The 115,493-nt window shown below is 39.2% G+C and overlaps 1 protein-coding gene across 9 annotated transcripts; it reads left to right on the top strand.

Annotated features, from left to right (window-relative positions):
• Positions 1-29,261: 29,261 nt before the first annotated feature.
• MARK3 (microtubule affinity regulating kinase 3) lies at positions 29,262-112,694 on the top strand. Of its 9 annotated transcripts, XM_081319678.1 has the most exons (19): positions 29,262-30,220; positions 44,305-44,343; positions 51,844-52,035; positions 60,718-60,771; positions 65,798-65,846; positions 70,397-70,462; positions 82,380-82,450; positions 84,734-84,790; positions 85,727-85,963; positions 86,081-86,200; positions 89,823-89,922; positions 90,120-90,232; positions 92,432-92,585; positions 98,518-98,735; positions 101,965-102,068; positions 102,557-102,814; positions 105,813-105,839; positions 110,527-110,571; positions 112,320-112,694. In XM_081319678.1, the coding sequence occupies exons 1-19, from the start codon at positions 30,164-30,166 to the stop codon at positions 112,663-112,665; spliced, it is 2,307 nt and encodes a 768-aa protein (XP_081175804.1). In that variant the 5' UTR covers positions 29,262-30,163; the 3' UTR covers positions 112,666-112,694. The 9 variants fall into 9 exon arrangements, with proteins under 9 accessions (XP_081175804.1, XP_081175806.1, XP_081175805.1 ...); XM_081319680.1 differs by lacking the exon at positions 44,305-44,343; XM_081319679.1 differs by lacking the exon at positions 105,813-105,839.
• The last annotated feature ends 2,799 nt before the right edge of the window (positions 112,695-115,493 follow it).

The following is a 115,493-nucleotide window of genomic DNA, read 5'->3' as shown; positions in this document are numbered from 1 at the left end:
CCAGTCTCTTCTTAAAAACATCCAGTGTTGGAGCATTCACAGCTTCTGGAGGCAGGTTGTTTCACTGGTTAATTGTTCTAACTGTCAGGAAGTTTCTCCTTAGTTCTAGGTTGCTTCTCTCCTTGATTAGTTTCCATCTTTGCTTCACGTTGCTATCAGGTACAGTGCTCACAAGTTATAACCCACACTTACCAATGACATTGGTTTGCAATGCCTCATAACAGTGAAGCAGTTATGTTACACTTTATAAAAGGCAGCAGTGAACACCCAGTAGCTTTTGCATAATGCTCACTCACAGCTGCAAAGCAAAAAAAAAATGCACTAAGTTTAGTTAGGGAGCTAAATGTTTGAAGCAGTATTTGTACAGAAGGGAGTCTACCCTTATCACTGGTCATCAGCCACTACTGTCAATCTTTGAGTCCACAAAAAGGATTCTTCTTACAGCAGCTGCTCAACTGCAATATTGGGTTTTGTTCCTTGGAGGGAACATTCAGAACAATATTCAAAAGGCTGCCTAATCCCCATACCTGTGAGATAGAGCAGGGAGAAAGAAAGAAAACGACAGACAGTCCTGGTCCAATAACTTAACCAGCACAATACATATAGGTTCAAACCATTTTTTACCAATCTTACTAATGTAAATTAGTTGTTCCTTTTCTTCCCCTGTCTAGTAAGAAATGTTTTCACTATGCCATTTTGGTATCATACAATAATTGCACACTTTTTAACTTACAAGGTTCAGTTCCTGCTGCCAGAAGTAGTTTTTTCTCCTTTTCAAGGATACACTGCTTATAGCCCTGAACTCATGTCCTAATCAGCAATGTATCCTTTTAGCAGATGATGCTGAGCGGCTAATGGCAAACCTCCACCTCTATTTCAGCAGCAGTATCTTTGTCTCCTCCATGACTGAGAAGGTTTTTCATTCGAATTGTGCTAAACTGCGCTGTGGATTGTGCTAAAAAAAATGCTGCAACTTGATGGGATGGCTTTCAGCACTATTTCAAAATCCTTTTCCTGATTGGTCACATCCATCTCAAATGTACACATGAAATATGCATTTTGAACACTCATGTACATCAATCTGCACCTTCTTATACTGAACTGCATTTGCCATTTTGATGCTGTTTACCAGTTTGGGACAAGAGCTTGGAATGATAGGTAATCCTTTTTGATTTTTACTAGCCAGAAAAGTTTGAAACAACCAACAGGTTTTTTTAATCATACCACTCACCATCTCAGATTCCTTATAAACAATTTTATTGCAAAATGTGTTTTTCAGAAGACAGGTAAAGCTCCCTGTACAGGTAGTTTCAGCATGTTTAAAAATGCAACCAAGTTTAGAAGTCCAGTATCAGTTGTCAGCAAAAGGACATTCTGCTCCTTGGAGCAATGCAAAATGTTATCAGAATAAACCTCTATATGCTGTGATGACATCCAAGTAATACAAGAGGACTGAATGAGCACCAGGCACAAATCCAATCTACAAAATAAAAAAATATGGCACATACAGAAACTTGTATACAAGAAAATCTTTCATTTCAGGACAAAACACTAGTCGGTGCAAGTCATTTTCACACATTTTTGGGACACTTGTCATGATCAAAGTAAAAATAATTTAATCTTAATTTTGAAAGAAGTTTTAATTTTCACTCTTAAGCAAGTTTTTTTAAATATAATATATTTCAATTCATAAAAATATGGTGCTTTCTTCATCAATTATTTCAGGGGGGGAAATACTGATCAAAGTGAAGAATCCAACTGGCTTTAGTTAGAGAATAAGGGAGGTGACTTTAACTGAAATATGCAAGAGCCATTATCTAGGCAAAGAAAACTGAAGCATTCTTTAAGTTCTTGGAAACAAGATAATATTCAGAAGCAACACAGAAAAATGCCTCCTTGAGGTAGAAGAAGAAAGGGAGGTACAGTTGTTCAGTTCAGCCCTCCTACTCTACTGAGCCTCCACGCTATCAGCCCCCTCTACCACAAAGATCCTGCAGGAGAAGGGCAGTGTGGACAACTGTGGGATCTGGCAGGGTGAGAGCTGTGAACCATAAACCCAAAGCTTTAGCTGTGTCCCTGCATAACAGATACAGTGCCCTTGCTGACCTTAACAGGGACATTAAGGAAACAGGTCAAGGTAATTGTGATGATAACTCAAATAAGCAGGGGACCATGGTCCGAGATGAACTTGTTTCTGACAGGGAGAAGTGCAAATCAGGTATTACACATCAATCATGCAAGAAAAGAAAGGTACCCAAAAAGAGAAGCCACCTTCTGGTTGGTGACTCAATTATAAGGCATGTTAATTTAGGAAAGGATACAGAGGTTTCAAAAGAGGTCAGGTGTCTTCCAGGTGCTACTGCCAGTAGGGACAAGAAGCGTATTTTCAAAATAGTCAACAATGCCAGCAAAGACTGTGATGTGGATGCCATTGTACATCTTGGCACTAACGATCTGTCCCAAAACGATGTACTCTCTGTGCACAATGATTTCCAGAGCTTGGGGCAGGAACTCAGCAGAATAGGCTGTAGGCTCACTTTTTCAGAGGTCTTACCAGTGTATAAGGAGCAAAATGGAAGAGGCCAGCGTATAGCAGAATTTAATATGTGGCTAAAGGAGTGGTGTAAAGGAGAAGGCTTTGGTTATATTAGTCACGATGTCTGTAGCTGGTCCAATGAAAAAATGTACAAAAGAGATGGTCTGCATCCATCCAAGAAAGGGACTGAGTTACTTGGCAACAAATTCACAGCTTTTCTGAAGGAATATTTAAACTAAACAAGGGGGACAGTGAGTTAATTGATACAGAACATCACTGTCCCCGGCAATCTAAGAAAATAGGGGAACTTAGGCACCACACAAGTTATGTAGCAGGTAAACACAGGGTCAGTCATAAAGGACTCAAATGTCTGTACACCAATGCGCAGAGTATGAACAGTAAGCAGGGTGAACTAGAAATTCAGGTAAATGAGGGCGGATATGATATTGTTGCCATTACAGAAACATGGTGGGACGAAACCCACAAATGGAACACACAGCTAGAGGGATTTAAATTATTTAAAAGAAATAGACTAAACAAAAGAGGAGGTGGAGTTGCTCTATATATAAGAAATAACTTTATCTCTACAGAAATAGAGCACAACAATGATGAAAACTGTAAACTTGAATATATTTGGGTCAATATAAAAGGGGGGAAAATGACATTGCCATAGGTGTATACTATTGGCCGCCCAACCAAGCAGAGGAAATAGATGAACTTTTTGCTAGTCAGTTAACTAAGGTATGTAGGAAGCGCATCACAATAGTAATGGGGGACTTTAATTACCCTGATATCAACTGGGAGACAAACTCTGCACCAAGTGGAAGATCTAACAGATTCCTGACAAACCTAGCAGACAACTTTCTCTCCCAAAAAGTAGAGAAGGGAACTAGGGGATTAGCCATATTGGATTTAATTCTCACTAACAGAGATGAAATGATAGAAAGTGTCAAAGACACAGGAACCTTGGGGGGAAGTGATCATGCAATATTGGAATTCAACATTATGGAAGCACAAGCAATAGAATACAGCCAAACTAGAGTCTTGGACTTTAAAAGAGCTAATTTCAATAAACTTAGAGAAACCTTGGGAAGAATTCCATGGATGAGAATCCTAAAGGGGAAAACAACTCAAGAAGCTTGGGAAATTTTGAAAAGTGAGATAATAAAGGCCCAGTCTAGCACAATACCAACAAAGAAGAAAAATAACAGCTTTCAAAAGAAACTAGCATGGCTGCATAAAGAACTCTCTGATAAACTGAAAGATAAAAAGGACAAGTATAAGAAGTGGAAAGAGGGGCACATAACTAAGGCAGAATATCAGCAAACAGCCCGTGCCTGCAAAGATGAAGTGAGGGAAGCTAAGGCTCAAAATGAACTAAGGCTTGCGACCAAAGTCAAAAATAAAAAAAAGCTTCTTTCAACATATAAGAAACAAGAAAAAAGTTAAGGAAATGATTGGTCCATTAGTGGGGGAAAGTGGCAAGAAGGTGACAAGCAACAGGGAGAAAGCAGAACAATTTAACTCATTTTTTGCATCTGTCTTTACACAAAGGGAAAAAACAGTCCAACCTACCAAAACCAGTGCCATAAAAAACAGAATAGAAACGCAAGTTAAGATAGGCAAGAAAATGGTAAGTGAGCACCTGTCCAGCCTAGACGAGTTCAAATCACCAGGACCAGATGGATTACACCCCAAGGTTCTCAAGGAACTGGCAGACGTGATCTCAGAACCACTGAACTATATTTTTCAAAGATCCTGGAGCACTGGGGAACTACCAGATGACTGGAAGAGGGCTGATGTCGTTCCCATATTCAAAAAAGAGAAGAAAATAGATCCAGGAAACTACAGACCTATCAGCCTGACCTCAATACCTGGGAAGATTCTGGAAAAGATAATCAAACAACAAATCAGCGAACACCTTGATGCGAACAAAGTTATCACTAAAAGCCAACATGGGTTTGTCAAAAACAGATCATGCCAGACAAATCTTATTGCATTCTTTGACCAAGTGACAAAACTAGTGGACCAGAGGAATGCTGTAGATATAATTTACTTGGACTTCAGTAAGGCATTTGATAAAGTAGATCACAACCTACTACTTGATAAGATAGAAAAATGTGGATTAGATAGCATCACCACCAGATGGATTCGTAGCTAGCTGACAGGCCGTACTCAGCATGTGGTCCTCAATGGAACCGCATCTACATGGAGGGAAGTGTGTAGTGGGGTGCCCCAGGGGCTGGAATTGGGTATGTGTAGTTTAATGAAGAGAAGGGTGAGGGGTGAGATGATAGCAGTGTTCCAATATCTCAGGGGCTGCCACAAAGAAGAGGGAGTCAAGCTATTCTCCAAAGCACCTGAAAGCAGGACAAGAAGCAATGGATGGAAACTAGTCAAGAAGAGAAGCAACCTAGAACTAAGGAGAAACTTCCTGACAGTTAGAACAACTAACCAGTGGAACAACCTGCCTCCAGAAATGGTGAATGCTCCAACACTGGAAGTTTTTAAGAAGAGACTGGACAGCCATTTGTCTGAAATGGTATAGGGTTTCCTGCCTTAGCAGGGGGTTGGACTAGATGACCTCCAAGGTCCCTTCCAACTTCTTCTTCTTCTTCTTCTTCTTCTTCTTCTTCTTCTTCTTCTTCTTCTTCTTCTTCTTCTTCTTCTTCTTCTTCTTCTTCTTCTTCTTCTTATTATTATTATTATTATTATTATTATTATTATTATTATTATTATTATTATTATTATTATTATTATTATTATTATTATACAATGAGATTTACAAGATTTTGTCATTATGGCATATCTCAGTAAAGTAAAATTCTAATTGATTTTCTAGTGTGGTCTACGTAGTAGGGCTGGCACTATTGGGTCCCCACAAAATTTATTCTTTTTCTTATGAAAATTGTTTACTTAAACTTTCCCTCATACTCTGCCCTGATGGTGAAGGGGCATCACTTATGCCCTGGCCAAACCCATACAGTCCTGTGTCTCCCTATTTCTCTCTACAGTTGAACCCCACTGCTTTACCATCCGTACAGAAGCAGAGAGAGGCTACAGCAATTTCTGAGTCAGTTGCTCCTCCTCTGCTTTCAGAGAAGAAAGCAGCTGGGAAACCATTTGAGTATGCAACTGCTGTCTGCAATTCTACAGCAGAAGCAGATCCATCTCTAAGCCAAATGACAGCCACACTATTTCCCAGGGACATGACAAAAAGGAGAAGGAATCATTTGGTTCAGTACTCTATTATGGCAGCAACAGAGAAGCATCTATTGTGGTGATTTGTGAGCCAGTGCTCACTCTCTCGGTTTCCCCAATGTGAATAGAGGCAGAAGCTGGTGTAATGTATTGGGATTTTACTTGAACTGTTTCACGTATCTGTTTGAATGCTGCTTAAGGTTGCTCAATCGGTGTGTCTGTGTAACGGTTACTGACTAGCCAGACTTGCTGTCTCCAAGATCATTGGATGATTTGGGGCGGGAATGGGTTCCTTTAAACCTATTGGCCACCGCCTAGTGGCCAACTGTATAAGTAGCTGCGCAGAAGCCTCTGTTTCAGTTCTGTTCCTGTTTGCCTCAATAAAGCAATGTTCCTGTTTGCAACCTCTCGTCTCGCTTACTGCCTGCAAGACCTCACTACATAACATCTGGGTCACTGAAAAATACAGGGCCTTTCTCCTTTGCTGATTGCTATCCATCCATATTTCAGCTGGCACAAACTATACTGACATGAAATTTCCTGTCTACACTAATATCTGTCTTACTTGTATTGTTTGGTTATGACTCACTGCCAAATAGTTATGTCCTGATCATGCATGTGCAGGACATATGAAGTAAAGCTATTAGTTTAATTCAATGATTTTTTAGGCTCACCCACCTCAGTCATCACCAGGCGGTAAAGAAACATCCAACAATCACTACAGTGATGTGGAAGTAGGGTGGGGCAACTTGATGTCTCAGAGAAATAAAGGTTAATCCCAGGATAGCTATCATGTTTGTGAAGAATGTTGAATCACACATACATATATCTCACGAACATCAGCTTCATATTTCAATAGCCACAACAGCACAATCATTAAAGTACTCAACTTGCACATCCATCATGATGCAGGAGGGAAGGAAGGAAACATTTCTTTAAAAATATTAGATTGTGGTAGCAGTACAGAAAGCAATTGGTTTCTAGTATCCATTAGAAAGGGATTTTGTAGCAGGATTTGAAAATTGGGGCAGACATGGCTCAATCACAACTCTTTTTGGTTATGTGATATAGTTAGTCCTCAAATTACAATTGTAATGGGCCTGTCATAATGGTTGTAAAAATCATACCAAAAGATTTTACAACTATTTCATGGTGGCTGCTAAGCAAACATGGTGGTCATAAGTGCAAATCTAATGTTTACTATGGGAGTGGTTTTGCCAAAAACCAGACGTGCCTGTTTTCAGCAAAACTGTTGTTAAAAACATGTGACTACGGGATGCTGTAAATGGCCATAAATACAGCCATGTTGCTGAACCTGTGAAGTGCGGGTCATATGACTATAGCAGTAACTGTTAGAACTTTGAATCTGGGTCATATGTCCCCCTTTTCAAGTAGGTTATACCTTTGAATGGTCACTAAGTGACTGGTTGTAAATAAAGACTATCTGTAAACGACCAAGGTGTTCAATTTTTCTCCAAAAGACTCATGTGTGATTCTTCTTCAGATGAATCAGGAAGTGCTTAAAATTTATCTAGACTGAAACCACTGTTTTTCCAGGGGAGCTCCAGTACCACAGGGCAAGGCAATCTATGGTCTTCATGTTTTTTGCAATCCCTAGACCATTTTTTTGCAAACTTCAGAGCTCTCCCTTTCATCACAACACACTACTGAAATTTGTTAGCAAGCCATGAAATAGAAGCACGTTTCCACCAATTTTAGTGGGAATTCAATTAAAAGAAGTCATACTGTTATTGCACTTTACACTGGGGAACCCCCCTGCAATACTACAGCTTGTATTCTTGGATATTCTCCTTCTCACCACCAATGTGATTTTCTGGAATGGAGCAGCTGGGTGTCTGTCTAAACTTATATTGTCTTGTTGGCAGCTAAAAGTGCCTACAAATTTAGTGCCTTCCCATTCCATACTGTGCTGCTAATCTTAACTTGGGGCATTCATGTCAACAGGTGTCTTCAAGAAAAAGATGGATGTGGGATATTGGTACAGCTGGGGCAAGTATTTATAGTCTTTGTGTTGTTTTTAAAGAGTAAGCTTCTAGATCATATCTCTGTTAATATATGTAACATAAGCAGGGAAAATCCCTGTTTTTTAATATATTCCACTGGTACAGAATTTCCTGTGGAATCTTTTTCAGACCACGAACTCAAGACTAAAAATAAACATTATTAAAAGCTACATGTGAAGTGAAACATTGCAAACATGGAGATTTAAAAATAACCTATCTTAAGCAAAATACGGATGAATTATTGATGAATCAGCAATGACTGTATAAAGTACACTTGATCATTTCCTGCCTTATTAGCAGACTGCTGGACTGTTTGTCAAATCTATTTGCTAGCAAATGCTAAACATTTCAGAACTGGAGCTGACTAGCACCAGCAGCTTAATCTGTCTGTTCGAACTCTATCAAACAAGATGCAATTCCACTGCATTTCATTATTCTACAAGCCCCTGAAGATTGTTTGGCATCTATGTACAACTGTTTATAGCACCAGAATCGGCTCAGAATTTGGTGGGCAAGTATATACATGTCCCATCAAAAAAATGATTTGGATGGTCTCCAAGTTTCATTTCTAAATCAGTTTTTCTGACTCACATATTCAGGTAACAATGCATTTGTTCTCAGTTCTGATATGAAAGATGCTGACCAGAAGCTCAGGTTTAACAGATTCCTTCAGCAAAAGCAGCTTTTGGGGCAAAAGCACAATACCATCCAAGGCAGCAGCCTGTCAGACTGAGTTGCCCATTTTTCCCCCATAAATAAATAATTGATGTTGTTTAAGCATCATGGATATCAGATCATTCTTACAGCTCTGGGGATTGTTTCAACCTTCATTTTCACAGAGGCAACTATTTTAGTTTGGGACAAAATTATGTTTATATTTATGAACACAGTAAAAGCAAAATAGTTGAAAAAGGTAGTGAAAAGATCTGTATATCTTATAATTCCTTATTAGAATTAGCAATACATATGGGAGGTTAATCTTTATAATGTATGGGAAATGCATCAATTCATTTTTGTCCTCTAAGCTCTTAGATAGCATGGTGTGGATACAGGGAGGTGGGGATGCAGCCCGAGCTTTTTGAATCTATTCTTATTTTGGCTTGGAGGACATGTTGTTTGAAGCATATGTGCATATATTCATACATACAACTGTTGCTGATCTGCCACTTAGTTTTAGCAATGTGATCTTGGGGAACAACAAAGGCCTTAAAAAGAGGAAGTTGGAGGGTTGCAGATTGCTCTCCCATGTTACACTGTGTGGCTTGTGCAAAAAAGCTGATTATCTCTTTCATAAATTGGCTGGTTATATTCTGTCTTATTACTTAGATAAATCTCACTGATGGGAATCATATGCAGCTTTTGTCCTAATTTCACATCTCTCATGAGAAGAACAGAAATTATATGAAGGAAATGACAAAGAATTGGTAGTCCCTCCCTATTTAATCATAATCATAATAGTAAAGTTGGAAGGGACCTTGGAAGTCATCTAGTCCAACCCCCTTGCTCAGGCAGGAAACCCTATCCCATTTCAGACAAATGGCTGTCCAGTCTCTTCTTAAAAACGTCCAGTGTAGGAGCATTCACAACTTCTGGAGGCAGGTTGTTCCACTGGTTAATTGTTCTGTCAGGAAGTTTCTCCTTAGTTCTAGGTTGCTTCTCTCCTTGATTAGTTTCCATCCATTGCTTCTTGTCCTGCCTTCGGGTGGTTTGGAGAATAGCTTGGCTCCCTCTTCTTTGTAGCAGCCCATGAGATATTGGAACACTACCTATCATGTCATCCCTAGTCCTTCTCTTCATTAAACTACACATACCCAATTCCAGCAGCCGTTCCTTATATGTTTTAGCCACTAGTCCCCTAATCATCTTTGTTGCTCTTCTCTGTATTCTTTCTAGAGTCTCAACATCTTTTTTACACCATGGTGACCAAAACTGGATGCAGTATTCCAAGTGTGGTCTTACCAAGGCATTGTAAAGTGGTATTAGTACTTCACGTGATCTTGATTCTATCCCTCTGTTAATGCAGCCTAGCACTGTGTTGGCTTTTTTGGCAGCTGCAGCACACTGCTGGCTCATATTTAAGTGATTGTCCACTAGGACTCCGAGATCCCTCTCACAGTTACTACTATTGAGCAAGGTACCCCCTATACTATACCTGTACATTTGGTTTTTCTTGCCTAAATGTAGAACCTTACTTTTTTCACCATGGAATTTCATTTTGTTATTTATTTGTGGCTCTAGCTTCAGACCCATCCATCAAATGGACCCCAGCCTTGAGAGAATGTGGCTCTTTAAAAAGGGTGCATAGTTTTTTAAATTTCGAACAAAAAAAAACCCTACACATTCAACTTTACCCCAACAGTCCTTTAAGAATCTCTCCCCATATCCCATCAATATGACTTCATTGTTTCATTAATATGTCCACTGCAGCTTTTGGCCATCTCAAAATAAAAGTGTTCCCTGGCTATTAAAAGATTGCCTGTCCTAACATGCATGCAAGGGGGGTGAGTAGGATAGAAATGAAATTACAGGTTCATGTAATTTGCTACATTTCCTTGCCAGGAGCTTTCCATTTCTCATGTTGGAGGTTTGTTTCTCTAGATTTTTAATTGCTTTAAAGTACAATTATCACAGGTTCTTCTTTTGAACCACCAGTTACCAGACTGATCCAGATTCAACAAACACAAAAGCATTGGTAACTTGGCAGTTGATTGGGGTTTGCCTGTCTCTTCAATGAATGGGGTGAGATTTTTATTTTACAAAAGGAAAGCTTTATCTTCTTAAGTTTCTGCTTTCTATTTCTGTACGGTCAAAGTCTTTGATTGCTCTTCATCTTTTTTCCTTGTTTGATCCTGGCTGGGCTTCTCAATTCTTCTTCTTTTCTTCCAAATCTTTATTTCATTGGAGGGAAGCCGCTTGAACAACTTTTACCTGACATCAGTCTGAAAGAAAGAGGTAAATGCCGCAACCTCCGGTCCCTGAGTCCAAAAACGATTTGATCGCGCAGCCTGTTCTCTAGGTTTTCAAAGTTGCATAAATGAGCCGCCTGCCGGACTGCGGCTATGAAGGCGGCTGCCAATTCGCCTGGCTGCTGGTCTCTTTTCACGAACTGGAACCTCCACGCTACCTCTGACATGTGCGGGTTGTAGTGTTGGTTCAGTTTGGCAATGAGGTTGCCGTAGGTCACAGCACTGATGGCCATCGGTGAGCACAACCCCACTGCCAGGTTGTAAATGTCCTTTCCGCAAGTACTGAGCAGTGCAGCAACTTTCATGCCATCCTCAGTAATGCGGTTCACCTTCATGAAGAACTCCAGCTGCCTCATGAATGCCTCCCACTCTTCAGGCTGAGTGATGTTAAAAACGGGCCATTGTGTCCAACCCGACTGATCCTACTTCGACTTCAGGCGAGATACCTGGCGGCTGCAGCTGACTGCAGGTGTCTTACCGCTGATCGAAGCAGGATCCCACCCTCGTCACCACTGTTATGTCGGGTTCACGGATTGAAGAGACGCAGGTGTTGGTGTGTGCATGATCTTTATTGCTGGTAGCGTGGCCTGAAAACCAGGCAGACAACGGATACTTGGGCATGCTTTATACCTGCCCAGGTGAATGCCTGACTAATAGGTTTGAACCCTGGTTTCCCGCCGGTTAGGCAGCCAATCCCTTTAAATCCGGCTTTCCCGCCGAATGCAGCTCCTGCACGGAGCTGTCCAGCTCCGCACCTCCTGATGCGGCTGCTACACGTGTATGCCAGCCCAGCATACACTACACCTACATGACTTAAGAGTGAGATGCCCCAATACTGCATTCTCATTGCTTCCTTTGTTTTTCCATAGTGGTATTATTGTTATTGTTTGTTACCAATCAGTAGGTGCAGTTAGTTGTGTTCATGCTCCATTAAGGATTCTATGTAGGCATCTGATGCTGCTTTCCCGTGCTGCTTGAATTATTTCTGTTGGTAACCCATCTATTCCTGGAGCTTTGTATTTGGGCAACTTTTTAACAACTCTTGACATTTCCTCAATAAGTATTTCTGATAAGACAAATCACTGCAGATTTCAATTTTTCAGATTGTATGTTAAGAATATGAATTAGTAGTGTAATGTTAATTGATGCTTGGCAAAGTTTTGTAAAACCACATTGTACTGGATTAATAATAAAAGCAATTATCACCTATATGCCATGGTTGCGGTCAATATTTTGACATCATTTTACAGTGAAATTGGGTGATAATTCGCACTGTCAACAGGAACCTTATCAGTCTTCATCAGTTACACAAACATTATTGTAGAAAGTTAGAAAAACTTTACAGTATTTAAAAAGTCATCCTCTTAGACCTCAAATGATATTGGGACACAGAATTCCATAGATATAGCATAGGACCAGTAGATCATGATTTTCTCTGTTTTCATAGATTTAACTGCAGCTAAAACAGTTTGATCATATATAATTTTAGGAAGAACTAGAATATATAAAAAGGATTAATTTCTTTCTCCATTTACATATTATAAAATAATAGACTAAACATTTAAAAGACTAAAACATTATTGAGTCAGAATTGCTACATATGATACCCTGCGCATTCTTAACACTGTATTAGAAGTGACTATTATTACATCGTGGCAAGTATTTCAGTGAGATAACTTTCCTAAGTCTTACCTTTTGTTTCCAATTATCTTTGCTTATGTGATTCAATAAATATTAGGTTTCATATGCATAACAGCTTTCTAGCACTCATAAAAATTTAATATAAATCTAGGTCATTTTGTACATTGCCTCAAAAATAAGAATTATGGTAACATGACAAACATTCCTACCTTACTCTGCACAGCTTATTTTTTCTATGGCTGAGCATATATCTTCCTCATATATCCCCTTTGTAGTCATTTGAACAGCAGGAAGATAGGAATTACTTTGCTCAGTAATGTAGTGGACTCTCCTTCCTTGGATATATTGAAGAAGAAGCTAAGTTGCTACCCTTCATGGGCTGGTCACCTGCACTAAAGAAGATGTAAACATAGTAGCCTAAATGGCCTTTTCCAACTCTGTGGTTCTATGACAGATGGAGAGATAAGTGTACAAATTAAGAGGTAGGTAGGAAGATATTTCTATATTGGTTCTTTGAATTTGTAGTAGTAGTAGCTTTATTCATATATTAATATAATCAATTATAACATAATTAAAATAAGGAATCTATAAATTAAAAAGTCCAGGAGATATAATTAAATTAATCCTAAACATTCAAAATAAAAATTAAGAATGGATGTATTTATTTAAAAGGAATTTGTTCCTTGGGATTCAAATCATAAAAATAATGTAGATGCTCTAGATCAGACATATCAAACTTGCGACGTCATGTGATTTTGCGTAATGTATTGGGACTGTTTTGCCATTGCCGGCAATGGGGTGGGCGGGGCTTCCACATGACGCGTCCGGCCCGCAGGCCAGCAGTTTGACACCCCTGCTCTAGATTCTACACAGCCACTCATCTTAAATTGTCCCTCCTCTTGTCTAGAACATACTGTTTGTATATAGTTCTGTCCTTTTTGTTCTTTTAAACATGGAAATGTGATTGTTTAAGAACTAAGGAAAATTAGTTCATAATAACCATAAAGTGGTAGATTTAAGAGGCTAAAGTCAGTATCTCTCTACCTAGGGTATGGAGTTCCTACTGAAGACCCACCATAAAATGAAACAAGAATAGTCTGATATTTCTGCTTTGGAAGTTTGGCTACTTATTAAGATGCCAACAATCCTAACTTTAGGAGAGATATGTGATTTAAAAGTTTCATTTTCAGATTTATTGAATATATAGGATGGTTGGACTATATACTTGTATTACATTATAGCTTTCAATTTCTTTAGGGAATGAGTAGTTTTTCCTTTGTTTCTCCTTTAACTGCATACATAATAATTGACTAAATCACTGTGCCACTGCACCAATCTGGGAATCTTAGGAAATATCAAATTTCCTAAGGCAATAATAGTGCCAATTTAAAGAAAGTTCACAATCAGTTAAAGAATTACCACGGAATTATTCTGTTGTCAGTCATAGGCAAGGTATTTATGAGAGCATTCCAAAAATGCCTTCTGAAGAGAACAAGTCAAGAGCTTCTGTCAAGAAGATGCTGTGTCCAAATTTTGTATTACAATAATTGCTCAAAGAACAGACCAGAAGTGGAAAGGAGCTCATAATTATGTTAATCAATTGCAGGAGCCTTTGATAATGCCCATCAACCAACACTTTGATAATGTCCATCAAGCACACACTGGAGAACTAAAACACTATTCTTCCTACAGCAGCTTTTTGAGAGATCATGAAATTCTATTTGCATTAATGGCAAAATATCCAAAGATTTACTGGTCTAAGGCAAATCTACACTGTATTTCCTTTGCTGCTCAACATTGTGACTGATGCATTCTTACAGAAAATCATTGCCAGTTAATGTGGTGTCAAATTTGAACAAGATGACTTCATCACAGATTAATGTTTGCCAATGACAGTGTGATTTTTGCAGACACTGAAAGAGATGTTTATGACATCCTACTCACTGTAAAAGCTTCTGCTTATACAGATGGCTTGACCAGTTGATCTTGAGCAAGTTGAATTATTTAAATATCTTGGCTCAATTGTTCAAGAGGAGAAGATAACTGCTACAGCCAATATCAGCAACTTAATCAGTCAGGCTGCCTCAGCCTAAAATAGTGCCTCTAAATATTGCTATCAAAATGTGCATCTATCAATCATTAATACTACTGATACTTATATGGTGCAGATTCTTGGATCTTACATCAAATAATTTGAAAAAGCTTGAGGTTTTCCAAATTAATTGCCTACCCCTAATTCTATATTAGGGTTTTGAATTATATAAACTATAAAACAAAACTAAGAATGGGGCTGCAACCAATTTCTGGTAGTTGATGAAATGTAGAAGCAATTAAACACACTGAATTGGACACGTAAAAGTCCTGCCATTATAGCTATCATTATTAGATCTTTGAGTTTAAATCCAAAATTGAATTGTAAACTTTTATAAGCTCTGTAAATGCTTTTTAAGGTGTTAAATGCAAAACTGTACAAATGAAAATTTGCTCATATTTAAAACAAACTAACAAGAAAGAACACTTTAAACTAAAGCAATACCCAAGAGCATCAACTGTTTTTGTAATCCATACTTTTATTATAATTATTTTTAAACCACAGTTCTTTAATATTGTTGTATATATTTATATTTCCTTTTATCAGGTAGTTTAGAATAATGCAAACGGGAAGAGAAAAAAACATCATTCTCATGTTTTATTACCAGTTCCATCCGGTAGAAAAATTACATTTTCAGTTTCCATTGACTATTGTCAAATTATTACACTTATTGTTACTGCTCCTTCTCCTCCTCCTACGTTTAATGCAAAGGTTGCATATTTCATTGCTACAGAATACCATAAGTTCCTTTCTGCTAATGTTCAAGCTTATCAATAATTAATTTGTACTTAAAACTCTTATATAGACTGAAATCATGCCTTTCTTCCTATCATGAATGGAATCTTTTAGTCCATATTAACCACATAGGAAATACAGTTTTGGTGCAATAACATGCCTGACTCAGAAGGCAGAGCATCCAAAGAGGGTGACTCGCCAAAGAGGACATGCTGTGATATGAATAGAACACTTCTGTAAAACAAGTTTGTTGGTTTTAGAACACATTAGACAGAATTATTGGCATGACTTCATCATCTTCAAAAGAAAAATGTTAAGAAAAAATTAACCCATTGCTCTTAACAGCATTTAATTTACACAGCTTGAGCATCCTCTACATACATTATGGGAACTTAACAGAGCAATATTAAGCATCTTCAATTAAAATAATTATTTCAGTATGAAAAGAATTAATGTATCATAAATATTATCAGGGCTGCTAACTAATAATGCTATCAATGACATATTTTCCGCACAGTTATATATACATAGGAAGAAATCAGCCCCCTTCTGTACAATCCAAGGAAATTTGATTAGTATTGTTTAGTTAAGAGTAAGGTCCAAGTTAGCATGCATATAGCTAATATTTTCATTATTTTTTTGTTTGATTTGTTTTATTTAGAAAGGTTAATTGGGACCTGTCTGGTATGAACTATTGGCCTATTTTCTACAATGGTTTCTAAGAGAAATGCATATAGTATTTCAAGAGAGATGGTAGCACAGATTTGTATCAAATTATTCTCTTTTGTTACCCATTTTCCTCTATTTGGTGCTCTCCAAATGTTTGAGACTTCAGTTCCCACAATCCTCAACCAACATAGCCTACAGCTAGAGAAGTCCCATAAATCTGGAATGCACTAGCTTGGGGACAGCTGTTCTATTTTTCTCTTAAGATTTCCAGTATGATCTTTACCTTTTTCATAGCAGCCACAGTTCAGTTTTAACTGCACTACTCAAGGCAAGCGCAAGATATGTTTCCTCTTTACTCATTGCCTATAATATACCCATGCTCATGCTAAATGGCAACATTCTTTTTAACACTCTCTCCTGCATTTTGGAGAAATCATTATGGGCTCTAAATCACTCAGACATAACTTTGCATAATCAGGAACCTTGGCCAGCTCATTGCCCAGCAAATCTTTTTTTTTTTTTACAAACCTATCTCCAGTCATGGATTGCTCACTACTGAGCAAGAAGAGGAAAATAAATACTTAGCAGGGTCAATATGGTAGAGATCCCTTGGGGGGGAGGGGAACCAGAGGCCCACTGTGCAGATGACTAGTTGTGGCTTAACATACTTTGAGTTGAGTAAATGATTACATGTTACAGTACTTTAAGAGAACTTCGTTATAAGAACAACAAAATTGCAATTATATTTGCTTTTTTCCTCTTTTGTAAAATTACATATTCAGGCAAGAACAATTTCAGTAACCTTTTTCCTTCACTAGCTATTCTTAGACTATGAAAACCCAATGCTGCAATCTGAGCAGATGGGATATTAAGTATTCTACTAATAAGTATACATATTAAACTTATTGTTGTTGTTAGTTGCGATGTTGTGTCTGACCCATCGCGACCCCATGGACAACGTTCCTCCAGGCCTTCCTGTCCTCTACCATCTTCTGGAGTCCATTTAGGCTCACACCTACTGCTTCAGTGACTCCATCCAGCCACCTCATTCTCTGTCGTCCCCTTCTTCTATTGCCCTCCATCTTTCCCAGCATTAGGCTCTTCTCCAGTGAGTCCTTCCTTCTCATTAGGTGGCCAAAGTGTTTGAGTTTTAGCTTCAGGATCTGGCCTTCTAAAGAGCAGTCAGGGTTGATCTCCTCTAAGACTGACTGGTTTGATCGCCTTGCAGTCCAAGGGACTCACAGGAGTCTTCTCCAGCACCATAGTTCAAAGGCTTCAATTCTTTGGCGCTCAGCCTTTCTTAAGGTCCAACTTTCACAGCCATACATTGTAACTGGGAAGACCATAGCCTTGACTATACGCACTTTTGTTGGCAGGGTGATGTCTCTGCTTTTAAGTATGCTGTCTAGATTTGCCATAGCTTTCCTCCCCAGGAGCAAGCATCTTTTAATTTGTTGGCTGCAGTCCCCATCTGCGGTGATCTTGGAGCCCAGAAAAATAAAATCTGTCACTACCTCCATTTCTTCCCCATGTGTTTGCCAGGAATTGAGAGGGCCAGATGCCATGATCTTGGTTTTCCTAATGTTGAGTTTCAAGCCCACTTTTGTACTCTCCTTCTTCACCCGCATCAAGAGGCTCTTTAGTTCCTCTTCACTTTCTGCCATTACAGTGGTATCATCTGCATATCTTAGGTTGTTGATATTTCTCCCAGCAATCTTAATTCCAACTTTTGATTCATCTAGCCCTGCCTTTCTCATGATGTGCTTTGCATATAAGTTAAATAGGCAGGGTTACAGTATACAGCCTTGCCAGACTCCTTTCCAAATTTTGAACCAATCAGTGGTTCTGTCTCCAGTTCTCACTGTTGCTTCTTGACCTGCATATAAGTTTGTCAAGAGACAAATAAGATTTAATTTAATTTAATTTAATAATATTTATATACCGCCCTTCTCCCTGAGGACTCAGGGCGGTTCACAGGGCAGAATAAAATACTAAATACAAACATTAAAAAGAGATTAAATGATTGCCCAAGTTAAAACAATTGGAATACAATTCTAAAACCCCAAGATAAAATTAAGACACCAAAAATAAAAAACCCCACCAATCCCCATCAGGCTAGGCCGGCTTGTACAAACAGAAACGTCTTGAGATCGCGACGAAAGGAGCGAAGATCGGGCGCCATCCGGAGCTCTACCGGTAGCTGATTCCACAGCTCCGGAGCGCCCACAGAGAAGGATCTCCCCCTGGGGGCCACCAATCGACATTCTCTGATCGGTGGCACCCTGAGGAGGCCCTCTCTGTGGGAACGCACAGGGCGCAGGGAGCTTGATGCCGGCAGCAGATGTTCCCTAAGGTACTCCGGCCCCATGCCATGGAGGGCTTTGAACACCGTTACCAGTACCTTGAATCTCACCCGGAAGACAACTGGCAACCAATGCAGCTCACGGAGCAGAGGTGTAACGTGGGAGTATCGGGAGACTCCCAACACAACTCTCGCGGCTGCATTCTGTACCAGTTGGAGCTTCCGGGTGGTCCTCAAGGGCAGCCCCATGTAGAGAGCGTTGCAGTAGTCCAGACGAGAGGACACGAGCGCATGAGTGACCGTGCACAAATCATCCCGGCTAAGATAGGGCCGCAACTGGCGCACCAGGCGAACCTGGGCGAAGGCCCCCCTAGTCACAGCTCCTATATGGTCTTCCAAGGTGAGCCGTGAATCTGGACATATTAAACTAGCAAACTATTAAAGATACGAAAGATCAGACAGGACACTATACAAATGTCAGCACTATTAATTGCCACCATTATACAATGTAAGGTGAAAGGTGTTTAAACAGATATTTCAGATGCTAGAAACACTTATGCATTTATACAAATGCATCCTTTGGTCCTTTTTAAAAAAAAATGCTGCACATGAAATCAAAAGCTACAACAAACAGCCAGAGAAGAATGATGTTTGGAACTTGCATTTATGAAGCACATTTAATAAAGTTATAGGGATAATTCAAAATATGGGATTGAAAACAGAAAATGTTATATATTTTATCTCACCTTTGTTTCTGTTCTCCAATTTTTCAAAAGCAGTATGAAGGGGATTTATGATCTTCAAATTTGCTGACCTCAAAAGATAGAACAGTAGCTACCAGTAGAAGCCACTGACTGGATGGACAGAGACCTGCGTTCCTAAACTATCACTGGTTTTAATTCATAGCTTCTCCAAGGAAAGCGTAGTATCTCTTTGATCCCATTCATCTGCTTTCTCCATTCTCTTCTCCATCTACAGTATTTCCCTCAACCCTGACAAGCATATTAATTAGATTTTCTAGGCCAGGGGTGTCAAACTCGCGACGTCACGTGATGTTCCGCGACGTATTGCGACTTTTTTGCCATTGCCGGCAAGGGGGTGGGTTCGGTTCGCTATGATGCATCCGGCCCGTGGGCTGGCAGTTTGACACCCCTGTTCTAGGCCTTCATCTGCTTCTATCACATGCCCAAGATATTTAAGTTTCTACTTTTTGAAAGGTCATTCTTTATTTTTTCTAGGCTAAATTTATTCCAGCCACCTTCTCTTACAATCCTGTCAATTGTATACATTAAATAAAATATCATTTTTGTTTCACTCCATTACCAACAATTCATGCAATAGCTTATTTTCCTCTGGTTTACTATTTGCACACTCTCTTGTATTCCTCTTCTTTTGTACAGATAGGTGTACCAATCTTTTCCACTCTCAAAGCCAATCATATTTTCTATTTGTTGACACAGAGTTGTTAATACTTTAACTCCCTCCTCTAGAGCAGGGCTTTTCAACCAGTGGTACGAGTACCACCTGTGGTACATTGACACCTGGCAGGTGGTACGTGACCATCCTAGAAAAGTGGTAGCAGGGGAGGGGAATGAGCTGAACTGGTGGCAGCACGGCACAAGCCTGAGCGAGAGATGGCTGGAGCTGCAGGGCTGTCAGGGTTCAGTGGAAGCGGCAGGATCAGCACTTCTTCGGGGCTGTCAGGGCTCAGTGGAAGTGCCAGGATCAGCGCCAGGCTCCAGCTGTAGCTCAGCACTGAGCCCAGAAGAAGCGCCGATCAGCTGGAATGTTGCAGCATCTCCAGGGTCTTGTGACTTACATTTAGATGCTTGGCAACTGATTCATATTTATGATGGTCACAGTGTCCCAGGGTCATGTGAAGTGACCAAAACCTTCTGCAACCATCCAGCAGACGGGGTGAATAAAAACCAAACACCCTCCTCACCCCACCCCCGCTGCCAATCCTCAACACAAATGCTCACAACCATGAAAACCTTGGACAGGTGGAAGAATGCTGCCAGGTGGGCAGGCAGGTGTCTTGCTCGGCTGTGGCTTGGGGGGGCACTTTTTCAGTGCCATTGTAACTTCGAACAGTCACTAAGTAAACTGTTGTAAGTCAAGGACTCTGTACTTTATCACTTTTTTCCTTTTTTTTGGTCATCAGGTTTTGGACACCTTGCTAGGCGACTGGTGGTACTTGGATGTTGCCATATCCTAAAAGTGGTACAATGGGTGAAAAGGTTGAAAAGCCCTGCTCTAGAGCTATAGACATTTCAACTGGTTCTCTTCTATTTGACAGTAGATATATACAATAATATAGTATATATTTTAACTGCAGTAGATTTTTGTTTATTGCCAACACATACAGTACCTTATAAAATCTTTTCTGAGTAACATTCTCATGTTATTCTTTCATACTGTAGCGGAATATGAGAATGACCTTGGAAGACAGGGCTGGGTTGGTGAAGAGATATTGCCTAGAGAATGATCAGATAAAAGGATAAACCTGCAACTGAATAACAGACAAAGATAGAAAGAATCCACCTTAAATAATCAGGTGATAAAAAGAAAGGTGGGAGATTTGTACTTTCAGACTTGTAAGATTCTGTTAATTTAGCCTTACAAAAAGTAGAATTAGTTCATCTTGTTGTGTTTCCTGTCTATTTGGGAGACTATAAAGATGGGACTCATGCTTTGTAGATAATGACAGTGATCATGAGGTAAATATGCAAGAATCATTACCTAGGCAAAGGTGTTAAAATGCTTTTTAAACCCCAGAAACAAAATAATATTCAAAAATAGATCAGGCAGACATCTCTTTGATTCATAAGGAGCATTAAGAAGTGAGGGAAATATATCATAAGCAGACTTGCTAGATTCTATTGTTATAACCTGTCTCAATGAAGGTAGTTCTATTCTTCCTATGGAGTTGATCTCTTGATCTGGGTTACCTAATGCAGCTGCCAGTTCTGAATAGTCTACTCTACAGTATTCATCTAAATTAAACTGGCCTGTTTCAGTTTATCTAAATTATTCTTAAAATATCAATTTTAGAATGCTTAGCTTTTGCTTTGACACATTATTTCCTTAGTTTATGCTTCTCATATTCCATGTTCCTATTGCATACTTGTAAAAAAAAACCCTACCTTTTCAATACTGATATCCTGAGTTGCCTAATTTCTTTGTGGTTTAATATATTTTATTCCCTCCAGATCTTTAATCTCCCCCACCACTTCAAAGGCCACTTTACTTCACTGTTCCACCACCACTTACAAGGCCAAATGCAAACAAAATGTTACAGCCAGTTTTTTACAATATTCTTGGCAAAGATATAGAAGTGATTTGCCATTGCCTTCTTGTGGGCTTGACCTCAGAGTTCCTTTTCATAGGTAGGATGGCGTCTTTCATGCTCAACATGTTATGACTTATTTTATTTTAAAAGGTCAATTAAGGTGAGAAGCCGGGAAGCACAATAAAGTATAATTTGGAGGGGAAAGGGGAGATGGACAATTCCAGAAGCTCCAGCATTTTAAAGCAAAGCTTCATATAACTACAGTTTGAAATATTCTGCATATGTGCTTTAAATAAATCAGATCAGCTACTTTCAATTAAATAGGATCGAACTGAAATAGCTTTCAAAGTAGCAAATGCCTTGCATGGAACTATCCTAGGAGTCATCAAAAATGACTTTACATAAAAGCATTAGAGTTAAGTTCAGAATATACTTTTTAAAGGCTAATGTGTCTCTATTTTTCCTCCCACAAAATTGTCACTATTTCAAGAACTACTAATAAACTGGAGTGAATTTCTCAGAGAAGGCAAAGAAAGCACTTTATACAATATGAAAAATACTTTTAACATAGGTAGTAAATGCAATACTTATTTGTACATCTGCCATCTCATTTGATAGGTTCCAAAAGTCCTCAACAGGTTTCACCATACCACTAGAATAAATTTTGTACACTTTTATAGGGCCACAAGACACAGACTCTTGTCTGATGCTGTGCATGTTTTGTTGAAGAAAAGGCAGCTCAACGTTTTATTTGAAACTACGCTCTCTGGAAGAAACAGGACCTTTTCTAAAGACTTGGTCTCTCAACGAGCCGTACGATATTGCTGATTGCAGCCACAACTGCCCCTCAAGAGAAATGGATGTCTAACCTCAATTTAAATAATTCCAATGAAGACGAATCCACTATTTCCGAAGCGGGTTTTTTAGGAAACAAAAGCTGCTTTCCCCCCGTCTTCTTGGACAAACATCTGCTTTTACCACTCATGGACACCCAGCTGCCCTTCCGAGCAGCAAACACGAAGTCTGTCTTAACAGAAATCACCTTTCCATATACTAGAATTCTGCTACCTTTAATTTTTCGTGTGTAGGCTAACTGTGGCTAGTATCAGGACCCACCCCAATCCATGTCTTAGGAAAACAAAAACTCTTGGAGTCAGTTCTAGTCCAAAAGGAATTTTTACTAGGACATGCTGGGTTGTGGAAATACAAGACAGGACTTGGTATTGTTTTACAAATTGAAACTTTATAAAGAGTTCCCGGTTCAAACCCCCTTCCCTCAACCCCATTTGCTCAGCCCCCCCAACATTTTACTTTGTGTCATCCCTTTCGTGGGAAAAAGGGAACTTTGAATCTTTATGGTTATTGCCTTCTTCCTTTACAGATTCAAATGGAGACACAGGCCAGATGCCTTCTTCCCTAACCCTCCCTTTTGTTCCCCCAGTTCAAAAGGTTTCCCTTGGTCTTTGAAATGACCTAAGGCAGGCTGAATCCACATGCGCTCCTCCTTCCTCGGAACATGGCAGAATCCATGGGGGGGATGTTTTAAACATACATTTATGAATGTGATATAAATGGATTCTGACAGTCCTCTCTCCTTAAAAGAAAGATATGTCCATCTGTAGGGAAAGAAAAGAAAAAGAAAAAAACATATATAAATGTTAATCCGGTTTGTTCGGATATTCTGTATGAAATCTCTTATGCAGCTTTGGTGCTTTAACGTGGCATTTGTTGACCCATTCATTTTCTAAGGAGGGGAGGTGTTTCCAAGCCACTAAATATTGGGTCGTTCCATGATGTTTTCTGGAATCCAAAATTTCTTTCACCTCAAAATGTTGTTCCCCTTCCACCATGATGGGAGGTGGTGGTGGTGGGATTTTTGTTTGTAGGGGAGATTGTTGTTCTCTCTTTATTAGGCTGCAGTGAAAGATTGGGTGTATTTGTCTAACATTTTTAGGTAGTCCTAATTCAACTGTTACTGGGTTTATGATTCTTTTAATTGGAAAAGGTCCAATATATTCTGGTCCTACTTTTTTACAGGGTTGGAGGGATTTAAGGTATTTTGTGGATAGATATACCATCTCTCCCACTTTGAATGGTGTGGGGTCGGCTCTTTTCCTGTCTGCCTGTGTTTTGTATGCTAGTCGAGCATCTGTTAACGCTCTTCTGACAATAGACCAGGTGTATTGTAATTGAGCAATCCATTCCTTTAGTTCTGGAATTACCAGTTCTTTTGGGGTTAGTTCAGGTATGGGGTTGAAGCTTTGGCCTGTAGCTACTTGAAAAGGAGTGTAACCTGTGCTGGAGTGGACTGCATTATTATATGCCACTTCTGCGAAAGGCAGTAGGTCCGTCCAGTTTGCCTGCTGAAAATTTACATAACATCTTAAATATTGCTCAAGTATTGCATTAGATCTTTCACATTGCCCGTTAGCTTGAGGATGATGACTAGATGTCAATCCTTGGGTAGTTCCTAGCAGGGATAAAAATTCCTTCCCAAATGCCGAGGTAAATTGCACCCCTGTCAGATATGATGCGTTGTGGTGCCCCATGCAATCTGTAAATATGCTGTACAAAAAGTTTTGCTAATGCTTTTGCAGTTGGAATTTTTTGGCAAGGTATGAAATGTACTTGCTTAGAGAACAGATCTGTAACAGTCCAGACAACGGTGTTTCCATTGCTTTCTGGTAGTTCTATGATAAAGTCCATGGCTATTTCTTTCCATTGGGTTGAGGGATTCGCCACCGGTTGTAACAGTCCTGGCGATTTCCCTTGCAACCTCTTAGCCATCGCACAAATTTGACAACTGCTCACATAGCTTTCTATGTCTTTTTTCATAGATGGCCACCAAAATTGCCTTTTAGTTAAGTGTAATGTTTTTACAAACCTGAAATGTCCTGCTGATTTTGTATCATGGCACAGTTGCATGAAATTGTTCCTCTGGGTGGTAGTTATGTATAACTTCTCACCCACCCAAGGTAGCCCACCTTTAATTGTGCACACGTGCCTATTTTTCTGGAACCATTCGTCGCTTTCCAAGGACTTTTGGAATTCTATTCCGGTTTGGCTATCTACTTCCGGCTTCATTTTTACTTGTGCCCTGGTGGTGACTGGTGCTGACAGTTGTTGTTCTGGTACAAGTGGTTTAAAATCAGTTACTCATGTGCTGTTATATTGAGGCATGCGAGATAATGCGTCTGCCAGGAAGTTCTTCCCCCCCGGCAAGTGTTTGAGAGTGAAATTGAATCGGTGAAAGTGTTGGGACCAGCAGGCTTGCTTAGGAGTGAGTTTCCTGGGTGTCTTTAGTGCTTCTAAATGTTTGTGGTCTGTCCAGACCTGGAAAGATATTTATTCCCTTCCAAAAATTGGCGCCATGTTAATAACGACGACCTTAATGAGAATGCTTCCTTCTCCCATATTGGCCACCGTTGTTCTGTTTCCATGAGTTTTCTGGATGTATATGCGCAAGGTTGCAACGTCCCCTCATCATTTTCCTGTAATAATACGGCTCCGACTGCTACATCGCTCGCATCTGCCTGTATTACAAAAGGTTTGTCGGGATCTGGGTGTTTTAGTACAGGTTCAGCAGAAACTAGTCTCTTTAGCCTCTCAAATGCTGCTTGACATTCCATTGTCCATTTTAGAGGCTGGCTGGATTTCACGGGGGCCCTCCCCTTCGTTTTCAACAAGTTTGTGAGGGGCATGGCTATTTGGCCAAATGTGGGGATGAATTGGCGGTAGAAATTTGCAAACCCCAGGAAACTTTGCAATTGCTTCTGTGTGTGGCGGGGTGCCCACTCTAATACTGCCCTGACCTTCTCAGGGTCCATTTCGATGCCCTCTGGAGATATGTGATATCCCAGGTAGTCAATTTTTTCCTGATGGAATTCACACTTCGATAATTTAGCATATAAGTGGGCAGCTCGCAACTTTTTCAGGACTGCTCTGACTAGTTTGATATGTTCCTCTTTGGTCTCAGTGAAGATAAGAATGTCATCCAGGTAAACCAGGACCCCCTTATATAGGTGCTCCCTTAGCATGTCATTTAATTAATTGCATAAAGACTGCGGGGGCCCCTTGCAGTCCAAATGGCAATACTTTGAATTGGTAGCATCCCATTGGGCAGTTGAATGCAGTCTTCCATTCATCTCCTTCCTTAATCCTAATACGGTAATATGCTTCCCTCAGATCTAGTTTAGTAAAAATCCTTCCTTTCGATAGGTGAGATAGCATATCCTTCATTAGGGGTAGAGGGTACAGATTACATTCACTTTCGCCGCGATCTAAAAACATTCTTATTCGAACAAGCCGGCCTGGCCTGATGGGGGATTGGTGGGTTTTTTTTACTGCTGTTTTATTGGGGTTTTAATATTGTATTGACTGTTTTTAGTGGGCATGTATTTAATCCTTTTTTAATTTTTGTAATTCTGTATTTTTATTCTTGCCCTGTTCACCGCCCTGAGTCCTTCGGGAGAAGGGCGGTATAGAAATATTATTAAATAAATAAATAAATAAATAATTGTGTTCAGATTTCTGTAATCCACACACAAACGGAAAGAACCATCTTTCTTCTCCCTGAACAGGACTGGGGCTGCCACTTTGGGTTTGGCAGGCTCGATGAACCCTCTTTCTAAGTTTTTCTTTATGAATCTTTCCATTTCTGCCATTTCCCTTGGGCTCATGGCATACATCCTGGGTTTTGGGAGTTTTGCCCCGGGTTTGAATTCTATGGCGCAGTCTGTGGGGTGGTGGGGGGGAAGCTCATCTGCCCGCTCCTCACTGAAAACCTCAGCAAGGTCCCTGTATTCCTCCGGTATCTCTGGTAACCCCTTCTCTTTCCCCACTGCTGCTGTCTCCTCCCTTCGGGTTGGGGGGGTGCTTTGGGGATTACATTTTCCTGCTCCCCTTTTGGGAAGTTGAGTTCTACTGCCCTCCAGTTTATCCCAGGGTTCCATTTCTTCAGCCATTCCAGTCCTAAAATCATTGGGCATTCCATGCCTGGGGCCACTATAAACGTTATATCTTCCTCATGAGACCCCAGGGACAGGTGAATTGGTAAAGTGGCTAGGGTAGCTGGTCCCCCACTGCTATTGATCCATCTAATTGACTAAAGGAGATTGGTTGTTTTAGTCTCCTCACTGGGATGCTCAATCTCTCCACCAGCGTTGGGCTGATGAGGCAGCGGATGCAACCAGAGTCTATCAGAGCTTTTATTTTGAAGGCTTTAGGCATAGAGGAAGCTAATATAGTCACTGTCTTAAGTATAGGTGGAAGGGGTCCACTTACCAATGGTTCTCCCTCTGAGCTGTCTTCTGAGGTGTCCACCGCCCCTGCGGTGTAGGCCGGAGTCCAATCCCAGTTCCTGGCAGGAATTGTGGACTCTACAGCCCCTGTCCCCTTCATGGAAGATTCTTTTGGGTTGCCTTGGGGTTTCCCTAGTTTCTTGGAGAGTGATGACTGTTTTACGCTGGGGGGGGGTTGAGCAGCATTCTGCGACGCGGTGACCCTCTCTCCCGCATTTGAAACAGCCTGTTGATTTTTTAGCTGTGAGTGGTGGGTTCTTCCTCTCGCGTGTTTGCTTGGTTGGCGGGCGGCCCCATGGTTTCCCCTGACAGTGTCTCTTCAATAGGTCTATCTCCCCCTCCTCTGCCAGGACATACCAGTCGTCGAGATGGTGTGGGTCTCCTCAAGGCAGACAAGCATCATACAGGTCATAGTTTAGCCCGTCTTTGAAATGGCTAAGAAGGATGTCTTCTGGCCAGTTCAGCTTGCTGGCAATGGCTCGGAATTCTTGGGTGTATTCAGCCACTGGCTATCTGCCCTGCCTGACTGTTTTGATTCTCTCCCGGGCTTTGCGATCAGCCAAGGGATCTTCAAAACGCCGCCTCAAGGATGCCATGAACCAGTTGAAATTGTTGAGTTCTGGGGCATTGGAGTCATGTAGGTTCACCACTCAGTCTGCAGCCAGTCCATCCAGGGCGGACTGCACAATTTGGATGCGGGTTTTGTCACTGGGGATGTCCTGTCCGTATTCTTCCATATAGCTAAGGACTTGGGTTAAGAAAAACCCCAATCGTGATGGCTCCCCCTTGAATTTTGTTTTCAGGGGCGGGAGTCTTTGACTGGAGCGTTGTCTGCGCCGCGGACGGTATCGCTCCTCATCCTGCTCCCCGTCTGTGGTTCTGGGGGGGGTACTGCTGAGGCAGTGACTCCTGTTCTGTTGGACAGCCCCGGGGTTTCAGGTGCTGGATCCCCTCTGTTATCTCTCCAGTTGCAGCCCCAGGTGCTGCCTCGGTTGCGATTTTCAGCTCTCTCCTCCCTTAGTGAGCTCAGGGTTGCTTTCATCAGGTCAATAGCTTTTTCCAGGATCCGCTCCTCCTCACTGGCGTGCAGGGAGCTCTCCATCTCTTGCCTCCATTCTGGTTGGTGGTCGCTCCGTCTCAGGGTCACTTCTCCTGATGCCTTTTCCCACTCATTTTTCCTTCCAACGCCCATCGACCACTGGGGTTTTTGGTCATGCTGCTCCACTGCTTCTTCCCCGGGAAATATGCCACTTCAGCTTCCCATAGTCTCTGGGATTCCATTCGGGGGGAAGACTCCCTCTCCGTGGGGCTTCCCTCCTCTCTTGCTTTGTCGCCAGACATAGTATTTATTGCAAAGTCCCTCGGTAAGGTTTCTCCCTTCCAGGTTGACTTTCAGTGCAAGTCCTGTCTACTGTCAGGACGCACCCCAATCCATGTCTTAGGAAAACAAAAACTCTTGGAGTCAGTTCTAGTCCAAAAGGAATTTTTACTAGGACATGCTGGGTTGTGGAATTACAAGACAGGACTTGGTATTGTTTTACAAATTGAAACTTTATAAAGAGTTCCCGGTTCAAACCCCCTTCCCTCAACCCCATTTGCTCAGCCCCCCATCATTTTACTTCGTGTCATCCCTTTTGTGGGAAAAAGGGAACTTTGAATCTTTATGGTCATTGCCTTCTTCCTTTACAGATTCAAATGGAGACACAGGCCAGATGCCTTCTTCCCTAACCCTCCCTTTTGTTCCCCCAGTTCAAAAGGTTTCCCTTGGTCTTTGAAATAACCTAAGGCAGGCTGAATCCACATGCGCTCCTCCTTCCTCGGGAGATGGCAGGATCCATGGGCAGAGGGGGGAGGGGAATAATATTTTAAACATACATTTATGAATGTGATATAAATGGATTCTGACAGCTAGGTTTTTTTTTCCATGTTCGATTTTCCAACCATTCGCAGAAAGCCTAACCCTAACCCAAGTTTGGCAATAAAAATGATCAAAACCTTTAAAGGGAAGTAAGCTGTGAGGGTAACTGCACAAGCCCTCAGTCTGTCAAGAGAGGAGCACAAGGCTTCCCGTCTATGGAGATTCTCAGTCATCCAGATCATGGTTGCTCTCAAGAGCTGAAGAATCTTCTTGGATGAAAAGCGAAACGTCTTCAAGGAAAAAAAACCCAAGAAAGTCGCACGTTTGGGATAACTATGACCTGGATGACGGTTGTCTGAAAGGTGTTTTTTTTTAAGAGGCAACTGGACTGCCTTGTTTTTCTTTGAAGACGTTTCGCTTCTCATCCAAGAAACTTCTTCGGCACCTTTGAAACACAAGGCTTCTCCTTTCCTCCACACGAAAAGCGCTCGTCCATCGCCACCCCGCCAAAACACCTTAGCAACAAGAGGCGAACCGTGCACGCACGCCTGCGCTTGCGCCCTCGGCCTCTTCCCCCCCCATGGCCTGTCCCTGTGCAAGGGGCGGTCTCTTCCGGTTCATGTAGGAACAGAGGAAGCCGGGCGGCCATCTTGGATCATCCGGGAGCGGCGGCGTTGTTGCCGCTGTTGCTACTGCTTGAGAAGAGAGCAAAGGCGACTCGTTTGGCGGCGGCAGAGGTGTTCGCTTCTACAGCATTGCACCCGGCAAACCCTCCAAGCTGTGACGGAAGGGTCTTTTCTCCTCGGCTCTGAGCCTTCTTCCCCTTTGGGATAGGGGTAGGGAGCCAAGGAGTTGGGAGTTGTCCCGGAGAAGAAGGAAGAGGAGGGGGCGCAATTAAAACATGAGAGCCGAGGCACGGTGAAGCGATCCTTGTAGAGAGAGAAAACGCGGAGGGCTTGGCCCGCTCCTTTGACCAGCTCTGGGTGGTTCCTTGTTCTTTTCGCAGCCGACAGTGGTTGCGCGGAAAGCGACTGCTGGTTTTCCACTTTCCTTCCTCAGCAGCCTGCAAGTTGGGCTGTACCGTATTGCTTGCTGCAGCGCCCTCCACTCTCGCTGCCGCTCCATCTCTTCTCGCTCCCCGCTGTTTCTTCCTCTTAACGGCACCGGACAATTTTTGCCCCATTTTTCTTTTGGTGCTCCAGGACAATCTTCTCCTAATCTGTCGTCCCCATCTTCTAAAGACCGTAAGCTGTCTATAAGATGATTCCTGAAAATTCCCAAGGGGATATAATGCTCCATTATCAGACTGGAAGATAGATGAGAAAGAGGGGTAGCGGTGGTGGAGGAAATAACTCAAATTTCTTTCCCCATACTACCTTTTTCTTGATGGTGGCACTTGAGAACTGCTGCTATGCTGTAAAATCACATTTTTTTTGTAAATATATATGTATATGTGTTCGGAGGGAGGGAGGTGTTAGGATTTTTTTTATTTTTATATAATAAACAGTTGGATTTTGACATTGCAAACGGTGCTTCCAGCTAAGTGAATGAAAATGTCTACTAGAACTCCATTGCCCACGGTGAATGAACGGGACACTGAAAACGTGAGTGCGCTTAAGGATTCTTCATTGGTGTAATGTGTAGTTTCATAGTAACTGAATACCATTTTAATAATGTCATAGAGTATAAGTGATAATGCAGATTCTTAGATTAATGAAAAAATCTTGCTGTTTTCAATGAAAAAAATCAATATAGAGAAATAGTCTATATTCATTTAAAATATAGCTTAATATTACATAGGGAAATCTACTGCAGGTTTTATGGAAGCTGAAAATCTGATAATGGTTATTTTTTACAGGTTGGTTGTTGCAAAATGTCAATTGCAAGAAAACTCCTATGAGGCCTGCCTGTTGTAATAACCTTCCTTATTGTTTTTAGAATCCTGCTTTTTATCTCATCTCTTTTTCAAAATAAGCCTCATGCTTAAAAATATGTTTTCAGAAGACAATGGAGAATTGAGAAATGAACATACATTCTTAGACATAAAATATATTGCTAAAAAGGGATCACGAATACATATATTGTAAGAAAGAATGGGTCATTTGTTCTGACAGATAATGAACAGTATTACCTCTCTCTTTCATATCTAATTTGTATTTCCTTTAACTGTTTAAACTTTGATACTGATATTCAGTTGTGTAATAAGAGAGCTTCATTTTTGGGTGGTACTGGAGAGGAATTATCCATCCTTAAATAGCATATTTGCTAATTTCATGCATATTGAAAAAAACTGTTTTTATCGGGTATTTTTAACTGTCAAACAGCTTAGATACAGATGTTTTGTGGAAATGAAAAGCAGACTGTATGTTGAACCCCTAGCATTTATCTTGGTCGGTCACTTTAAAAAGATAGTCAAAAGAAATCCTGTACTGTAGAAAAAAACATGTTGATTGATAGAGATCTTAAGTCATAAGAAATAACTCTATCTGTATTTGGTTTGATTGCAAGTTAATAGTAACTTAGGTTCCAAGAAAGGAAAATGTTAAGTTCCATTAGGATTTTAAATACAGGAATGAGAAATATAACAATGTTTTATAATGGCTTTTTAATCAATTCTGCTTATTAATCAGTTGAATGTGATTGACACAAGTTTAGACAGGAGGAAAATATGTTTAGAACAATTGTATTATCAGGGTTTTGTATTCACTATCGTTGATAAAACTTTTCTCCTTTGTTTACTTTAGCTCTTGATATAACCTGCACATTTGTGTTTAGCAAAAGTTAAATGCAGAAATTCAGCTATAGAACATTTTGGACTTCAGTTCAAGCTTTCAAAGTTTGATTTTAGATAAAATTGTTCAGAATTAGGTATTTCTGTAAATCATGGTTACTCTGAGAATTTAGTAGGATTATTCATAATGCACTTTCCTTAGATCTTTTAGTGTTGTTTACATCAATCACTTAATGTAATTTAGAAGTAATGTGTGAAGATTGTCCTTATGCTGTACTCTAATACCATCAATAAAGTTGCAGAGTATATGAATATTTAAATAGCTAATTAATGTATCATTGTTATTCAACAAAGAACACCATGGAATATTTGTCAGTCTGAAGTAGGCATGCACCTTGAGAAAAAACATGGGGGTTTAGAAAATTGGGGGTCAAATTTTCTGTGCTTCTTTGTTTCTGAGTATATTATTTGTAATTGCATTGTGGCCTGTATAAGAAGCAGTAAGCAAATCTGGCTTGCTGTATGAATGTGGCTAATATCATTTTACCCTGTCTTTGATCAAACATGAATAGAATACACAATTCTTCTAAACATTTTAAATTTCAGAATGTGTATCTGTAATTTCAATTTCAATTGCATATAAACTTGTTCTTTTTTTAATTCCTAATGTTGAAATACTTCCTCATTGCAAATGTGGCAATTGTAGTGGAGAAGTTTTAAGTGAAATGGATTTAAAATGAAAACCACCTTGTCAAGTTGTTACGAATTCAGTACTTTGTTATTTAAAAGTTTGTCATCCCTGATGATACAGAAGCTATCCGATGGAGCCTGGGTGGCATTTTCCAAGATAGTATTCTGCAGCATCTACTAGAAAAGAATAGTTTCATATTGATTTCTAGAAAAATGCTGAATAAAAATTATCTCTGCTTCTTGTAGTGCAATACTGGTAAGTAATTTTTAAAGTGAAATTGTATATATTAGTTTAGCAGATCACTTTCTTAAAACCGCTGGCCATAATTTCTATAAACAATTTCAGGTTTTAGTATTCTGAAATCAGATGGCTTATTCTGAATCTGTAATTTTTGACCTGACTTTCTGGAATTATTTCACTATGCTTACAAGTCTAAGCTCTTGAGTTTCTGTTTCTGGTTTCATTCACACATACTGTGAGTATAGGATTTTTAGTTGTGTTGAACCAGTCTTTGTAGTCTGATTTAGAAATAGCATGATACTATAATGAGTAGGCTTGCACATCACACCAAGACTAAAACAAATATTGCTTAACACTACAAGTGAATTTGGCTTTGATTGTGAAATTCTATATACAATGCTTTCATTCATATTTTAACATGAATAAATGCTCATTTGTATTCTAGCAATATTTTTCCCACTTACAACATCCATCCTGGGGGTGGCTTTCACATTTCATATTTTCTTTGCAAGCCACAACTGTCAAACATGGGGGGATGTATAAAGAAACCTACATTTAATGGGCAATCCCTCTTCCAGTTTAATACATTTTTGATACCACCGGAAACATCCTCAGAAAATATTTGACATGACTATTGTATCCAAAGTAGGCTACACAAGGCATTTTTAAAAATAGAGGACCTTCATTAAGTTTATTTAAATGTCATTTGCATCATTATGATAAAATAATATCTAATGGACATTTGAGAAAGATGGAGGTCCTTTACATAAATAGTCTATTAATCAAAGATTCATTTGATTGTACATTGGAATAACTGTTTTACACAATATTCTTAAGAATATTTATCACACATCTGTATACCCCATTGTCTTTGCACAGTTCCTAAAATAAACCTAATTTATTTTAGATTGAGAGTCAGTTTAGTGTGGTTAAAGCATCAGGCTAGAAACTAAGAAATTGTTCCCACCATAAGCATAAGGCCAGCTGGGTGACTTTGGGCCAATCATTCTCTCTTAGGAAGAAGGAACTGGCAAGCTACTTCTTAAATTGTTGCCAAAAAACTACAGGCTGTTGCCAGGCATTCAAGACACAAATTTAGTTTGTTACTGAGTTTCTTCTAGACTATATCCTTGCAGTGCCTTGTGCCTGGTTTCCCTAGTCTGATAGTTGCAGATGTATTGCACCACAACTGCTATCCAGCCTAGTTAGCACAACCAATAGCTATCTAAGCTGGTTGAATGTAAGCAGAGTTGTAGTCTGGAGAACCCCATGTTGAGTAAAACTGAATTGTGGTAAATTGGAAAACATTGTTCTTATAAGGCAGGGGTAGGCAACCTTGGCTCTTTTATGACTCGTGGACTTCAACTTCAGCTATGCTGGCTCAGGAATTCTGGGAGTTGAAGTCCACAAGTCATAAAAGAGCCAAGGTTGCCTACCCCTGTTATAAGGCATGTGTTTGAATTGCATTTTATAAGTACTGTGAGCTAACAACACATCTTACAGAATTATTAAAAGACCCATTTGTAGCATGAAATAAATGGATGAAATCAGACTTTGCTATGGCACCATAAAATGTGCCAAAGATCAGCTACTGTGTTTAAATTAGAAATAATACATTTAAGGTGATTTACCAGTATCATTTTTTGAAAATGTTCATGCAGTATTCCAGTGTGGTGCATTTGCCATGCAGTCTTTCTCAATAGTCCATGGAGTTCATAGTGAATTATGTACTATTAATTCATAAATCAAACTGCCTATGCTAAGTGACTTGTTTTAAATCGGGCATGTCAAACTCGCGACGTCACGTGACGTATCGGAGCTTTTCCCCCATTGCCGGCAATGGGGTGGGCGCGGTTTCATTGTGACGCATCCGGCCCGTGGGCCGGCAGTTTTAAATGAACCATTATATAGTAGAGGTTAGGACATAGCTGTGGAATGTGAATCAAGTGTATTTGCTGATGCATCTTTATTTATGAATTTGTAAACTGCTTCAGTCAAGGCTACTCTTTTCATAAAAAAGCAGTCAAAACCAATATATAATCACATACAATTTATTTTCATGATGGCAATGTTAACGGCTTTTTACTTGGAAGCAATTTCACTGGAGAACCAATTTGGTCTAGTGATTGATGCATTATGCTAGAAACATGGAGATCATCAGTTCTAGCCCTTCCTTAGGCACGAAGCCAGCTGGGTGACCTTGGGTCAGTCACTCTCTCAACCTTAGGAAGGAGACAGTAGCAAACCACTTCTGAAAAGCCTTGCCAAGAAAGTTCAGGGACTTGTCCAGGCAGTTTCAGAATCTGACATAATAGAAGTGAAGAAAAAAAAGGGTTTATTAGAGATGGACTTAACTCTTGTATAAGTATTAATGGAGTTGTTTTGGGAGTGAAAATCAAGAATAATTATATTTATTTTATATTTATCATCTTAGAGATATTTAACAATTATATTCACATTATACAATATGTATATTGGAATATGGAAGTTTCACAGCATTTGTTTTTGGGGTTTTTTAAAAGCAGTTAAATAATGACAGTCATACACACACACACACACTTGTATAACTAAATAAAAATTTAGGGTTGACATTTGACATTTACATTCCTGAATTCCCAACTTAACATATCTCCGGGATTTTATTTCTAAGAGAATTTTTGGGGCAAAAATGACTTCTTAAAATAGCTTTATGTTGCATAATAAAATTGAAATCTAAAAAAAGATGTTCTAATACAAATCACAGATCTTTGCCTGTTGGATGTTAGTATGGTTCCATAATTACTAACGATAGCTGAATAAGAAGTGGCCTAGGTTGACAATTTTATTGATGAATTGGGCTTGCCTCTGTCTTACTCTTAAATTGCTATATTTACATTTAAGTGCTGATAACAGTAAGAACATAGTCTGATTAGTAAACAGACTTGGCATGATTGGGACAGTATAGTAGATTGTGAAAAAAGCAGCAATTTTGTTCTCTCCTGAAAGTAACAATGAAGCTATAATGTTCTATGCAGTATAATTCATTATTATTTATAATTCAGTATTATTTATTTTGTACAGGTAATCCCCTTGGTCCCTAACTAACGCATTGTTTTGTGATAAATCCAAAGCTATTCTTTGTTTCCAAATATCCATATCATGGGAAATATGGTGCATTTTGAGCACAAGAATGCCCATGGACATAATTCTTGGCATCTACCAAGTTTCATTTGTTGTTGTTTTTAATTAGAAAAATAATATTGTGAGATTGCCGTGCTATAATGCAGTGTGCCAGTGTCCAGTAATACCTTCTCATGATTGGCACCCTTTTCCAGCATTGAGATGTGTTTGAATATTAGTAGTTTCCAGCATTCATGCAATTTTGTGAAATGGGGCAGTCATCCAAATATGTAAAACTGAAAATAAAAATTACAAAAATTTCCCAAGATTTCAGTGATGAGATCCCATAGGAGTATTATATTTTTATGTAAGAATGTAAAAGCCTCTTGAGAGTTCAACCACTTTTAATGGTATTTTTTATATTATTCTTAAGATGCAGGGCCTGCATACTTGAGGAGTATTGCAGAAATCTTGCTGGCTATGGGTGACATTCTACTGAATTGTGTCTTGAAGAATGATTCTTGGCCACACTTCCATAGAAAAAGTGAAAAGTAATAGGGTGGTCCAGAATGTTCTGTGACTCTGGAAGGGATTTCAAGGAGCGCATTCATCAGCTTGCCTTCTAGTAAATTGGTACTATATAACTGGTCATGTCCATTACAGTAGCCATTAACCACTCTGAGATTGGCCATGGTACGTGCTCAAATTTCCAAATACACTTCCTACCTCAAAATGGTTGCTAATTCTTAACTCATTTATTCAGGTAACCCAGAAATACTGACATAATTTAAGTTTGAAATATGAGTGCTTTGCGAGTAATAGTACCTAATTATTATATATTATTTATCATGACATTATAGTAAACCAATGACCAAAATTAAAATTGCTTCTTAGTTGTCATAAACCACCTAGAGTCACTTTATAGAAAAATGGGCAGCATGTAAATTTAATGAATAAATACATTGATGCAACTAAACAAAAGCTGAGAAAAGTACCTCCTAAAAGATGAATTTAAGGGCCATAGGAGTCCCTGGATCATGCATAAGGAGATACATAATGCAAAGATTTAACGAATTATTCCCAGTTCTTTGTCTTTGGCATAGTGATGTCCAGCTTTGTCATTCTTGTTCTGTTTGGTAATTGGCTACAGATACTATTTAATATTTTGTCTTTGACCTATACTGTTAAACTTCATGTGAAATAAAGTACACTGAGAGATGATAGGAAGGAGAATTCCATCTTGCTCAGTCAGCTGCTTATTTTCATTGATCAATATTGCTAGCTCTCTAGTGGTTGCTGAATGTGCTATTCCTCTTGTATTTTTAGGGTGGGTGGGGGGTGGGTGGGTAGTGCAATAGTTTCCAGTCAGGTTTAAATATGTTGGAAATAATGTTAACATTTGAATATAGAAAAATATTAAAATATGTATTCAGAAGATTGAGGTGTTTATAGTAAAGAGATGATCCTTTGGTAAATATCATCTACTGAATCTTGTCAATTAATTTAACAGCGTTTAATACTGTAGCTACGTAATTGTACAGAAGACAAAGTGGGGCCAGAGAACAGAGGTTATATTGTACTGGACACTGTTGCATTGTTAAAATGTAGCATGGCTTCTGGTTATAATGTTCTAATTCACTATGGCTATTTCATATCTCTCTTATTTTGCTTTGTTTTCTCACTAAGGTGTATTCAGTCTCTATAGCTTCTCATCTCAAGCAACTGAGAGTAGTGGTCCAATATATATGCCTCTTTAGCATATTCCCTTGAGAGATCATTTTATTTACAAAATAAATTTTTATTTTTATCCAAAGGATAGATTTGCACATGGGAAAAAGTTAAGTAAGCAATTCAACTGTTCAGCAGAAACAAGCCAATGCAGTATTTTAGTCTAAACATGACTGAAGAGCACCAGATTAGAGAAAGATAATTGAATGCATATAAATTCAAAGGTTGCATAGATTATTGCTAAAGATTATCATATTACTAACATGATTCTGGTAGGATGACATTGTGGAGTTCAGGGTAAAGATGATGATGTGCCATCATTTGATTAGCAATCACATGAATTTTCTCCATAATGATCTGTCCCTAACTGGTCCTTCAAGTCTTTCAATCATGCAACCATCACCACTGTAACTGAGTCTATCCACCTTGCTATTGGTTGAGTTCTTCTCTGATTTGCTTCCATCTTTCTTAGCATTAGAGCAGGGATGTCAAACTGCTGGCCCGCGGGCCGGACGCGTCATCCGGAAGCCGCACCCACCCCATGGCAAAACCATCCCGATACGTTGTGCGGCGTCACGTGACAACATGAGTTTGACATCTGCATTAGAGCTTTCTCCAGAAAGCTAAGACTTCATATAATGTTCAAATAGGTTAAGCCTGGCTATTTGTGCCTCAAGTGAGTACTCTGGATTGATCAGGGATGAACCTATACTAATATAAAATTGGCAACGTGTGATGTTATGATGTTAAAAGTATCCCAGGCTTAATCCACAGCTTAAATCAATCTCACCTTCTGCTTGTATTAATCTATAGAACAGGAAAATATTGATAGATTGCTGAATGATTTGCAGTATGTGGACAGTGACTTCTTATTCCCAATTGTTCTGGGTTGTGGTATGTATTTTGAGGGATGCTTCATGAAGCAACCAAACTACTCCTTTGAACCTATGTTTGAAATGTTTGTATGCATGGTTCAAAAGCTTGATGTAGTTTATTGAGGTCACTCTCACTGAGTTTGCTCCTGAAGTAGGCTTACACAATATGGGAGATCCTTGAAGCAGCCATGGGAAACCTCTGAGAGGATATGCTGTCTTTAAGCAGCAAGTTTGGACAAGCATTTTTATTACTTTGGAAATTATCTTCCAAATGTTTACATGCCTTCAGTGTGAAAAAGATATCCTCTCCATTTTTCATAATCTCTATAAAGTCAATATTTGTGGATCCAAAATCATTCCAGAATCTATCTCAAAATAATAACTTTGGGATCTAACAAAATAGCCTGATCTCCAAAGATTGAAATCTACCCATACCAAATCTTGGTAAGCAAGAAATAGAAATTCAGGGTGATTACATGTCCTGTAGAGCATATAAAATTAATTTCATTGTGACAAAACTGTGCCGAAACTGTAATTTTATTGCAATGAATTTCTACTTCAGTTATGTACTATATTGTACATTGTTCCATAATCCCTTTAGATTATAAATTTTATAACCAACCTATCATCTCTGATATTTAGGGCATTAAAAGAGGGGAAATTCTCAAAATGATGCAAGATAGGAGGCATTAAAATATATATTCTATTATGTTCCTTTTAAAACCAGTAATTTTAAAAAGTGTGGCACCTGGCTACTGAATGTTTGCCCGCCTCTGTTTTAAAGACAAAAGTCCTAAAAATATATTGTGAGAGAAGATTGGTAACAAATAAGGATTTGCTGATGAATATTGGAAATATGTGATAAATTATGAATAGAACTAATAATCACTATTCAAATATCATGTTGTAAATAGGGAAAAGTTTCTACTGCATTCCTTATCTAACCACTTTGCCACCCTCATCGCGTCCGCAGATAATCGCCCGGCCGCCCTGTTTAGGGTAACTCGCTCTCTCCTTAATCAGGAGGTGAGGGAGGAACCCTTGCAGGGTCGAGCCGAGGAGTTTAGTCGATTTCTGTCGGACAAAATCGCTCGGATCCGGACCGGTTTGGACTCCGACTGGGCAGAGTCTGACGATGAGGATACGGGCGGCCTTGTCGATTTAATCTGGGAAGAGTTCGATCCTGTGACTCCTGAAGAAGTGGACAAGATCATGGGGAAGCTGAGCTCCACCACGTGTTTGTTGGACCCGTGCCCCTCCTGGCTGACTTATGCGGCCCGGGATGGGACACGAGGCTGGCTCCAGGCAGTGATTACTGCCTCTTTGAGTCAGGGTAGTTTTCCCGCCGCCTTGAAGGAGGCGGTGGTGAGACCCCTCCTCAAGAAGCCTGCCTTGGACCCAGCAATTTTAAACAACTATCGACCGGTCTCCAACCTTCGCTTTCTGGCGAAGGTTGTTGAGAGCGTGGTGGCGCAGCAGCTCCCTTTGTTCTTGGATGAAGCTGATTATCTAGACCTGTACCAATCGGGTTTCAGGCCCAGGTACAGCACGGAGATGGCATTGGTCGCGCTGGTGAATGATCTCTGGCGGGCTCGGGACAGAGGTTGCTCCTCTGTCCTAGTCCTTTTAGACCTCTCAGCGGCTTTTGATACCATCGACCATGGTATCCTGCTGCGACGTCTCAGGGGGTTAGGAGTGGGAGGCACAGTTCTCCAGTGGTTCTCTTACCTTCTGGGACGTTCGCAGTCGGTGTTGGCAGGGGGGCAGAGATCGACCTTGAGACCTCTCATTTGTGGAGTTCCTCAGGGATCAGTTCTCTCGCCTCTCCTGTTCAACATCTATATGAAGCCGCTGGGTGAGATCATTCGTGGTTTCGGAGTTGGGTATCATCAATATGCTGATGATACCCAGCTTTTTATTTCGACCCCAAACCACCCCAGTGATGCCCTCAACGTGATGTCCCGCTGCCTGGAGGTGGTCCGGGTCTGGATGGGGAGGAACAGGCTTCGACTCAACCCTAACAAGACTGAGTGGCTGTTCGTGCTGGCATCCCGGGAAATTCCGATTATTCCATCTTTGGCCATGGGGGGTGAGCTATTACCCCCCGTAGATAGGGCTCGCAACTTGGGGGTCCTTCTAGATTCACAGCTCTATTTGGAAGAGCATATTGGAGCTGTGACTAGGGGGGCCTTTGCCAGGTTCGCCTGGTGCGCCAGTTGCGGCCCTATCTAGACCGGGATGCCTTGCGTACAGTCACTCATGCGCTCGTGACTTCTCGTCTAGACTACTGTAATGCTCTCTACATGGGGCTGCCCTTGAGGTCCACCCGGAGACTTCAACTGGTGCAGAATGCAGCCGCGCGAGTTGTCTTGATGGTTTCCCGATACTCCCATATTACACCTTTGCTCCGCGAGCTGCACTGGCTACCGGTTGCTCTCCGGGTGAGGTTCAAGGTGTTAGTGATGACTTACAAAGCCCTTCATGGCATGGGTCCGGATTACCTACGGCAACACCTGCGGCCGGCGTCAACTTCCCTCCGTCCAGTGCGCTCCCACAGAGAGGGCCTCCTCAGGGTGCCGCCGATCAAAGAATGCCGATTGGTGGCCCCCAGGGGGAGAGCGTTCTCTGTGGGTGCGCCAGACCTTTGGAACCGCTTACCGGTTGAGCCCCCGACCTTCGCTCCTTCCGGCGCGATCTCAAAACCTTCTTTTTCGAACAAGCTGGCCTGGTCTGATGGGATGGGGTTGGGTTTTTATAAATAGTTTTAATTTTAATATGTATTAATTATTACGGGCATAATGGTTTAATCACTTTTTAATTTTTGTATTCTGTTTTTTATTATGTATTGCCCTGTTCACCGCCCTGAGTCCTTCGGGAGAAGGGCGGTATACAAATTAAATTATTAAATTATTATTAAATTATTATTATCTTGGTATAAAAAGAACCTGTCATCAAAGAAAATTGACTCCTCACATATTACTTAAAGATAGTGTTGTATGTTTTCAGAAAAAAGTAGATAAAATGTCTTCTGACATTTAATTATATTTTTCAGCAGAAAAATAGTTTAGAAATTGCTGCATATTCAGATATATTCATTTTATTTTAAAACATCTATAGAATAAAATCAGTAATTATCCATTTTTTTAAAAAAAGTCTTTGATATCAAAAGGTCAGAATAGGAGAAAGTAGATAAAGTCATATGCAGCTAACAAGACCAGATCCTCCTTTGTATTCGAACTTATTTGCTGTAAGTAACAGACATCACTTAGTGATTATTGTTTTATTGATATAATAACTTTTCTTTATCTATAGTATAATTAAGAAAAAAGTCTAAATCAGTTTTGGTTACCTTTTCAATATGCTGAGCTTTTGTCAACTAGCTGTTGACATCAGAGCAAGGGCTGAATGATAAGGGAGCCAATACATACACTTATATTGTAGTTATGATGGTCAAGTTGCTCTGATGATGTCAACAGCTAGTTGACGCAAGCTCAGCAATAAAGAAGGCTTTTTTCTTATATCTCGGAGTTCATCGTTTTTATTTTTACTGATTTCAAATGTCTACACCTGGAATTCCAGTTTTTAAATTTATGAAACACATACACACACACTCCTTAATCAAACTAAAAATACGAATCCCGGGCATATTTAATGGGGCTCTGGCCTTTCTAGACGTGCTGGTCAACTGCCAATCTGACGGCTCCCTCCACACATCTGTTTACCGTAAATCCACTCATACGGACAGGATACTCCATTACAAGAGCAGTCACCCCACGACTCACAAGGTCAGCTGTATTAGAACGCTTTTTAAGCGTGTGGACGTGCACTGCAGCACGAGCAAGGCAAAAAAGGAAGAAAGGCGCTGCCTCTATTGTGTCTGCAGGAGCAATGGATATTCACCAAATTTTATCAGGCAATACAGTAGACCAGGTGAACCTGCCCATCACCAGCATGAAAACACCTCGATGGCACGGATAACACTGCCTTACATTCATGGTGTATCCGAGGCCACGACGCGCATATTGGTCCCCTACAAGGTTGGTGTTGCCCACAGATCTGATCAGACCTTGCGGGCTGGTATCATGCGCCCTAAAGATCCACTCCCCAGTGAAGACAAGTCCTCAGTCATATACAGGATGGCATGTGAAAACTGCATTGTAATTATATTGGGGAGACTGCAAAACGACTGAGGACCAGGGTACACGAACACGAGCTCGCCATTAAAAGACAAAAACAACACTCACACGTGTGGGCACACATGGCCACACACAATCACACCTTCAATCTGGCGGGGGCTGAGGCGATCGCCTGTGATAACACCAAGGGCGGATGATTATTCAAGGAAGCTTGGTTCTCTGACCACTCCTCGATCAATCGGCATATTGATCTCCCCCCTGTGTATCAAGTCCTCAGGGGTTGGGAAGAGAAGCGGCGTGCACGACGAGAATGCAGACAACGCGAGCGCTCTCAGAGCGCTCCGTCAAACCAAGACCAGAATTGCATAATTACACAATCACCCCCCACCGCGGAATGTAAAAAAGAGGAAGAACAACTATTTAGAGCCTCCGACATGAAAACATGGGCAATGACAAGAGCAATGACTATAGCTAATAGGACTGATAGTAATCCCCTTCTGACAGCAGACACTCAGAGAAAATCACACTCCATAGGAATGAATGCGAGGTGACTTGAAAGAATATGGCCGGTTGAAACAGAGCGGTGACGCTGTATGAGTGGAGCACAGAAACACTGATGATATAAATGCAGTCTCCCTACTCCGATGATTTCATCCTGATGACGTTGGTAATTAGCCAACGAGAGGTTGATTTTTAATAAAACTGTTTTAGTTTTCTACCTTATCCCAGTGTTTTGATTTCTTGTTCTGATATATATATGTTGAACTTTAGAGTCCTTGGTGTTCTCTGAACTTACAGATGATGTTTCATTCAGTGCTATTGAATGTGGGGTTTGCTCCCTGTTTATATAAAGTAGCTTGCTCTGCCAGTGTTGATAGGGGAGTGGTTTGCACTAGCGATAAAGTGCAATGTCTCATGATTGCATTTCTTAGAGATGGCAATTCTGGCAGTCCCTGTTGCCATCATTAACTAAATGGCATGACTAGCAGCTGCTCACATAAGGTTAGCCCAAGGAAGAGATGGTGGGATGGAAGAGAGATGTGTTGGGGAAGTTAAAGCATCATAAGTGCAGGGAAGCTGCCAAGCATTCATATGAATTTTGATCATATGAATGCTGCAGTGGCAGAAATTTCAAGGACCAAATCTTCATTCAGCAATTTCATATGATCGATGAATGAATACTTGTTACGTGAGGACTATCTGTACTTGCTAAGGAGTTACAGTGCAAAAGAAAGGAATATCTAGTTGAATATTTTGAGGACAACAGATTTTTCCCAGAAATGTCATTTTCCACTCTTTCATGTTAGTAAACCTGTCTGCAGGAAAGACTGAGTATACAGTTAAGTAAGCAGAATATTTGGAGGGCAAATATGGTTTCCAAATATTCTGCTTACTTAACTGTATACTCAGTCTTTCCTGCAGACAGGTTTACTAACATGAAAGAGTGGAAAATGACATTTCTGGGAAAAATCTGTTGTCTTCAAAATATTCAACTAGATATTCCTTTCTTTTGCATTGTAACTCCTTAGCAAGTACAGATAGTCCTCACGTAACAAGTATTCATTCATCGATCATATGAAATTGCTGAATGAAGATTTGGTCCTTGAAATTTCTGCCCAGGCAGAGTATGGAGGCACGTAAGAACAATCCATTCTCAGTATAGGTATATTAATTCATAATGTAATAATTATTACCGTATTTTGAAGTAATAATGAACTTGACCTCTGGAGATTGATCATATATTCAAATTGATTATTGTTATACCTGTATGATTAGAATAATACTTCATAGTCTGAATATATGGATTTTTTCTGTCCAGCAATTTATGATAGGTAAGTGCCTTTTATAAATATGAGTAAATTTTTAAAGCTGGACAATAAATAAACATTCCTATAAAAATACAATACAGTTACATTTCCTAAACATTCTATGATAAAATATTTTTTTCTTCTAGCAAATGGATAACCAAACATGTTTTAACTGTTGATCTCTTAATATTTCCGTAGAATAGCCAGGAGTTTATCATGCATGTTAATGTCCTCTTTTAATCGTTACTTCTTGAAATATGTTTAAATAAAAAGAATATATAACTATCCCTCTAATAAAATTTAAATGCCCCTTTTGACAAGTTTATTTATATTTATTTTTCTCTTCTTGCTTTCGCTATGCCTATTTCTTAATGAAAAAGGATGCTGGGACATCTGTAGGGGAAAGCTTTTGTGAAAAGGTGGGTTATATTTTTTGTCCAAAAAAAGGCTTATTTCTGTCTGTCTTCTGAATATATTAGCTATCAAACTTATTTCTCTGTTCTTAGTTTGCTGATTTTATTCTAGATCACCAGAAAATAAAATTGTATCATAGTTTCTAAGAAGGGAGTATTTAGTAAAATCACCAGTTCTTTCCATGAATACTTTGTAGGCTTGGATGTTTTGAAATAGAATAGTGAAATAATTATAAAATTTACAAATCTTATTTACCTAGGATTATGTAATTTATCTAGAATTCTTTACTTTGGATTCTTACTAAGGGAGTGTCACTTTTTATCTCTGCTACTTATTCTTCTCTATACATTGCTGATTTCTCAATGTATGTTTAAGTCATACTCTACATATATTTTTTCTTTAAAAAAAATGATTGTTAGAATATTACTTTTAATGTCAGTTTTCTATCCTGCATCTTGCTTGCTTTGCATTTTATTTATTTTATTTATTTATTTTATTTATTTAGATTTATATACCGCCCTTTCCCGAAGGACTCAGGGCGGTTTACAGGATATTGAAAAGAAAATCAATACAAAAGTTAAAACAAATTTAAAAAGATTAAATGAAACCCTGAGAAAAAATGAAAACCCAGTTAAAATTAAAAATTAAAAAATTCTCAGCCTGGGCCAGAGAAATCGAAGAGCCAGGTCTTCAGTTCCCGGCGGAATGAACGGAGGTCGGGGGCAGTCCTAAGCTCCACTGGCAGCTGGTTCCAAAGGGCAGGCGCAACCACTGAGAAGGCCCTACCCCTGGGTGTTACCCGCTGGCAATCTTTAACCGGCGGCACCCTGAGAAGACCCTCCCTGTGGGAGCGCACTGGACGAAGTGAGCTTGATGCTGGCAGCAGGTGTTCCCTCAAATATCCCAGACCCTCGCCATTTAGGGCTTTATAGGTCATCACCAGCACCTTGAATCTCACCCGAAGGGCAACCGGAAGCCAATGCAGCTCGCGGAGTAGAGGTGTTACATGGGAGTATCGGGAGACCCCCATCACGACTCGCGCGGTCGCATTCTGCACCAGCTGAAGCCTCCGGGTGGTCCTCAAGGGCAGCCCCATGTAGAGAGCATTGCAGTAGTCTAAACGAGAGGTCATGAGCGCATGAGTGACTGTGCGTAGGGCATCTCGGTCCAAGTAGGGTCGCAATTGGCGCACCAGGCGAACCTGGGCAAAAGCCCCCCTGGTCACGGCTCCTATATGATCTTCAAAATTGAGCCGCGAATCCAGGAGGACTTAGAAGTGCTCAAAATATTTTGTTACCCGCGGAAAAATGTTGAATAATGTTTACTTATTTGAAAGTTAATAAGACCCCTTTAAGGTGATGAAGATGTGTCTGAATCTTGTTATCTGGGAGAAATTTAAGCCAGTTGTTCTTAGGTTTCCCTGCTTGAGCAGGGGGCTGGACTAGAAGACCTCCACGGTCCCTTCCAGCTCTATTCTATCCTAAAGGGTCCTTGGAACTATTAGTTCTGCTACCTATATTCTGAATCCATGCCCCTCCTAGTTTATTAAGGCCTTACAGCTGTCCTGAAGGACGTGGTGGTGCACCCCCTTCTCAAAAAGCCATCTTTGCAGCCCATAACGTTTGTCCAGTCTCCTATCTTCCTTTTTTTAGGGAAGGTTGTTGGTGCACAACTATAAAGAGCCCTTAACGAAGTGAATTATTTGGACCTTTTCAGTCTGGGTTCAGGCCGGAGCACAGCACTGAAATGTATAAGTCATTTGTTGATGACCTTTGGAGGGTTTGGGATGGAGTTGGTATGACCCTTCTGGCCCTCCTGGACCTTGTAGCGACTTTCAGTATCATCAGTCTTGGTATCTTTCTGGATTGGCTTTGGGCATTGGGAATATGAGACACTGTGTTGTGGTGGTTCTCTTCTTCCTTCATGGCTGGCCTCAGTTGGTGTTGCTATGGAAGGAATGGTTGAGTCCTAAGTCCCTTGAATGTGAATTGCCCCAGGGCTACAGCCTTTCATAGCTCCTTTTTAAGAAACCACTAAGGGAGGTCATCCATTGGTACAGGATTCAGTATCATCAGTATACCACTGATATCCAATTAGAGATACACATCTCCACCCCTAGCCAGACTAGTGATGTTGGGGCCTTTTTTGTGGCAGCCTCTACCTTATGGAACACTGTGCCCTGGCTTTTGGCAAGTTTTTATCCTCCTAGCTTTCCATAAAGCTTTAGAAGACCTGGCTTTTCCCCCAAATACTGGGATAGGATTAAATGATTGCACATTAGAAGTTTGACTTGAGACCAGGGTTTTGTTCTTTTTAATGTTTTAATGTATTTGGTTTTATCATTTTAATATTTTTGTACAGTGGTAACTTGGTACTCATTGTTAATTGGTTCCGGGAGGTGGGACAAGTATAAAAACAAGTGCCAAACAGACCACATGACTTACACATAATCCTTTGTTTTGTCTGGGAAGGACTTCCTGTCTGTCCTTTTTCTTATGCCAGCAACCTTCCCAGCATGGCCGACTTCCTGTCCATTCTCCACGACCATCCCCCTTTTCCTATTACAACACGTCAACTACCCAAAAAAAGATAAGTACCGGGACAAAGTTTTCACATCAAAATGCATCGAGTACCAAATTCTATGAGTTTTGAAGCAGTTGAGTATCAAGGTACCACTGTATGTTGTTTTAATTTTTGATTGAGAGCTGCCCAGAGTTGGTTATAAGATGGGCAGCTGTATAAATTTTATAAGTAAGTAAGTAATATAGCATAAAGTGTTAAAGGATAAATCCTGGGCTATTTACCGTATATACTTGAGTATAAGCCGACTCGAGTATAAGCCGAGACCCCCAATTTCACCCCCAAAAACTGGAAAAAGTTGGTGACTTGAGTATAAGCCGATCCGCCGTTCTGCAAGCCTCCGCCGCCGGCTGCTTCGTTCCGCAGCGGAAAGAAGCAGGCAGGCAGGGGGCGGAGGAACGGAGACCCGGCGACGTTTGGGGAGGTTTGGGCGCCTCTCCAAATATCCCCAAACGTCGCCGGGTCTCCGTTCCTCTGTGCCCTGCCTGCCTGCTTCTTTCCACAGCAGAAAGAAGCAGGGAGGCAGGGGGCGGAGGAACGGAGACCCGGCGACGTTTGGGGAGGTTTGGGCGCCTCTCCAAATATCCCCAAACGTCGCCGGGTCTCCGTTCCTCTGTGCCCTGCCTGCCTGCTTCTTTCCACAGCAGAAAGAAGCAGGGAGGCAGGGGGCGGAGGAACGGAGACCCGGCGACGTTTGGGGAGGTTTGGGCGCCTCTCCAAATATCCCCAAACGTCGCCGGGTCTCCGTTCCTCTGTGCCCTGCCTGCCTGCTTCTTTCCACAGCAGAAAGAAGCAGGGAGGCAGGGGGCGGAGGAACGGAGACCCGGCGACGTTTGGGGAGGTTTGGGCGCCTCTCCAAATATCCCCAAACGTCGCCGGGTCTCCGTTCCTCCGCCCCCTGCCTCCCTGCTTCTTTCTGCTGTGGAAAGAAGCAGGCAGGCAGGGCACAGAGGAACGGAGACCCGGCGACGTTTGGGGATATTTGGAGAGGCGCCCAAACCTCCCCAAACGTCGCCGGGTCTCCGTTCCTCCGCCCCCTGCCTCCCTGCTTCTTTCTGCTGTGGAAAGAAGCAGGCAGGCAGGGCACAGAGGAACGGAGACCCGGCGACGTTTGGGGATATTTGGAGAGGCGCCCAAACCTCCCCAAACGTCGCCGGGTCTCCGTTCCTCCGCCCCCTGCCTCCCTGCTTCTTTCTGCTGTGGAAAGAAGCAGGCAGGCAGGGCACAGAGGAACGGAGACCCGGCGACGTTTGGGGATATTTGGAGAGGCGCCCAAACCTCCCCAAACGTCGCCGGGTCTCCGTTCCTCCGCCCCCTGCCTGCCTGCTTCTTTCCGCTGTGGAAAGAAGCAGGCAGGCAGGGCACAGAGGAACGGAGACCCGGCGACGTTTGGGGATATTTGGAGAGGCGCCCAAACCTCCCCAAACGTCGCCGGGTCTCCGTTCCTCCGCCCCCTGCCTGCATGCTTCTTTCCGCTGTGGAAAGAAGCAGGCAGGCAGGGCACAGAGGAACGGAGACCCGGCGACGTTTGGGGATATTTGGAGAGGCGCCCAAACCTCCCCAAACGTCGCCGGGTCTCCGTTCCTCCGCCCCCTGCCTCCCTGCTTCTTTCCGCTGTGGAAAGAAGCAGGCAGGCAGGGCACAGAGGAACGGAGACCCGGCGACGTTTGGGGATATTTGGAGAGGCGCCCAAACCTCCCCAAACGTCGCCGGGTCTCCGTTCCTCCGCCCCCTGCCTGCCTGCTTCTTTCCGCTGTGGAAAGAAGCAGGCAGGCAGGGCGCAGAGGAACGGAGACCCGGCTTCGTTTGGGGACTTTTGGGGAGGTGCGCGCGCACCTCCCCAAACCTCCCCAAACTTCGGCAGGTCTCCGGACGGCGGTGGCTTGGGAGAGGTGAGCGCGATCCCGGAAGCTCCAAAGCCTCGGCCGCGCACAAGTCCTCAGTAAGTTTTTTTGTTGACTGGAGTATAAGCCGAAGTGGAATTTTTCAGCCCAAAAAGTGGGCTGAAAAATTCGGCTTATAATCAAGTATATACGGTAATTACGTCTAATAGAGCACTTCAAGGAAAGGAACACTATGCAAGAAGTGTTCAAGGATAGCTTCTTCAGTAGTTTGTGATATGTTGGCATTTGTAAATGCATTCAAAAAACAAGAGACTTAAGCTTCAATCACTGAATGAAGGTTGATGATTTTGTAGCAGTCATTATATTGGGATGAACTAATTTGAAACTTGCAGGATCTTGTTTTTTAATATAGCCCCAAAGGCTGCTTTCTGAAGCCAGTTGCAGAATACTTACTCGGGCATGCAACAATATATATTAATATTTCTAAACACACATTCCAATAGAGAAATCAGATTTTTATCAGTACTAAGGCTAAAATGATATTCATGAAAAATTTACTCTTTGTCTACCCATCGCCAGTATTTCTCTGATCTAAAGTACCGTATTTTTTGGACCATAAGACGCACTTTTCCCCTCCCAAAAGTGGGTGGAAAAACGAGGTGCGTCTTATGGTCCGAAGGTAAGCGAAAACACTTGTCTCCCGTTCAGTCAACGCAGTCCATCAGCTCCATTGGAGAGACGTGATTGAATGAAGACGTTGACTTCTCCGCCCCGCCCCTGTGATTGGTCGGCAGGGGAGGAAATACGGACGTGCCTGCCATGCCTTCTGACTGCCTCCCCCTCCCTGCGCGCGCACATTTTCTTTCTTTTACCTCGCTGCTAAAGAAATAGTTTTTGCTAAACTAAACCTCATAGGCAAAGCCGTGAGGAGTTGTCCCTGCAGGTTTCTCTGCGAAGTTTATTGGAAGTGATTTCCCATTTGCAAGATAATACTGCTAATTGTTTGAAATTGCTTCGGCATCTTAGAAAACCTATTCAGGGAAAAGAAACTACTGGTACCTTTCTTTCTTTCTTTCTTTCTTTCTTTCTTTCTTTCTTTCTCTCTTTCTTCCTCCCTCCCTCCCTCCTTTCTTTCTTCCTTCCTTCTCTCTTTCTTCCTTCCTTCCTTCTTTCTCTCTCTCTCTCTTCCTTGCTCCCTCCATCCTCCCTCCTTTCTTCCTTCCTTCCTTCCTTCCTTCCTTCTCTCTCTCCTTTCTTTTTCTTTTTCTTTCTTTCTTTCTTTCTTTCTTTCTTTCTTTCTTTCTTTCTTTCTCTCTCTCTCTCTCTCTCTCTCTCTCTCTCTCTCTCTCTCTCTCTCTCTCTCTTTCTTCCTTCCTCCCTCCCTCCCTCCTTCCTTCCTTCCTTCTCTCTCTCTCTCCCCTCCTTCCTTCCTAGTATACCGGTACTATTTGGTTCAGAATATTTTTTTTCTTGTTTTCCTGCTCTAAAAACTGGGTGCGTCTTACGGTCAGGTGCGTTTTATGGTCCGAAAAATACGGTAATTAAATTTGGGAAGAGTGAATTCATTTAAGTATTGCAGTTATTAAACAACAAAAAGTACAAAACCTGATCAAACTGTTGCAGAACATTTAGAGACGTCAATAGATTTAAATCTATTATCTTGCTTTTAGACTTACATTACAGTATTGTTCATTATTTTGTAGAAAGAACAATAGTGAAATTAATGTATAGGTGAATTACTGCATCAGTTTAAAAAATGATGGCTAAAAAAGAATTGGAAAGATATAATAAATATTTTCCCCAAGTGCTGGGATAAGATTATGACTGCACATATAGAAGTTTGACTTGTTACCAGGTTTTTGTTGTTAATGTTTTAATGTGTTTAGTTTTATAGTTTTGCTATGATTTTATATGTTGTTTTAACTTTTGATTGGGAGCCACCCAGAATTGGTTAGAAGATGGGCAGCTCTACAAATGTTTTAAATAAATAAAAATACAAAGGCAACACTAAATGTAAACATAAGGAAGTATATATAAAGAAACAATGAAGCTAAAATATTATTGTAAAACTAATATAGGATATATGGCAGTGTTACTTTATTATAATTCCAATAACAATCAAAATTGTAAAGTCCAAAAACTTGTTTTGTGTATGATATTGCAATGGCCAGTTTATGCATACAATAAATAAATGATAAGTTATTAAAATAAATAAATATTTTATTAAGCTGGAAAAAATATTTATATCTAAAGTGAATATATTCCAAAATCCAGGGTCATACAGGAGATATATTGGGACCAAAAATGTTTCAGGATTTCTAAATTTCTTCATTAAGCAAAGTTTTATTTAAAAATGGTTATGGGAAAGAAGGGAGGAGTTGGCTTTTTTTTGGAAATCATGAAGTTTGCATACCCAATCCTTAAAAAAAAGTAGAAAATGATTCATAAATATAATTACTTAATACTGTCTCCAAGTTTAATTTAAAAAGAGGTTGGCCACATGATTGTCTTTTTTTTCTTTTTGTGCTATAGATTTTAAATAATTATGCAGAATATTGACATTACATCATACTAAAATGTGAAATATGGTAGAAACTGAATCTCCAGAGCATTGCAAGAAATGTCTTATATTTGCATTAATGATTTAAATTATTCAACAAGAGTGTCTGTTCAGTAAAAATACCATACTTTATACTGCATTTAAACGAAATTTTTAGAAATCAAAATATGAGATCCATGTAATCCATTTTGTTCCAAATAGTTACTGAGATTCTTCAATAGACAGACTGCAGAAGTTATTAAAAAATCAGCTGTTTGCTTGATGGCTTTTCCAAAAACTATTAGCAGAAATAGTTTTTTTAAATATCAAAGTTTTAATTTGATTATCACAACTTATATACATGAACTGTTTTAAAGTTACCTGAATTGGTGGCTATCACCAGCTGTTAACAAAAGCTGTAATGGTTGAACTTACTACAAAACAATATTTTTTTCTGTTTCTCCTAATCTGATATCAACTTATTTATGTGTTCTAGTCTATTGTGTTACAGTGTATCCTAATTTTTTCTATTTTTATTATAGCATACCTCTCATGGTGAAGGACGACAGGAAATTTCCTCCCGAACTAGTCGGTCTGGGGCTCGCTGTAGGAATTCCATAGCTTCCTGTGCAGATGAGCAGCCACATATTGGGAATTACAGACTCCTTAAGACAATTGGAAAGGGAAATTTTGCAAAAGTGAAACTGGCCAGACACATCCTTACTGGCAGAGAGGTAAAGTGTTGTACTAGCATTTTTTTTAGATTTTGCAGAATAAATTTCCTAATATAATAATTTTTAATAATGTGATCTTTACATAGAATCGTGTAAAGTTAACAGGATGTTTTTTTTCTCTACAATGAATACTAACAAAATGTTTTGGCCTAAAAAGTACAACTAAAAGGTTGATTAAACGTTGCCAAATTAAACTGTGGTTGTTTTCAGTTGCTAAGTCATGTCTCACTCTTTATGACCCCATAGACATCCTTCACTATCTCCTGGAGTTTGTCCAAATTCATGTTCATTGCATCAGTGACACTATCTGACCACCTTCTCCTCTGCCATCCCCTTCCCTCTTTGCCTTCAGTCTTTCCCAACATGAGGGTCTTTTCCAGTGAATCCTCTCTTCTCATTAGATGGCCAAAGTGTTTGAGCTTCAGCTTCATTATCTGTCTTCCCAAAGGACAGTAAGGGTTGATTTTCTTTAGGATTGACTGATTTGATCTCCTGGCAGTCCAAGGGACTCTCAAGAGTCTTCTCCAACACCACAGTTCAAAAGTATCAATTGTTCAGCACTCAGCATTATAGTCCAACTGTCTCAGCTATACATTACTACTGGGAAAACAATAGCTTTGACTGTACAGACCTTTATTGGCAAGGTGATGTCTCTGCTTTTTAATAAGCTGTTTAGGTTTGCCATAGCTTTCCTCCCAAGGAGCAAGTGTCTTAATTTCATGGCTGTGGTTGCCATCTGCAGTGATCTTGGAGCCCAAGAAAATAAAATTTGTCATTGATTTCATTCCTTCACCTTCTATTTGCCAGGAAGTGATAGGACCGGATGCCATGATCTTCATTTTTTTAATGTTGAGTTTCAAGCCAACTTTTGCACTCTTCTCTTTCACCCTCATCAAGAGGCTCTTTGGTTCCTCTTCACTGTCTGCTATTAGAGTGATATCGTCTGCATATCTGAGGTTATTGATATTTCTCCTGGCAATCTTAATTCCAGCTTGTGATTCATCTAGTCCTGCATTTCACAAGGTGTACTCTGCATATAAGTTATATAAGCAGGGTAACAATATATAGTTCTTGACCCGCATACAGGTTTCTCAGGAGACAGGTAAGGTGATCTGGAATTCCCATCGCTTTAAGAACTTAATACAATTTGTTGTTATCCACACAATCAAAAGTTTTATCATAGTCAATAAAACAGAAGTAGATGTGTTTCTGGATTTCCCTTGCTTTTTCCATAATCCAGCAAATGTTGGCAGTTTTATCTCTAGTTTCACTGCCTCTTCGAAACCCAGCTTGTATTTCTGGTAGTTCTAGGTTCACATATTGCTGAAGCCTAGCTTGTAGGAGTATGAAATGAGCCCAATTGTATGGTAGTTTGAGCATTTTTTGGCATTGCTCTTTTTTGGGATTGGAAAGTAAATTGACCTTTTCTAATTCTATACCTTTTCTAATTCTATAGCTACTGTTGAGTTTTCCAAATTTGCTGGCATATTGAGTGCTGCACTTTAACAGCATCATCTTTTAGGTTTTTAAATACCTCAGTTGAAATACCATCAACTCCAGTATTCATTGTTGGTAATGCTTCCTAAGGCCCATTTAACTTCATACTCCAGGATGTCTGATTTGAGGTGAGATGATGATGATGATGATGATGATGATGATGATTATTTGGAAGGGACCTTGGAGGTCATCTAGTCCAACCCCTGCTAAGGCAGGAAACCCTATACCATTTCAGACAAATGGCTGTCCAGTCTCTTCTTAAAAACTTCCAGTGTTGGAGCATTCACCACTTCTGGAGGCAGGTTGTTCCACTGGTTAATTGTTCTAACTGTCAGGAAGTTTCTCCTTAGTTCTAGGTTGCTTCTCTCCTTGATTAGTTTCCATCCGTTGCTTCTTGTCCTGCTTTCAGGTGCTTTGGAGAATAGCTTGGCTCCCTCTTCTTTGTGGCGGCCCCTGAGATATTGGAACACTGCTATCATGCCACCCCTCACCCTTCTCTTCATTAAACTACACATACCCAATTCCAGCAACCGTTCCCTATATGTTTTAGCCTCCAGTCCCCCAATCATCTTTGTTGCTCTTCTCTGTACTCTTTCTAGAGTCTCGACATCTTTTTTACATCGTGGTGACCAAAACTGGATGCAGTATTCCAGGTGTGGCCTTACCAAGGCATTGTAAAATATTAGTACTTCACGTGATCTTGATTCTATTCCTCTGTTAATGCAGCCTAGCACTGTGTTGGCTTTTTTGGCAGCTGCAGCACACTGCTGGCTCATATTGAAGTGATTGTCCACTAGGACTCCGAGATCCCTCTCACAGTTACTACTATCGAGCAAGGTACCACCTATACTATACCTGTGCATTTGATTTTTCCTGCCTAAATGCAGAACCTTACTTTTTTCACCATTGAATTTCATTTTCTTAGATAGTGCCCAGTGTTCGAGTCTGTCCAGATCCTCCTGTATCTTAAGCCTATCTTCTGGAGTATTGGCTATTCCTGCCAGCTTGGTGTCATCTGCAAATTTGATGAGTTCCCCATCTATCCCCTCATCCAAATCGTTGATGAAGATGTTGAAGAGCACTGGGCCCAGAACAGATCCCTGGGGCACCCCACTACACACTTCCTTCCATGTAGATGCGGTTCCATTGAGGACCACATGCTGAGTATGGCCTGTCAGCCAGCTATGAATCCATCTGGTGGTGATGCTATCTAACCCACATTTTTCTATCTTATCAAGTAGTAGGTTGTGATCTACTTTATCAAATGCCTTACTGAAATCCAAGTAAATTAAATCTACAGCATTCCTCTGGTCCACTAGTTTTGTCACTTGGTCAAAGAATGCAATAACGTTTGTCTGGCACGATCTGTTTTTGACAAACCCATGTTGGCTTTTAGTGATAACTTTGTTCGCATCAAGGTGTTCGCTGATTTGTTGTTTGATTATCTTTTCCAGAATCTTCCCAGGTATTGAGGTCAGGCTGATAGGTCTGTAATTTCCTGGATCTGTTTTTTTCCCTTTTTTGAAGATGGGAACTACATCAGCTCTCTTCCAGTCCTCTGGTAGTTCACCAATGCTCCAGGACCTTTGAAAAATATAGTTCAGTGGTTCTGAGATCACGTCTGCCAGTTCCTTGAGAACCTTGGGGTGTAATCCATCTGGTCCTGGTGATTTGAACTCGTCTAGGCTGGACAGGTGCTCACTTAACATTTTTTTGCCTATCTTAACTTGCGTTTCTATTCTGTTTTTTATGGCACTGGTTTTGGTAGGTTGGACTGGTATCACACACCATCGTGGGTATCGGGCATTAAGATCTTTCTTATATAATTATTCTGTCTATTCTGGACACCTCCTCTTCATCTCTCTGCTTCTCTACTCATCTTTGCACAAAATGTTCCTTTGATATCTCCAATTTTCTTGAAGGGATCCCTTGTCTTTCCCTTTCTATTTTTTTCCTCCATTTCTTTGCATTGTTCATGAGAAGGCTTTCTTATTTCTCCTTGCTATTCTCTGGAAATCTGTATTCAGTTGGGTATATCTTTCCCTTTCTCCCTTGCCTTTTGCTTTCCTTCTTTTGTCAGCTATTTGTAAAGCCTCATCAGACAGCCACTTCACTGTCTTGCATTTCTTTTTCTTTGTGATGGTTTTAGTTGCTGCATCTTATACAGTGTTACAAACCTCTGTTTCTAGTTCTTCAGACACTCTTTCTACCAGATCTAGTCCCTTAAATCTATTCATCACTTCCACTGTATATTCATAAGGGATATGATTTATGTCATATCTGAATGGCGTAATGATTTTCCCTACTTTCTTCAATTTAAGCCTAAATTTTGCAATAAACTCATGATGTGAGCCACAGTCAGCTCCAGGTCTTGTTTTTACTGATTGTATAGACCTTCACCATCTTTGGCTGCAAAGTACATAATCAATCTGATTTCTGGCAATGTCCACGTGCAGAATCAGCTCTTGGTTTGTTGGAAAAGAGTGTTTGCTATGACCAGCATGTTCTCTTGACAAAACTCACAAACCTTTGCTAGCCTTTGCCTTGTTTCACTTTGTACTCCAAGACCAAACTTGCCTGTTATTCCAGTTACCTTTGAAAATGTACCTCCTACTTTAGCATTCCAATATCCCATTATGAAAAGGACATCTTTTTGTGGTGTTAGTTCTAGACAGTGTGGTAGGTCTTCATAGAGCCAGTCAACCTCAGCCTCTTCAGCATCATTGGTCAGGGATAGACTTGGATTACTGTGATGTTGAATGGTTTGCCTTGGATTCAAACCAAGATCATTCTGTCATTTTTGAGCTTGTACTCCAGTACTACTTTTTCCACTCTTTTCCAATGGGCTACTCCATTTCTTCTAAGAGATTGTTTCCTACAATAGTAGATAATGGTCATCTGAATTAAATTTGTGCATTCCCATCCATCCTTAGTTCACTGATTCCCAAGTTGTCGATCAATCTTGCCATTGCTTGTTTGATCCCATTCAGTTTATCTTGATTCATAGATCTTACATTCAAGGTTCCTATGCAATATTGTTCTTTATAGTGTCGGGCTTTCCGTTCACCATCAGATACATCCACAGTGAGCATCTTTTTGGCTTTGGTCCAGCTGCTTCACTCTTTCTGGAGCGACTTGTAATTAGCGTCCACTCTTCCCCAGTAGCATATTGGACAACTTCCAACCTGAAGGACTCATCTTCTGGCATCATATCTTTTAACCTTTTGATACACTCCTTGGGTTTTTCTGGCAAGGATATTGGAGTGGGTTGCCATTTCCTTCTCTAGTGGACCATATTTTGTCAGAAATCTCCACTATGACCTATCCATCTTGGGTGGCCCTTCACAATATAGCTCATAGCTTCACTGAGCTGCACAAACTCCTTCGCCATAACAAGGCAGTGAACCATGAAGGGGAATGGTTAATTAAATTAAAATTTAACTAAAGTAAATTAAAGTAAAATTAAATTATTAAGAATTAATGTTCTTGGAAATCCCAGTAAATTGTATTCATTACAAGAAGCTAAATATATATATTTATAGAAATATTGGCCTGACACATAGAATTCTTTATTTCATATATATTCTTGACAGTATTTATGTATAGCATCTTTATTTATGCTTTAAAAATCTGCCATTAAAATAAATTTGGATTCTGTTGCTCAGTTAAGAATGCAAGAGTATTTCTGCATTAGGACATGATCATTTATTCAAATATTCTCTTTTTTATTTTGGCCAACTAGATACCAAAGGATCAAAAGAATGAGCCCCCTCTGCAACTGTTTCCCAGCAATTGTAGAATACTAGTGGTGCATATGTAGTGGACAATGTGATAGTAGCTGCTATCCATTAATGACCAGATTCCCTATGCACTGGTACAATCTTTTTCTAAAATCATCTGTCAGTGGTTGTAATCATTTTTCATAAACAGATGACTCCAATTCATCATGTTGGTTGCCTTTTTCAGCTTCTTTCTGCAGCTGTAGAATATCTTGGTGCTGCAACCAGTTAGATACAGATGTGTTATACATATGCAAAGATTGATGCTTTAGGTTCATTTGTCTTCTCTCTTATCTCAACAAACAACAAGAGTAGAATGTTTTCCTGAATAGCCAATCTTATCTGTTCAGACTGGTGAGATACTTGAACCATATTATAGTATCTAAGCTGAGAAGGGTCTTTACCGGCTCAATTTAATGCTCTTCCGTTAGTCATTTTGGAAGGCAGATACAAAAAAATTCCGTATGCTGCTTGACTATGTCCATGTGATACAGATACTGTAGAATAGAATTCTCCAACCTTTCCGGCTTTGTGTACTGGTGGGGGGGGCGGGAGAGGGGATGGTTCTGCCCAAGCGGTGGGCAAGTGCGCATGCGCACAGCTCCTTTTGTGGGAGCAGCGGGCTGCTGGCACAAGTGAAAATGCACAAGTGCATGCACTAGCCTGCTACTTCTGTGGCCTCATTCTGAATGGTTCAAGGTCCAGTAATGGGTTGCAGCCTCAGGGGTTTGGGACCCCGGCTGTAGAATCTATTGCCCACATTGTATTGTACTGCTGTTTTTATAGTGATACTAGATTCTGTATTTATTTCTCCTCGTATAATAAAATACCAAGTCATTTTGATACTTTTTCGTACAAATTCTGCTTGGCTGCTGTGTAAGACTAGGAAAAGCATAGGGTTTTTTTCCCCAAGAGCCAGTGGTACATAGTATAGCACAGGTATGCCAATGCTGAACCTGAAGAATTTTTCCTACGTCAGACCCAAATCCAACACATATCTACTACATTTTATTGGCTAATTAAGTATTGAGCCTTTTCAGCCTGAATTTAAAATGATTTAATAGTACTAATAAAGGAGAATATTTGTAGTTCAGGGTTGACATGAGGGGTCCTTGGTTGTCTCTGAGCTAGCTTGTTTTCTTGCAGATGTTTCATTACCCAAACTAGGTAACATCATAAATGCTAGTGATGATGTTACCTAGTTTGGGTAATGAAAAGTCTGCAAGAAAAGCAAACTCAGAGACCCCCAAGGACCCCTCATGATTTAATAGTCTTTTATTAGTCACCAGTTATGAAGCAATTTATCTTGAGTTTCATGAGAATATGTACATTTTAAAAACACCTTGAACATAATTATAAGAAAAACACTAGAAACAGACAGATATGCACCCTTCAAAATTTCTTTCTGCTCTTTCATTTGTAGGTTTAGAGTCGCCCACCTTTAATGGCTGACTTTTGATAACATTTACTATTTTTCTGATACCATTTGGAAGGACAGTTTCCCTTAAACATGTTTTTAGAGGCAGTCTCCTTACTCACCGTATCTTATGTCTTCAAGTAGAACATAATGTTGAGGTAATAGATTTAGTACACCTAGCTGATCTATTTGCGTTTTATTAATTAAAGGATTAAACTTTTGAGATTTTTGGCAGAAAAGTACAATGGAAGGAGATTAAGTAGAAGGGAATTATAGAAAACAGGAAAGATAATACAAATCATATGACAAATCAGGTAAACTTTAAATCAAAATAAATATCACCTTTTTGCTGCTAATTACTGTAGAAATATAGTAACACTGCTTTCAAGAAGAAAACAGTATTTGCAAACAAACAGCTGTCTATTATATCAGCTGATATTTCCAAGCAGTTCTGTTACACCCCCCCCAGTGAATTATTTTAGAGTGAATTAAGTCTGAAGACAATAAAGCTGTATTCAATAGGGATATTATAAACACCTAGTTCAAACTAGTAATGTATTATCCACATATATTTTATTTTTATTTCATTATTAAACTTATATGCTGCCCAATTTCCAACAGTTCTGGATACCTGTGTTGGATATAAAGTTGAATCGGGAATGAGGCTTATATGAAGAGGAGTTTGAACTATGTTTTGTGTTAAAGCTGGTTGATTGACTCTTAACAGCAACCTAAACAGACAAGAAAAACATGGAATTCATAAATTTGAGGTCCACTGTTATTTAATTTGACCATTTAAAACGTTTCTGTTTGGCACAATGAAAGTCATGATTGCAGAGTATTCATAATGTTGAAGAAGTACTTATCAGAATTCTAGATTCAGTAAATTGTAGACACCCACACACGTGTGTGTGTGTATGTATGTGTGTATATGTAGAGAGAGAGAGATTCAGGAGACCACTTTCTATGTTCTAGGTAACAACTTAACTGTCAGAACCCATAGCAATAGGTTGCCCTTTCTGTCCTGCTGCCTCTCTTCCTTCTCTTTCCCTTTTTCCTCCTCTTTCATCCTGACCCAAATATCACTCTCTTCTCACTCTGGGTTCTGCCATAATCCTATAGGGGAGGGGGGGAGCGCTGGAGGGTTATTGCTTCGGTTTCCTCTATCACTACAAAGTAACACTTTGCTTTCCTGCATTGTTTCTATGTGAACTTTCCCATCCCTTAATGTCAGCTAGCAGAGGGAGGGAAAGAAAGGAATGTAACCTGCAGCAATTGGTTTATCTCTGCCTAAACATTGCAGCTACAACCGGAGACGGCCTGATGTTATCTCCCTGTTCCCATGAGGATCCTAACACCTGGGAATTGGGCCATTTGAACTGACCAGATGAACTATGGGTGGGGTTTTGCTTGGGACACTTTTTACCTATCAATTTGAGCGGGAAACCCTTAGATCTTGTCTAGTATGCCTGCTATCAGCTTCTCCTAATAAAAGTTCCTTTTGGAAGAATCCGTTTCCATGAGTTCTGCTTTCTTGGGATGAAGTACTGAAGTGGGCCCTGACATTAACTGTCCATTATTAGTAACAAACACCTGTCTTCACTGCAGAAGAAATAATGTAAATATTGATTGTGGACTGTATTTAGAAATGGGATTTGAAGAAAGATTCTGTTATAACTTCCTTTAGATTCTATGGGCTGTTTTCCTTTTTTCCAACCCAGTTTTGTCATCCTTGTCATCTTTATTCTTCATTTTTGTCTCCCGTTATTTGTCTTGTCTTTAATGTTTTAAACAATTTGTAAACTGCACAGAATCACTGGAAGCTGGGTGCTGTATATATTATATCGTTATTACTATTATTACTATTGACATTGAATTGATTTTTGTGCGCTGGTTGCTCATTCGGTAATATACTATTAACAATCAAATATTTCTGCTTTGCAAATACTGCTACAGTTAACAGAAATCAAACAATTGTATTTTTTCTAGGTTGCAATAAAAATAATTGACAAAACTCAATTGAATCCAACTAGTCTACAAAAGGTAAGTTTATTAGTTGTTCCATCTTTTAGGTATACTACTTTGTTTAGAATATTCCTTTCTGGCACTTCTGTTTTTCCATTTTTAAACATTGTGTATTATTTTAAGTATAGCATATTCAATATGATTTCATTTTAATCGTATCTTTCTCTTCTAATGGATAGAACAGAAGGAATCATGTAATCTAATAAAATTAGTTTTGATCTGAGCTCAAAATTTTTATCAAAAATGTGAAATAAGTATTATATCTATATTCTCATACCCAAATCTGTAGTATAAACTGAATTGTGTCTGCCATTTCGATTAGTGGAAAAAAATTATAAATACAGCATCTTCACAGATCACTTTTTCAGGCTAGAACTATATGGATTGAAATTAGGGATCCAGATTACAAACCAATTGGGAATCTGAGCAGTGGAGGAGATATAAGCCATGCCTATAACTTTCCGTCACCCAAAATGTTTCCTTGAGTTACGTAGCAAATTCATATCAGGAATCTCCTCTGTAGAACAGCATCTGGAGGAGGGGGAGATGTAGGAGGAAGTGTAGGGAGGATTAAGCATTCAGTCTTGCCCATTGTTTCACTGTTGAACATTCTCTGCTGCATTTTTAGGTTTCCAGCAGTGAGATGGATTTTGTGTTGAATGTACAGTATATTTCCAAACTATGATTGATGCAATTATTTATTCAGTAAATTTTATAGCTGTTTGATGAGTGTTTGAATGCTAATTTCTCATGATATTTTGCTAAAACTCTGTTCTATCAACAATGAAATGATATTTTGGTAGCATTAGCTCTGAGGCGGTGGCTGATTTAAAATAAAACCATTTGATTGCTGTGCTCCTTTCTCTATTAAGAGCAGAAAATAACAAAGCAAATGTTTGGAGTGTCAACTTGAAACCTTGGTTACTTCAAAAGCAGAAAAAGAAAACCATTGTGCAGATCATGCAGTTCTTAGGAATCAGTCTTTGCTTTTGGAATCTTCCCAACTGAAAATCCCAGCTGTCAAGTGAATATTTTATTTACTTTATTAACAACCTTGATGAAAATATCTTACTTCAAGTTGAAAATAATTTAGCATACAGTTCATTTTCCCAGATAATGACTGTGCTCTAATAGGTGTATATTCAGTTTAGAACAATCTAGTTATATATTTAAATAGAATCTTATATATTATAGGAAAGTATAAAAAAGGCATAATTGCCTTTCTTTTTAAAATACCTAAATGTCCAAAACGGAGCAAGTGCTTCAATAGTGACATGCAAATACAAATGCAATTTTAAAACTTTCTGATGTCATATTCCTTATTAAATATATGAAATCAAATTATATAAGGAGGAAAAACATAAGTATTGTTGAGTTATTATGAACCTTTAGTGGTAGTCCTTCCAGTGATTAAAAATGTCTGCCAATGGAATGGAGAGGCGACTATTAGTAATCATTTAATTCCTGCAGCACAGTACATATCTGTGGAATTGATGTGGGCATGTATAATGGATTGCAGGGAGAAAAGAATGGCCAAGAATATTCAACATCTTTGTCTAGTTGAGGGAATTTTCCAATATTTGAATAACTGTTATTGGATATAATTTACAGTCTACAGACAGACTTCCCAATGTGGTGGCTAAGAGTACCAATATATCTAGGGGACTTCCTTTGCCACTCATCAGGCTCCTTGTCTCATTGAATTCTGAATTTCTGCATTTAAAAAATGAGAAATTGGGAGAGGAAGCTTGAGCACAAATGAACATGTACACATAAGTGAAGAAGAAATTCCCAAAGTCAAGGAAGTCACCTTATTAGAATCCCAAAGTTTCCATCTTCAAAGCAGCAGGCAAAAGAATTGTCAGAGAAATCTGAGGGTCAAAGAGCCATAGAAGATTTGTCAGTCTGTGATTCAAAGTTAGAATCATGGGATTCAAAAGTTAAGATTCCAAGAACATGGAGTATGAATTAGTGAACAATTGTCCCTGGGTTTGCTACCTATCTGCTGTAAGTAGACACAGTGTTATTGTTGCTCATTATGGGAAGGTGTGGATCCTCTCTTGCAGGGAGCTTTGCAGAGTCCCTTTGCTCCACTGTCTTCTCCATTTGGTGAACTCTTTCACTGAGTGGAGGCAACAGCTGAGAGCCCTCATCTTCTGAAACCAATAGCAGGAAATCTTGTTGATTTCCAACTAGCTCACCTCAACTTCCTGCAAGTCCTCAGATAGGAATTCATCTGGTAACTCCGAAGCAGGGTTAGGATATTTATTTAGAACTGGACAGATTCCAATCACCCATCAAACTGTAAAATTATTTTAGTACGCTTTAGCTTTGGCACTTGAAGAATTAAAGGTGTGAAGTTTTATTTATAATTTTTCCCACATTTATTATTTTTATAAATTACCCAATGCAATGAACATATCTAATACCACCACCTCCTCCTCCCAACAGCAAGCCTATGAGGTGAGTTGGCCTGAGAGAGAATGACTAGTCCAAATCACCCAGTCAGCTTTCATGCCTCAAATGGGACTAGAACTCATAGTCTCTTGGTATCTAGGCTAGTGCCTTAACCCCTAGACCAGTGATGGCGAACCTTTTAGTGACCGAGTGCCCCAAAACCACCCCCTGCCCGCCCACAGGGCCACCCACCGCCTCCACTGCCCACCGCAGCAAATTACCCAGGCAGCCCAGCAGCGCCATGGTGGCCACACCCCGCAGCATCATCTGCATGTGATGGGGCACGAGAGCAGTCTTGTCCCCACTGCCCAGCTGCCATGTCCTTGGCTGCGCTGCTCCACGTGGGTCATGCTCTGGGGCGACTCTCCTCCAGGGGGGCTGCTGGTGAGAAGGGAGCTGGGGGGGTGGGCTGGGGTGACAGTGCCCATGCCCACAGAGAGGGCTCCAAGTGCCACCTCTGGCATGTGTGCCATAGGTTCACCACTGTTGCGCTAGACCAGTGATAATAATAATAATAAACCTTTATTGTCAAAGTACAACATGTGTACATTGAGATTAGCTGAGCCTCCCCCCGTGCTCTCTCCCCCCAACACACAGTGACAACAAACCCTCCATCCTACCACACCATGTGAACCAACTACACCACACACCGGCCTCCCAAGTCAATTCTGCATAAGATTATGTCTCATTTAAAAGCCTAATAGCCCAAGCTATTTTTCAACCTGTTGGTATGGCTGGCTATATTCCTATATCTCCTACCGGATGGTAGGAGAGTAAAGACATACCATCCAGGGTGTGAGTCATCCCTGAGAATCTTCCTCACTCTTCCAAGGCAACGAGCCCTGGCGATGTCATCCAGTGGTGTCAGGGAACAGCCCACAATGTCTTGTGCTGTGCTCACTACCCTCTGTAATACTTTCCTGTCCGCGGCTGTCAGACCAGCATAGGTTCCCCCCGCACATGCATGCTAGTCGTTTCCGACTCTAGGGGCCGGTGCTCATCTCCGTTTCAAAGCCGAAGAGCCAGCGCTTGTCCGAGGACGTCTCCGTGGTCATGTGGCCGGCATGACTAGACGCCAAAGGCGCACGGAACGCTGTTACCTTCCCACCGTAGTGGTCCCTATTTTTCTACTTGCATTTTTACGTGCTTTCGAACTGCTAGGTTGGCAGAAGCTGGGACGAGTAACAGGCGCTCACTCTGCTACACGGCACTCGGGATTCGACCCGCCAAACTGCCGACCTTCCGATCGACAAGCTCAGCGTCCTAACCCACTGAGCCACCAGCATACCAAACCACAATACCATACGAGAGGACGCTCTCTATAGTAGACCGGTAAAAGAGGGTCATTAGCTGTTGTTCTACCCTGTTCTTCCGCAAGACCCTAAGAAAGTGAAGCCTCTGTTGGGCCTTTCTAGCCACCTGGGTTGTGTTAACTTTCCAGGTCAGATCTTCACAGAGGTAGACTCCCAGAAATTTAAAGGAGGAAACTCTCTCTACACAGTCCTCCCCGATGTAAAGTGGGGCAGGTTCCTCCTTTTTTCTCCGGAAGTCTAACACCATCTCTTTCGTCTTGCTGATGTTTAGGTGCAAGTTGTTGTTACTACACCATATGGATAGTTTTTGTACCTCCGCCCTATATGCTGTCTCATCCCCACCTGTAATAAGACCCACCACAGTTGTATCATCTGCAAACTTGATTATCGCAGTGGATGGGTTAGATCAGTGTTTTTCAACCTTTTTTGGGCAAAGGCACACTTGTTTCATGAAAAAAATCACGAGGCACTCCACCATTAGAAAATGTTAAAAAATTTAACTCTGTGCCTATATTGACTATATATAAAGTAATTCTCTTGAATAGGAATCAAATAAACACAAAGAAAGTATTTTATAATTACTTTTCAATTTTTCCCACGGCACACCAGGCAACATCTCGCGGCACACTAGTGTGCCACGGAACAGTGGTTGAAAAACACTGGGTTAGATGATACACAATCATAAGTGTATAAAGATGGCGAACCTTTTAGAGACCGAGTGCCCAAACTGCAACCCAAAACCCACTTATTTATCGCTGGGTGCCAGGTGGGCGTGGCCTACTGGGTGGGTGTGGCTGTAGTGGGTCATGGAAGTTTGGATGGGTGTGGCCAAGGTGGGTGTGGTCAACTCAATGTCGCCCATGGGGAGGGACACCTGTGCGGGGTGGCTGGTTGAAGAGGGACAGTTGCCACCTCCGAGGCATGGTGTGGGTGCCCACATGGAGAGCTCTGAGTGCCACCTCTGGCACTCGTGCCATAGGTTCGCCACTACTGCGCTAGACCAAAGTGACTCTCTAAAGTTCTAATCTAATCTTCATCTTAAGAACACCTGAAAGAAGATGGAATGTTTTTCTGAAATTTTTAAAACTTGGTCTTCAAAGTACGCTTGCTTATATATGGAGAGAGGGAAAGCACTTACATCTTTTAAGTTTTTTCTAGTATACTTATAATTTTCCAGACTCTTCAAATATGGTTACAGTTGTAACATTCTTACATGCACATGTTCTCACGGTTGCAAGCTATATAATACTAACTTTTTAATTTTCTTTTTTTAGCTGTTTAGGGAAGTAAGGATAATGAAGATTTTAAATCATCCCAATATAGGTAGAGTATGATTTAAATATTCTTTTCTTGCATAGCTGTTTATCCATTCAAATAAAATATATGTACATTTAACTTCCTCATAATACATATGATTTTTTTAAGCACATCAATCATTCTCCTACTGCATTCAATATCTTCCTATATTTCCACAGTTTCATTCAGCTATACTCAAATTTAAAAATCTAAAGTCTCAGTATGCAGATTGATGTCATAGTTATCTCCTATATGTGAAATCTTTCTGCTGGGTATCCCACTCCCTTAATTATTTGCTGCAAGGCAGAATTAATGGATTCGTCATAATATCACCAAACATTCTGTGGTATATTGTGAGCAGGTATCACAAATAACATTGGCTCATCATAACTCAAGTAGTTGCTGCATTCTGCAGGGGAGGGCAGTTTTCAAAGTCAGAAGCCTTCCGGATATAAATGAATACTTTTGCTTGCGGTTTGATCCCTTTCAGAGGAGGTAATTGTATATATATCCATTACAGCTGATAATCCAAATTTCTTCTGAAGCATATTAAATAATATTAATTGTTGAGATATGGGAATAAGTGGATTAGATAAAAATTGAAAAGTCTTCTTTCTGTGTTTCATTCTGCCCTGGCTTTGTCTTTTGTAAGGCTGTCTCATTATCTTGGGCACTATTCTTTATAAGTGCTCAGACATGCTCTATTACATTAATTCTTTCTGGAAAGGCTTGAGCTGCTCTGAGCAAACACTCAGCTCAGCTTCTGTTTCCTCCACCTCCAACAAGCCCTCATCCACCTAGGTAACATATGTTGAGGACCTTCAGGCTAACAGAAAAGGGAGAGCACACAGGAAAAAGGAGTGGGAACAATAGAGTATAAAGCAAGGAGGTGAAGAGAATAAGACACTGGGGAGAAAGAAAATAATTAGAAACATTGCTAGAGAAAAGGATGAGGGGAATATGAATGGAGGGCAAGGAAATAGGCTTCCAAATCTGGACAGAAAAAATTATGAAGATGACCACTGAATTGCAGTAAAACATTTTTGCAGCTCAGATCTAATAGCCTTAAATAAATGGAATGGTGCGTCTCAAAAAGTGTTTGCCTTTGATCTCTTCTGCTGCTGAAGTACTGGAAATAGCCGTGGTGGTACAGTGGTTAGAATGCAGTATTGCAGGCTAATTCTTCCCACTGCCAGGAGTTCAATCCTAACCGGCTCAAGGTAGACTCAGCCTTCCATCCTTCCGAAGTCAGTAAAATGAGGCCCCAAATTGTTGGGGGCAATATGCTGACTTTATAAATCACCTAGAGAGTGCTGTAAAGTACTATGGAGCGGTATATAGGTCTAAGTGCTATTGCTAAGTACTATCCATAAAATAATTTGTCTCATTGTAAACTTTTCCCCAGCTTCAGGAGACTTTGTCCTTAAAATATTTGGATCTGTTGCAGCTTTGCAGCATTCAGCAGAGGGTTGCACATGCTGAATTTATAACCCAAGTACACATTTATTTTCAAATGAGATTGAATTATATCAGCTTAATTGGCATTTAAAAGTAAACACAGGTATTGAAATTAGTTATTACTGAAAGTAATTTTTGTGAAGTTAGCATTTTTGTAATTTGGATAATGAAGAGAATAAAGCAGTAACTAGTTTGTAGCTGCTAAGAGACTATTACTTTTGGATTAAATTCTGAAGTCCAATTAACACTGATTACTTATAGTATAGTCAAGGCCATGGTTTTCCCAGTTGCAGTGTATGGCTGTGAAAGTTGGACCATAAGAAAGGCTGAGTTCCAAAGAATTGAAGCTTTTGAACTATGGTGCTGGAGAAGACTCCTGCAAGTCCCTTGGACTGCAATTCGTTCAAACTGGTCAGTCCTAGAGGAGATCAACCCTGACTGCTCTTTGAAAGACCAGATCCTGAAGTTGAAACTCAAATACTTTTGCCATCTAATGAGAAGGAAGGACTCACTGGAGAAGAGCCTAATGCTGGGAAAGATTGAGGGAAAGAGAAGAAGGGGATGACAGAAGCAGTAGATGTGAGCTTAAATGGACTCCAGAAGATGGTAGAGGACAGGAAGACCTGGAGGAACGTTGTCCATGGGGTCGCGATGGGTCGGACATGACTTCGCAGCTAACAACAACAACAACAACTTATATCTCGGGGCTTTGTTATGAACCTATCAGGAAAAAAAATGCTTTTCTCTTTTTTCCCCTTTTTAAATTAACATCTTTTTTCTTAAGATGTATAACTACAATACATTATTTTTTGGCACGGTAATGCTAAAGAATGCCTAGTTAAAAACACACACGTTAAGTAACAACTGTGTTCATGTGATTCTAATTTGAGAAAGGCTAATTTGAGAAAAACTTAGATTATATTTGTGATGTTATCTGAGTATATGATCCAGCTGTGAATATTGATTTGAATAATTATTTGAAAGGAATATTTTGAATCTTGTGTGTCTCTAATCAGTATAATTCATTAGCAATGTTTAGTTCTCAATTAGTACTTTTATAATTATCAGATATGTAGGAAGACTTGATCTTTGATAACAGTTATAAGTTCACCAGAAATTGAATAAATATTGTATACTTAGCTTGAGGCAAAAACCTTAATTAACCAAATGTAATATAAAGATTATAATTATGAAAAATTGATGTATTAATACTGAAGTCTACCTTATTTCTATAAATTTCTTCCAGTAACCATATGCACATCTCTATTCATATTAATCTGAAAATATCATTTCACTATCTAAACCACGGGTCTTCAAACTTACCCTTTTATGACTTGTGGACTTCAACTCCCAGAATTCCTCAGCCAGGCATGCTGGCTGAGTAATTCTGGGAGTTGAAGTCCACAAGTCATAAAAAGGCCAAGTTTGAAAGCCCCTGATCTGAACATACATAGTATACTAGAATGAATAATTAAATGATGTTATGTTCATACACAGTATTATATGTATATATTATTTAATGTGGCGCAGTGGTTAGAATGCTGAATTGCAGGCTAATTCTGCCAATTGCCAGGCAGTTCGATTCTAACTGGCTCAAGGTTGACTCATCCTTCTGAGGTTGGTAAAATGAGGACCCAGATTGTTGGGGGCAATATGCTGACTCTGTAAACCACTTAGAGAGGGCTGTAAAGCACTGTGAAGTGGTATATAAGTCTTAAGTGCTATTGCTATTAGAAAACTTGAGTAATAATGTTTTTTTTCCTGGTTTACTTCAAAGGCCATTTTGATTTCTTTCAAATGATAGTAATATGCTTTTGAAGAAGAAGCTCCATGCAGTAGCTTCTATATATTTTCCAAGGGCAACACCATGTAGTATCATAATGTAAATGGGAGGCCAGTAAGGCATCAGTAATTTTGAGACCCCTTATCCAGGAATGGCTGAAATTGGTGCACAAAATGTAACTGTACAAAATATTTGCCACACCTGCTGCTTGCTGATCATTTACTAACCCAGTAAAACCTCAAATTATGAAGCACCTCTGAATGGAGGAGTACAATTCCCATATGTTTGGTTCGGAACCAAGATCAGTATCATTCAGCATTTTACTTTTTCTTAATAAAACTTTCTATTCAAATCCTAGTCAACTAAATAGAACACATTTTTTCTGACTTTCTTAAGAAAAAGAGTAATAATGGTAAAGGTTAGTTTTCAGATTTTAAAATAAAATTGTTACCATTAATGAATTCTTATGCTGTCTTGAGAAGATATCAAAAGCAAGTTTTGTGTTGATTTCGAATGGGAATTGTGATGGATATAATGGAGAACTAGGTTATAATTATGTATTCTTGTATGATTATTAATAGGTAATGTTTTATTATTTTGTTTCCATTGCTTTAGCTTGCTTATTTAAATAAATTTAGCTGTATTATATATTACAGTAATAAATGTTTACGTATCTAGTATTTTAAATCTCCTGAATGTGACAGTGAAATAACAGGATGGGCTCACTTAAATGTTACTGCATTAGCCTTTGATTTGTTCTGGGGGGGGAGGGTGGAGTTGACTTCCTAAAATATAATCAATGGGTGCTTCCTGAAACTACATAGAGGTCTGAACTTAATTGGTTTTAGTACTGTATCCCCTAATAGAGAAAAAATGCTATTGTTACAATGCAGAGACCTTTCTTTCAGCTGATGTTTAGCAAGTCTTTTGACATTTTTCTGTGAATACTCATCTCTGCCTGTAAACTGCTTTTGAGATTCCCTTGTGATTTTAATTATAGAATATGCAGTTCAGCTTAAGGAGAGGCTATGACTCAGTGAAAACAACATACTATTTAGAGTCAGTTGTTAGCATTTCTAGCCAAAGGACATTAAGTAGAAAATTGAGATGGCAATTTGCAAAAGGAGCCAGGTTTCTAATGTGCTTAGCAATTCTTTGCTGTTCTTGTATTCCAAGGAAAATTTGATTAAAATATGTATTTTGTATGTGATATCATTCACTGGAATATCAGGTAGGAGAATGAAATACACAAATATTGTAGAAGTAAATACGTATAACTGATAGCATCTCTAAATTGGTTCTTTCTCTTTCTTTTTTTTGGTTGTTATTGTTCCAGTTAAATTATTTGAAGTAATTGAGACTGAAAAAACACTCTACTTAATCATGGAATATGCAAGTGGAGGTAAGTTCAAGCACTTGCATGCAAAACATTTATCTAGCTTCTATTTATATAAAATTTTATTTTTGAATAAGAAATTTAAGAATCACCACTTTACTTTCCTTGTAAATATAAGAATACTTAATTATTTTCAGTGATTACTTTTCCCTTGTTATTAAGCAAGGACTCAAAAGTTATCTAGCATAGGATTCCAGAACTTTAGATGTTTGTTCTTTCAAAAAACACTTGTACTTGTTAATTTATTTGCCCTGTTTAAATAATTGTATTTGTTATATTAATAAACTCCGTTTCCATCCAGTTGGGAAAATAAAAAGTGTAATTCTTGAAATGTGTATTTTCCCCTCAATTCTTTCTTTTATGTCCTTGGTGCTTTATATATTTTCTAAATAACATGTTAATTTGCAAATAAACATTTTTACACTGGTTTGTCCTTTGTACACAGTACAGTATATCACTTGCACAGCACAGTATATCACTTTCTGTTTTATTTGTACACAATAAAACATTTTATACGTAGACTGTTATGATTAGCTATCAAAATGTTTGGGGTTAAGCCTAAGAATTGTCCACAAACAAGATAATTTTATCTTCATTACTTCCTCTTTATTTTGCATTTTTGAAAACAAAATGAAATCTTGGTCACTAAGAGTTATAAAAGAGATCTCATTGTTCATATACAGAACAATTTATTTATATTTAGCATGTAAATACTGTAAGAAATGGTTGAACAGATTTTTTTTATTTACATAGAATAGCTTCCTTCTCAGTGATAAAGAACACTGATTAGATTAACTGGTGATTATAGTTTTATAGTTTATAGTTTTATTAAATTTTTATACCGCCCTTCTCCCGAAGGACTCAGGGCGGTGAACAGGGCATATAATAAAAATACAAAAATACAAAAGTTAAAATAGAATTAAATTAATGCCCAAAATAAAACAATAAAATATACAAATATTTAAAACCCTAAATTAACTCCCCATCAGGCCAGGCCCGCTTGTTCGAATAAGTGGGTCTTTAACCCGCGCCGGAAGGAGCGGAGATCCGGTGCCATCCGGAGCTCAACCGGCAGTTGATTCCACAAAGCCGGGGCGCCCACAGAGAAGGCCCTCCCCCTGGGGGCCACCAGCCGGCATTCTCTGACCGGAGGCACCCTGAGGAGGCCCTCTCTGTGGGAACGCACAGGGCGGAGGGGAGTTGACGCCGGCAGCAGGTGGTCCCCGAGGTATTCCGGACCCATGCCATGTAAGGACTTAAAAACCATCACTAAGACCTTGAACCTCACCCAGAAGACAACTGGTAACCAATGCAGCTCGCGGAGCAAAGGTGTAACATGGGAGTACCGGGAAACTCCCAAGACAACTCTCGCGGCCGCATTCTGTACCAGTTGGAGCCTCCGAGTGGTCTTCAAGGGAAGCCCCATGTAGAGAGCATTGCAATAGTCAAGACGAGAGGTCACGAGCGCATGAGTGACCGTACACAAGGCATCCCGGTCTAGATAGGGCCGCAACTGACGCACCAGGCGAACCTGAGCGAAAGCCCCCCTAGTCACGGCTACTATATGATCTTCTAAGGTAAGCCGCGAATCTAGGAGGACTCCCAAGTTGCGCGCCCTATCCACGCGCAACATGATTATCTGTGGGAAGATTATCTGTGGGAACAGCTTATAGTCATATTTAATAGAATATAAAAGAAATTTTAAATATTTTTCAAAGCATCGGAACTTAAATTTTAGCAATACTTTGATACTTTTATCTCCTCAGGAATCAGTGCTTACAGTTGTTTCTGATTATTTTAGAACAGTTAGCTTCTCCAAATCCTCAGATACTTTTTAAATAATTTTGTGTTTTACATTTCATATTTAGTTTTATTTACTTATTTATTCTAAAAGTTATAAAGGAACTAAATCTGGTCAGGATGGTCTTCATATTGGGCTTCAAATCACATTTAATCCCTTGTGGTTTTATTATGATTGATTAGTTTCTACTTCAGGATTTTCCCTATCTTGGCTTAGTCATGCTTTTGGTTTTTAATTTAATTTTTATTAATATTCTGGACAGTCCCAATATTTGATGTTAAATTGACTTCTGAAAATGAGGTGTTTAATTTTCATGCAATTTGTCTTGCAGGTAGGAAAAGACATATTTCAATAATAGCTACAAGCTGAAAGCTATATCAAGTCTTCCTTTTTTAAACAAAAACATACAAATAATTTCCTCTGTACTACCATCTAAATAAGGCAAAATTAATCCTTTTCTAGACCATTGGTTGGCTAAGTCCCAACAGTCAACTTGGAGCTGTGATTATCTACCAACTCTATTGATTTTCTGTTGTTTCTGGGTTCAATATAAAGTATAGTTAATGATTGTTAAAGCACTTAATGGTCTTGGGCTAGATTATCCAAGATCAATTTGAGTCCATTAACCTGCACAGCATTAAAAATGGTTTCAGAGGCTTACTAGGGATAAGATGGACAGGTACATGAAGGCCCATATTTTATTGGTGATGTCAACATTGAGGAATATTTTTAATGCCTGGAAAATCTATAGCTTTTCCCATCACCACTTATTATTGTTTTTGTGGTGGTTGTTGTTGTTGTTTAAAACCTTTGACCACACAAAGTAGCTAATGGATTCATCACTCTCCAAGCACTTCCCTTTCTATCTAGTCTTTGAATTCAGGAGTTTCTTTAACAGGGCCTCTCCAGCTAGTCTTCCCCTCTGGATAGATGTTCTGCACCATCTCCATCTCAGATACACCAATAACAGCCATACCTCCTACAACTGACCCCATCCCCTTGGGTTCCCCAGCTCTGGTGATGACAGAAAATGATGTGCAAGGTCTATTTCACAGACAAAAGCCTGGAAAAGCACCAGGCCCAGACAAGATAACTCCTTGCTTGAAAGCTTGTGCTGATCAATTGGCCCCCATCTTCACCCGAATCTTTAATAAATCACTTGAGATGTGCTATGTTCCTTCTTGCTTCAAATGCTCTACTATCATCCCAGTGCCAAAGAAGCCCTCCATTGAAGAACTGAATGACTGCAAATGGATTCCTCTCACATCTGTAGTTATGAAAACCTTTGAAAGGTTAGTGCTGGCCCACCCGAAAACTATCACAGAAATTGCTTTTAGACCCCTTGCAATTTGCCTACCGAGCAAATAGATCAGCAGATGATACTGTTAATATTGCTCTGCACTACATCCTACCACATCTTGAATCTCTAAAGACCTATGCAAGGGTCCCTTTTGTAGATTTTAGCTCAACATTCGATACCATCATTCCAGATAATTCTTTTCACTAAACTAAATCAGCTAGCCGTGACTGACCACACCTGTAAGTGGATCATAAGCTTTCTAACAGACAGAAAGCAGCAAGTGAAGCTAGACAAAATCACATTAGATACGTGTACAATTAGCACGGGGGCCCTCCAGGACTGTGTGCTCTCTCCACTTCTCTCTATATCCCAATGACTGCATCTCGAAAGATCCCTCTGTTAAAGTACTGAAGTTTGCAGATGATACAACAGTGATTGGCCTCATTCGAGACAACAACAAATCAGCATACAGATGGGAGATTAAACAACTAGCCTTGTGGTGCAGCTGGAACAATCTTGAACTGAACACATTCAAAACTGTAGAAATGACAGTAGACTTAAGGAGAAACTACTATTCTACAACCTCTTACAATACTAGACAACACAGTATCAACAGTAGAGACCTTCAAGTTTCTAGGTTCTATATCTCAAGATTTAAAATGGACACCTAACATCAGAAATGTCATAAAAAAGCACAACAAAGAATGTTCTTCCTGCGCCAACTCAGAAAACTCACACTGCCCAAGGAGCTACTGATACAGTTTTACAAAGGAATTATTGAGTCTGTCCTTTGCACCTCTATAACTGTCTGGTTTGGAACTGCAACCAAACAAGGCAGACACAGACTTCATCGGATAGTTAGAAAAAAACAGAAAAAACAATTGCTACCAGCCTGCTTTCCATTGAGGGCCTGTATACACCACAAGCAAGAAAGAGGGCTGTGAAAATTATCTACAGATGCCTCACATCCTGGACATAAACTATTTCAACTTCTTTCCTCAAGACAACACTACAGGGCATTGCACACCAGAATGACTAGACATAAAGACAGTTTTTCCCCCATGCCGTCACTCTGCTTAACAACTAATTCCTACAACACTGTCAAAATAATTAGTAAAGCTGTGTTACTATGATACTCCTCATCTTTCCTATTACCTATCCTTAACTACAAGTTTGCTGCTTGTAGTTTTTTGGTTCCGACAGATGAAACTTTGTGTGTGTGTGTGTGTGTGTGTCTCTGTGTGTGTGTGTGTGTGTGTGTGTGTGTGTGTGTGTGTGTGTGTGTAGAGCCAGCTGAATAAGAACATCTGTGGTGTGTCAGCCATGGTGGTACCTGAGATGCAGTGGGCGTCTTACAACAGCCGTCATTCGTCCCATTCTATTTGGGCCGGTTCCTCCTCTCTATCCCCACGAAAGCAAGATAGAAAAAGTTGTGTGTGGGTGCACGCATGTGTGTGGGCACATGCCGGCATTCGGACGAATGAATGGGTAGAAAGGGAGAGGGAAGGGAGGGAGAGAGAGGGAGGGAGGGAGAGAGAATGTGAATATATGTGGTTGTCCTTAATGAAATACTTTGATTTTTTTTAACTAAGAGATGTATGGGGATAATTATGCTACATTTAAAGATGGTAGATAAGCTACTAAAATTGTTTTTACCTGTTGGGATGAAGGAGAAAGGGTTTTTTCCCCTCTTTCTCCTGTCCTTTTTTTCCCCCCATTTTTTTTTCTATTTTTCTATTTGTAGTTTTTATAGTTTGCACCGGCTTTTTATTTCATAAATACGAGGAGGACTCAAATAGACATTGAGTATTTTATTTGAAAGTAACCTTCGACCTGGCGTCTTTTTTTTTTTTGGAGTTCAAAATGTTTTGGTTGCATGCAGAAATAAAAATTTGTTTTCTTTGTAGCAGTTAATTGATTTCATAAATGCAACACACTAGTTTTTTTATACATAGCATAAAGGTAAAAAAAACAATATATGCAGTGTTATCTTCATTTTAGATGTCAAAAGGGTTTTGTGGCTCCCAGTGTGTTTTTTTTTCTGTGGGAAACAGGTACAAATGGCTCTTTGAGTGTTTAAGGTTGCCGACCCCTGGACTAGGGATTGCTCGGGCTTCCTCTCTATCCAACCAGCTATCTTGTGAAACTCATACGTATTCCAGTGCAGGCCTGCCGGCTTGCTTTATCTTGTGGACTTGTTCTTCCGCTTTGAGGGCAATGGATGGGTCCTTGAACCTTGCTCTCAGTCCTAGGAAGAAGAGATGGGGGTCCTCCAATTTGGGTGCCTGCTCGTTATATAAATTGTTCAGGCACTCAAATGCTTCTTCTAAACTGGACACAATCATGTCGACCATAGCGGCTGGGTTCGGATAGAGATAGGCACAGCAGCTCCAGTGAGAGCGCACTTCGTTGAAGAAAAAAAATCAGCTTCTCTGGGTCCCCATCGAAGGTTGCTCTGAGGGGGTGGTGCCATCAATGGTTGCTAACCTTCCCACTGTGGCTGTTGCACCCCCAGCTGTTGCTGCCCCCCCCATGGAAGCTGCTGCACCTCTAGTGGCTGCAAGCCTCCCTACAGTTGCTGCACATTTGGGGGCTGTTGCCACCACCACAGCTGTTGTGCCATCCCTAGTTGCCGTAGGTCTCACAATGGTTGCCTGGATGGGGGCTGCTGCCAGCCCCCCTGCTGCTGGCCTGTGGGGGGCTATTCCCAGTTACTGTAGGCCCCCCTGTGGCCCCTGAGGGAGTTGTTGCTGGATCCCCATCGCTTGCAGGCCCCTCACCCACAGCCCAGTCGATGCCCTGGTGGATGCCTGGGAAAGGGCGGCCGCCGGGGCACTTGACTGTGTTGTACCCTTGCGACCTCTGACCCGGCGCAGATCCCGTTGGGCTCCGTGGCTCTCTGCGGAGCTCCGGGAGATGAAGCGTCGGAGACGGGGTCTAGAGAGCGGTTGGAGGTCCAGCCGATCTGAATCTGACCGATTGCAGTTAAGAACCTTTATAAGGTCTTATCTTGCGGCGATAAGGACGGCGAAGTCTAACTACTTCGCTGCCCTCATCACGTCCACAGATAATCGCCCGGCCGCCCTGTTTAGGGTAACTCGCTCCCTCCTTAATCAGGAGGTGAGGGAGGATCCCTTACGGGGACGGGCTGAGGAGTTCAGTCATCATCTGGCGGACAAAATCGCTCAGATCCGGACCGGTCTGGACTCTGACTGGGCAGAGTCTGACGTGGAGGAATCAGACGGTCTTGAGCGTGATATCTGGACTGAGTTCGATCCTGTTTCCCCTGATGATGTGGACAGGATCATGGGGAGACCCCTCCTCAAAAAGCCTGCCCTGGACCCGGCTGTTTTAAATAACTATCGTCCAGTCTCCAACCTTTGCTTTTTGGCGAAGGTTGTTGAGAGTGTAGTGGCGCATCAGCTTCCTCTGTTCCTGGAGGAAACTGATTATCTGGACCCGTACCAATCGGGTTTCAGGCCCGGATACAGCATGGAGATGGCATTGGTCGCGCTGGTGAATGATCTCTGGCGGGCTCGGGACAGGGGTTGTTCCTCTGTCCTGGTCCTATTAGATCTCTCAGCGGCTTTTGATACCATCGACCATGGTATCCTACTGCGGTGTCTCAGGGGGTTGGGAGTGGGAGGCACCGTTTTACAGTGGTTCTCCTATCTCCTGGGCCGTTCGCAGTCGGTGTTGATGGGAGGGCAGAGATCCGCCCCGAGGCCTCTCGTTTGTGGAGTTCCTCGGGTCGGTTCTCTCGCCCCTCCTGTTCAACATCTATATGAAGCCGCTGGGTGAGATCATTCGTGGTTTCGGGGTGGGGTATCATCAGTACACTGATGATACCCAACTTTTTCTTTCCACCCCGAACCAACCCAGCGATGCCCTCGCCGTGATGTCCCGTTGCCTGGAGGCGGTCCAGGTCTGGATGGGGAGAAACAGGCTTCGTCTCAATCCCGCCAAGACTGAGTGGCTGTGCATATCGGCATCTCGGGCTAACCAGACTATTCCATCTCTAACGATGGGGGGTGAGGTATTACCCCCCATTGATAGGGCTCGCAACTTGGGCGTCCTCCTGGATTCACGACTCAATTTTGAAGACCATATAGGAGCCGTGACCAAGGGGGGCTTTTGCCCAGGTTCGCCTGGTGCGCCAGTTGCGACCCTATCTGGACCGAGATGCCCTACGCACAGTCACTCATGCGCTCGTGACCTCCCGTTTAGACTACTGCAACGCTCTCTACATGGGGCTGCCCTTGAGGACCACTCGGAGGCTTCAGCTGGTGCAGAATGCGGCCGCGCGAGTTGTGATGGGGGTCTCCCGATACTCCCATGTAACACCTCTACTCCGCGAGCTGCATTGGCTCCCGGTTGCCCTCTGGGTGAGATTCAAGGTGCTGGTGATGACCTATAAAGCCCTAAATGGCTTGGGTCTGGGATATCTGAGGGAACACCTGCTGCCGGCATCAAGCTCCCTTCGTCCAGTGCGCTCCCACAGGGAGGGTCTTCTCAGGGTGCCACCGGTAAGAGATTGCCGGCGGACGACACCCAGGGATAGGGCCTTCTCAGTGGGTGCGCCTGCCCTTTGGAACCAGCTGCCAGTGGAGCTTAGGACTGCCCCCGACCTCCGTTCATTCCGCCGGGACCTGAAGACCTGGCTCTTCGAGCTCTCTGGCCCAGGCTGTGAATTTTAATTTTAATTTTAATTTTAACTGGGGTTTTACTTATTCAGGGACAGATATAATTTTTTAAATTTGTTTTTAACTTTTGTATTTTTGTTTTTAATTACCCTGTAAACCGCCCTGAGTCCTTCGGGAAAGGGCGGTATATAAATGTAATAAAATAAAATAAATAGCTGTACATTCGGAGTCAGCGGCCATCCTCACTGTTGCTGCTGTACTCCCATCTGTTACTGATCTGGTGGCTGCATCACCCCAAGTTGTTGAAAGTCCCCAATCAGCTGCTGCACGTTTGGGGGCTGCGACCACCCTCAGTTTGGCTGCTGCACTAGCAGAGATTGCTGGGCTACCATCTGCGGCATCCCCCAGAGCCTTGGTGGAGCAGTGGGCTAATGCCTCCTTAAGTAACACCAGCTGCCTGCAATTAGTGCAGGTTCGCATCCCACCAGGCTCAAAGTTGACTCAGCCTTCCATCCTTCCGAGGTAGGTGAGGACCCAGATTGTTGGGGGCAATTAAGCTGACTTTGTAATAATGCCGCTTGGGGTGTGTGTGAAAGCCCTAATAAGCAGGCATATACATAGAATGAAGGCTACTGCTAAGTTTGTAAGCCGCCCTGAGTCTTCGGAGAAGGGCGGGATATAAATGGAATTTTAAAAAAATTGCTGTGGGGGCCCCGGGCTGGATGATCGATAAGCATGTCGATCCGGGGATTGGTTGTCCCGTCAATGATTTGGGCTATTATCTCGGCAGCAATCTGGGCTTTTGAAGGGGTGACAGCTGAAGCTATCTCTCTCTGCGGGGCTGGAGGCTCTGGTAGGGGGCTTCGAGGACAGGGAGGCTGTCTGATCTGTACAGGAGGGGCTGGGGGTTCCCCTTGTCAGGAGTTGGTGGCTGTCTCGTCGATCATCCTGATCGCTGGCGTATGGGGAATGGGAGGGTTGCTCTTTGCTTCTCATCTCTAGCTCCTCGAACCTCTCCACCAACTTCTCCACTGACTGACTACGAGCTGTGGTCAGGTACTTCCACTCACCCAAGTCCTTAGCGACAGACAATTTTGTAGCTCTCCACCGGTCTGGGGAACGTGACATGTGGGAATCTCTTCATCGTAGCTCAACCTCGTCTGCCTTTGAAGCACTAGAATGTGGCAAGGCCATCTTGAGGTGTCTGGAGTCTCTGCTGGACTGGGCCTATTCTCACAACCAGATCAGCAACATGGGCTTTGCCCCCAGCTGGGAAGGCTGAAAAAGTTCCTTCTCCATTGGTGCACTGGCTGTCGCTCCAACCCCCCGGGGTAGCAGCCACTGCCAGGGTGCTGGTTTCAGGTGTTCTCTCTCCATGCTGATATCTTCCCTGAATCTTTGTCGGCTTATCCCTTGATTCTGGGACAGTGACTGGCTCGGGACCCCAAGATAGTTTAAGCCAAAAGTTGGAGTTTTGGGCTTAAATGTCATCATTCTGAAAGATGACACTCTTCGAAGAACCTTGAGGTATTGTTTACCTAAGGAATCTTTATTTGAGTAGCATAGCATCAGCACTAACATAATTGAAGCCAAAAACTGAGTTCCCCTCCCCAGAGCACATAGTATCAAAGCACAATTCCCCCCTCCAATTAACAGTCATAAATCACATTGCCCAATTATTTTGAAACGCGGGCTTCCCCTCCAGCTCTCCAGCCCGCCAATTCTTTATCTCTTATTTCAATAACCTTGGTTCTCACACTAGGTTCAGTATTATTATGTCTAGCTAGACTCTCATCCACATTCCTTCCCCCAGCATCATCTAACTCTAAAAAGAAAAAGAAGAAAACGGTTGCATCTCCATCTGTTGCCAGTGGAAAAACATCCAATGTTAGCAGCGTTGACAGATTACTTGAATAAGTGGTTGCTGGCTGATTATTGATATGGCTGTTACAGGTGCCTCAGGTAGGGGAAGCCTAGCATAGGCCCACATCCACTTGTTCTTGGCCTTCCAGGGTCCCCCCCTCAGGTACCCTTCCTGCCCCTTGGGATCTCCACAAGCTTTGGGCCTGTTTCCCTCCCCACCAGGTCCCACATTCTCCTCCCTACCCCTTGTCACCAATCACTAGCTTACGTTCTGTGGAATTCCAGAGCTCCAGAGATTGCATTGGTGAAGGAGAGCAGGCTGTTTTGCCACTGGGCATCCCTGTTAGCTTCATGGCAATATCGAATATCTATATTGTGGCCACTCCAAAAATGGTATCTGCTTCCAGGACAGAGTCGTGCAGCCTAGGGATGCCAAGGAATGGAGCAGCTTGCTTTTTGTCTCCAACTCAAGCTCTGGAGCTCTACAGAAGACAAGCGAGCAATCAGTGAGGGGTTGGGGAGGAGGGTCTGGGACTCAATGGAGTATGAAAGCAGGCTGAAGGCCTGTGGAGCAGGATTTTGAGAGAAATGGGCAGGAGGCTACTACAGCATCGCTGCTGTCAATCATAAGGGAAAATCCACCCAAATTTTGTTAATGTGATTGCAGGGCTGCTGCAGTGGCCATAACTTTGAAACTGGGTGATGACTAGCTTTTCAAGAGTCCATTATAACTTTGAACCTAGTGACCAATCATAATTTGCAAATTAGTATGGAGATTTTTTTTCCTGTTGGGCCTAAATAGTTTGGAAGTTAAACCACTCTGTTCTAGACCCTGAAAAAATGGGGTTGTGAAGAGCTTTCACATATTTTCCAAGGTGAGGGATTGTTGCTTTGGCATATGTTTTCCTTGCAAACTCCATTTATAGGGATCTTCCTTGAAGTCATGCAACTCTCTCAAGTATAGAAGCATAGTAACCACAGTCCCTGCTTCCCTAACTGCAGAAGTAATTTCTTACATATACATTATGGGGGAGCTTTAAAGGAATTCAAGATATGTTATCCTGAAATTCTTTCCAATTCTCTTAAAATATGTGCACTATATTTGTTATAGGATGGGAAAGCAGCTCACATAGTTTCCCCAAAGTCATCTGCGTATCATTGTATGTAAAAGTTCAGGAGAGCTACAGGCTCTAAATATGAGGCTTTAGATGATGGAAAATTGCTAATAACTGGACAGAGGAATCTGTCTGTGGTAGTATAAGAAAGTGATTCAGGCAGTTTCCCCCTTCACATTATATTCATGTATTTACTCTTGATTCTAACACTAGGTACAAGTCATTATAAACTTCTTCAGTTTCCCATCATTAGTGATCCAACTTTATGTGATATTGCTGCAACAATAATTTTGACCTTATTTAATACAGAAAGCGGGGAAGAATTTGACATAATGGACAGCAAACATTCTCAATATTTGAACTGTCCCATAGACTACAGCTTGGGGGAAAAAGAAGCATGATCAGGACTTAACAAATCATATACAAAACTAAAAAAATATAAAATAATATGGTATAAATAATAATACTTTTTTCTTCCTTGTGTTACTAAAAGTTAATTACCCAGTGCCATTTATTAAAGGAGATTGAGCACAGGCAAAATTATCTCTTTCATGCAATATGCAGTTGAATCTAAAGGAATCACCATTTTGGATCAAAATTAGATTCGGTGTTATTTATTATTGCTGTCATGATTATCTTACATCACTAAGATTAGAAAAAGCATGTTTTGGAATACCAATTCCAACATTGGTGAGAAAGTTGGAAAGTGAGAAAGAGAAAGAGTCTTTCTGCTTTGTTCCTGCTGTCATTTCTTGTAGTTATTTGACTTACTTATCTAAACAATTATAGCCCATTTATCCTCCAGTGTTTCAAAATGTTCACAGTAGTTCAAAATTAATATTAATGTAAAATGATTGTTCTAAAGCAGACATGTCAAACTCTCGACGTCATGTGATGTCACGCAACGTATCGGGACAGTTTTGCCATTGCCGGCAATGGGATGGGTGCAGTTTCCGGAGGGCGCTTCCAGCCCATGGTGCCGGCAGTTTGACACCCCTGTTCTAAAGTATTAAACAAAAACCCCAAAACAAGTAGAAACAACATAATTCTGAAGACGTTTAATAAAATATAACTTGAAATCTATAAGATTACACATGAATGTCCTGTTAGTTTCTAATTATACATTTATTGTCACAGTGAAGAATAATTTACTATTTGATCATTAAGTGATCTGTTTTTCTTTTTTATGCCTTAATTACAGGGGAGGTATTTGATTATCTAGTTGCACATGGAAGAATGAAGGAAAAAGAGGCAAGAGCGAAATTTAGACAGGTATAAAAATAATTTGATGTAAAATATTTCAAGTTTTCTGTTAATGATTGATCTCATCCTTATAGAGGCATTTGTTCATGGTGGAAAATACTGATAAAATTGACTTCAACAATGTGACAGCAGTCCACCAATGTTGATGCTGTAAGTTATATGATACAGAATTAAAGGAAGGTAACTCCTACATAATACAGTGTTTCTACAAGGAGTTAATGGAGAATACTCTTAATAGAAGAATCCAATCAGAGCAGGAAAAGACTTTTAGGCCATTAAATCTAATCTCAGTTCTATAAAGGAACCTAAAGGATTGACAACTTATGTCTGTCTCTCTTCAGCTTTAGTATGTCAAGTAAAGAGAAGCAAAAATACATTATTGTGGAATGTTTCCTAATATTCAATTAGCATGTGCTTTCTTTATCTTAAATTGATTTTGATGCTCTGTAGGATGAGAACAGGTCTTGGTATCTTCTGATACCTTTGCAGATATTTAAAGAATGCTGTCATATTCCCTCTTTTCAGGCTAAATATCTCCATTCTTTCAATATTTCATCATAGGATTCAATTTTTAGCTCCCTGATAATTCAGTTTGCTGTTCTCAGAACCTGCTCCAGTTTGTCTAATTCCTTTTTATATTCTGATGTCCACAACTGGGCACAAGCTTTGAGAGGCAGTGTGATTAACCTAGAAGGAAGTGGAACTATTGTGATTTCAATTTGTTTTTATTGCTGTTTAAAATTTCATTTGCTGTTCATGCAGTAATCACATTGTTGGCTTATTCTCAGTTTGCAACCCACTTGTTTATGAAGACATTTTTCACAAGTGCTGTTACCAGCTGTTCCTCATCCTATACTGATTTCTTTTTCCTAAGTGAAGAATTTTACTTTTATGTATTATATTTCAACCTGTTAATCTTTAGCTCATTTTTGTAAGTTGTGAAAATGGTTTATGAATGGGATATTAATATTCCATCCAATGTGTCATCTGCAGATTTGATAAGCATTTTGTTCACTTGCTTAGTTAAATAATTAATAAAAATATTAAAAGAGTAGAGAATCCAAAACAGTTTCTTAGTGGCCCAAATGTGAACAACTTCAGTCCTGCATTCCAGCCTAAAACTCAGCTGGAAGAGTTTCTGTGGATCCTCCTCTTTTAATCTTTTGAGGGACATTTGTTCTCTACATTCATCTGATACTTCATTACCTGTCCAGAATTCATAGAGGTTCAACCAGATTATCAATAAGCTCCCTTGCTTTGCATCTGGCCTTAGAGAGTTCATGTTACTCATATCACACTTCTTCAGTCCCATGCTTTAGGCTTGCCCCTTCATTCTGCTCTTTGTAATTGCCAAGAGGAACACATCCCATCTTACTGAGGAAGATTGAGCAGAAGCTGGAATTGAGTAATTTATTTTTTGTTTTCTTTCTTTTTTTGTCTGCTAGTATTTAACTGACTTAATTATGCAGATAAGATACTGATTTATTTCTCTCTTTATTTTGAACATTTCTGAATGAGTTCTTTTAATTGTTCCTGATATTCTTTGTCAATCTCTACTCACTGTAAGACCAACTTTGCAATTATGGACTCTTTGCAATTGTGTACTCTTCCTTGGTGGTACATTACTCTTTCCTCCATCTATATGCATCTTTTATATGTGCAGTTTTAATTTTCAGATCTTTTACTGAGCATTTTGTTGTAATCATGTAGGCTTCTTATGCAGTCTTGCAAATTTGTTTTCCTTGTTAGAATTGATTTTTTTAATTATAATCCTTCTTTATGTTATTGAAAGAGCTTTTTTTCTGTACTCTAAATGAATTACTTTTGTATAATTATGTTATTACCATTACAATCTTTAAAATAACTTTCTTAGAACCCAGATTTCTATCTTAATATAAGTTTTAAAAAATATATTTTTGCATATGGGGACTAAATTCTACATAGCAAAGGACTCACCTTCATCATTAATTTTATTTCAAAAATATGCATGGGCACATTTAGGGCCCATGGGAATTACTCAGAAAATTTTAAAAAGTGGGCGGCTAATGGAAGATTAATAACAGCCAATATGAATAATAGACTTGCCTTCAGTATTGTAGTAAATACTACTATTTGAATAATTCTTACTAATTTTGAAAAATATATTTGGAGCTGCACTCCTTCGCACTCATATTATGTCCTATATAAACTCTATAACTTTTCCTAACTTTAAGCACAGTTGCTAGAATATGTGACTGCAGAATCTGATTCTATAAACAATGTCTATTTTTATCATCGAACCTTTCTATACAGATAGTATCTGCAGTGCAGTATTGCCACCAAAAGCATATTGTTCACAGAGATCTCAAGGTAAGAGAATTATAAAGAATTTTATGTGCAATAATTTACAATTTTAGTCCATATTTTTTTACTCTTACATTTAACTTTTGCTTTAGTCTGAAAAAAATAATGGATTATATTCTGTGACAAAGATGAACTAGCTTGGCATGTTAAGGCTAATATTTGGCTGGCATTTTAATAGAGTTGAACTTATTTTAGGAAAACATACAAAAAAGTATTTTAAAATGTTTTTTATACTAAAAGGGGCTCTGTTGCACAAGATGATTTAAAGGCAAAAGTAGAAGCAACACATCTAACTCCTTATTTTAAGCTTTACATAGCCTCACACTGTCTATGTTTATTATTCCATCACTCCTTGTCTCTATGAAAAGTTGTTCTTACTTAGTGTGATATAGTCTATTTCCAGACTGTAACAGCAGCAACATTCCAGCTTGCATGTACTATAATATCCTTATAACTCCATCTTTGTTTGGGCTTTCAGCATCTTTGCTTAATTTCCCTTATTTCCTCAGTTCTTCATGTGTTGTTCCAAGATTTTAAACCTGTTTTCTAGCTTTCCTTTCCTTCTTCAGTGGCCACCTTTAAAACTTCAACTGTTTCACTTTAATTTCTCACTGCCAAAAGCTTCTACCTTATCTTTCCTTTTTTACTCAGTTCTAAACAATATTCTGAAAATTAATTATGAAGCTTCAGCTTTTGAAAAAAAATGCCCAGCTTTTTGCTATCTTTTCATAAAGATGATAAATCTTTATTAAGTAATAATAAATAATTGGGTATATTTTACATTCTTTATTTTCAGTTGCCAGATAATGTTCAACTGTTTATCTGTTAAATCTTTAACTGTTATGCCAATTATATAAACCTCATCTTGAAGGCCAGCTGTTTATTTTTTGTGCCAAGAAATTCCCCCCCCCCAGTCTTATCAAATTATCTTTTTCCCTATAGGCTGAAAATCTATTACTTGATGCAGACATGAACATTAAAATAGCTGATTTTGGTTTTAGTAATGAGTTTACAGTTGGTAATAAACTGGACACATTTTGTGGCAGCCCTCCCTATGCTGCTCCAGAACTCTTCCAAGGCAAGAAATATGATGGACCTGAAGTAGATGTTTGGAGCTTAGGTGTCATTCTTTATACTCTTGTGAGTGGATCTCTCCCTTTTGACGGGCAGAATCTGAAGGTATGTAGCTAATTTATATTTAAAAGATGAGGAATGGGAAATACTTTTTGTGTCATTTCTCAGCTGTATTAGCATATTGACTGCTTTTTGTAATTTTCTGATCGCTGTTGATTTAAGGAACTCAGAGAGAGAGTGTTAAGAGGAAAATACAGGATTCCTTTCTACATGTCAACAGATTGTGAAAACCTGCTAAAACGTTTCCTGGTGCTAAACCCAACTAAAAGAGGCACTCTTGAGGTAATAGCATACTGAATAAACTTTTATTTTACTGTAACAGTAGTAGTAGACTTAATAATTTTTACATTTATTTTTGCATAGAATATATTCCTTAATAACTTTTCATCTGCTAGATCTCCCCAGTTGTTTTTCAGTTGCAGAAAGAGAAAACATACTTGGATATTTTAAAATGCCTACAGCATATTTTATACCAGATATAATTAACTGCCCTCTCCATTACTTGAGAAACTCACACTTTGTTGCTGGCTATACAAACATTGCATATTTATACAGTTGACCGAAACCATCATATTGTCAGTAATGAACTCTGTCCTTGGTGTTTTTAAGTTTCTGAATTTTAAAGAGTTGTTGTGTTCCACCTGAAGTGCTCTTTGTGAGTCTGAATCTAACTGAATGACTTAATTATAGCAATCTGATCCTGGCTGATCATTAGATTTATTTTTGTACCAATACACCCCCCACAAATTAGAGTATTGGCAACAATTGAATTGAGGTTTTTAATGTTAAGTTGATATTTTAAAATGTTGGTTTAAAACAGTCTTGAAGAACTAGAATATGGAACCATTTCTTTTTAAGATATGAGCAGAGTACTACTATTGGAGAATAGCTAGGCATGTGATATGTAATTATTACTAAATGATCATCATTACTTACTGTCTATTACTAAAACTTGTGGATGGCATTCTTTCTAGAGCCAACAAAACTCTGAAGCCACACAATCCTTTCAGGAAAGGCAAAGGTGCTCATTTTTAATATATAGCATGTTTTTAGCACTTTGTGGTGGCTCCTGAAAGCATTATGTGTCTTCAGCGCTTTGTCAACTCAAGGAAGGAGGACGCTATCCACCATTTTTAGTAATAAGCAGTGGGTTTGTAAGTATCAGGTTAAAGTCAGAGTTAGAGATGGGAACTTACTCTTAACCCAGCTAGATGTCTAGACTAAATTAGTCATGTTTATCCACCTATTGAATCCTTCCCAGGACCTGAAATATAGGCAGACTTTTATTATGATTCGTTGCACAGTCAGCCAATAATCAGACTGGATTTCCCAAGAACCTGAGATAGGCAGATGTGGATGTTTGATGGTGCTATAGGTACCATTGCAGGATGTAGGTGGTTGCAAGTAAAGCTGCCTTCTGCAATTGACTGGTGGTGAATTTGTCAATGCCAGTAGTAGTGTTCAACTGGTGCGCCAGTTGTTTTGGGGTTTCTGTCAAGGCACCTATTACTATTGGTACTATCTTTGCTTTCTATTGCCACATTCTATTTCTATTTGTAGGTCTTTGTATTTTGTTATCTTCTCCAGTTCCTTCTTTTCTGCTATCTGCAGGTACTGTCACGTCCACTATCCACATGTTTTTGCCTTTCTTATCAACAATTGTTAAGTCTGGAATGTTATGTGGCAGGTGCCTGTCTGAGCATTTTAGCTTCTTCATTTTCTGCTACTTTCTCTATTTTATGGTCCCACCAGTTCTTGCTTGCAGGGTTAGGATTACGTATTTTTATTTATTTATTTATCATCATCATCATCATCATATTATAATAATATTCATTTAGGGGTTCCATCTATGAAGTCTGGAAAAATGTTTTCCCCACTTTTTAAATGATTGTTTGATACTGAACATTTTTAAAATATTTGTTTAATGTAATGTATATTATGTATTTTATTATTATTTTAATAACTGCATATATTTGTTTTATTTTCTGGAAGAAAGGAAAGCAAAAATAATTTATATACTGATTTGTCCATGTTAGCCCTTTTATTTTATTTTTTATTTTAATTCCATTTTCCCATCAAACATCAAAATGTCTGTCTATGAGAAACCCAGAAGAGGACACAAGGCTCATAACTTTTCCCTTGGTTTTCTCAACAACTAGTTCTGATATGTTAGAGATAATATGTACCCATCTTGATGAGTACGTTTTGTTAGCCTTATCCTTGGTCTAATGAACCTGGGTTGTAGAAATCCAGAAAATATCCACTCCATTAATGCATCCATCCAGTTGTGTGAATTTTTGCAGCCCAAATACTATTCTTCATGTTCGTTATATTATGTGAAGGATTCTTAAATACCAATTAAGTGATATACTGAAATTGTTTAACAACCGGCTCTGCTAGTTCCATTGCTGCCATTGCTACACACTGTACAGCTGATCTGCATGCTTGGCATAGTAGCTTAACTCTGTTCCTAGGCAGCTAACAAAATTCCAGAAAATTTAACAATCGGCTCTTGTGAGCTGGAACAACCTGACTCCACTACACCACTGTACCATCCTATCTTAAGAATCAAGGAGAAAAATGTAACAAGATAATTTCCCCCACAAACTTATCGTATTGGTAAGCTGTTGGTGAAAACAATGTCCGGTAAAGTGTACCCTTGAATACAGCCTTTACTGTTTTAGAGCAATGGAAAAAAGACATACTTGACATGATACTTACAGTGAATCAGCAGACTTTTTTGAGACTCCTTGTGAGAGAAATGTCCCTATTCTTTTATACAAATTTGCCATTATGCAAATTGCAAAAAGAGAAAAAGAAAAAAAGTTACAGATAGAAAATATTTAAGGAAAGGACTGTAGCATATCTGAAATTATAGTGATTTGCTTTGATTGAAGCCAATCTTTTAACCCTCTACTCAGTGCTTTTTTTGTAAAAGAAAAAGGTGCTGGAACTTACACATGTCATACAACCCCTGGACTGAGGGGTTTAATGTTTTTAAATTGTGATTTTAATTTTTGCGGCTAGACTTAATTTAATTTAATTTTAATTTTATATTGTATTGTTTTTAAATTTTGCCTTGTAAACCGCCCTGAGTCCTTTGGGAGTAGGGCGGTATATAAACCGAATTAATAATAATAATAATAACCCTCCTTGCCTACCCTACAAGGTTCCATTCAAAAAGGTGCCGGAACTCCGTTCTGAGCGTTCTATGACAAAAAAAGCCCTGCCTCTACTATAGAATGATAGAGGGCTCTTTCTTTGGTATTGTGACCACAGAAGTTGTAGCCACTAAGACTTGTCTGTTTTAGCAGCAAGCATCCATCCCATCTTATTCCTAGGAAGAAATCAAAGATTGCTTAGATAACCATACTTCCCCCTATTTCCTTTGCGGGGACCACTTCTTTCTCTCGTTGGATCAGTGTAAGCCTATAAACCAGAAACATCCCATACTGTCCTTCCTTCCTCAGTAAGTCTCTGAAAGAAGGTGATTCAGTAGTTATAGTCATATGGGGTGAGGGTTATGTAATGGATTGTAATAGGAAGGCTAGGTCACAGAATCATGATAATTTCAATATAGCCTGAACTAGTTCTTAATATGAACTTTCTTTAGCTATCATTCCAGCTTTCCATTGCTAGAATTTAAAATTTATGTCTGGTACATTGTATGCAGAATAAGAAAGTAAGATTTGAAAAAAATAATTCACAGATTAAAAATATACACTATTTATTTTGCTCTGTATAGGATGAAGTCAGTTGTTAGTATTGGAAGGAAAGGCAAGTGCCAGTGCTTATTTCTCAAATAAGGCAAGCTTACTTGCCTTCAGTTATTTAAAGTATTAAGATTTGAGCTTTACTAGAGATGTTTGTTGCTGTTGGAATAATATAAAAAATGTCTTTGCAGCAAATAATGAAGGACAGATGGATCAATGCAGGACACGAGGATGATGAACTTAAACCTTTTGTGGAACCAGAATTAGACATTGCAGACCAGAAGAGAATAGGTAACCAATGAATTGAGATAGAAAACATCAATAATTAATAAAATAAATAATGTACATTGTAATATGGGGTACTGCTTCATTTATACAGGAGAAACATCTTTGCCATAATATGTCTGTAAATTGTTCTATTACAATGTTCTATTACAAATCTATAATTTATATAATATGCCAATCAAACCTAAAAACTCATTTTTTAGATATTATGGTTGGAATGGGATATTCTCAAGAAGAAATTCAGGAATCTCTCAGTAAAATGAAATATGATGAAATCACTGCTACATACTTACTATTGGGGAGGAAATCATCAGAGGTAAGTAAACTTTGCAAACTAACATAAGCTGAATATAATCACAAAGCATATTGTTTTATTACTCTTTCTTTAAAATTAGTACTGTGTGTGGTCTGTGTGTGTGTTCAGTATTTAGCAGCACAAGTTAGTTCCCGTATCAATCGTGCAGCAATTCTTTTTAAATAGACACATGAATTTAAGGCTTGAAGCAGCTTGTTCTCATCTTAATAAACTAGGGTGTAAGATATCTGAATTGGCTTGTAGCCTTGAATATAAAAACAAATGATATTTTGGCTTAGCAAGCATCTTAATATACTTAAAGTAGTACATTTAGGTAAAGGTAAAGGAAATTTAGGTAAAGGTAAAGGAAAAGGGAAGCGGTGGCTCAGTAGGTTAGGACGCTGAGCTTGTCGATCAGATGGTTGGCAGTTTGGTGGGTCGAATCCCGAGTGCCGCGCAACAGAGTGAGCGCCTGTTACTCGTCCCAGCTTCTGCCAACCTAGCAGTTCCAAAGCACGTAAAAATGCAAGTAGAAAAATAGGGACCACTACGGTGGGAAGGTAACAGCGTTCTGTGCACCTTTGGCATCTAGTCATGCCGGCCACATGACCACGAAGACATCCTCGGACAAGCGCTGGCTCTTCGGCTTTGAAACGGAGATGAGCACCGGCCCCTAGAGTTGGAAACGACTAGCACGCATGTGTGGGGGAACCTTTACCTTTACCTAGTACATTTAGGAGAGACAGATTGGTGTTATGGCCTGGGTTAAGGCATAAGGCTAGAAATCAGGGAACAGTACTTCCACTTAAGCAAGATTACACTTTCTGTCTATGCGTCTGTTATTTTACATATAATTTCTCTTTATAAGATGGGAGAATAAGGAAATTAGACACACACACACACACACAAACATACACACACACACAAGCATTTTTAGTATTAATACAGTAAAGATAATAGTTTTAGAAAGAAATTGCCAGATATTTATTACTGATATCCTGCTCTGTGATCAGGGGAGATGCAGATGCAAGATGTCAGATGCATATCTTCATCTTACTGATGCTGAAGTACTATAAGTTCTGAATATTCATTGGCAGTTGCCAACTGATACCAAACATGCAATGGTAAGGGAAGCACTAGGGAATTTTATATTTCTCCTACAGCAGCCAACATTTTAATATGAAATCTGTCTTTTCCCCCCTCATTCCTAATTGGAATTAGGGAAAGAGAAAATAACTCCAGCATCTGGAAATGTTGAATCAAATTATTGATTTATACACCATCAAATCATTGTGGACTTTTAGAAACCACATAGATTTTATTCTTGAGGAACAGTCTCTAACCTGGTTTTTCACATCTTTCAGTGATACACTCATCACTTTGGAATTGAATCCATACACCTTGCGGGTGGTCATCCTGTTCTTTTCCCCTACCCCCTGTTATCTTTCCTAATATCAGAGCATTCTCCAGAGACCTAGATATTTGTATAATGTGTCCAAAGTAGGATAATTTGAGCCTGGTCATTTGTGCCTGAAGTGAGAATACTGGCTTGATTTATTCAATGAATCTTTGATTCTCAGGAGCCTTCTCCAGCAGTATCAATATTCTTTCCATCCTTCTTCTCCAAAGTCCAACTTTTCAGTTCTCTAGAATGTCACAGGGAATCCCATGATTCTGATCTTAAAATGCTGGATGGCTTTGGAAAAAAACTGGTAATTCTGGGCTTTGCCAGTTTGAATTAATTTCAGCTGGATGGCTTATGGTAGAATGTCTGAAGGCTGCATGCAACTTCCCACCACACTGCAGTTGTGTAATCAGAATCCAAAATGGCCTGTTTGCAGTAGCTTTTTTCCCCCAGGTTTAAGATAGGAAATGAAACAGGAAATTCTGGCAGGCAAAATACTCCTATCCCCATTTTTAATCATCCCAACCACATCCAACCAGTAGCCTAGGAATAGCATCAAAAATAGTAATTTTAGTTCGCTTGTTTTTTCAGGAGGTATTAAGCTTGAGAAAATTCTTTTCAAGATGGGATAGAAAATGTTCATATTGCATCACATACATCACATTTATCCAACCTCCCTCCCCGCAATGTATTATAATTTAGCATTATGTGTAAAGTCAGCCACAAAGAACTAGACTTAGTTTTCTTTATATTCTTATTGAATGCAGATCCACGTTACTAATGACCTAACCTTTGTCCTATCTATTTATATTTAGTTGGATGCCAGTGACTCAAGCTCTAGTAGCAACCTTTCTCTTGCTAAAGTCAGGCCAAGTAGTGATCTCAACAATAGCACTGGACAGTCTCCACATCACAAAGTTCAAAGAAGTATCTCTTCTAGCCAGAAGCAGCGAAGGTACAGCGACCATGGTGAGTGACTTTTCATTGTCTCAGAACTCTTCTGCTGTAGAAAACCAACACATAGGTGTAGAGGTTGAGTCTCTACCTCCAGAGAAAAAGATTGTGCCAGCAATGAAGAGTTTAGCAAATGGCTAATCAAAAAGTTTTGAATTTAATGGTGGAGGCCAACTATGTACTATAGCTTCTCTTGTTGCAGATTTAACTATTATTCAAGACAATAGGTGATAAACGTTCAAGCCAAATAAATTCTAAAAATAAAGGGATATTTGATGAATTGCTATTCATTATGAAATACATATTTAAGACACATTTCTATATATTTATACCCAAATACCAATAGGAGTTTATTAGATACAGTATATTGACATATCTCTTGCTATTTCCATTATCTATAGCACAATTTTAAAATAGTATTTTTATACTATATATAGTTTTACTTAAATCTTATCAGTAAGAAAAAATATTTATATCAAATAGCATTCTTACCAAATGGATTGATTAGTGAGCACATTTTATTTCAAGATTTCTTGCCACAAAACACCTTTTCTTCCTAGTTCTGCTGGGTGATGGTATATGTGTATGCATGCATATTTGTGTTTTTGTTTTCTTTAGGAACTTCGTGTTTAATCCTACTCTCATTTCCTTTTATTCTGTGGATAATTTGTCATCTATTTCACAAAGTTTCTAATTATATATGGGGCAGCGCAGTGGCTCAGTGGTTAAGATGCTGAACTTGTTGGCTGGAAAGCCGGCAACCCAGCTTCAAGACTCGAATGCCACGTGCCAGGGTGAGCTCCCATCATTGTCTCAGCTCCCGCCAACCTGACAGTTCATAAACATATAAATGCAAGTAGATAAATAGGTACCACTTTGATGGAAAGATAACAGCACTCTGTGACGTAATGCTAGACACATGACTGCGGAAATGTCTTCAGACAATGCTGGCTCAATGACCTTGACACAGAGATGAGCGCCACCCACTGTAATTGGCAATAACTAGCGGAGTAAAATCCACAGGGATTCCTTTATCTTTTTAACTTAATTATACAGAGCAACGACTCAATCAAATTTGCTGGGTATGGTGTAATAAAAGCAGATATTTTCTTATTTTTCATGAATTTGAAGACTTAATCCCAAACTGCAAAAGATTGTTTTTCTTTTACTCAGTTTCTAAAAGTTGTCTGAACAAAATTAAAAGCTCCAGCCTCTTACACCAGTGCAATTTATTACAAAGCAAAATAGGTTGTATTTGAATTAATTTTCTAGAGGCTATATACCATCTGCCCAAATATCTATAAATTTAAAACACATTAGAAAAGCTAATAAATCTTAAATGGATCAAGACTATTTTGCTTAGTACTATGGTAAAGTATGTCTTGGTGATGAGGTCATTGTGATTTTATTCCAAAAGCAGTTACTTTGTTTTGAAGACAAGGGTATGTTGAAGTTTTTAAACTAAGCAAAGAGTAGATGGGAAGGCATATGTTCTTTTGTTGCCAAAATAGTGTGTTTCTTTGAACATGGGGGTGATTTTTTTAGGTCGTTACAAATTATACTTCTGCAGGGAAATTTCTCTATGATTTTCACTTTTAAGTTTCACCTTTTTGATTAAATTAGCAGACCTCGCAACTAACACGTGCACACACACACACACACACACACACACATGCAGAGAGAGAGAGAGACATATTAATTTATAATAACTGTTATTACCGACTGCATAAAAGCAAAATTATGTTTAACTGTATAACATTTTAACTTTGTTCCATCTGACAATTTGATGAATGGAATTTAAATTTGACAAATAAATAAATCAATCCTCATTGTTTTAGAAGAAAATAGCTGCAGATTCTGTAACAGATTAATTTGCAACAGAAAGAAAAATCTATAATAATGTATTTCCTGCAGGGGGTTGGACTAGATGACCTCCAAGGTCTTTTCCAACTTTACTACTACTACTACTTCTACTACTACTACTACTACTACTACTACTACTATTATTATTATTATTATTATTATTATTATTATTATTATTATTATTATTATTCTGTATACAAAATGGAAAGTAGCTGCATCTTTTTTTGTGTGATGTAATAGAGAATAGAATTAGAATTAGAATTAGAATTAGAATCCCCTTCATGGATTACTGCCTTGTCGTGGCGAAGGGGCTTGCGTAATTCAATGAAGCTATGAGCTATGCCGTGCAGGGCCACCCAAGACGGAAAGGTCATAGCAGAGAGTTCTGACAAAACGTGATCCACTGGAGAAGGAAATGGCAAACCACTCCAGTATCTTTGCCATGAAAACCCTATGGACAGTACCAAAAGGCAAAACGATATGACGCTGGAAGATGAGCCCCTCAGGTCGGAAGGCGTCCAATATGCTACTGGGGAAGAGCAGAGGGCTAGTACTAGTAGCGCCAGAAAGAATGAAGCAACTGGGCCAAAGCCGAAAGGACGCTCAGCTGTGGATATGTCTGGTGGTGAAAGGAAAGTCCAATGCTTTAAAGATTTTTTCTCCATAGGAACCTGGAATGTAAGATCCATGAATCAAGGAAAGCTGGACGTGGTCAAACAAGAGATGACAAGACTAAACATCGACATCTTAGGTATCGGCGAACTAAAATGGACAGGAATGGGTGAATTTAATTCAGATGACCATCAGGTATACTACTGCGGGCAAGAATCCCTCAGAAGAAATGGAGTAGCCTTCATAGTCAATAAAAAAATAGGAAAAGCAATACTGGGATACAATCCTCAAAATGACAGAATGATCTCAGTTCGAATCCAAGGCAAACCATTCAATATCACAGTAGTCCAAGTCTATGCCCCAACCACCGGTGCTGAAGAGGATGAAATTGACCGGTTCTATGAAGCCCTACAGCACCTTATAGAACTAACACCCAAAAATGATGTCCTTATCGTCATGGGGGATTGGAATGCTAAAGTAGGAAGCCAAAAGATAACTGGAATAACAGGCAAGTTTGGCCTTGGAGTACAAAATGAAGCAGGGCACAGGCTGATAGAATTTTGTCAAGAGAATACGATGGTGATAGCAAACACTCTTTTCCAACAACCCAAGAGACGGCTTTACACTTGGACATCACCAGACGGTCAACACAGAAATCAGATTGACTATATGCTCTGCAGCCAAAGATGGAGAAGTTCTATACAGTCAGTAAAAACAAGACCAGGAGCTGACTGTGGCTCAGACCATGAGCTTCTTGTTGCAAAATTTAGGCTTAAATTAAAGAAAGTAGGGAAAAGTGCTAGGCCAGTCAGGTATGAATTAAATCATATCCCTGTTCAATATACAGTAGAGGTGACAAATAGATTTAAGGAATTAGATCTGATAGACAGAGTGCCTGAAGAACTATGGACAGAGGTTCGCAACATTGTACAACAGGTAGCAACCAAAACCATCCCAAAGAAAAAGAAATGCAAGAAAGCAAAATGGCTGTCTGAGGAAGCTTTGCAAATAGCTGAGGAAAGGAGGGAAGCGAAAGGCAAGGGAGAAAAAGAAAGATATGCCCAATTAAATGCAGAATTCCAAAGAATAGCTAGAAGAGATAAGAATGCCTTCTTAAATGAACAATGCAAAGAAATAGAAGAAAACAATAGAATAGGGAGGACCAGAGATCTTTTCAAGAAAATTGGAGAGATGAAAGGAACGTTTCATGCAAAAATGGGCATGATAAAGGACCAAAATGGCAGGGACCTAACAGAGGCAGAAGAGATTAAGAAGAGGTGGCAAAATTACACAGAAGAACTATACAGGAATGAGCTTAACATCCCTGACAATCACAATGAGGTGGTCACTGACCTCGAGCCAGACATCCTAAAATGTGAAGTGAAGTGGGCCTTAGAAAAGCTGAGCAACAACAAAGCTAGTGGAGGTGACAGTATTCCAGCTGAGCTATTCAAAATTTTAAAAGACGATGCAGTAAAAGTGCTACACTCAATTTGCCAGCAAATTTGGAAAACTCAACAGTGGCCACAGGATTGGAAAAGATCAGTTTACATTCCAATTCCAAAGAAAGGCAGTGCCAAAGAATGTTCAAACTATCGCACCATTGCACTCATTTCTCATGCTAGTAAAGTTATGCTTAAAATTCTACAAGCTAGACTCCAGCAGTATGTGGATCGAGAACTACCAGAAGTACAGGCAGGATTTTGAAAAGGCAGAGGAACTAGGGATCAAATTGCTAACATACGCTGGATCATGGAGAAAGCTAGAGAGTTCCAGAAAAACATCTACTTCTGCTTCATTGACTATGCTAAAGCCTTTGATTGTGTTGATCATAACAAACTGTGGCAAGTCCTTAAAGAGATGGGCATACCAGACCATCTTATTTGTCTCTTGAGAAACCTATATGCGGGCCAAGAAGCAACAGTGAGAACTGGACACGGAACCACTGATTGGTTCAAAATTGGGAAAGGAGTCCGGCAAGGCTGTATACTGTCGCCTTGCCTATTTAATTTATATGCAGAGCACATCATGAGAAAGGCAGGGCTAGATGAATCAAAAGTTGGAATTAAGATTGCCGGAAGAAACATCAACAACCTAAGATATGCAGATGACACCACTCTAATGGCAGAAAGTGAAGAGGAACTAAAGAGCCTCTTGTTGCGAGTGAAGAAGGAGAGTGCAAAAGTTGGGTTGAAACTAAACATTAAGAAAACCAAGATCATGGCATCCGGCTCTCTCAATTCCTGGCAAATAGATGGGGAAGAAATGGAGGTAGTGACAGATTTTATTTTCCTGGGCTCCAAGATCACTGCAGATGGGGACTGTAGCCAAGAAATTAAAAGACGCTTGCTCCTCGGGAGGAAAGCCATGGCAAATCTAGACAGCACACTAAAAAGCAGAGACATCACCCTGTCAACAAAAGTGCGTATAGTCAAGGCTATGGTCTTCCCAGTTGCAATGTATGGCAGTGAAAGCTGGACCATAAGAAAGGCTGAACGCCAAAGAATTGAAGCCTTTGAACTCTGGTGCTGGAGAAGACTCCTGCGAGTCCCTTGGACTGCAAGGCGATCAAACCGGTCAGTCCTAGAGGAGATCAACCCTGACTGCTCTTTAGAAGGCCAGATCCTGAAGCTAAAACTCAAATACTTTGGCCATCTAATGAGAAGGAAGGACTCAATGGAGAAGAGCCTAATGCTGGGAAAGATTGAGGGCAATAGAAGAAGGGGACGACAGAATGAGGTGGCTGGATGGAGTCACTGAAGCAGTAGGCGTGAGCTTGAATGGACTCCGGAGGATGGTGGAGGACAGGAAGGCCTGGAGGAACGTTGTCCATAGGGTCGCGATGGGTCGGACACGACTTCGCAACTAACAACAAATAAAAGCAGCAGTTTAAAAGTTGAATAATATAATTTTTAAGATCAAGTGGTACCAGGAGCACTACTGCAATACTGGCACCACTAGAGGTCATTAACAAGAATGACAGTGATGTTTCTGTTCAGCACCTAGGCTTGAATCTTGGCTGGAAAAGGTCCAGCAAATCCATTTCATCTCTGCAACAACCTTATTAAAAAGGAAAAGTTGAAGAATGGCTGATAGTTGTCTAAAACAGAGGAGTCAAGTGATAACATCTTAAGATAGGGCAGGGACATAGTAATACTTCTTCCAAAGTAGGAGGTAACCCCCACCCTTCCACATTCAAGAATGCATGTTCTTAATTGAATTATCTTTATTCTTACAAGAATTAGAACATGTCTCTAATTTTTTACTCTTGGGTTTCAGAGAGAAATGCTACACTAGTAGTAGAAAACAAAAGAATTGCCTTAGAGAGTGAGAAGTTAAGAAAAGTAGATGTATTGTTGGTAATGTCCTCACTAAATATTGCTTAGATATAGGTGCTTATTTCTTAGGTATTACATTTTCATGGATACTTTGCAATCATAATACACAACAATTCTGTGTTGCTGTTTTTCAGCCGGTCCATCTATTCCCCCAGTAGTAGCATATCCCAAAAGAAGCCAGACAAGTACTACTGACAATGACCTCAAAGAAGAAGGGATTCCATCAAGGAAGTCCAGCAGCAATGCAGCTGGAGGAAAAGGAATTGCTCCTGCTAGCCCTATGCTTGGGAATGCAAGCAATCCAAATAAAGCTGATATACCTGAGCGTAAAAGAAGTTCTGCTACGCCCAATGTAAGTTGTGGAATTTCTTTAAATCATAAGACTTATCTTGTTCTTCAACCAACCTTATGTAATAGGAGCAATTTGGGGCAAAACACGTTAGCATGGTATCTCAGGCCTTTTAAATTCTGTGCTGTAATCATTATTCTATAAATTAGCTTAGTAGCCTATTAATTCTGAACTGTATTCTGAATGTGGGTAAGATTGTGAGAATCGGTTGATTAGGTTTTTTTTCTCCTTCTGAGTTAACTTTGAGCTTAGGGTGAACCAAGTCATTGTTATGGTACTGACACAATGTTTTTAATTATTTTTGGACTGGCTATTAGTGTGGAGTTCTGTAAAACAAATGGACATTGACCCATTTCAGAAACATGATAATAGTTTTCCAAAAATACAGTTGGAAAATTACTACCTTGTTTGTTGAAATTTTGATTGTGGAAAGTGAAAATGCTTCTGGTAATAAAATGTGTTGCTTTAGAGTCAGGTAAGCTTTCAGATTTGATAACAATTGGAGGTGAGTGAAATAGAAATGGAAAAAAGAATTGCACAACTTAGTATCATCCAGAGAGCTGATCTATGACAATGAAGGCATCCTAGTCATCTCCTCACAAAATCATCTACACTGTCTCTGAGTTGATCTTTTTTCTCAGTTCTCCCAGCTTTCTCGAACATAATCAGTCTGACCATCAGCAAATTTCCAGTCTGAGATGCAGTACATTTAGTCCCATTAACGTAAACTCATTTAAAGTTAATACAGAGAACCAGTTTGTTGTAGTGGTTAAGGTATTAGGCTAGTGCTGCCTTAGGCACAAAGCTAAAGGATGCAATGGGAAACCAGTTCTGAAAAATACTGCTAAGAATACTGCAGGGACTTGTCCAGGCACTCCTTGAGAATCAGACGTGTGTGTGTATCCATTCTTAAGCTTCACTCCTGGAGAGTTGCATACCATTTTATTTGAAGAAACCAAGTCAAAATAAGAATTGAGTAGCTGTGCCTTTTCTTTGTATTCTTAATGTTTTACCATTTTCAGTGAGTAGCTGTACACTTTTTTTAAAAAAATGGCACATATTTGAATGTTTTCATTAAAATCCACTGTTTTGAATTACAAGATTTAGATATGATTCAGCTTGAATATCCCTTAAAAACAAGAACAACAGAATTAGCATGCTCATTTTTCCCTAGTATTCTTGCTTTTCATATTACTCAACAAAAAATGTCCTATGTATTAATATCCAATAAGGGATAGATGATCTTGTAGTTTCCTCCACCTTCTGAAAGAGAAAGTTGTCAGCAAAATTAGTCAAGAATTCTTGAAAGGTCATGCTTTACAGATTTTATTTTTCAATAAATATTAGAATAATTAAGAACACAAAACATCCCTAACGTATGGATCTTCCACATCTAAATTCTCCCTGATTAACAAGAAGTAGTCATCAACAATCCTTCAAGCTCATTTAGTGTGCATTTAGATTATTTCATCTTGACTTTACTTGGGGTGATTCTTGAAAATGCTGGAACATAGTATCTAAGCTTCTGAAAAAATACAGAGTAACATTATCATTTTACATAAAAGTCAAACTAAACAACAAAACAAAATGTTATTTATAACGTTCACTATTATAAAATGGCAATTAAGACCCATCTTTTAACGTACTTTTAAAATGCATTTGTTTTCTTCTGCTATCATGATCATTTTGTTGTTGTCAGTATGGCATTTTCTTTTGTTATCTATTCATTTTAGTAACTTTTATAGAAAGGCTATATAAAAATACTAATAATAAATGAAATCCATTAAATTAGTAAGCTTTCATCAGTTCCATGTAGAATACCTGTCTGTTACAACCCCTGACGTGTGTTACAAAGACATATCTCTTCATTTTCTCTCCATCTTTGTCCAGTTATAAACTGCCTTGAGATTTTTCATTTCATTCAGTAGTAATATTGTTCAAATAATACATAATGCAAGATACTGAGTATTGTGTCAGTGTTTTGCACTGCTTAGCTTATCCAAGCCTACTAGGCAAACATAGAATTATGAAATTGGAAGAGGATCATGTAGTCCAAATTCTTCTTAAAAACCTCCAGAGATGGAGAATTCAGGAAGTCCATAAATAGTTTGTTTTACACTATAGATCTTACTGTCCTGAAGTTCTTCCTTATTTAAACAAAATCTGTTCTAAAATTTAATTTATTCTATTTACATAGCTACCCATCTGTCAGGTACAAACAACCAGGCCCACAATTGAAGAGTTCAGTTAGTTGCTTTATTGCTAAAGCCTCTTACCTGAGTTCAAGGGCAGTTGGGGGGAGGGGTGTCTGACTTTTTTCTCTTATGCCCATGTAGGGATTCCAACAATTCCCCATTTGACCTCCTTCCCTTGACTGGGCTAGTCTCTCCCCTACACTATCTCATAAAAAAGACCTAGACAGATGCTTTCAGTGTGCTGTATTGTACTTCTAATGTGCTAATTTCCCTTGTCTCAACAACAATATTAAAAAAAATCTCCCACAGTTGAATGAAAATTGCAGTTTCTGTAATCTGTTAAAAGTCCTACAGTAGATTATATCTAGACATTAATTAGTATATAGCTTAAGCAGATTCTTAGTGAAAACAGCCTTTGCAAACCATTGCATTTATGACTTCAGAATTTCTCATAATTTCTTGAAATTTAAACAGATAAAGGTAATCATAATAGAATGATTATGTGACATTTCTGGCCCACATTCTTAGTTAATGGGATTACTCAGAGGGAGAAAAATCAAAACTTTCCAGCTATTGTTTCTTATTAAGTCCCAATAGGTGCATGTTGATTTCTGATAAATAAGCCCATTGTTTTTTTGCTGCATATCTCTTTTTAAACAGTCTTATATCTGATAATTCCATGCTCATTGATGGAAAACTATTCATGACTTGGGTGCATTGTTTCTTTGGAAAGTAAGAAACAAATAATTATTTAACTTTTGTTTTTGTACTGTTGTCCCTAAACAAAATATTTTAAATGGGCTTGTGGTTATTTTTTCAATCTGTAAATTTGTATCCATATTTCATAATGTATTGTCCAGTATTTTTGCCTATATCCTTTCTGTTTTTACTTTCTTTTCTATTTCACTAGACTTTCTTTGCAGCTGTTAAAAATAGACATTATATTTATATTTTAATCTAAGTTACATTTTATACTAATATTCTACAATGGTCCCTTCCTTAGGTAATCAGTATAAATGTAGTTTTTCTTTTCTCAGAGCAACACTACACCTGGAGCCATGACACGGCGAAACACTTATGTTTGTAGTGAACGAACTGCTGCAGACAGACACTCGGTAATTCAAAATGGCAAGGAAAGCAGGTAAGAGTTTCTGAAAGGAGGGTTAGGCACCTGTTTCAGGATTATTGGAAGCATATCAGTAAAAAGGTGCTTTTTAGTGAAGAAGATAAGCATGATAAAAGCAAACAATACAGAGATGTGAAAAGTTCTATCCTAGGCATGGAATGTTCTGGTGTTTCCCAGAACATTCTGTTTTTCTCCTGGAATGTGCCAGATTGGGCGATTCCAGGGGAAGAACAGAATATTGTTGAGAACTTTAGAATATTTCGTGCTTGGAATGCAGTTTTGCATAAAATTAATCAATAGCTGAATTATTTAATTTTGTGATTATATACTTTAGTATATGCTGATTTGTCATCATGGAAAATAAGATATCGTATTATTGTACATATGTTAAAAAGAAGTATTATTATAGGACAGTAAAATTTAAATATGTTTGTAAAGATAGCTTTGTAAACAGTTGAGGTTATAGAGTTGAAAGGTTTAAGGTCCCTTTGGCTTTATTCTAGTACCATTCCTGATCAGAGGACACCAGTTGCTTCAACTCACAGTATCAGCAGTGCAACAACACCCGATCGTATCCGATTCCCAAGAGGAACTGCCAGTCGTAGTACTTTCCATGGTCAGCTTAGAGAAAGGCGCACTGCCACCTATAATGGACCCCCTGCATCACCTAGTTTATCTCATGAAGCAACACCACTTTCACAGACACGAAGTAGGGGCTCCACTAATTTGTTCAGTAAATTGACTTCAAAGCTGACTAGAAGGTACGTATTTTTTAAAGAATCACAAACTAAGTTGTGATTACTACAGGAATTTTCAGCACTGAGCAGCTACACCTATATAAATGTTGCACTTTTATGTGTCAGTGATTTATTTTCTGTAACTATTTTAAAAGTCAAATATTGACTTATAAAAGTGTGGAAATTATAGATCAAGTTCAGGAGCATTACTTCCTGATGAGCTGCCTGCATTTTCTCTCAATCAAATGTTACCCTAAAATGGATAATACAGTAGGTTTTCATCCTGCAAAAAGATTTGTAGTTGTGGAAGTCAATTAAAATGACTCTTAAAAAGTGTGAAATATAATGTAGAACATCTGCTGTAATGCAGCATATTATAATAAACAGGAGCATAGGAAATGTTCCATGTGCCTGGATCAGTTGGATTCAGGATTAGCTTTGACTGAACTGAAACATGCACGTTTCCGATACTTTGGTTCATGCACAGTCAACTGTTTATCGGGATGGAACTGTTTAGAGTGAATGAGGAGATGCACAGTCAACTGTTGATCGGGATGGAACTGTTTAGAGTGGATGAGGAGAATACAGTTCGCTAAAGGAAGGCAGGAGAAAGTCCTGAGAAGATTGGGGGATGGTAGGCCAGGGAGACATACCAAGTGGTGATATTGGTATTGGCTGAAAGGAATGAATCCCTGGGAAGACTGGGAGGCAGACAGGCGGGGGAAATATTGGGCCAAGTTTTAACTTAGGAAAACTTATCAACAGAACCTTTCTTTGGCTAACGTTTCTGGAACCTTGCCTCTTTGCTGTTTTATTGTGATTCAGCTCTGTTGCATATCCTGAAAAAGGGGAAGCATTCTTTATAAGAACTTTTCTCAAAATGTATCACATACAGGACATACCATGTTAATGTTCAATGCTTTAGACTTGTAGATGGACAGTATAGCCTCACAATGAAAATTTGAGAATGTAATAGTTTCAAACACATCTTTTACACCTTTTTGCCTACTTTCAAATAATTAATGTTACAGCTGCAAATTTTACAAGTAATGTGAGAAAGAAGATGGTTTTTGTGGGCATTTATCTTTGTTTGGAACTATTGATTACTAGGAGCTCCACATCCAAAACTCCCATGCTTCAGAGATCCCACTTCAGAGATCCCAACTAATTAAGTCCATTCCTTAGTTGTAGAAGATGTTTTGCAAGCAGAAGATACTAGGTTCTCTCTTCAATATGTCCATGTAAATTTGGATGCTTGCGGTAGTTCGTATATATTGGTTAACTGAAGTTCTTGTGTTGTTTTTTTCACCGAAAAATCTCTTGAATGCTCAGCTGTTTTCTATAAGAGAGTTTTGCTGTGCCACCATTGCTTAGATCATTTTAATGATGCCTGATTAGGGCTTAAACCACACATGCAATATTAATCCTTGTCTGTACCGATGCATTGGGTATCCAATACAGATTTTTTGACTGATGAAAAAGGAAAGAATCCTCCTATTCATTTGGTAGCAGGGAACTTGGACATGAAGTATGAATAAAGGAGAATATTGGAAGTGCTGTTAACAAAAATTAAGAGCTCTGTGGAGAATATTTTGGGCCAACTAATTAATTCTTTTGCTGAATAACAGAGTTTTTACTTTTTAAAAGTCATTTTAGTCCAAAACTGGGATGTGCAAAATTCAACAATTTGGGAATGGAATATTTTGTTCTGGAGTAGGCAAATATTGCACATCCCTAGCCCAAAATATTCAAATACTTACAACGTGAATTCCCATTGTATCTGAATTTTTCAAAGAATGTCTGTAAACAACCTGAAATGTGCATGGTACTTACCTATCTGTTCAGTATTTCAATCCACAGCTACAATCTTGAATCATACATAAATAGTTCTATAATTTATCGGCATACTTTTTAAGTCCTTTTGAATAGTTAATCATATTTGTAGAAACTTGTTTATAAGGTTCAGAACAGATTCCTAAAATATGTACATTCAGAAAGTAGTACTTTTCATACCTTGTTACCAAGGATGTAATATGTGCATTATTTCTGCAAGTGATCAGAGCTATGTATACAACTGACCAAACATTTAACTTTAACTCCAAAATGTAGTAATTTTATGTTTGGAATGATTCGTACATATTTGCCAAACCATCATCCTTTGTGTATTTATATCCTACAACAATGTTGTTTTAGGCATTTAAAGCATTAAACAAAATATGGGTGTTTATCTTATTTGAAATATTTGTGATTCTGTCCTTAGAAAATAGAAAAAAGTAGTAGATTTAGATCATATAATGAGGAAATAAATTGGAAAAGTACATTTTTTCAAGTCCCCAGTGCTTTAAAATATACTTCTTTAAATGTAGGTATTCACTTATAGGGAGAAGCAGGCAGAAATTATTCAATCACTCCTATTTAAATCACCTCATTATTTCTCTCAAGCTCAGGGAATGTAGAGGAAACTGGCAAAACTACATGTCAATTTTTTTCCATCCAGTTTTTGATGACCTTTTTCTTCTTGAATGCCTAGTGAGATTTTCTATTGTAATAATATTGTAGAGAGAATGAGCATTTGTGGGTTGGCGAAGCAAGTCATCTTCCACCTGCCTCCTCTGAAGACTGATATCCCTTGTTTTCAAATTGTCTTCAACAACATGTGCATACTGTCTACTCTCTATTACAGTAGTGTACAGTAATACACTGTGCTAATTTAACTGTCTTTGGTTAATGATAAAATGTGGAAAGCAGAAGTGACATGAAAGGATTCTGTGCTACTCAGAAGAGGTTCTAGATCAAGTATTGATAAGTACTAGGAGCACACAGAGAAGAAAAATGTTGAATTCCTTTTAATACTGAAAGGCCATCCTTTTCAATAACTATTTTTAATTTAATTAATGAATTTGAAGTGTTTTCATATTTCACTCAGCTAGACTTATTCTGTGTCTTACACAATGAATAGCTTTTCAGTTTATTTCATAATAACCCATTTGTTAATTATTATTTTGACTTTAATTTCTTTTAGAAACATGTCATTCAGGTTTATCAAAAGGTAGGATTTTATTCATATTTTAAGAACCAGCTCTTGCAATTAACACTGAATTTGGCTTTCTAGCCTTGATTTTTCTTTTTTAAAATGAAACAACACTAAACCTTCTGCTGAGAACTAAATACTTTTCATGAACCCAAGAAAGTAAAATAAAAAACTTCATATTAACTAATGATAATCCCTGTGGACCCCTGAATAATGAGATGCAAAGCATGCCTTGTGCGCTTTACTTACTACAATAGTACCAAAAATAATTTTATTCTTTATACTAATACACTTAGCATGCTTGTGATTGGAGATTGATGTTTGGTGATACTGATTTAAACGAGTAATGTACACGAAACAGGTAAGTAACTCAGAACTTGCTTTATCATTCACATTTTAGTTTCAGTACCTTGTAAATTTCCACTAATAATACATTCAGAAGTGATTTATGCTTTGCAAATAAACTATAAAATATTGATAGTGAGTGTTAAATATCTTCAAGTTTTTCAGAAAGTGTGTGTGTGTGTTGGTAAAAATGGAAGGTGGTATTTTTGCTTGATATTGATGAATATGTTAATCAGAAAAGAAGGAGAAACAAAGAAGCCGTTGCTTCCTACTTCTCCCTTGTCAGTCTGCAGCCAGGAAGAGCTTGTTGGAGCTTGCCTAAATAATCTGCAAGTTTGAGAAGAATTTTTCATACTCCTTGGTTTACGAAAAAGTGGAATGTAGCTTATTGCATATATGTGTAATTAGAGCTGGTTGCGTCACTGTCTTTGCTATTTGCAAAATTAGTCATCAGTTAGTGTGTACTTGTATTTTTTGTTACTGTCTTCATTCTCTTCAGCCTTTCTTCATACACTTGGCTTCATCTTCTTCCCACAGAGAGCTTCTCCACTTTCATATGGACTGCATCCAGTCCATATGCATTATAAGCAGAGTTTTCTTATGCAATAGGAGTTGCCTTTGCTTTATTTCCCGTCTCCTGGCTGCTAGATAGTTTCCCAGTTCTTCTGAGTAGGAAGAAGGGAGAATCTGTTCTATTGGCAAATACTGTTCAATGTTTGATAGTATAATAGTTAAGACTGTTAGAGCTATTTTGCATGTATAGTTGTCAGCTTGCAATGGCTTTGAGCTAAATAGAGGTAGTTTAGTGACTATTCAAAGTTTACAACGGTGCTGAAAAAAAGTACCTTAACAACAGGTCATCGTACTTACAACTATCACAGCATCCCTGTAGTCAAGTGATAGCAATCCAAGCACTTGACAACCACCTCATATTTGTGGCAGTTGCGGTGTCATCGGATCAAGCGGTTGCCATTTTCGACCTTCCTAGCCACCTTCCAACAATCAAAACCTACAAGGAAGCCAGTGGCAAGGTTGCATGTCAGTCATGTAATGTCTCATTTAACGATCACAGTGATTCACTTCATGACTATGGCAAAAAATGTAACATTGAGTGCTATCACATGATGCCTCACTTAACAACCGTACTTAACAAATTTTCTGGTCCCAATTGTTATAAGTTGAGGACCACCTATAGATTGAGTTCAGCTGTTGATTCTTGCAGGCCAAAATATGTTGTAAGGCTTACATAATTAAAGCTGTTGTCAGTGGGCATCCCAGGAAGCATATTTCACACAAATGAAATGCACAGGTCCTCAGTAAGAACACTATTCCCCACTATTTTCAGTTCTATACAAAATTAAATGAAAGTATGTTTTCTGTAGACATTGCCTGCTTTTATTTTTCTATGAGAGCACCTTGGTTAATTAGGCCAGTGGATTTTCGGAATAATCTTGAATGAAAGTATATAATCTTTGAGACATTTCATTTCAGTTTTTGAGACAAAAATATACAAATGTTATGTTACAATCTTACACATAAAAACTGCTACTACTTCCTGTAAAATTACTTAAAACCTCTCCCCAGTGACAGAACCATTTCAAATACAGTTATGTGTAGTCTTCCATATATTTCCCCAGTGGTGTTTGCATCATAGCAGCTTTGTCTTGCTTTTTGTGTAGTTTTATACAGCTCTTCTGGTAGTAGCAAATAGAGGTATCCTTGTTTTGAGTTAAAACTAATACATTTTACTTCTTAATAGAGTTATAAAACCAGTGACTATTTTAGTTTTGTTTATTTATAACTTTTTAACACTCTTGTCCGAGCCCCCCCGCCAATCAAGTAATAAAACTATAAAAATGTATTAAAACATATTTTTAAAAGAAGCAACTGAACAGCAGTAGAAACGATTCAGGCACTGAAATCACTAAGAGAAGACTGTCTAAAAAGCACTTTTGATTCTGTATTGATATTTATAACTTTAATTTTAGCACATTCTGCTTATATTGTTGTCAATTACAGCTTAATTGACAGTATAAAAGCCATCTGGTTTTGTTGCAGCCATACACCAGTATTCCAATTATAAATTCCTATTAGGTTTTTCTTATCGGCTTAACTGAGTTAACTGCTTGATTTATAATGCTTAGCATATATCTTGCAGCACTTTATTAACAAACTAACAAAATTTACCAGTACAAGTGCCCTTGCATAACACAGTGCCAAAACAATAAATTATAGCCAAAGATTATATTTCTTATTTATCTTTTGCTATCTTCCATTATATTTTGCTTTTCTAAGTCACAATGCGAATTAACAGAAGTTATATTATATTTTTATGTTACGTTAGAGACCAGTATTTCTAATATAACATTAATTAGCATTTGAATTGTTGTGTATAATGCTACTGTCAAATTTTATAGCTCTGCAGAATTGGACTTCACATTTGTATGGAGCTCTAGATTACATAGTTATAAATCCTTAATAGATTTAAATCAAAGTGCACTGAACTGCAAAAAGAAATAAGTTTAGTTTTCACAAATTTGTGAAATAATTCAGACATTCATATAAACCAGCTTTATTTTCATACAGCAACCAGCCAGCCTCTTTAGAATATATTTAGCCATTGCCTTACTGCCTTGTTTCCTGTACAGAATAGATGTAGAATTTCACCTGAATATGTTGAGCCAATCAAATACATTTTTATTGTTACTATATTTTATCTCGACTTTTGAGGTAAAACTTTCTATATCAGTGTGATATAGAACAGGGCTTTTCAACCTTTTCACCCATTGTACCACTTTTAGGATATGGCAACATCCAAATACCACCAGTCGCCTAGCAAGGTGTCAAAAACTTGACCAAAAAAAAAGGAAAAAAGTGATAAAGTACAGAGTCCTTGACTTACAACAGTTCACTTAGTGACTGTTCGAAGTTACAATGGCACTGAAAAAGTGCCCCCCAAGCCATAGCCGAGCAAGACACCTGCCTGCCCGCCTGGCAGCACTCTTCCTCCTGTCCAAGGTTTTCATGGTTGTGAGCATTTATGTTGAGGATTGGCAGCAGGGGTGGGGTGTTTGGTTTTTATTCACCCCGTCTGCTGGATGGTTGCAGAAGGTTTTGGTCACTTCACATGACCCTGGGACACTGTGACCGTCATAAATATGAATCAGTTGCCAAGCATCTGAATGTAAATCACAAGACCCTGGAGATGCTGCAACATTCCAGCTGATCGGCGCTTCTTCTGGGCTCAGAAGCGCCAGGATCAGTGCCGAGCTACAGCTGGAGCCTGGTGGCGCTGATCCTGGCGCTTCCACTGAGCCCTGACAGCCCTGCAGCTCCAGCCATCTCTCGCCCAGGCTTGTGCAGTGCTGCCACTGGTTCAGCTCATTCCCCTCCCCTGCTACCACTTTTCTAGGATGGTCGCGTACCACCTGCCAGGTGTCAATGTACCACTGGTTGAAAAGCCCTGATACAGAATTCCACACAAAACTGTGACAATTCTGCAATTAGGGATTCGGATAAGAGCATATTTCAGTTCAGTATCTCAATCTTCTAAAAATAATATAGATAGCTCTGAACATATAGTGCCAAGAAAGGATTTCTTCCTTATTACTCTATTAGCTATTTATCTATCCATTGACAGTAATTTTGTCATAGGCAGAAATTTATTTTAAAGAGAGGTTTAAATATATATATATATATCTTTTTAAAACCATATATTAATTAGAAAATATAGAAGGCTAGTTGAGATTCTTGTTTCACATACAGTTTATGCAAGTTTTATTTTCATTTCTTCCTGAAAGAGTTAAGACATATTTGTCTTGTATTATTTCTATTTTTTAAAGATTTATTGTTAACAGGTAAGGTAGAAGTATGCTAAGTACATGAAGTTACAGAATAATAACATTTCTAACTGAAAATGTGGATACTGTGAACAGCAATTATCAATTTGGCTATAAAATTAGGAAATTTATGTATCAAAAAAATGCTTCCAAAATTCTGGGAAGAATAAAACACAAATAGAAGGTTCTTCTATTAGTTTTATCTTAAGCTGAAATGAATTTCTATTGCTTTAATTTTTTTCCTTCCTATCTAGCATCTTCTACAAGTAATTGAATCTTTCACGACCAATTTTTTTCTAATATCTCTAGAATATCTCAAATAGCAAATACCTATATATTTGATATAGAAAAAGGCATGCTTGATATCCTGAATGTACTCATGTGTTTAAACCCAAGCAGTGAATTGCAATTAAATTGAATGAGATGTCAGTGTGCAGTGTTCTGCCATCATTATTTGTGCTAGTGTAAGATTTGTCTTCTCTTTCCTGCTTTCTTTGTGCTTCGGCATTGTTTTCATTGAGGCTCCCGACTGAATATGAGAGGAATGGGAGATATGAGGGCTCCAGGTGAGGGAAAAATGTTTTTTGCTTAAAATTTTAACTTAGATTAGTATGTCTCGTTCTCCCCTCCTTCAAAATATGTAAGGGTGTTGGTGGTGTGGTGCTGGTGACTTCAATATCAAACCCAAAATGCCTCCTACCTGCGAAACTGTGATTAAGTCATTCAAAGTACATGATTCTGATTTCTCATGCAGGTCTAGACCTACTTCCATATCCTTATAAAAAATCTGTGATCTCAGCTGCAGTGTAATAAATCAGCTCTTAGAGATCCAGCAGGTAGTTTGCTGCTAAAGAATGCTCTCTGTTTAGCTTCAGATTGTCTTGAAAGGAAGCTACTTTCATTTCCAGATAAAGGAGCTACATGCTGAAATTGCCAGTTCAGATTCTACGATGGGAAAACATGCTACCCTAGGAGCAGTTTCATGTGACTAGGACTTAATCACAGAAATGTCTGTAACGTCTGAATGATGAGCTAATATTTTTACATAAATTCCTAGATTTTATTAGCCTAAAAAACCCCAACCACCACCATCTCTAGGATCCTGTTAGAAAATACCACATGCTGGGAAATTAAATGAATTTTTAGAATTTAGGTGATTAATGCTTTTCAGAAGGGCATGGCAGTTTTCACAGGATCAAGCAGCAGAAGAGTATGAACTTCTAAAAATTCCTGTGACCTCATTTTCTCTTAGCTTATCCCCAGAGAGTAAGGAAATTGGGTTGGGAAAGGAATGAGGCCCATTTGTCATATAGAATCAAATGAATTTTCACCCAGAAGACTGTAATCCAATAAACAATAAACAAAAATCTTAACAGCTACTGGTGTAAATTGAACCAGATTGCAGTTTGTAATTTTAATTCTAATTTACCTATATATGCCTTTGGCGTCTAGTCATGCCGGCCACATGACCACAGAGACGTCCTCGGACAAGCGCTGGCTCTTCGGCTTTGAAATGGAGATGAGCACCGGCCCCTAGAGTCGGAAACGACTAGCACGCATGTGCGGGGGAACCTTTACTTTTACCTTTACAGTATAACAGTTTTGGAATAAGTATGTTAATTTTGCTGTTTTTCCTGGAGGAAAACATAAATGACATTTTTTCACCCATACAAATTATGAATGACAATTTATAAAAGAATTTGGTGAACCCATATTATTAATGTAAAACATGAAAAATTATAATCTGTTTATTTTTTTAAAAGAAAATAGAAAATTTTAAGTCTGAAGTCATCTTCTAACAATTATAATCGTTTAAAGAGTCTGTTCTAATAGGTCTTCTGCACCTGTTTGAAGTGCAGCACCAATTTATTGTGCTTTCCCTAAAGAGTCTTAGTAGTGTAAGTTGTTCCTTAAAACCCCCAATTGCCAATGTTGTAAATTTCCTTCAATATATCTGTAAAATTTGGCAGAGGCAAGCCTATTTATTTGGTATTCTGTGAGGATAGGAATATGATCAATAAGGGAGAAACATTTGGAGCAGAGAAGTTGCAGCAAAGTAATATGCAATACCATAGTCACACTTCCATTTGCAGCCCTCACCCCACCCCCATAACATCTGTTTTCAGGAGGAAGTAACTGTGGCCTTTTTTAGCTTTATAGGCCTGTGTCTAATTCTTGTGTTGCTAAACACTAACCTAAGCTTTTAATACTGATAGAAGAATGTTTTAATAATGCATGCTTCAAAAGACAATAGCTTTTACTAACAGCAACTTCCAGGTTCATCCGTGAATACTGAAACTTGATTTCATTTCAGTCGTAACGTGGCTGTTGATCAGAAGGATGACAACAAAGAAGCCAAACCCCGTTCACTACGATTTACTTGGAGTATGAAAACTACCAGTTCAATGGATCCAAATGATATGATGAGGGAAATTCGCAAAGTCCTGGATGCCAATAATTGTGACTATGAACAGAGGGAACGTTTCTTGCTTTTCTGTGTCCATGGGGATGGCCATGCAGAAAACCTCGTGCAATGGGAGATGGAGGTGTGTAAGCTACCCAGACTGTCTCTGAATGGAGTTCGCTTTAAACGGATTTCGGGAACATCCATAGCTTTTAAAAACATTGCTTCCAAAATTGCCAATGAATTAAAGCTGTAATGAGAAGAGCAATCAAGTTTGTAAATTAAGTAGCAAATTCAAGTGGTTTTTTTTGTTGTTGTTTTTGAGGACACCGATGGTCATGTATAGAATACTTAGGGCAATAACTTCTGCATCTTCTGGATCGTGATATTAAAACAGTTCAGACAAGCTGCTGAGCTGGGAGGGAAGTTGGACTTTTTTTATAAGTGCACTACAGCATTAAAGTTGCCTATGTAAAATATTCCCTTCTGCTTTATTTCCAATGCTTTTGAGTCTTGACAAACAATCTAAAACACACCATGTATACATCTGGATATTCCTCCTGTTGTGTGGATGTGTGAATGTACAGTATGTGTGTACAATTATAATATAAAAGTATTATATGTAAACCATTTATAGCATCAGAACTGTACCAGTACCTCTTCCAGGTTAATTTTGGTGCTAAAATTGAAATGGCCAAGGTGAAAGCCCTTAAAAATACTAAGTAATCGGTAAACACAAGTTTCACAGTTCACTGTTGTGTTTAAGATTATGAAGGTTTGGGTTTATGGGTGTGAACGTTATTCCTGTTTTTTTTTAAAATTAATTTTCATGACATTTAAATTTTTCCCCCAAATCATTCTTTCTTTTCTTCTATTTATTATTATTTAAGTCTGAAATCAGTTTAAATTACTTAATTATGATAATTAAAATTGTGGGGGAAATGCTTCAAGGTTTCTTTTTTTTCTTTGCTAAGCTGGTTGAGTATTTTATCCTCATTTTGTTTTTTTCTAGCACACATTATAATTTTAAAATTTTTACTTGAAAAGTTTGTTCTCAACTCCCATTCATTTCAGTGAGGCTGGTGCAGGGAAAACTTGTTGGTAATGAAATCCTATAGAAACAGCCTGAACAATTGATAGAAATTTTGCATTTAAGCTACCTTATAATAATGCATTTCTATTCAGACATTTCTAGTGTGAAAGAAATTCCTGTGGCAAAATAACTGGGCCGGATCAGCAAAAAATGATCAAGAGAGAGAATTCTTGAATTCCAGTAATTTAACTTTCTTGTAGGTATTGTACAATGATTGATAATGTTAATCATAAACAGAACACTATCAGGATGGGTTTATAAAAGTGAGAAAGTATGATCTGTCCTGTCAGGATTTATGTTTTGCTTGGTCTTTCACAATTGTTTGCTGTCCAGATTTTAAAATTGGTTATGCAGGCTGGGAATTATGGGAATGGTAAAAAAAATATTAGGGAGAATAGAGGATTGAGGAAAGCTATTCTAAGTCTATCTTATGGTGTTTTGATTTTGTTAAGAGGCTTAAACTTCCTTAAAGCCTTGTTGCTGGTCCAGTCTTCCTTTATCATCAATTACATCAATATAGCAAAGTCTGCCCTTAGAGACAAAAAGCTGTGGAAAACGGAAAGTGGGGGGAGGATGGGGAGGTGGAGATGGAGAGGATTGCCTGCCAGTGACATGATAGATCATAATTTCCATTTGGAAATCTTTCTGTAAATCTAAGCAGATTTATAGGCTTTCTTGCACAGCTTCATATTTAAAAAATATTTTAGTCACATTGCACTGGAGTTTAGACGGGAATTGTAAATGGCTTTGTTGTTATGCTGGATGCATAAATCCAGTCCCTGGACCTTTAATCTAAACTTCTATTTTCTAAGCTTATGACAAAGCTTCAGACATTCAGTGTAATTATGATGACTAAAACACTTTTTAAGAAGGCTTGCTGATACGAAGCAATTTTTAGGGTGTACTCTACATGAATTTGCTGCAACTATCTGCCTTTTTCAAACTGCTATCTCCTCTGCTGGTCCTTACTAAACTAGGTATGATTTTTCTAAATCAAATCATAGGATGATATATTTTCTGCTGACTGAATCAATGCCTTTTGATTCAAATTTGGCAGGAGCTTAAATTATCATGTATTAGATATATGGTCTAGCAAAAAACTTCATTTAAAATGCAGTGAATTGAATTATAATATTTCATTTGGAGGCACCCAAATAAATTCAATCCAGAATGGTAGTACAGAATACTGAATGTTTCAGACATTTTTCATCTATGTGTAATTCTCCCGTGAAACTTTGTAAAGATGTTATATTAATCCTGCATTGCTGTAGTACAGCACAAACTGACTGACTTCTGTTTTTTTTTAAAAAAAAGAACAGTATTCTGTATAGAGATATAACAATTGTTCAACAGTGGCTGTAGCAAGTACTGATTTTCCATTTTGTCAAAGCAATAAATAACATTTCAGGGCAATTATTTAAAACTTCAGGTGAGTAGCCATCTGTCCTGTTATCTTTCCTGTTTAAATTTTTTTAAGCTAATTGAACTTTTTAATGCATAAAAATTGCCCGTTTTTATATTGTTCTGAAGAGAGCCAGGCCAAACGTGAGAAATAAAAAGGATGTTTCAAGATGATAATATATATTCTTTAGAGTCTGCAGACTTGCTGAATGAGATTTTACCATGTTCATAATTTCTGTGCTAAAGGTCTTCTGCAATACAAACCTTCCGGTGATGCTATAGGTTTTCTAATAAATTTGTCACCTGCCATAACTTGTTTCTATTTGTCAGTAACCTATATTTTACTCATCTTAATTTTGAATTCATTCAAAGGTTTAGAATTTTAAAGCACCTATTTAACTAAAGATTCAATTGTCTACTTCATAATTTACCCAATTCGTTTGCTGCTGTTTATTCTACCAGGGGACACATTGGGATGCTTATCTTAGCAGTATGATGCAGTCATCTTATATATGTAGACATTGGAAAGGAAAATGGCTTCTGCCTGTAGTAATAGCATTCTTGCTATCCATTCTTAAGATGCAGATTTT

Source organism: Vipera berus (genome assembly GCF_964194415.1).
Source record: "Vipera berus genome assembly, chromosome: 1".
NCBI lineage: Eukaryota > Metazoa > Chordata > Lepidosauria > Squamata > Viperidae > Vipera > Vipera berus.
Note: the sequence above shows the minus strand (reverse complement) of the source record. Positions and strands in the feature narration are given on the sequence as shown.

Excerpts from the sequence above, each read along its gene's own strand:
- MARK3 (XM_081319678.1), top strand. The coding sequence starts at position 30,164 with ATGAAAATGTCTACTAGAACTCCATTGCCCACGGTGAATGAACGGGAC. Across the intron at positions 84,791-85,726 it reads TTGTTCACAGAGATCTCAAG|GCTGAAAATCTATTACTTGA; the intron begins GTAAGAGAATTA and ends TTTTCCCTATAG. Across the intron at positions 105,840-110,526 it reads TCATTCAGGTTTATCAAAAG|GCTCCCGACTGAATATGAGA; the intron begins GTAGGATTTTAT and ends GTTTTCATTGAG.